Source organism: Mirounga leonina, unplaced genomic scaffold (assembly GCF_011800145.1).
Source record: "Mirounga leonina isolate KUSES-001 unplaced genomic scaffold, KU_Mleo_1.0 Mir_82, whole genome shotgun sequence".
Classification (NCBI taxonomy): domain Eukaryota; kingdom Metazoa; phylum Chordata; class Mammalia; order Carnivora; family Phocidae; genus Mirounga; species Mirounga leonina.
The window spans coordinates 43460475-43586498 of record NW_023270825.1 but is presented as its reverse complement, the minus strand read 5'-3'; the positions used below and the strand labels follow the sequence as shown (position 1 = coordinate 43586498).

The window sequence follows — 126024 nt, the reverse complement described above, 5'->3', positions numbered from 1 at the left end:
AAATGTTTCTGAGAACATGAAGAAATAGGAATTCTCATACACTGCTAGTAGGAATATGAAATAGTGCAGCTGCATTAGAAAATGGTCTGTCAATTCCTCAAAAAGTTAAACATAGAATTCCTATATGAGCCAGCAATTCCACAGCAAGTAGAAACCTAGGAGTAACAAAAACATGCCTACACAAAACTTGTACATGAATGTTCATAGCACCATTATTCACAATAGCCAAAAAGTGGAAACAACCCAAACGTCCATCAACTGATGAATAGATAAACTAAGTGTGATACTAAGTGTGATATACATGTACACTGGAATATTATTCAACCATAAAAATGAAGTACTGATATATCCAATAGCATGGATGAACCTTGAAAACATTATACTAGGGCGCCTGGGTGGCTCAGATGGTTAAGCATCTGCCTTCTGCTCAGGTCGTGATCCCAGGGTTCTGGGATCCAGCCCCACATCAGGGGTGGGGGGGTGGAGGGAGTGTTCCTGCTCAGAGGGGATCCTGCTTCTCCCTCTCCTTCTCCTGTTCCCCCCGCTTGTGCTCTCTCACTCTGTCAAATAAATAAATAAAATCTTTTAAAAAAAAGAAAACATTATACTAAATGAAGAAAGCCACATGCAAAAGGCCACATACTGTGTAATTCTGTTGTGTGAAATGCATAGAATAAGCAAATGCATCAAGACAGAAAGTAGATTAGTGGTTGCCATGGAGTGACCACTAATAGGGTATGGTTTCTTTTTGGGTGGTGAAAGTTTCCTGGAATTTGTGGTGATATTTGTACAACTTTGTGAATATATTAAAAACTATTGAACTGTACAGTTTAAAAGGATGAATTTTATGGTATCTGAATTATATCTCAATAAAAAGGATATTTCTCTTAAAAACTAAAAATAAAATTTGCAAAATATATCTATAACTTTCCTAGAACCAGATGTTCTAGAAAAATTTGAGACAGAATGCTCAACGCCAAGCTGGATAAACTTCAAGGTTAAAGACAGTTTCAAGGATAGAGTTTTTCAAGCAGCCACGGAAAAACAAAACAAAACAACAAATTGCCTAAAAAGGTTTGCGAGTAAGGATACAAGCTATCCTCTGGTTTTTCCACAGCAACAGTCATTGATAAAAAAAAAAAAATTAATTTTTTTTGGAGGAGACAGCTTTATCACTTTAAAGAAAGTAAGTTATACCTACTCAAGAGAGTATTTAAGTCCAGGGAACACTGTCTTAAACATGTATGAACTCAGAAAACACAACTCATAGAAGTTTCTTATTGAGAAAACCACTCGATATGAGATCCTGCTAATTAAGAGATAATCAAAATAAAGAACTCAAGAATGAAGAAGTTATCATAAATATTTAAATATAAAATCAAGGGGTGCCTGGGTGGCTCAGTCGTTAGGCGTCTGCCTTCCGCTCGGGTCATGGTCCCGGGGTCCAGGGATCGAGCCCTGCATTGGGCTCCCTGCTGGGCGGGAAGCCTGCTTCTCCCTCTCCCATTCCCCCTGCTTGCATTCCCTTTCTCGCTCTGTCTCTCTCTGTCAAATAACTAAAATCTTAAAAAAAAAAAAGAAAAAGACCTTTAATAAATAAATAAATATAAAACCAATTTAAATTTTTTAAATATAAAAACAATTCTAAATACAAAGCCAATATTAAATCACTTTGAAATCATTGTTACAGAACAGAACATGAACAGTATGAACCTGGACAATATAAGAATAATACAACTAACCAAAACCGAGAATTGGAGAAGAGCGATGGGCAGTCTTCAGCCTTCATAAAAAGGAGTCAGTAATATTATGTAAACTGAAACATATTAGGGGTACCTGGATGGCTCAGTCAGTTAAGCATCTGCCTTCAGCTCAGGTCATGATCCTGGGGTCCCAGAATGGAAGAGCCCTGTTTCTGGCTCCCTACTCAGTGAGGAGTCTGCTTTTTCCTTTGCCCCCCCCCCCCCCCCCAGCTGGCATGGTCTCTCTCGCTCACTTGCTCACTCTCTCTCAAATAAATAAAATCTTTAAAAAAATAAAAATAAACTGAAACATATTGGTAAAAAATAAAAAAAATCTTCATGGTTTTTGTAATTTCTTTTTTTAACTTTAGAGGGATTGTTAAAGAAATACCACAAAGAAATTTTATGTGTCAACTTGACTGAGGTAAGGGTTGCTCAGATACCTGGTAAAACATTTCTGGGTGCATCTGTGAGGGTGTTTCCAGCAGAGAGTAGCATATGAATTGGTGAGCTGAGTCAAGAAGATTGCCCTCCCCAAAGTGGGTGGGCATCATCCAACCTGTGGAGGGCCTGAATACAACAACAAGGTGGAGGCAGGGCAAATTCACTCTCTCTGCTTGGAATGAGACATCCATCTTCCCCTACCCTCAAACACTGGACATCAATGCTCCTGGTTCTCAGGCTTTCTGACTCAGATGAGGACTTATATCATCAGCCCCCCTCATCCCGCCCCTGTTCTCAGGCCTTATGGACTCAGACTGAAAGTACAGCCCTGGTTTTCCTGGCCATCCAGCTTGCTGCAGGCAGATTTTGGGACTTCTGGGCCACATAACCACGTGAGCCAATTCTCATAATAAATCTCCTCTTATATATCTCTCTCTATATATTTTATTGGTTCTGTTTCTCTGGAGAAACCTAATACAGATTTTTTTAAATATCTTCCTTCAGATTTGCTTCAGATCCCTTTTCTTCCTATTAAGTTCAAATAAAATGAATGTGTTTCTATTAAAAATAGAATTTCTGATAGGATGCCATTTGGCAAAGGGTTTCAACCAGCTTTTTGCAAAGAGCTGAAAATTCATATTAGAATGCCACTGCATGGTATTCATAGTTACCACTCCAACAAACTGTATGTGGTTCTCATTCTATAGGGTAGGCTCAGTTATAAATTCCATTAAAGTCCCAAGTATGGAATAAGCCACATAGTACCTCAACTGAAGATTGGATCCCGATGCCCAGAGTGGGCAATCAGGTAAATGCCACTCTGGAAAGGCTGTTACAGCCATGTTTCTCCTCTGGGTGTGCTACATGTTAATTGTAGCACAGGAACTATGGTTAAAGAAAGCAAAATCCAAGTTCCTGCTTCCTGAGTAGCTATGAAAAAAGCCAGACAACACATGATGTCACCACCTTAACTTGTGCTAAGATTGTGGAATTCACGGGGAGAGCTAGATATGAAGCATTCTTCAGTCTGCTTGACAATGGGGGTGAGAGTGGGGCTTCATCCTGGCATCCCTTCCTTCAGTTACTGCTCTGGCTCAGGACCATCTGCACACCCACTGTAAAATGCAACAAACCTCTTTCCATCCATGTTCCATGTAACTTTGTCTATGTCAGTAAGCACCAATAGAAGACCCCTAGAGATAATTTCCCCTACTCTATATTGAATCCAAAACCAGATGTGGATTTTAAGGTTGAGAATCCCAAGCCAAGAAGGAGAAATTTAAAGTTTCATGAAATTGTCCAAATGCTTTCACTTTGAGCTGATTCTCTCAGGATTTTAGTCAATTTCTGGGTATGTTTAGGGGGCCCTTTTTGGTCTATAGCCTACAATGTGCAAAATATTTGTGGTTTCAGAGATTAACAAAAATTAAGCTTGTAATCTGCTCCAGCTGAGTCAATAAACTTCAGAGAAGGGTTCCATTGCCGTGGCCCCATTGGTCCCATCATGCCATCAAGATCAGGTGTCATTCATTCATTCAACCAATATTTAGTGAACATCTACTCTATGTCAGGCTCTGTTCAAGGCACAGGGAATGCAGCAGTGAACAAAAAAGAAAACAAAACAAGGAGCTTACATTCATTCATTCAACAAGTTCTTTGATGTTGCTACCTCTACAACATATCTGCTTTTTTTAATTATTGGTTTCAGAAGAATTCTAGAGACCATTGCCACTTAAAAAGTAAAACTATGTATGGGGCAACTGGGTGGCTCAGTTGGTTAAAGTGGCCAACTCCTGATTTCAGCTCAGGTCATGATCCTAGAGCTCAGGGTTCTGGACTCGAGTCCCACCTTGGGCTCTGCACTCAGCGGGTAGTCTGCTTGGGATTCTCTCTCCTTCTCCCTCTGCCCCTCCCCCTGCTCGCACGTGCGATTTCTCTCTCTCTCTCTCAAAAATAAATAAATAAATCTTTTTTTTTTTAAAGTAAAACTATGTAAGTTCACAAGTTAGAAAAAATAAGGGTCATGTCATATAGTGGTTAAGAAAAAAACCTGTGGTGTCACACTCCTGGGTTCATGCCCGGGCTCCATCAGTTATCAATTTGGTAACCATGGGCAAGTCTCCTAACTTCTTTTTTTAAAGATTTTATTTATTTATTTGTCAGAGAGAGAGAGAGAGCACAAGCAGGGGGTACAGCAGGCAGAGGGAGAAGCAGGCTCCTCGCTGAGCAAGGAGACTGATGCGGGACTCGATCCCAGGACCCTGAGATCATGACCTGAGCCAAAGGCAGCCGCTTAACTGACTGAGCCATGCAGGTGTCCCAAGTCTCCTAGCTTCTTAAAGCCTCAGTTTCCTCATCTGGAAAATGGGTGGTACAATAATAGACCTTCATAGGCTTGTTGTGAGCATGTGAAACAATCCATGTAGAGTTTAGCAACAGCACTAGATACATAACAATTGAGTGATAAATGTTAGCCATTGTTAACAGTAAAGGTGTTTAAAATGCAAAAAGAATATTTTAATTATCGAAAGATCCCTTGGAAAAGGAGTATTTAAATGCTGATTTACTCAAGGGAACCTAAGTTCAGACCAGAAAAGCTTAGTGTTATCTCTTATGATTAACTGAAAATTAATCAGAAGTTAAAATAACATAAATCAATAAGAATATTTGTTTCAAGTCTTTCAGTAATGGGTTGTGAGGTAAAACTGTGTAAATACTGTGAGTTTGGTATCTTTTCAAATGCACTTTGTACAATCTCTGATCGTGGAGGTACAGACTCATACCTATTCACTGAATAACATTTCCTATTAAATGCCCATACTTTGAGCTCCCAACCAGGCATTGCGAAATGGCATGATTCAACAAGAAAGGCTGGCAAACTCATGTATGATGGAAAGAATGAGGCAGTGCTCTGTCATCTGAGATAAAGATGATCTGGAGGACACTGACCCATTTATATCTACAAAGAGTGCCATCTCCAACACAGCCATGTCTGATGGTAAGGCTGTACATCCCATCCTAGAATTTCCACTTTTCCTGACCTCCTCCATCAATTAGCCTGGTACTTACTTCTGGAGGATGCTTAGTTTACCCAGAGTAGAGGATTTGTTTTCTAGTCAGCAGATGCTTTCAAGTGGTAATTTAACTGTCAATGAAAAATAAATAAAAGGTGTTGCAAATTCTGTAAGATCTTAGCCATTTATGGAAGCTCTGTTGTTATTGAATGTATCTTCCTCTCAGTTGCCTGGGGAACTGCATTTTAATGTCACACATCAAGCAGTTCTTTCCTGAATGTAATTGTAGTTTTTCTGATGCCATGGTTAAAGCTGTTCAAATGTTTGGCTTCTGGCAAATATTTCCTAACATCATTCATGACAGTGATGGATCTGAAGCAATTTTAATACATTTTTAAATTCCACTAACTTGTTAAATAACCAGAGAAAGAATCCTATATAAATTTAAAATATCTTTATTACCCAAAGAGGTGTCTGGGAAGATACATTCAAATTTGTAATGATCTGATGCTTTCAAGACTGTGGTTGGTCCTTTACCGAATCACATGTAGAGGGCAGCCATGATCTCTCATAAGAGAGGTGCCTTATGGCAAGATGAAGCCCTGCACTGGGTTGACCATTGGTTTCTGGCAGTCACTGCTAGATGCCTACCCAATATTCTCTCTCACCTTCTTTTTTTACTGAGAGCTCTCCAGCTTAGTTCAGAGAGCCAATGTGCCTGGACTTGGCTAAAAACACATATTTTCCAAGCTCTCTGCAGCTTCAATGGTCTTATGACATCATTCTATCCAAAGAGTTATCAGTCACTGGGTGGCACTTCTGGGAAAGACCTTTCAAAGGGAGTGGATAGGTGCTCAGCTGATAGGCACTTTATGCCTTCACATTCTTTCTCTTACCAGGAGTGCAGAAGCCATGCTAGAGGTGGATCAGTCATCTTGTTCCCAGGAAGCCACAAGTACATGCTCGGGATGGCTGAGCAGAAAGATGTGAAGATCCTAAGTCCCTGATAGCACAGCATAGCCTCCATTCCAGCCTGGGACCACCTCCCCCTCCAGGCTTCCCATTACTTGAGAAAAGTGAAACAATTTGTGCCACTAGTATTTGAGTCCCTATCATTAAAAGCCAAACACAAATCCTATCTGATACAAAATTTGGTACCTGTAAATGGAATGCTGCAGGTAAAATTGGGAAACTAAGTGTTTGGACAGAGGGCTCTAAAGATCCACCTGTTGGAGGCTGAAAAGCTAGTGGTCCCTGTTTTGGCAAGGCATTTGATCAAACTGTCTCTACTATACCTTGCTTGCTGTGCTTCAGTCAGCACTATGGTGGCAGATTAGGAAGATAGATGGAATCTGGTCCATTGAGAATTTGCCAAGTCATTCTAGACCAGCTCTGCCACCCCCAGACTTCTTATTGGATAAGAAGAATGGTCCTTTATATTTTCTTTGCATTTTACATTATAGAATCCATTCTAGTTAAGGCACATAAATGAGAGGAATGACTCCAAGTACTTTGCATGGTGCCTGGCATATGAAAACTAAAAGGAATTTGTTGAATAACTAAATGAGACACTCTTATCATCTTATTCTTGTCTCACTTCAGAACATGCATAGATAAGAACCTTGCTTTTGTTGGTTTTACCATTTTCTGCTAGTTTATCATCCTTCCTTCAAGAAAGTGAACAATTTACAAATTGATTAAATAATGGCTGGTTCAGCTGGTAGAGCATGTGACTCTTAATCTCAGGGTCATGAGTTTGAGCCCCATGGTTTAGAGGGTATAGGTATAGAGTTTACTTAAAAAATACATACATACAGGGGCGCCTGGGTGGCTCAGTCGGTTAAGCGTCTGCCTTCGGCTCAGGTCATGATCCCAGGGTCCTGGGATCGAGCCCCGCATCGGGCTTCCTGCTCTGCGGGAAGCCTGCTTCTCCTTCTCCCACTCTCCCTGCTTGTGTTGCCTCTCTCGCTGTGTCTCTCTCTGTCAAATAAATAAATAAAAATATTTAAAAAAATACATACATACATACATAAGTTGGGCTTTCTGATAGCCAGTCCTAGCCTTTAGACGATAATGCTACCTAACACTTTTTTAATGCTGTCATGTGCCAGGCACTTTTCTAAGAAATTTATTAACTGACTTATTCTTCACTACAACACCATAACATAAGATTATTATTATTATGTTAGTTCTGTCAGTGGGAAACTATTATTATAATAGTTTTGTAGGTATAGAGGGCACATGTAAGTTAGGCATCTTGTCCGAGATCACACAACTAGAATGAGTGAGTAACAGAGCCAGGATTAATCCAAGTGTTCTAGCTCTTGACTACCACACTTTAATGTTACTTTAGTATTAATTTTCTTCATTCTTCATCATCATCCTCATTCTGATCTTGGTCTCTGAGATAGTTGCTATTACCTTATGATTTTGGGTTTTTAAAGTCTTTGGTTGACCATGCTGTGTATTTCTCCTTCTACCCACCTGTGAGGAGGTGGTTGGGTTGGGCAACATGGCCCATGGAGGCAGGCTCTCTGTAGGAATGATTAATGTTTATACTTAATGCTTTAAAAAAAAAACAAAATTGTGAATTTGTTTTATTATAACAGTAAGGCATAAACATTTGCTGGTTACTAGGTAGCAGAGAATTCTAGATGTCTCTGTCTCCATTCTCCCCTTCTTCTAAAGTAATAGAATCCTAATATTAATCTGGGTACATGGCCACCCTCAATGAAGATACCTTCCTGACAACCTCACACTTAGATGAAGACATTGATTTCTGGACAATGGGATGTTAAGAAAAAGAATGTATTCAACTTTGAGGTTGCATCTCCCTTCTTGTAGGCTGGAATGGGAACATAGGGGCTTAAAGGATTATGTAGACAAAGCAATCCCCTATAGATAATGGAACAACCAGATAGATGGAGCCTGGAGCCTTAGTGACTTTATGGAGCAGAGCCACTATGTCAGTCCAGTCATATACTTGAGAGAAAAATACATTCTTCTGTTGTTTAAGCCCTGGTATTTTGGACCTCCATTATGGGAAGCAGAACTTATGTCCTAATTAATACAACTGGGATATATAATTTAGACTTCAGAGCCAGATTTAAAGAGATGCAAATGTCAATCATATGATGTTGGCATCCTGTGTGATTTATCTGATTCATCAATCTTTAACTGACATCATTGTTGTAGAACTCTGTATTGAATAGAGAAAATCCCACATTTTAATAAAAAGAACTCTTAATCTTTCCTGGAATTATACCTTTCTCTGATGATCTCTAGTCTCAAAGCCTCTAGATTCCTTTCTATAGCTGTCAAGGACTGTTTACCACTATTAGAGAAATGATCTTGCCATTCCCTTTCACTTTCTAGTTTTTTCTTGTTTGATTAAGTGTATGTTTTCTATGCACCGAAAAGATAGAAAACCCCTCATTCCTGAGCAAACCAGGATGGTTGGTTACACTAGTTATACTTAAAATATGTTACCCTGTTACTTTTCCAAGAGCTTCTGAGTTTTTATCTACAACTACCTTTCTACTTTTTTCTTCCTTTCATTCTCAACTAACATTTGTTGATTTTCCATTATATGCCAAGTATAATATTAGGTTTTGGAGAATTACAAAGGATAATGGGAAAAGGACCTTTTCATCTACTAAAGGAAACAGATGGGTAAATCTAATTACAATATATTGTAATAAATACAGTTAAAGAGGTAAGTGTGAAATATTTGGGGAGTACAGAGGAAGCAGTAATTTGAAATAATGATTGAGTTAGGAAAGGGCTTCATAGAGAAGGAGGCATTTGATATGCATCTTAAAGATGGTTAGGTATTCATCAAGCAGGAAAGTTGCTTCTTAGCACTTAGTGCTTCCTTTATAATGGAACTTTAATCTGAACATAAGTTCAATACAAAACAAAACACAAAACCTGGAAATGGATGCTCATTATTCATGATTTCTTTTTGTGAAATTTTTATCTGAATCTTTCCCTCACCCAGAAACATGTTGTAGTAGTTCTGGTTAAAGAAATGCAAACAGAAGTTGTTGGAAGGATGGGAAGATTAATCAAGAGGGACATGCAGTTGGTGTAAGCCCTTTTGCCATTTCCCCTTACCCTTCCTGGGATTCAGAGGTGATGACTGGCACTCCAACAGCCATCTTGGACCATGAGGTAACTTTCAGAATGAGTGCACTAATGATGGCAGATTGGAAAAATAGGAGGTATCTGGCTCGTGATAACTGTGGAGCAACCATAGGAGTCCTGGACTATCTACCTCAGGGCTTTTACAAGAAAGAAAATTAATCTTTTGTGTATTCATACCATTGCTATTTAGGGGTTTGGATTATATGAAGTTAAATCTAATCACAACTAATATAAGTAACAAGTCAAATTTTTAGTGATTACTATATTAGCAGTCAAACACCCACCACTACTATGACAGTTTGAATAAGAATTCTCTGACATAGTACAAAAAATACAGACATCATTTTAGATAATGGAAAAATATCAGACAACCTTTGGCCATATCCCGCCTCAGCCCTACCTTAAGCTCCCATCTCTCTTCAGATGCTGGGTCCCTCTGCTACCACTTCCCTTCTTTCCAGGATTAGCTCTATTTGCCCACCATGTCAACCATTACATTCCTGTCCATTTATTTTGTTAATTAGGTTATCTATACTCTAGGGCTCAGCCTAGCTAAGCCCTGATGATCATGTACTTTATACTCCTAAAATATATTTTGCTTATTATAGACAACTTTCTCCCCTAAAAAGAATTCTGTATTAACTCAAACTAACGTTTTCCCTCTACACCTATATCATCTCAATCCCAAAGCTTCCTCAACCAACCTGTAGCTATTTGTTGCAGTTCTATATCATTTAATATCCATGGAAAAGCTTGGTCCACAAACGAAACTCCTAACCAAAGACATATGGATTGAGTTTATACTGTTAAATGATAAACTGAAGCATATTAAATTTTCAAGAGTTTATTTGAGCAAAAATTGATTCCAGTCAGGCAGCACTAAACTGGAAGTGGTTAGGAACGCTCCACCAAAAGGAGCCAGGGAAAAGACTTTTTATAGAGAAGATGTTGAAGCAAAGCAAGGAAATTATTTGATTGGCTATAGCTTAAGCAGCTGCCTTATTTGGGAAAGCCTAGTTGGCTGTTTGTGATTGGTTACCCTTAGGTTTTGATTTCTTTACCTTGAGTCATTTATAGGCTTAGGTTTTGGTTTTCTTACTCAGGCCATAAAGGCATTAAAGCTACCCAGTCTAATGGCCTCCTTGTTTAATTAATTTAACAATCTAAAGCCCTAACAATTTCTTCATACTCCATCTGTATAGTACAAATTGCTTTTCTAAATCTAAGGAATGAGATCATTAATACTAATGTTATATATGTTTGTTTATACCCATGAGGTCTCAGAAAAAAATTCTGAGTTAATGTGCATTCCTGTTTAGGTATCAGACTTACATTTTCATGAGAAAGCCTAGAGACAAAAAATGTTAGAATTTTAGGCTGGTAGGGAGGTATTCTTGAGCAGGAAAGCCTCAGTGCCCCTCAGTTTCCAATGGATAAGAAGCCCCTACTCCCGGGCGCCTGGGTGGCTCAGTTGGTTGAGCGACTGCCTTCGGCTCAGGGCATGATCCTGGAGTCCCAGGATTGAGTCCCGCATCGGGCTCCCTGCTCAGCGGGGGGTCTGCTTTTCCCTCTGCCCTCTTCCCTCTCGTGCTCTCTGTCTCTCATTCTCTCTCTCGCAAATAAATAAATAAAATCTTTAAAAAAAAAAAAAAGATAAAAAGAAGGCCCTACTCCCAACCTTCAGACTCTAAATAAAGCTGTCTTTGGCTTCCATGTACTATGAGGTGTGGGGGAGATGAGAGAGGCTTCAATGGAATTGGAAAAGGGGATATATCCCAACAACAACAGTAAGTCCTGGGTCTTGGGAAATGGCATCACGTGGGTCTGTATATCTGCAAAGTTGTGAAGAATCTAAAAGGAGAGTTGTATAAACTTTCTTCTCCAAGGCTAAGTCAATTTCCTTCTCTTGACTCCCTGGTTTTACTTGACCTGTTTCTTTCCTCTTCTTTTGGCTTCTTCCATACCTGCCAAAATCTGCCCTTCTCACTTTTGTTATATACCTAATATTAATGATATTAATGATTATTTAAAGAATGAAACATATTTCCAAACTGAGTGTGTGTGTATATCAATTATATATATATATCTTCTTATTGAAATCTACACAGAATTATATAGGAGTAGGCAGTTGTAACATTTGTGAATGAGTTTGGGAAATATAGCTTACTTAGAAGAACAGTGAAACTTTTCAGAATGCTAACATGATAGGAGCATGTGTTTCAACAGTATATTCCAAGCTTCAGTCATTCAAGTACCATCTGGCTCTCATGATTGTCCTTATTTCTGAGGGTATTTTAAAAGCTCCAGGAGCCACCCCATACAACCAAAACCTTGGAGGGGTGTACAAAAATATTCCCAACCTTGTATGTTGTAATCACCTACCTTAAATATGATTCAAACCATGAAAGAGAACTGGCCCTTTGTGGCTAGGCCAAGAACGGCATCCAACTAAATAAGGATCAAACAGAAATCAAGAAATGAGCAGAAGGCAGAGAAACTCAATTCTCACCCCATATCCCCTCACCACACTCCCTCAAGCCAAAAAAGAAAGTCACAGCTAAGCTCTAGGCTAATACAATCTTTACATGGAAATCTGTGAGCAGTGGCAGAGATTGAGAGAAAGAGGCTCTGAAAGCCATCCGTTCTGATTTTGGCAATGATGTAGAGAAAGAACACAGTTTGGCATTCAGACAGGTCTGTGGAATTCCAATTTAGCCACTGATTAGAAGCTCTGTACCTTGGGCATATTCCTTAACCACTCTATTTCATTTTCATCTTCTGGAAAATGGGACTAACAATATCCTCCTTGCAAAGTTACTGAAATAAATTTTTAAAATATAACATACATGATATGATCCCATTGATATAACTTCTACAAACAAGGAGGACTCATCTGAGATGTTAGAAGTTAAGGTATTGGCTATCTTGAGAGAGGGGAGGGTCTTAGTTGAGAGACGGGTGCAATGATAATTGACTGAGGTTTCCACTTAGGCTTTGGGCACTTTTCTGTATGTAAGTATATTCAACTTTTGTTAAAGTTGAAAGAAATGACATATGTAAGAACCTAGTACTGTGCCTGAGAGATTCTAGGCACCCCGTGAATGACAGTTGTTATTTGTTGGCCATTTTAGAGGTTAAAAGCCTGTTGAAAGACATGCAATTGAGAAATCAATAAGAATGAAGCCAGATTTTAAAGATTCCAATAATTTGTGCAGAAGCACAACATGTCATTAACAGCCCACATGGGAATTTGAGAAATACTGTTATTAGCATCAGAGGCGGAAGTAACTAGAAGGTGTGAAAAACTATATTTCATGTAATTGAAGAGGATCAATTTTACTGTTACACAGCACTTCATCTAGTTCCCATGTCCTACTAGAGGTACCCTGAAATCTTTCCCTCTAGTCTGATCCCCATCCACCATTTAGGCCTGCTTACGTCCATTTTAAATGAAAATTCAGTTCCTACTAGTTAAACAAATTTTTCCATCGAAAAACTGTGGCAAGCTTTGATCTAATCAAAGCAGTTGATCTAATCAAGACTTGATTGGTAAGCCTTCTTGCAACACTAACAGAAGAAGGCATTTATTTTTTTTTTAAGATTTTATTTATTTATTTGACAGAGAGAGAACACAAGCAGGGGGAGCGGCAGGCAGAGGGAGAAGCAAGCTCCCCGAAAAGCAAGGAGCCGGGTGGGGGACTCGATCTGAGGACCCTGGGATCATGACCTGAGCTGAAGGCAGACGCTTAAACACCCAGGCACCCAATAGCAAATAAATCTTTATTCTTTTTTTCCTTAAAATCTTCCATCAGCTTTAAACAAAATAAGGGCAAGCCTTTCATCTTTCTAAGAACAAAAAGCCTAACTGGTGTTTGTGTGGCTGCACCTGTCTGTTCACTTACATAGTGTCACCATTTTTCAGGAATCAATACAATTATTTGCCCCTAGACATAGTTTCCCAGCAACACACATCTTGAACCAATTCAGGTGAATTTCCTTTGTCATTTATTGTCACCTGGCTTCTGCATCAAGTGACTGTAACCTTCCGCAAACATTAGGATTATGCCTACTCAAGGGAAATGAGTAAATGTTATGTTTATACACTGTCTTTCTCTTGAGATTTTATGATACTGAGCAAAGAGTCATAGTCAAGGCCACCATAGTCTCTTTGAAGGCAGCTGGCCAGGTATTTTTGTGCCATGCAAACAGAGCAAAACAGATTTACTCCCAGGGTTTTCTGACCGAAAGGAAAGGCAGGACTTTCAACAACTATTGATGATCAAGAGACACCCGAGAAATAATCTGATTTTCCTGCACAAGAGTCTACCCTGACATTTTCTCATTCTTTCCACTGGGAACAGGCTGGCAAGTACCTTTAAGGCAAAACAACAGTCAAGTTATTGCCAAACCATTTAGCAAATACTATATAAATTTTCCATGTTTTAAGTGTAAATATCCTTCACTTTAAATTCCCTTTATCCTTCCAAATCGAATTTTTTAAACTTTACGTTGTCTGAATTCTTGTAGGCAAGATGTTTACTTTGGTATTTACTAAAGTGTTTTTTTTGTGTGTGTGTGATTGCTAAGCAAATTAATCATATTTTTAAATCACGATGTACAGTTTTTTATTTGAAAAATAATGAGTTATTTTTGATAGGGTTAAAATCTCCTATAACCTCACCACAGTTGTCATCAATTTGCTGTATTTCTTTTTAATCTTTTTAATTTCCTATATACAGGTGGTTATTTTTATTTCACATTGTTATATTCCCATTGGCAACCGCTTTGTTCTTTTACCTCTGTATTATATGAGTTTTTCCATGTTACAACAAAATTTTTGAAGACACTTTAAAAAAAGTAGCTTACTATCCAGTTAATTTGATAAATCTCATAGAGTACATCATTATCGACTATCACTCAAGGATAATCACTCTCAGATGACCTTTGCCAGGGTCTTAAATTTGTACCAGGTATAGATAAGTAAATCAGTCTTTACTTTCAAGGTACTTTTCCTTATTCTGTACTTGGAAAAAATCTAAAGTACAGCTATATTACAAGTGATGTGACCTTGCATGAGTTATTTATCCTCCAAACTCAGCCCTTTTTTCCTGTAAAACGGGGATGATAATAGAACCCCGTTCAAGATGTGAGATCAGTTCCTCTCATACGCTAAGCAATCAATAAATGCTACTGATAAATGAAGGGTATGTTTTAAACAAGATTCATTTCCAGTCAAAACAAATGGAAAAGGAACTGCTGGGCTTTTAGTAACAGATTTTAAATTAGGTTATGATCTTGTCCCAAGTGTAGGGGGCAGCCTAAAGAAATGTAAGTCATACAATAAATGGAAAATGTAAACTCCTGATCCAGCAGTGTCCAGCTTGCCTTTGTCAGGCACTGCCAGACCATCTCCTTGGTAGTCAGAGACCATAACACAGCGACACAGTGACTGCACTGGTCAGCTCAGTGCCTTCAGGCAAGCTAAGGCCAGCTCCTCTCAATTGTCAGGCAAATCTTGAAGCTCTACCAGACAAACAAGACGCTTTCCTGCAAAGAGCAGGACATGTTGTTTTTCTTTAGCCTTCAAATGTCTAGATGTTATTCCAAACAAAATTTTATAATGGAGTCCACATTTAGAATTTACTATAAGGTATTTTCCAAAGATTCTAAAATGTCTTGTATGGGGCTGAGGAAGAAAAACTACTAGATTTTTCAGGTTTTTAACAAAATTGAATTTAAATAAAATATTTTTTTAAAAGATGAGAAAAACTAAAAAAAATAAAATGAAAAATTTTTAAAACATTTTATTTTGAAATAATTTTAAAGAAAATTTGCAAAAATAGCACAAAGAATTCCCATATACCCTTCTATGAGATCCCCTAAATGTTAACATTTTATTGTGCTTGCTTCATCATATCTCTCTCATTTTAAGTCACTGAATACTGCGTATGAGTTCAATATGTTTTCTTCCTTTTTTTTAAAGTAAGCTCTATGCTCAATGTGGGGCTCAAACTCATGACCCTGAGATCAAGAGTCACACTCTACTAACTGAGCCAGCCAGATGCCCATCAATGTGTTTTCTTTACAGTCACTTCCTTCATGTGAACTGGTACTTGTTTCCTATAATGTATAACTCAGCGTATGTTTTTAATATATACTTTAAAGTATACACACACAGATACATACATTTATATTTTATCAAAGTGATCAACACATACAGTCAAACAATCAAATAGAAAAGATGACTTTATGATGGAATGCTATAGTTTTGCACTCAACTCTGCTCCTCAGAGGCAATAAATATTTTTTTTAAAGATTTTATTTATTTATTTGAGAGAGAGAGAATGAGAGAGAGCACATGAGAGGGGGGAGGGTCAGAGGGAGAAGCAGACTCCTTGCTGAGCAGGGAGCCCGATGCGGGACTCGATCCAGGGACTCCAGGATCATGACCTGAGCCGAAGGCAGTCGCTTAACCAACTGAGCCACCCAGGCGCCCGAGGCAATAAATATTTTAACCAGTCCTTTTTACTTTGGTTCTTCCCAAACCTACATATCTCTAAATAATACACTTCTACTGCTATTTCTTACTAATCAACTCTGGACATTTCGTTTTAACTTCCTACTCTGAAAAACAAGAATTTAGCCCATTTACTCCCTCTCTCCCATAGAGATATCACTATTCTTACTCTTCTGCTGGTCACCTCTGTATCCTCAACAAACATACTAAGTCTCCACTTTTGTTCCATAGAAAGACAACTGCTCTCCCACTTTGTAAGCAAAGGATATTAGCATTCTAATTCTTTACCGTCTCCCCTTCATCTAAAGGCTACCCCTTTACTTTTTTTTTTTTAACGATTTTATTTATTTGAGAGAGAGAGAGCGAGCAAGCAGGAGCAGGGGAAGGGGCAGAGGGAGAGGGAGAAGCCTACTCCCCGCTGAGCAGGGAGCCCGACTCAGGGCTCGATCCCAGGACCCCGGCCGGCATCATGACCTGAGCCGAAGTGAGGTGCTTAACCGACTGACCACCCAGGCGCACCCCCTCTTTACTTTTACATTGTCAATTTATAACATTTTCATCCTGTTCTATAACCACCATTCAAATGTCCATTATTTGTCTAAGTTCATCTTACAAATGGCAAACTAATATGAATTTACATTTCCATGATGACGTAAACATGAGTCGGTGCAGAGCAAGTAGCGTGCTAGGAGTCCTTTTCCACAAGGCCAAGATCATGACCATCTGTCACTTAGTGGAGAATGTTCCCCATGTCAAATTGAAATGGGGATTCTAGCTTTCACCTCCACCAAATCTTTAATGGAATCTTCATGTTTGCCAGCTTCTCACTACTCCCTGATCAGTCATTGCCTGGGCATCTTTGGCTTACCCCTTCTTTCTCAGGTTTCGTGAGCACATAGGAACCCCCAAAATGCCAGAATGTGCTGCTCTGGTTCTCCATAGAAAATTTGTTTTTTTTCTTTAGATCAGCCTTCCATTTTAATTGGTTGCCAAGAATGAAACCAATTCAGGAGATTTCACATAAATTCTAGATTCCTGTCTTTTATTGAAAAATTATAAAATTGGGTAAGTGGACTCAAATTCTACAGTAATGTGCAACAGAACAGGTTCCTTCCCTTTCCTTGTCTGGCCTCTGAGGTCATGGGTTTTCAACCTTTAAAATACAGACTTGCACTTAATCTCTTTGGCTTCAGCCCCACATCTCACTCCTGCCTCTCTCGGGTTCCAGAGGGCAGGCCGTGCCCCTCTGGGACCGAAACCCCTCCTTATGTATTCTGCCTTACTTACTGTGTGGTCACAAACCAGAACAGTTTCAGTGACATCACCTGGGAGCTTGTTAGAGATGCAGAACTCCGTGCCCCATCCTAGACCTACTGAATCATAATCTGCAGCTAAATGACATTCCCTTGGTGACTCCTAGGCAGATTAAGAAAAGAATTGGTCTAGACTATAGTTTCCCTGCCCTTGCTTCCTTGGGCATCCCCCCTTTTCTTTGGTCTTCCTAAATTTATTCAATTATCTCATACATGGATGTTCCCCACCCCTCCCACTTCATCATCAAGTTTGTAGATTTGCTTTTTATTTTCATTTATTTTCCATTATTTAATAGGATCTCTAGAGACAAAGGGAAAAAAATTGTGTGGTCAGTAATTCAGCAATTTGATAGCTCTTGAAACAGTAGAGCAACAGAAAATTTTGCCATGCCCTGTTTTTGTTTTGTTTGCTTGCTTATGTTTTTTCACCTATCCCCTCAATAAGAGCACAGATGTGAGAGGGGATGACAATGTTTATGATCTTGATGAAACAATTTCTCATGCAGGAATCTCCTGACGCCCTCTGGTTAATTACTTTACACCTGGAAAACTCAGAGACGCTGCTGCCTGCAAGGCTGGTGGCCACCATCCTGCCAGAAGTGCTGGCATTAAAAAAAAAAAGCAAACTGGAAATTACAAGAAAGACAAAGGGAAAGGAACAGCTTAGCAGAGACGTGCAAAACCATGTTTCTTTGTTGTTCTGGGTGTATTTTTATTTTTAGCCTCACAACTGCTACTGTACATTTGTCCCAGCCAGTCATCCAAGTATTTGTGGAAATTAACTGCAATGTTATGAATGTTTCACAGATGGATGAACCAAAGCTGATGAGAAAACAAACTGGTTCTGATCTTTTCACCATTTTGGGGATCTGAGTTTTATCTGGCTGAAAATAAATGTTTTCAATCAGAAACTGGACGGGGGCGCCTGAGAGGCACAGTCAGTTGAGCCTCGGACTCTCGTCGGCTCAAGTCTGATCTCGGGGTAGTGGGGTCGAGCCCCATGTTGAGCCCTACATCGGGCTCGGTGCTCAGTGCAGAGTCTGCTTGGCTTTCTCTCCCTCTTCCTCTGCCCCTCCCCACCCTGTGCACTCTCTCTCTCTCTCTCAAATAAATCTTAAAAAAAGAGAGAGAGAAAAAAAGAAACTGTACCATGCAGAGATTTTTTTTTTTCCTGCCAGAAACTGAATATCCTACTAAAAGTGGCTTGAACTAGTGTCTCTCAAAATTGGCTGCACATTGGAATTACCTGGGAAACCTGGCTCCCACATCATGAGGTCTGATCTCATTGGTCTGGGGTGTGACCTAGGCATTGAGAATGATTCTCCATGTGCAGCCAAGGTTGAGAACCATAGGCTGAAACGATGCAGACACTTACTGTTTCATTTAACCAGAAGTCTAGAGATGGCACTGTAGGCATGGCCCCGGGATTCAGTAACGTCGTCAAGGACCCAGGCTCTTCCCAACTTTCTCCTTAGTCATTCTCAGTGTCTCCACCCCGTTACAGGGAGCTGCTATAGCTCCAAACATAAAGTGGTCAGACACAGCAGGAAAAGGGAGGTCAAAACCACCGCCTCTCACTTGTCCCTCTAGGAAAACTTCCCAGGGAAATGCCACCCTGACCCCTGCGCTTCAGGAGATTTCTCATTTCATTGGCTAGAACACTCTTAGACCAACTGCCAGTAAAGAAGAATGGCTTCTATCAATTACCCTGTTGCTGTTACAAAACAAAATAAACTTTTTAAAAAAGATTTTATTTATTTATTTGACAGAGGGAGAGACAGCGAGAGCAGGAACACAAACAGGGGGAGTGGGAGAGGGAGAAGCAGGCTTCCCTCCGAGCAGGGAGCCTGATGCGGGGCTTGATCCCACACGACCTGAGCCGAAGGCAGACGCTTAACGACTGAGCCACCCAGGCGCCCCATTTCCTAGCTATATTTTAAAAAGCAATTAAATTATAAGAAAATGGAAAAATGATGGAATCATCTAAAAGGATGATACAAATCAATGGTTTAAAAAAAAGTTATCCTTCAGTTTTCTTTTTTTTGTTTTTTTAAGATTTTATTTATTTGACAGAGAGAGACACAGTGAGAGAAGGAACACAAGCAGGGGGAGTGGGAGAGGGAGAAGCAGGCCCCCTGCCGAGCAGGGAGCCTGACGTGGGGCTCGATCTCATGACCCGAGCTGAAGGCAGGCGCTTAACGACTGAGCCACCCAGGCGCCCCATCCTTCAGTTTTCTTATTGCATTGGCCGAAGTATTGCATCAGTTTTCAAGAAGGAATAAAAGAAGACTGGAGGAACTATTTTAGTTTGCTTTAAGATTTCACAGAACAAGTTGAGATTTCAGAATTTCTCATTCTCCAACCGTAGTAGGAAAGGAAAAAGAATTGACAAGAGGAGATGTTTCAAAATTATTAGATGAATCAGAAGATAAATGCAAAGACACAGATAGCAGCACTCTAGACTTTAATGATGGTGGAATTGATCATATAAATGAAATCTCAGATTATGAGTTTTCAGATGACGGTGTTACCGATGAATTTTCTCAAACTCAAAAATCAATAAGTGACCTATATACTTCTTAGGACAAAAAGGAAATGTGGCATTTTCATCCAGTTAGTCATTCATTCGACAGGAAGCATGTTATTACTACACAATATTTTGTGACAAAAACCTGGACTCTCTTGCTTTGCTAAAAGAATGCATCCTTTATATTTTTCTTATTGTTTGTGTGCCAATATTCATCTGAAGTGGTTTGTTATATATAAATTCTTGTTAACTTTCTTAATCAAGTTTTTTTTACTTACTACCTCTTTATTTTTCTACAAATTAATTATGACTTTAAAATGGCATAATGAGTATTATTCTTGGTGTATTGACAAAGACCATTCAGATTACCCAGTTGTGGGCTCAGAATCCTTTATTAGTGTCAATGAGGAAAACATTGTTTAGGAGAGGCACTATGCCAGGCTTTGAAGATACACAAAAATAAGGTCTGCTCTTAAAGAGCTTATAACCCTATTAGGAGTCAGGAATATAAATTCTCTCCCATTAGCTACAAATGCCATGTAGGGTTTTTCATTGTCAATTGTAGGATATCCTCAGCTACTTTTCCCCATCTTCCCCCAAAGTTAACACCTTAATTATAGTAGAATATCAAAACCAAGAAATTGACATTGGAACAATCCATTCAACTTATTCAGATTTTACCAGTGCAGATTTTGTGGTGTGTGTGTGTGTGTGTGTGCGTAGCTATATGCAATTTTAACACGTATAAAGCCTCGTGACACCATCACCATGATGAAGATACTCAACTGTACCATCACCACAAGACTTGCTTTATAGCCATATCCCTCCCCTCCCCATCTCTAACTCTGGCAGCCACTAATCTGTGCCCCAACTCTATAATTATATTATTTTATGAATATTATATAAATGGAATCATACAGTGGAACAGAAACAAAATAGCCTTTGAGACTGGCTTTTTTCAGCCAGCGTAATTTCCTTGAGATTAATCCAAACTGTTGTATGGATCAATATCTTGTTCCTTTTTGTTGCTGAATAGTGTACCACCATCGTTTGTTTCACCATTTAGCCAGGGAGGGACATTTGGATCGTTTCCAGTGTGAGGCTAATTAGAACAAAGCTGCTATGAACAGAGATACTCCTGTGTGAAGTAAGTTTTCATTTCTCTGGGATAAGTACCTAAGAGTCCTCTTAGGACTCTTGCTGGTCATATAGTAAGCCCATTTTAGTTTTGAAAGAAATTGCCAAATTACTTTCTAGAGTGGTGGTACCATTTTACATTCCCACCAGCACTACATGAGGGATCCAGTTTCTCTACGTCCTCACTTGCATTTGCTGTTGTTGCTATTTATCATTTTAGCTGCTCTGATTATGTGTGTAATGTTGTCTCATTGTAGTTTTAATTTGCATTTCTCTAATGGCTAATGAGACCAAACATCTTATCATGTGTTTATTTGCCATCTGTATATCCTCTTGGTGAAATGTCTGTTTATGTCTTTTGCTCGTTTTGTAATTGGATTGTATGTTTTATTTTGTTTTTAATGCTGAGTTTAAGAGTTCTTTATGTATTCTAGATATACCCAGCTACTATTTTTAATCAGCTGCTATAGCATTTAATTTGAGGGAGAAATGATGTCATGAAGAGTCTCTATCTCATTGAACCACACGAATACTCCTCCCTCTTTAGAAAAACCATCTATATCAATTCCAATCCAGCTGTCTTCATCGAGGAACACTCTTGGGGGTGGGGGGTAGGTTCCAACCCTAGGCAAAACATTTCATTTGCCATTAATCTGCTCCACACTCTAAAAATTCGAGTGCCGGCTCTTCATCCTTCTTTCTCAAGGGGTTTTGTTATCAGAGCCCCAAAGCAGCTGAGATAATACTGACATGGCAATTTTTATTTGTTTTTAATTTTTTCCCCTACTTTTCCACTTTCACTAGATGGATTTCTTCTGCCCATTCATTTCTCTGCTTCCGCATAAGTTTAGCTTTCCCCTGCTATGGCTATGGCACTCACTTCCACATGCCTATGCAGCTCAGTTCCTCAGCTTAACTGATTCTGCTTCTGTATCTGAATCCCAGGTTTCTGGGAGAGAGACTGGACCTCTGAATATTGGGGTCAGGTGTGCACTTCCAGTGCAGCTGTGGCCTGGGGAAGGGAAGTCAAGTGGCAAGTGATATGTGGCTATCCTTCTGGGGATGTGGCCTGTGTGGGTTCTCTGAGACTCAGAAGGAGGTCTAAGCAGAAAATTATTGCCATCTTTGTTAGAAGGACCAGAGGCAAAGAAAGTCAGAGAGGTTAAGTGGTTCCCAGAGCCATCGAGCTCCACTAGGAGAGGAGGTAGAGGCAGGACATAAACCCTAAGCCCATCAGGCTCCAAAGCTTGCACTGTGTCTACTAGGCCAACTGTCTACCACCATGATTCCTGCCCTCGAGATCCTGGGTCTCGGGGCACCTGGGTGGCTCAGTCATTAAGCGTCTGCCTTCAGCTCAGGTCATGATCCCAGGGTCCTGGGATCGAGCCCCGCATCGGGCTCCCTGCTCTGCGGGAAGCCTGCTTCTCCCTCTCCCACTCCCCCTGCTTACATTCCCTCTCTCCCTGTGTCTCTCTCTGTCAAATTAATAAATAAAATCTTTAAAAAAAGAAAAGAAAAGAAAACCTGGGTCTCTTGGTGAGATCAACACGTATCCATAATTACAATAGGGACACATGAATTCCAACAGAAATATACTAGGAAAAAACAGAAGACAGAGATCTATTAAATGAAATATAATTTATAATTAAAAGAACAATAGCATCATTCCTTTTTTAAATAAGTTTTCTAGTAGTTTAAATCTATGCCTATTTTGTTATCCTCCTCATCAAAATACTTTGGTGTGCTTATGAGTCCTGGGGTGACATGGTTCACTGACATACAAAGTTAATTCCACAAAGTGACAGAAAAAAATAGAATGGCACAAATTCCTCTAAACAAGACACATGCTTTTATGCAATTTTTGTCCTTTAATAAGCATTAACTTTCTAATGTTAAATCAATGGTATATCCTTAGAATTGAGTCAATGAGATAAATAAATTGTATTTTTTTTTCACACACTGTGAGATTTGACCTACTAAAATTTTTACTTAGTTTTCATCCATGTTCATGAGTAAGATTTGGTTTATACTTTTCCTTCTAGAACTTTGCCAGTTTTCGATATAATGATTAGGACAGCTGCTATACATAATCTGGTAAGATTGGAATTTTTACTTGACTGTTGATAGACTTTGTTTCTAAATTCATCTAGCCTAGGGCACCTGGGTGGTTCAGTCAGTTAAGCATCGGACTCTTGATTTTGGCTCAGGTCGTGATCTCAGGGTCATGATCTCAGGGTCGTGGACTAGAACCCTGAGTCGAGCCCCTCATCGCAGCAGGCTCTGTGCTCAGCAGGAAGTCTGCTAGAGATTCTTCCTCTCCCTCTGCCCCTACCCCGCCCCCATGCTCTCTCTCTCTCTAAAATAAATAAATAAATCTTAAAAAAATAAATTCATCTAGCCTGCTATTTTCTTTTTGAGAAGAATTTTAAATATAGACTAAATTTTTTAAATTGGTTAGACTATTCAGATATTCCTTTCTTCGAATCAGTTTTTTAAATAACTTCATAGAAGACATCCCATACAGCCACCCACTTAAAGTATACAATTCAGTGGTTTTTAGTAAATCACAGAGTTGTGCAACCACTGTCACACCCAATTCCAGAACATTTTCATCACTCCAAAAAGAAACCTTGTACCCATTAGCAATCACTCACCCTTTCCTCTTAATCTGTACCTTTAGGCAACCACCAAAACTTTGTCTCTATAGATTTGCCTATTCTGGACATTTCATACAAATGGAATCATAGAGTACATGGTCTTTGTGACTGGCTTCTTTCACTTACCATGTTTTCATATTTTATCTATGTTGTAACATGTACCAGTACTCCACTTCTTTTTATTGCCAAATATTCCATTGTATGGATACACCACCTTTGGTTTATCCATGCATCACATGTTGAACATTTGGGTTGTTTTTACTTTTTGGCTATTATAAATAATGGTGCTCTGAACATTTATGTACAAGATTTTGTGTGTACATATGTTTTCATTACTCTTGGATTTATACCTAGTTGTAGAAATGCTGGGTCATATGATAACTCTGTTTAACCTTTTGAGGAACTACAAGAACCACCATTTTCAATTCCTACATTCCTGTATCTGAGGATTCCAATTTCTCTACATTCTCCTCACCAGCACTTGTTATTGTCCATTTTTCTTCATTATAGCCATCTTAGTGAATGTGAAGTGATACCTCTTTGTGGTTTTGATTTGCATTTTCCTGATGGTTAAATACTGAGCACCTTTTCATGTGTTTATAGGCCATTTGCGTATTGTCTTCGGAGAAATGTCTGTTCAAGTCCTTTGACCACTTTTAAATTGGGTTGTCCTTTAATTATTGAGTTTTAAGAGTTGTTTATATATTCTAGATGCAAGTCCCTTAGCATATATTATCTGCAAAAAAAATTTCCCATTCTATGGCTTTTTTTTTTTTCACTTTCTTGATGGTGTTTTTGAAGCACATTTTAAATTTTTTTTTTTTTAAAGATTTTATTTATTTATTTGAGAGAGAGAGAATGAGAGACAGAGAGCATGAGAGGAGGAGGGTCAGAGGGAGAAGCAGACTCCCCGCTGAGCAGGGAGCCCGATGCGGGACTCGATCCCGGGACTCCAGGATCATGACCTGAGCCGAAGGCAGTCGCTTAACCAACTGAGCCACCCAGGCGCCCTTTAAATTTTGATGATGTTGACTTCATCTAATTTTTTCTTTTAATTCCAGTTAAATAACATACAGTGTAATACTAGTTTCAGGTATATAATATAGTGATTCAACAATTCCGTACACATCACCTGGTGCTCATCATGACAAGTGCACTCCTTAATCCCCATCACCTATTTCACCCATCCCCCCACCCACATATTTTTTTTCTCTTTGTTACTTGTGTTCCTGACGTTACATCTAAGAAACCCTTGTTTAATCCAAGGTCACAAAGATTTATGCTTGTTTTCTACATTTTTTTTGTAAGATTCTTATTTATTTGACAGAGAGAGACGAGAGAGGGAACACAAGCAGGGGGAGTGGGAGAGGGAGAAGCAGGCTTCCTGCTGAGCAGGGCGCCCCCACTTGTTTTCTTCCAAAAATTTTGTTTTTAGCTTACATTTAGGTCTTAATCCATTTGGAGTTAATTTTTTTTAAGTAAAAATGTATGGGGATGCTTGGGTGGCTCAGTTGGTTAAGCATCTGCTTTCAGCTCAGGTCATCTCAGGGTCCTGAGATCGAGTCCTGCATCAAGGCTCCTTGCTCAGCGGGGTCCCCCTCCACCTGCCGCTCCCCATGCTTGTATGCGTGCTCTCTCTCTGACAAATAAATTCTTTTAAAAAAATGGATGTATGTGGGGCGCCTGGGTGGCTCACTTGGTTAAGCGACTGCCTTCGGCTCAGGTTATGATCCTGGAGTCCCAGGATCGAGTCCCGCATCGGGCTCCCCACTCAGTAGGGGGGTCTGCTTCTCCCTCTGACCCTCTTCCCTCTCTTGCTATCTCTCATTCTCTCTCTCTCTCTCAAATAAATAAATAAAATCTTTAAAAAAAGAAAAAAATGGATGTATGTGTTTCCATGTATCCAGTTGCCCTGGCACCATTTGTGGAAAAGACTATCCTTTTCCCATTGAATTGCCCCACCAACCTTGTCAAAAATCAATTGACTGTAAATGTTGCGAGTTTATTTCTAGACTCTCAATTCCATTCCGTTGATCTATAGGTCTATTCTCTCACCAGGACCACATTGTCTTGATTGTTATAGTCTCATAGTAAGTTTTGAAATTGTGAAGTGTGAATCCTCCAACTTGTTATTTTCTTTTTCAAGACTATTTTGGCTATTCTGGGTTCCTTAAATTTCTATATGAATTTTAGGATGAGCTTGTAATTTTTTGCAAAAAAAAAAAAAAAAAAGCCAGCTGGGGTTTTGAGAAGGAATGCATTGAATCTGTAGTTCAGTTTGGGGAGTATTGCCATTTTAATAATGCAATGTTAAGTCTTCTGGTCCATAAATACAGGGTGTCTTTGCATTTATTTAGGTCTTCTTCTATGTCTTTCAACAATGTTTTGTAGGTCAGAGTATAAGTTTTGCACTTATCTGTCAAATGTATTCCTAAGTATTTTAGTCTTTCAATGTCTTGAGTCACTTTTACTAAGCTCTGCTTTTGTAGGTACTTGTTTACTTCATCAAAATTTTCCAGTTTATTGTCATAAAGTTATTTATAATAGCCCCGACTTTGTCAGTGTTCAGAGAAACAGAACCAGTAGGAGAAATATATTAGAAGATTTATTGCAAGGAATTCATTCACACAATTTTGGAGACTGGAAGGCAAGTCTGAAACCCTAGATCCAGAGCGTAGACCTCCAGGAAGGGCAGGCAGGAAATCTGGCTTGAACTGAAACTGCTGTCTACCTGTGTAATTTCTTCTCCCTCAGGAAAGCCTCAGTTCTGCTCTTTAAAGTCTTTCAACTGATTGAATCAGGCCCACCCAGAATATCTCGGATTATCTCAGTTACTTGAAGTCACCTGATTATAATATAATCTATAAAATACCTTCATAGCAATACATAGATTAGTGTTTCATTGAATAACTGGCAAATGTGGCCTAGGCAATTGACACATAAAACTGATCATGATTGGCCTCTTTCAAAAATCTGTACCATTTGTAGTTAATACATTCCTTTTCATTCCTAACATAACTTTATCACCCTTTTTCTATTATGATTAATCTTGCCAGATATTTTCCTAATTTGTCTTTCAAAGAACCAACTTTTGGCTTTCTGATTCCATTATGTTTATTTTCATCAGTTTTTGCCCTTTATGATACAGTTCCAGAGAAGGTAGAAATTGGTATCAACAACAGGACCACTACCAGCAAAAGGCAACACTTTAAATTTTAGGCTTGAGTTGTTTGTTTTTTTACACACCTTTTGGGAACATGAATTTGGACAACATACCTATGTGAAAGAAAAACACATGCACAGAAGAGAGCCTAATGACATACTCCAAAATGTTAACAGTGGTTATCTCCGGATATTAGGATTGGGGGTGATAGTCTTCCTCATTCTTCCCATATTAAAAAGTATGTGCTTCTGGGGACCCTGCGTGGCTCAGATGGTTAAGCGTCTGCCTTTGGCTCAGGTCATGATCTCAGGGTCCTGGGATCGAGTCCCACATCGGGCTCCTTGCTCCTGTATGTCAACTATACTTGAACTAAAAAAATGTATGTACTTCTAATTAAACGCAATGCAGGATTTTTAAAAAATTTTTTCAGTGCAGGATTCTTGATTGATCCTAGATTGGTTGGGGGAGAGAGGCTAAAGGATACTTTGGGGGAAATTTTAATATGAAATGCATCTTAGGCAATAATATTCTTCTGTTAAATTTCTTTGGTATAATAATGATATTGTGGTTATGTAGAAGAATGTCTGTTCTTAGGGGACACATGTTGAGGCACTGAGGGGTGAAATGTCTTGATGCATATTTCAAATGGCTTGGGAAAAACCCTATTTATAAAGCATATATTGCAAAATGTCAAGAGTAAGTCAAGGTAGATAAAGGGTATATATTATGTTCACTGTACTACTTGAAATTTTCTGTAGATTTGAAAATTTTCAAAATAAATACCTGAGGAAAAATTACATACATCTATAATAAAGCAGATGGAAAACAAAAAAGACCCATAAGACAACCAGTCACTGATTAAGATACTTTCTACATGGATGGGTCACATCCTTTTGCCTACGGGGATCTGTTCCATGTTAGTGACAGTGGCTCACCACAAGGCGCTGCACTGATATGATAGGCTGTAGATTACCACAGCCCCCAGAGTAGGCAGGCGTAACAAAGTGCTCACTCACATGCTTTCTGGAATAATCAGATGATGATCTCTTGATGAATATCAAGTATTAAAATAACCTCCTCTTTGAGAAATTTTTACTACTAGAGAATGAAATTAAGCAAATGGCTATATTCTACAGCACACAATAAGCTCAAGATAGGCAATATTATTGATATCATGATGGTGGTTAATATATTCGTTCATTTCCATTTTCCCATCCTTAAGTCCCAATTCTCTGAAAAAAAAATTTTTTTTAAAGATTTTATTTATTTATTTGACAGAGAGAGACACAGCGAGAGAGGGAACACAAGCAGGGGGAGTGGAAGAGGGAGAAGCAGGCTCCCCGCAGAGCAGGGAGCCTGATGTGGGACTCGATCCCAGGACTCTGGGATCATGACCTGAGCCGAAGGCAGTCGCTCAACCGACTGAGCCACCCAGGAGCCCTCTGAAAAAAAATTTTTAAAGGTTTAATCTTACATGGCAAAGGAATAAAGATAATGTATCTTGGTTTCCAAGTTCTGATTTATAATTTAAACTAAGTCAATACAAAAATGTTCCTTCAACCAAATAAAAGGGATTAAAAACACTTTTTTTGCAAATCCTTAGTATTCTCAGGTTCCTATGGAACTGTAATATAACACTGAAGGATTATATCCTATTTACAATAAAGTTGAGGAAATAGAAACAAATGCATGTCTACAAACATGTTTTCCAAAGTATTATAAACTTTTACCTTAGGTTCTTGAAATAAAAATTCATACAGTATTCAGAATGAAATCAAATGATGAAGAAACATTAAATAGCCAATAGTATAACTAATAATAGCTGACATTTATATAAACATTACTATGTACTAGGAACTAGGTGCTTTTATCTCATTTAATTCTCATAACCCTAAAGTAGGCACTATTACTATACCCATTTTACAATGAGTGGTCAAAGGTTAGAAACTTGTCCAAGGTTTATTCAGCTGGTAGGTACTACAGTGAGTCTTTAAGACCCAGGTTGTTTGGCTTTGAAATCTGTGCTCCTAACCACTGAGCTATAATGTCTCTTTATACCAGCTACTAATTAAAAAACTAGAAATGTATTCCTTCCTAACCTTAGTCATAATGATAAAGAATATCTTTGGCTTCTACACATCTGAATTTTCAACATATTATGTTCCTTCCAACATATAAAATCATCCTCAAGTCTGAGCCATCTGATTTTATTTTACTACAACCCCCCTCCATTCCCGCCCCTGTGTACTCTGCTCTCATTAAGTGGCTGCATTTGTATTAAATTCTGCTTAGAATAATAACCAAAAATGCATGAAATAATTAAATCTTGTTTGTTCAAAATTAAAGAGGAGTTAAAGACTTTCCCTAACTTTTAACTACTCTCTTATCAAGGCGTCAAAGACTTGCTCAGGAAAGTACTGCTGATGATGATAACCAGAGTATCTTACCAGGAAACACATTATGCCCTGGGCTGAAATACTATCAAAACAGTATCTTCAATCTTCTTTTCCATGTGTATGATATGTAGCAGGATGGGGGCAATGGTGGAAATTATGGCAGTAAATATAAACTGTATTTTCTAGAAACATTTTCATTTCATGGAAATACAATATTAAGACCACAGCAAGCTAAATGTGGAAATGTGAAAGTCATTTATTTTTTAAAAACCACGCACTACAAAGACAACTGAAAGCCATATATGAAGAAATTTCTGAAACAAACAAAAGAAAAAAATCTCATCTACAAAATTATTTACATGTTTAGGGTCCATATAAAAAAACATGGTCCCTAGTCCAGTACAGACATAGAGAAGAGTCTATGGTAACAAATCTGGAAGACAACTTCTATAGTACTTCTCAGTACATGACATAAACCAAATGAGGAAACCCCTCGAAGGTACTTCAGTGCTCAGAGGTTTTAAGGCCTTGGCTTTGATGATTTTGAAGGTAAGAAACAAAATCAAACTGGCTTCCACTGGGACATGCCAGTAGCTTCAAGTCAGTGACTAATCACAATGTTTTGGAATGTACCTCCATTTGCGGGCAGAGCAATCTGCAGAGATGATGGTTTTTACACATGCCCTGTTCCCTACACCAATATAATTACTACATTATCTCATAAAGACAAATAGTTGTCACTAAACTCTTTTAAAAATACATAATGAGTTTTCTAAAGATTTTTTTTTAAGTCCAGGTTCATCAATGATGAGTAAAAAATCCACTACCTACTTTCCTACTTTCTTTAACTCTATTCCTGCTTAAATGCAAAAGCTGACAGTTTCTGATTGGTAGAAAGATCTAAAGGTTTTTGCTTTTTAGGCAAATTCAGATTCTCCTTTGCTTTTTCTTTCTCATTTTCAGTTTCATGACTTTCATCAACCACATGTTTTCGCTTCTTTGCTTCAGCTCCATCACTTGTAGTTCCTCCTTTGGCCTTGGAAGCCCATGCCTTCGTCAAAATATGGGAGGAGAAAAGATTTTTAGGCAATAACGAAGAAATAGGAAGGAAATGATTTCCTTACTTTTCCAGGTAACAAACCCATCTATAAAAAGCAGTATTTAAAAAAAATGCAGCATAGGGCGCCTGGGTGGCTCAGCTGGTTAAGCGACTGCCTTCGGCTCAGGTCATGATCCTGGAGTCCCTGGATCGAGTCCCGCATCGGGCTCCCTGCTCGGCAGGGAGCCTGCTTCTCCCTCTGACCCTCCCCCCTCTCATGTGCTCTCTGTCTCTCTCATTCTCTCTGTCTCAGATAAAAAAAAAAAAAAAAAAAAATCTTAAAAAAAAATGCAGCATAATTAGCACTTGAATTTTTAAGCTAATCATTAACAGCCCTCAGTTAACAAATCTCTTATTACTTAATTGCAGAGCATGTTAAAAAATTTACATTCTAGGGCACCTGGGTGGCTCAGTCGTTAAGCATCTGCCTTTGGCTCAGGTCGTGGTCCCAGGGTCCTGGGATCGAGCCCCGCATCGGGCTCCCTGCTCTGCGGGAAGCCTGCTTCTCCCTCTCCCACTCCCCCTGCTTGTGTTCCCTCTCTCACTGTGTCTCTCTCTGTCAAATAAATAAAATCAATCTTAAAAAAAAAAAAATTTACATTCTACCTCTAATATTTCAACCTAAACTCTGCTTGTATTTAACCATATTAAGTGCAAAATACTATAACTGCAGGTACTTTCTTAAAAATGAAACTTTTTGAGATTATTCACATGCAGTTGTAGAAAATAATACAGAAGGATCTCGTGTATCAGTTTCCCAGTTTTCCCTAATGGTAGCATCTTGCAAAACTAATGTAATATCATAACCAGGGTACTGACATCAATACAATCCTCCTTTTTATTTCTACTCCTATGTGTGTGTGTATGTTAATTCCAAAGTAGATTCTACATTCAAGATACAAAACAGTTCCATCACAAGTATCCCTCATGTTGCCCCCAAAACCTACACTTCTCACCCAGGCCCCAACTCCTGGTAATCGGTACTGTTTTTCATCCCTATCACTTTGTCATTTCAGGAATGACATTTCAGATATTCTTTCAGGACTGGCTTCTATTCACTAAGCAAAGAACCTTACAAAGCTCAGTCGTTTCCATCTGTCTCTTATTGACTGATTTTTTAAGTAGGCTCCACACCCAGCATGGGGCCCAATGTGGGGCTTGAACTCACAACCCTGAGATCAAGATCTGAGCAGAGATCAAGAGTCGGATGCTTAACCAACTGAGCCACCCAAGTGCCTCTCCATCTGTCTCTTAAATCTATTTTAATATGTAATAGTTCCTCCTTCTTCCACTTTGTTTCCTTTCCCATTTCTTTACTGAAGAAAAGGAACCCTTTGGAGCTGCAGAATTTCTCACATTAACAGATTGGATTTAAGCAAATGTTTAAGGTTTACCTTAACAATACTGATTACATTTTTAAGTATTCAAAAACACAATCACAACTTTTACCAAGTCTCTTCCTCTTCTACTGCATAAGACCATTCATATGCCATTTTATCTATGTCTTTAGAATTTTTATCCTCTTATTCATTCTTATAAAAAATGAGAAGCACAAAGTTGGCAGGGAAATTCTAATGAGGATAGAGGTGGTTCAACCAGTTTCTAGCTTCCTCATTTTGTAATACCTTCATTCCTAAAACCCAGTTTATCAAGGTAAGTATCTACTTCACCAGGTGCCCATGCTGCATACTGTCATCCCTGGGGAAGTGAATCTGAAGATTTAATTGACATTCCTTCCCCTTGCACCAGAAAGGTACTCCTAGCCCTCCCTCACATGGCAGAAATTACATGAGGAGCAATAGGTACCAGCCACCTGTCCTAATTTCCAAATGAAAGGCTATAACAGAACACCACCTTTCCCCCCAAAAAGCAGTATTCTCATTCTGGGTTTTTCTGTTTGTTTGTTTTAAAGTAAGCTCTATACCCACAGTGGGGCCTAAACTCACAACCCTGAGATCAAGAGTCACATGCTCTACTGACTGAGCCTGCCAGGCAGCCCAGTATTCTCACTTTGTATTCAATGTGGAAGTACATAGCATTTTAAAAATTTCTGCTTACAAGAACCCTAAAGTCCAAACATGTGAATTAATTTCATTTTTACTTATTAATTTGCTTTTGATTTAGAAGTAATGTACTTTTTCTTGGGGTATCCTCCTAACTTACATTATATAGGAACTTATATACAGATATAAACAGTAAATCTGACCAAAATTCAACCATCAGCACTAAATAATAATTATTACACATCCATACGGTCAAAGCTGACATTTCAGTTATTTAATTGCCTCTCCACCAAGAGTTTATACCAGAATATCTGCAATTTCCAAAAACAGAAAAAGGCATTTTCTGTAAGAATTTTTAAAACCTGGGATTTACTAAGATCTCAATCTCAGCAAAATCATCCTTACCTTCCTTTCTTCAGCTGACAATACTCGAAATCGAATCATTCCTTCTTTTATTATGTCTGCTTCATCTGAAAAGTCAGGATTGTCAGACAAAATACTACTTCTGTTTTCTTCCAGCCACATCTGGAACCCAGTCTTTGGCCTAAAATAGCAATTATGTGAAAATATTTTATACTTAAGATGCAGTTTAAAGTGCTTTATGATTTTTCAGGTTAGTAATTAACAATTAGTCTTTGCATACCTATATAAAGTAAGAGAGACACAATTAATTATACTTGTTAATATTCATACTACACATTACTTAAAACTGCCAGGAGACCATGGGAAAAATGAACTGAAAAATACCCTGTAAGGTCAATTCAAAGATTTTACTTACATTTGTATTTTCCAAGTGGAGCAACCATGAACTCTACACTTCCAGCTCTTTTTAGAATACTGACACGCCCAAGGTCTCCAATTCCACTCAGCCCCTCTGTGCCTTTTTCCAAGTATCCTTGGTGGGTTCTTTTTCCATTTCCCAAACCAGCTATTTGAAATTTTTATCTCTCTCAAGATCTTTACCCATCCCCTCATCCTTGCTCTCATAGCTCTCATACTACATTGGCAGACAAATAGGATACAGGCAAACAGGAACTCTCATATTGCAGGAGGTACAGAAAATGATACAACATCAATGGAGAAAATTTTGGCAATATCTATTGGAATTACAAGTGCACATTAACTTGAACCATACAGGAATCCATCTTATAGCTATATGTATATGTGAGAAATGACATTCATATAAAGTTATTCATTGTGGTACTATCTGTATTAGCAAACCCCAGCAACCACCTTCTGTCCACCAGTAGAGAACTGAATAAATTATGCCATATCCATTCAGTGGATGTGAAAAGATTAAAGAAACTCTTCATGTAGTAATATGAGATGTTCTACAAAAGCTGCTAAGTGAAAAAAAGCAAGGTACAGAATAATGTGTAAGCTACCATTTCTGTAAAAATAAAAAAAAAGATAAATATAAGTGAACATGCACAAATAATTCTGGAGGGCTATGTAAGAAATTTGTTGTAGTGATTGTGAAGAGGGGAACTGGGTGGACAGGAAAGATATTTACTCTTTTTTTTTTTTTTTAAAGATTTTATTTATTTATTTGAGAGAGAATGAGAGAGAGCACATGAGAGGGGGGAGGGTCAGAGGGAGAAGCAGACTCCCTGCCGAGCAGGGAGCCCAATGCGGGACTCGATCCAGGGACTCCAGGATCATGACCTGAGCCGAAGGCAGTCGCTCAACCAACTGAGCCACCCAGGCGCCCAGAGATATTTACTCTTTATCACACATTTTTTTTCTACCTTTTCACTGTTTCTCCCATGTAACTATATCTATTTTAAGATAAACAAAAAAAGAATTAGAAAATATGTACAATTTATTTTTTTGTAAAGATTTTATTTATTTATTTATTTGACAGAGAGAGCAGGGGGAGCAGCGGAGGGAGAGGTTCTCGAGAAGCAGGCTCTCCGCTGAGCAGGGAGCCCGAGGCGGGGCTCGATCCCAGGACCCTGAGGTCATGACCTGAGCCGAAGGTAGGCACTTAACTGACGGAGCCACCCAGGCGCCCCAAAATATGTACAATTTAAAACACATGTAATTTATCAGGGCATACCCTAGTAAGTAATATAAATAGACATTAATCAATATTTATGGCTTCCTTTCCTTAAAATTATGTGTTCAGAATGTCCACTACCAGTGTCAATGTATTGTTTGTAATAATGAACAAGAGAGTTGAATAATTCTGTACTGCTGTTTCTGTATGCCTTTTATTGGGATATTACATCTTAAGAATAATAAATTTGGGGACACCTGGGTGGCTCAGTCGTTAAGCGTCTGCCTTCGGCTCAGGTCATGATCCCAGGGTCCTGGGATCGAGCCCCGCATCGGGCTCCCTGCTCCGCGGGAAGCCTGGTTCTCCCTCTCCCTCTGCCCCTGCTTGTGTTCCCTCTCTCACTATCTCTCTCTCCCTGTCAAATAATAAATAAATAAAAATCTTAAAAAAAATGAATAATAAATTTGTCTGTGTACTGACCTTTGGTTTTCAGTGTTTTGAGGACACATAGCTGGTGTTTCAGATGATGTATTTTTAGGATGTTCTTCTTTCACATCCTCAGTCTTATCAGTTTGGGAAGTTCTTTTCTGGAAATAGGATGCTGCAGATGCCTGTAAAAACAAACATAATGAATACTCCAACAAAATGTAGTACAATTTTATATACTACAATCAACTTTTGAAAAATGTGGAAAAATGTATGTAGAATTCTTATACCAACACGTGAAGCCCTGGGGTTCTCAACTGAACATAAACATGACCAGAGACACAAACCCCCAAAAACTACAAATTCCGTATTTTCTAAATGCTGAATTTTATTATATGAAATGGAAAAGATAGAAGATCTACTGTACTAATGACAAATCTGGGATGAAATACCAAATCTGGGATGAAACTAGAAGGCAAAATCAGAATACAGAACAAGATTGGGGCTAGGTACTACAGCATCATCATTAAACAAAGATATGCATCAGAATCATCTGGGAAATTTTCTTAAAAACCAGATAGGTGCCTGAGTCCCTGGGCCCTGAGTATAAATATATATATATTTCAAAAAGTGATTCTGAAGCAAAATCAGATGAGAACCACTACCCTCACTAGAAAATCAATAATAAATAACTGGAGCCTCCTGTCTCATACCTGAAAGAGTGAACAAAACAAACAGATCATGTACTGCTTATTGCTGATGTGGGTAGTTGAAATAGTACCTGCTTAGACTTTGGCTTTGGAACTAGAGGCTTTATAACTGGAGACTTTTCATTATTTGTAGCTCGATTAAGTGCAGTAGATTTCTTGGATGATTTGTTCATACTGTCTAAAATATTACTTGAACGTGGTGAATTCACTGAAGTGGCTGGCTCTTTGGAATTGGCTGATACCTAAAGAGCAAACTACTATTAGCATTTTTATGTTTAAAGAAGAAAAAAAAAATCCCAAGAGATTCATTTTTCCTTAAAATATCTATTAGGTCTATACCATGGTCTCACATTTGGAATTGAATACACTTTGTACAATACAAATTAGACTGATACACATATTAAATATACCACATCCCCATGGAAAAGAGGGAATATCTTTCAAAACCATTGGTATTTAGAAGATAAGTAGAACATATAACTCTTAGCCCAAGTGTGAACTAGTGCTGCTTTCATCCGTTTTCATAAAGATCTGCTTCAGTCTTCAGTGCCTCCAAGTCTGGGGAGTGTCATCTGGTGGTTTGGAAATATTTCTCTGTATAAAAATGTATTGAAACACATTTTAAATATCACTGGAAAGAGTTTACCTTGAAGGGGTTTACTCGTCCTTGGTTGCTAGAGGTAACTGCACCTTTCATAAGAAAGAAACCGTCACTTAATAGTGGTAAAACATAGAAGACTTCTGACTTCTGTAATAACAGATGGAATATTTTAATCTGTATTATACAAAAACAAATGTACTTTGCAACTTTAAAATTATTAACAACCATATAATGACCCCCTACCTATTTCCAAGCCAAAATAAAAGCTTTAAATGGGAACTATCCCAACTTTCACTATGAAATATACCAACCCAATATATATAGATCTATCCTTTTCTCCTATTACCATGGAAGAATGGTGCCTTGTTTTAGCTAAGGTTAATAATTTCTCTACTTGTGCTCTAGATTCCATCCCCTCCTGCTTTGTCAAGAAACTTGTCCTATCAATGGCTACACCATCTTTGGATGTATACCATCTTTTCCCTCTTTATTGGCTACTCAAGTTTCCCAACTTCAACAAACAAAAACAAACCCTCTCAACCCCACATCCCCTCCAGCCACCATTTTTAATTCCCTCCCCTATAAAGCCAAATTCAAGAGCTGTCTACACAGCTATTCCCAGTTCCTCACTGTTCATACATTCCAACATCCAAATAATATGGCTTCCAGCCCTACTACCCTATAGAATCTGCTCTTGCTAAGGACACAATAAACTCCATGTGGCCAAATCTGGTGGGTAGTTTTCAGTCATCATCTTATTTGACCCCCTCAACAGCATTCTACAGAGCTGAGTGTTCCTTTCTTCCTGATATTGTCTCCTCCCCTTGACTTCCGAGATTCCGCATTCCTATCTGCTTCCTCTCTTAATCTCATTCTCTTTTGATGATTCCTCTCCACCTAATATTTAAATGTTGGGGATTCTCTAGCCCTTAAGCTCACTTTTCTTCTCACTTTATATCCTCCTCCAATGCTCCCTCACCCATGCCCATGATTTAAATTGCTATGGTTATGCCAATAATTTTCACTTTATATATGTTCCTCCCAGACTACTTTCCTGAGTTCCTAACCCAAATATCCAATAGTAGTTCATCATCCTCCTACCTAAACCTGAGTTTCCCTAGTGTTTTCTAACTCAGTAAATGGTACCATCATTCATTCAAATATTCAAGCCAGGAAACTGAGTCATTCTTTACACTCTGAACTTCCATATTCTCTACATTTTTCTTCAGAAACACATCATTTTTTTTCATTCTTTCTCCCATTAGTCACCACCACCCAAGTCCAACCAATATTCAATGTCACTTGGACTGCCTCAGTAGTCTCCTTATGTGCATTCCTCCTCTGCCAGTATGCACGCTATGCCTCTGCTTGAAACCTACAACAGCCTCCCAGCGACCTCAGAATAAAGATCAAAATTCTTACTGTGGCCTACATAGATCTGCATGATTTAGCTCCCGCCAATCCCTCCAAAACCACTCAGCACCACTTTTCTCTGCCTCTGTGCTCTTCACACCACTCTTACAGTCTTCACAAACGCTGTTCCTTAAGTCACACACCATTCCCTTGCTTCTGCTCTCACCCATCTTAGCCTAGCTGACTCTTACTCATCCTGCAGGTCTCTGCTTTAAACATTCAATGGAGGCCTCCCTTGGGGTCCCAACCAATCCCTTACCACTGACTAGATTACAGCACACTGTTATATAGGCATTTAATAAATATTTGTAAAATTAGCAGTTTTACAAACAATATTTCTGATAAAAACAAACCAAGGGCAGAGGGATGGAGGTGGGGGTGGGGGTAAGGGGTGTATTTGAATAGATATATCACTTTAAAGACTAACTTGCACAATTTTGATATTTCAAAATCACAAATATTTCTTACCTGACTTAACAGCTGGCACATCAGAGGGATTTGTACTTTTGGAAAACAGATTCTGTCCTATAAAATAATTAAGATAATACAATGTAAGTAAATGGGGAGATAAAGTTATTCTCTATAATCAACAATCAGCAAAGATGTCTTGACAAAGCACAAGTATTCAATTTTCCTCAGCTAAGTAAAATGGGGAAAGCCACAAATATAACATTTCTCATCTTTATTTATTTATTTATTTAAATATTTTATTTATTTGACAGGGAGAGACAGAGCGAGAGAAGGAACACAAGCAGGAGGAGTGGGAGAGGGAGAAGCAGGCTTCCTGTGGAGCAGGGAGCCCGATGAGGGGCTCGATCCCAGGACCCTGGGACCATGACCCGAGCCAAAGGCAGATGCCCAACGACTGAGCCACTCAGGTGCCCATTTCTCATCTTTAAATTGCCTTAAAAATGTATCTTATGGTATGCCTGGGTGGCTCAGTCAGTTAAGCATCTAACTCTTGATTTCAGCTCAGGTCATAAATTCGGGGTTGTGAGACTGAGACCCGTCTGGCTCTTCACTCAGTGGGCAGTCTGCTTCTCTCCCTCTGCCCCTCCCCCCACTCACACACATGCTCTCTCTCAAATAAATAAATCTTTAAAAAAAAAAAGTATCTTGCCATGCTTATGTAATTCTGGTTTTTCTTCTTTATCATCAGCTTCTCTGGTGTCCTCTGCATCTTCTTCAACTTGGTTTCTGAGTCTTGGCTGGCTCCACTCCGTAGCAGTATTACTGTAACTAAAAGACAATATATTATTCAATAAAGAGCTATGCAAAGACCAATTTAATATTCAGAGTGGTAAAGAAAAATCTAAGCAGCTGATTATTTCTTACCCAGCATTCAGCTCTTTTCTGAAATCCTCCTCTTCCTCTTCTTCTACCTGGGTTGTTGCCAATTCAGCTGCCTTCTCCACAGCCAGTTCACTAAGTCTTTGGGCCAATATTAATCTCCGGGAACGAGAAGCGTATTTAATGGCTAAATTCACAGCATTCTGAGTCATTAAATCAGCTAGTTCCACACAACGGAATTCCCGATCCAGTTTACAAGAAAGCTAACCAAGAATGGAAAAAAAATAAAATCATGTCAAGAGAAACTTTTTATTTTTATTTTTTAAATTTTTTATATTTATTATTATGTTCAATTAGCCAGCATATAGTATATCATTAGTTTCTGATGTAGCATTCAATGATTCATTAGTTGCATATAACACCCAAGAGAAACTTTAAAAATAAGAGAATGATACTAGTAGTAAAACTGAGAAAAGTTTTCTAGATAATGTATCTCACTGATTCTAAGATGCATATTTTTATACATTTTAACATCTCTGAAAGTGGCAAGCATCTCACAACTGATGGTGGGTCAGAGTTTAATTTGCAGCATTTTTTTAGGCTTAAATAATGGTGCATTTTACAATCAATAATTGCTTAGATTCAATGAAATGTTTTATGATTTCAAGCTATTAATTGCAAGGGAAGTAAGATATTCCTTTAAGATTCACATGTGGTTTTCTTAACCTTGCTTCACTGCCCACCCACCCTCACCCCACCCTCGCCAAATAGGGCAGCAAGTTCAAAGAAGGAATAGATTGTAAATGATTTGTTATTACTTTGCCCAGAATTGGTACACAAATGCTACTAAGTGAGTTTGGGTGTGGGGAAGTAGATTTATCCATTCGTTTTTAAGTGTGATTGTCTATGATCTCCAACTACCAGAAATAGTTGTATAACTTCCAAATTAACAACTTCCTTTTTCTTGCTCTATTTTTTATATGTAATAATACAAAACAAAGGGCATTCATTTAACATCTTAGAAAATACTTGACTACTTTTCTTTTGGTATGAATTTTGACAACTCAAAGTACAATGTAAGGAAAATTAGTACTTCAAAGACTACTAAGGGTTTCCTAATTCATAGGGTAGAAGGATTATTTTGTTAGACACCCCACATCTGATGCATCAGCACAGAAGGCTTAACCAGTCACCTGCATGTCCTTTTCAAGTTTTCTACTATCACTAATCTATAAATAGTACTTCTTAATCAGGGTAGCACTCTGCCTCAGAAGGCATTTGGAAATGAAAAGTAGTATGGTTCTCATAGTAACTAGGCTGAACTTCCGGCATTTGCCAGGGCTACAAGAATGCTAAAGAAGACCTGACCAGTCCTCAAGCTACTGATAAGATAACCTGCTGAAAACCACTGTTCCAGAGGAAAAGCTCCTGTAATGCTACATGGTAAATAAACCAAACAGATTTTCTTACATGTGCTGTGGGAAGTAAAAAGGTTATTAGTTCCTAGACCATAAATGACATTTTATAAAAGGAACAAAACTTACTCTACAATAAGCTAATTAAATTTCTTTAATACTAAACTCAAGGCAGTGTCACATAATGGTGACAATAGTGAATACCACCTTTTGCAACAACATGATGGATCTAGAGAGTGAAATCAGTCAGAGAAAGACAAATACCATATGATTTCACTCATATGTATATAATTTAAGAAACAAAACAAACAAAGGAAAAAGAGACAAAAAACCCCAGACTTTTAACTATAGAGGAAATGATGGTTACCACAGAAAATGTCAGTAGGGAAATGGGTGAAATAGATGAAGGAGGTTAAAAGTACACGTATCTCAAAGGCAAGGGAAACAAAAGCAAAAATGAACTTTTGGGACTTGATCAAGACAAAAAAGCTTCTGCACAGCAAAGGAAACAGCCAACAAAACTAAAAGCCTATGGAATGGGAGAAGATATTTGCAAATGACATAACAGATAAAGGGCTGGTATCCAAGATTTATAAAGAACTTCTCAAACTCAACACCCAAAAAACAAATAATCAACTCAAAAAATGGGCAGAAGACATGAACAGACACTTCTCCAAAGAAGACATATGAAAAAACAGACACATGAAAAAATATTCAACACCATTAGCCATCAGGGAAATTCAAATCAAAATCACATTGAGATACCACCTTACACCAGTTAGAATGGCAAAAAAAAAATTTTGGGGGGGGGGGTTCTTTTGTTTAAATTTAAGTTCAATTAATTAACATATAGTGTATTGTTAGTTTCAGAGGTAGAGTTCAGTGATTCTCAGTTGCGTACAACACCCAGTGCTCATTTTATCACGTGCCCTTCTTCATGCCCACCACCCAGTTACCCCATCCTCCCCCACCTCCCCTCCAGCAAAAAAAAATTAACAAAGCAGGAAACAACAAATGTTGGAGAGGATGTGGAGAAAGGCGAACCCTCTTACACTGCTGGTGGGAATGCAAGTTGGTACAGCCACTTTGGAAAACAGTATGGAGTTTACACAAAAAGTTAAAAATAGAGCTACCCTACAACCCAGCAATTGCACTACTGGGTATTTACCCCAAAGATACAGAAGTAATGAAAAGAAAGGATGAATACCCACCATTTGCATCGACATGGATGGAACTGGAGGGGATTATGCTAAGTGAAATAAGTCAAGCAGAGAAAGACAATTATCATATGGCTTTACTCATATGTGGAACGTAAGGAATAGCATGGAGGACATTAGGAAAAGGAAGGGAAAAATGAAGGGGGGGAATCAAAGTGGGAGACAAACCATGACAGACTAAAAACTCTGGGAAACAATCTGAGGGTTTTAGAGGGGAGGAGGGCGGGGGATGTGTTAGCTTGGTGATGGGTGTTAAGGAGGGCACGTATTGCAAGGAGCACTGGGTGTTATATGCAAACAATTAATCATGGAACACTATATCAAAACTAATGAAGTACTGTATGGTGACTAACATAATAAAAAAAAAGTACACATATCTGCCTATGATCTTAGTTACAAGGTAATGTCTTAAATATTTTATTTATTTTTTTAAAAAATATTTTAACTGCAACATCAACTGGGAAACAACTGAGTAAGGTAGAGAATTGCTGAATAACTGTATTGAATACCTGAAACTTATACAACACTGTAAATTATACTAGAATTAAAATCTTAAAAATTAAAAAAAAAAAGATTTTGATGTTGTGGAACTTGGTGCTAATTCACATACTTTTAAGGAATCCAATCTATAGAAAAGTGTAACTTTAATTTTTCCAGCATATTTATTTTACTCACCGCAAGCATTTTCATTAAAAGCTCCTGTTGTTCTTTTATTGCTTGATTTTTAGTGCTTTCTTCATATTCATAACCATTTTTAGCTAAATAATCAAGGTGATTGTGAAACATGATGGAACGCCAAAATTGTTCCTACAAAAGTGGAAAAAACTGCTTAAACTACCAGCAAGTGTTAAATATTTATCTTAAGATAACAGATTCTGGGGGCGCCTGGGTGGCTCAGTCGTTAAGCGTCTGCCTTCGGCTCAGGTCATGATCCCAGGATCCTGGGATCGAGCCCCACATCAGGCTCCTTGCTCAGCGGGAGGCCTGCTTCTCCCTCTCCCACTCCCCCTGCTTGTGTTCCCTCTCTCGCTGTGTCTCTCTTTGTCAAATAAATAAATAAAATCGTTTAGAAAAAAAAAGATAACAGATTCCGAATAAAATAATTTTTGAAATACTCTTTGTATAGTTTAGTTTGGAATTCAAATTTTAATGTGATACCAAAGCTTAACTTCATCTTCTGTCCTTAAAAAAGGGAAATATAGCATTTTAAATAGTTTCTTAGCTATCATAGTTAATGCTCAGAGAATTTGGTAAACTATTTTTTAAGAGCTGGTTTGCTATTTGTTTAGATTAACTAATTACAAGATTTCAAATGACTTTTGATGGCACAGGGCTAGGACTAAAGTGAGGCAAGCCTGGCCTAAAACACAATATTTATGGAGGCCTGCCCTCTCAGGCACTCACCCAACTCTGCGACTGAGAGCCTTACCCTGATGTTCATACCCATTTACCTCACAGACAAAATCCCTGGAAGCAGTGATGGCAATCAGGTACCCTGGTGATCATAAGCAGTCATCCTCCCTCCCTGCTACCACTATTTATTTAATTATAAAGTAATGAGTATTCAACACTGGTCATCAGGGAAATTTTTAAATGTCTACGTCACAGGCATTATATTATCAAATTCAGAGTGTCAAGGTAAGATTTCCACATACCTCCATTTGTCCTTTCTCTGTTGCAATCTGACAATAAGGAAGCTTAAAGGATAATATAGCTACAGCAGGGCGCGGAAGAGTGGGAGGAAACCGAGAACCTTTGCAAGGAATGCACCTGTCAGTAAAAAAAAAGTCTCACCACAAAAACTTCCACCCAAATCATAAAAACTGTTAAAATATAAAATTTCTTAAATTCAGTAACTTGGAATAATATTATGCCAATAGCTGGCTTAATAATATACAACAAATTACTCTTTTTAACTTCACACCTGATTAGGTTTAAAAACTATTTCTCCCCATGCATTTCAAGAATTTCAACAATCCCTCCTCACATCAGTTTTTCCTTAGCAAACTGCCCACTTTTAAAATAGGGCAGCTGTGCCATAAAGACTTGTCAAGGGATCCATGTTATAAAACAGATCACCCAAGATGAAATGCTGATAAAGCATTTCACTTTTATTTTATCAGTTTGGTAAAAGTGTCAAATAAGAGAAAAAGATGGTGTTATGTCCAATACAGATAAGTATCTATTACTAGATATTGGTAAAAATGAAGCAGAAAATCCAATATATACCTGGTTATAATATATACCTGCTCTGCTAAATCAATGGTTGCCTTACGTGGTAATAAATAGCTCAGTGGGCAAGAACTTTGTCTAAACCTTTTCTGATTAGGATATGTAAGGTATTTAAAGACGACCATCAGTATGAATACTAATGCAATTTATTAATTAAAAAGCATTCATTAATCACAGAATGATATACACACGTAGAATACCCTTTTAACTTATGTACTCCAAATTATTTATAAGAAAACCACTGGAAAACCATGCTCACACACTGTAAGTACCTTGGGTGAATTTTCTAATTTTTCTAGTCATTTAAAAATATAGTACAATAGTCAATGCTTATTAATAACCACCCATTTATAGTACAGCCTTTTAGTCATGGCTTAAAGTCATGATTTTCTTAAAGGGAAAATACTAAGTAGAAATCAGATCCTCTGGTATAAATTTTTTTCATAAGTGTCTAATATTATCAAATGCCCACTAGAATAATTAAAAATTAATAAGTGGCAATACTCAGGAATTTTTTTCAAACTACAGAGGCCCCCCCTTCCTAGTAAGATTTGAATACACCTTCTTTTTGTGACCATATAATAAAAATACAAACATGTTTTTAGAGCTCCAATATTTTTGAACATATAATTTCATTTCTTCTTCCTCCCCTTTTATGATTTCATGTAAATCAGTGGTTGTCACCACACAATGTGAGGTAGCAGTGTGAATACTTGAAAAAAATCTCTTGTAGCAATTCTGTCATTCACAAAAGCCAGTGGTTTATTGGTCATGCAAAATGAAAACAAACATGTGCATTCAGAAAGGAATAAGTCTAATTATATACTTATATATGTATATTAACAAAATCAGAAGTAACATTGGGAGTAATCTTAATTGCCTTAACATTTATTTTTCTATAAAAATACATACTCTCTTGTTTAAAAACATTTTATAGCTCAAATATTTTATTGACTTAGTCATAGTAAGCAATTGTCACAAAGAAAAATTAGGATTTTTTTTTTTTAAAGATTTTATTTATTTATTTGAGACAGAGAGAATGAGAGACAGAGAGCATGAGAGGGAGGAGGGTCAGAGGGAGAAGCAGACTCCCTGCCGAGCAGGGAGCCCGATGCGGGACTCGATCCCGGGACTCCAGGATCATGACCTGAGCCGAAGGCAGTTGCTTAACCAACTGAGCCACCCAGGCGCCCGAAAAATTAGGATTTTATTTATAGTTTTTTCAAGCCACATTTACATCAAAGCAGAGTACTAATTCACATTTCTTATCTTTTAAAGACTTGAAATAAAAAGACCTGTTCTCCATTAAATATCCCTTTCATGGAAGAAGAGGAAAAGCAAACTCATTTGACTGCTAATTTGGTGGGTTCTGCCTACAATGAATGAGCTTCCTGGAAACTGTGTGGCTAAACCATCTGGAGGAGAAAATGGAAAAAATAAACTACGGTTTACTAACAAGACAAAATTACTTAAATTCCTTTTCAAATAAATAATAAACTTGCTCTCTTACTAAAGGAAGAGTTGAAAAAATAGCAGACTAGAGAAAATTGGGGCCAATGTCCAGACTAAGCTTCCCCCAGGCAACAAGTTTTGCTTTGTGTCCTGGGTTGCATGGAGGAGACTTTGTTCACAACTTGTTTAGAGCAGTTACTCAGGAGTAGATAATGATTTTACCAGCCAACTCTTCCGCTGCTGGCCTTATTTACCTTTATGTAGTGTAGCACATATAGTCAGTACTATAACAAATGCTAGTTAAACAAACAAAACTCAAAAAAAGAATTTGTTTTCAAGCATGTTAAATAACTCTTAAGAGCTTTTAAAAGCTAAAGAGAAAAGGAAGGGAGGTAGATGTTTGTAGAGAGCAAAGTAAACTCAGTTATATATTAACCAGTAGTGATCATGAAAAAAAATCTTCAGAGGAAACAATAAAGACAGTTTTTGCTAAACTGATGTGCGTTTCAAATGGAGACAGAAGTGACAGCTTCTATAGATTAGTAATTACTCATATTCATGATTAAAGGCAGGTGTTTTGTATGGACTCAAATGACGTGTTTTTAATTCTTTTATTTATATCCCTAGGAGTTGAACAGTTAAGTCATATGCTAACTATTTTTAACCGTTTCAGGAAATGCCAAATTGTACCAGTTTATATCCCCACCTAGTGCTGGTTAGGGTTCCAATTTCTCCATATGCTCAACAGCACTAGTTATTGTCCATCTTTTGGATAATAACCATCCTAGTGGGTATGAAGTGGTATCTCTGTGGTTTTGATTTGCATTTCCTTAATAACTAATGATGCTTAATAACTAATGAATATCTTTTCAGGCGTTATAAGCCACGTGTGTTTTCTTTTGAGAAATGTCTATTCAAATACTTTGCCTATTTTTTGAGTTAACTTTTTTTGAGTTTCAAGAGTTCTTTATATATTCTGATACACATCCCTTATCACATAAATGATGTTTCATCTTTTAAAAAATCTACATAGTATTCTACTGTACACTTGTACATAACAGTATTACCTATTCTTCTACTAATGGAAATTTAGGATTCCAATCCTTTGCTAATATCAACAATCCTACAATGTAGGATATCTTTTACATGTATCATTCCCACACGTGCTAGCCTCAGTACTTCCTAAACTTTAATGCGCACACAAAGCACCTGAAGATCTTGTTAAAATGCAGGTTCTGATTCAGTTAGGTCTAACTGATGCCTGAGATTCAGCGTTTCTTTTTTTTTTTTTTTAAGATTTTATTTACTTGAGAGAGAGAAAGTGTGCGCATATGCATGTAAGAAAGAGAGCATGGGGGGGTGGGGAGCTAACATGGGGCTCGATCACAGGACCCTGGGATCATGACCTGAGCTGAAAGGATATGATTAACCAATGAGCCACCCAGGTGCCCTGATATTTGGCATTTCTAATAAGCTCCCTGGTGATGCTGATGCTGCTGGTCCATGGATCACACTTTAAATAGCAAGTACTAGTATATATGCTGGACAAATCCTAAGGCAGATAAAAAAGCACATGCATTTCTAATTCTGGTAGTTCTTGACAAATTGCCTTCCATAGGGATTGTAACCAATTTATACTCCTAACAGCAATTTTAAGTTTGATTATTTCCCCCCAGCCTCACCAACTAAGAGTGTTATCAAATTTTCAGATTTTCCTCATTTGATAAGTAAAAAGAGAATTCTTTTTAGTTTTGATTGTATTTTTCTTATTTTGGTATCTTTTCATATATTCAAGAGCCATTTTTATTTTCTTTTCTAACTATTGCCTTTCTTGAAATAGTCTACTTATAGCTTCTGTGATATGACCCTCTTCAAGTGATTTTTCTCTTATTTGCTTAGCTAATATTCCTTTTCCTCATTCAAAAGCTCCTTCTCCCAATATCTGACCTCTAAATGTTGGAATTTCTAAGGGGTGGGTTCCGTGACCTTTTTTGTTTCTTTCCCTCTAAGTGATCTCGTTTATTACTATGACTTTAAATACCTTCTATATTCTGGTGATTCCCAAATTTGTATCTTACAATCATGTATTACAATACCTTCTTGATATCTCCATTTGGAGATCCTGCAGGCATTTCAAACTTAACATACCCAAGAGAGAATTCGTTTTCATGTCTCTTATTTCTGTAAATGGTACAACTATCCATCTAGTTGTTTTAATTGGAGACACGGGCGTCATTATTGAGTCTTCTCTCTCACTCCCAACACCCCATCTATCACAAAATCCTACTGTTTCTATCTCAAATCTAGTTTCCTTAATTTCTACTGCCCCCACACTAATTCCAGCTATACTTATAGCTCAGCTAGATGACTGCAAAATCCTCCTCAATGTTTCTGAATGGAGGCACTGATAGCACTTGGGGAAGGATAATCTGTAGTTGAGCAGGTCCATCCTGCACACTGTAAGATGTTTGACAGCCCTGGCCACAGCTCTCTAAATGCCAGGGTAACTCCTAATCATTGTGATGGCTAAAAATACTACCCCACATCTCCAAACATCCTCAGAGAGCAGGATAAATCCCCTGACTGAAAACTGGGCTCCCTACTTTGTCTTTCCAGTTACCACATGTATTTTTCTTTTTATAGTATAAATCAGATTACATCATTCCCCAGATAAAACTGTAGAATGGCTTCATGATACAACTTCAAATGAAATACTAACTTCTCTATATGGTCTATAATGCAGCCTGTGTCTAACTTCCTGATATCATCATGGACTTAGGCCTCCCATCAACCCTCACTTCTTGTATGCTAGCCACATTTACATTCTTTCAATTCTTTAAACATACCTAGCTCTTTCTGACCTGAGGACCTTTATACATGCTGTCTATTCTGCATGGATCATTTTTCACTCCATTTTGCCCAACAGACTCCTTGGCTTTGGGTCTCATTTTAATACTATCTCTATTAAGAGTCCTATGTGACCATGCTACCTAGAATGTGCCCTTCTGTTATTCCCCATCATGGGTCTACTCAAGATTAATTTGTGGCATTTATCCCAAATAGTAATTAATATTTACTTATTTCTGTTATCTGTCTCCCCAGTCTAAAAGCTCCATGAAAGCAGAGACCTCTTTGTTCACCAAGTACCTACACAATACCACTGCCAACTATTTAGACCAAGAAGATATCAGGTGTCAAAAAAGAGGAAAATATTTAATATCGAATAGAGACTATACAGATTGAGTTTTACACTTGCAGTCAACTACTAAATTTCTATTAGCCCTCTCCCTGGTTATAATTACTGAGGCTTTTAAAAATCTCAAAAAGCCACTACATTATTCAATTCTAAATCATAGTTTAAAATAAAAGGCTGTAATAAAAGATGAAATGCCACATTTAGCCAGAACTCCCTTCCCTGTCTGGCTGAAATAATACTATAGTTACACCAATAAACTTTTGTTCAGTAAGTTCTAAGTCATGTTGAAAACTTCAAAATGAGTATAAACAAATTTCTAAGCTAGTGAATATGGAAAGCAAATAAATGAACTAAGGTAAAGGACAAAAAAAATTTTTAAATACCTTTAAACAAAAGAGTACAAAACAAAAAATTTCAAAGTACTTTTTAGAAAGAATCAACTAAGCACTTTCTAATAGCCTACCTCAGTTGCTGGGGATTTTCATGGATACCAACCACCCAGTAATGATCAGATTTTCCTTTGCAGTGTTCTCTTGTGTTACATATGGGAGTCCATGTATTACCAAGCCCTCTGTTAAGCATTCGAACAATGCCTTCTGAATCTGTGTAACAGGGGGTACCTACACAGCAAATGAAAAAGAAATCACTCGGGGGAAATAGCTACATATTTGTGAAATAAATCCTATTTAAAAAATACATACCAATGATTCAATTGTCAATTCAAAAGCAAAAAGGTGAATAATTAAAGATCATTTCCCACAAAACTTCATTAACTACACAGAGTAAGATCTAACTGAATAAAAGAAAAAAAAAATTGCATGTGATATGACTAAAATTTATCCAAGAGAAAAAGCTGATAGTTTCAGTGAGAACTATGCCACCTGCTGGAATATAGCAGTATTTGTAAAAGACAATTTCAGTAAAAAAAAAAAAAAATTTAAACCTGAATCTGAAGTTTCGCTAGTTAAGAGAGACTTGGAAAAATGATCAGAACCTGATGCACAGTGATGATCTAAAGATCTCTGTCTGTAGTACTCTTCTTCCTCTTGCTTTCTTGGCCTTGTCACTGTTGTGTTTCCCAACTCCTCCTTGTTATCCATAACAAACTTTTAGAGAAATGTATTTCTCTCTTTGTATGTTTTCTAACCAGAATTCACACGAACAACAGATCTTATACATAAAACAATGGCTACCTTGCCTAACAATTCGTTTCCCACTGCCAACATAGTAAAGGAATTTAAACATACAATATAGACAATTTGCCTTAAAAAAACAATTAGGAATAAAACAATGGAACAATTTCTACTTGAAAAAATGTCTTTAATATAAATAAATGAGTTTATCTTGCCTTCAGCTGAAAATCCAACCCACACTAGGTAGGATTTCCTCGTAAGAGGAAGTGGATCACCATGTAAAATTTGTTTTTTCTTTTTCCCCAGCTCTAGCAGTTGAACTCCAAGGCACTGATCACCATCAAATCCTGCACCTAGTGAGAATATATAAATAGAAATCAGGTATCAAAGGCTATTTAGCTATAAAGCAGTCTAGAGTACCTTCTGTGAATTGACTTGATTTTGTGATGAATTCTTATATTAACTAACACTACCTTTTATGGATAACCCACCTGGTCTGAGGTACCATTCAGGTATTAGAAGCAGAATACTACGTTACAGGGACTATTTATATAAAGTGGTATTAAGTGGTAATTCATTCACCCAAGAAGTATTTACAAAGAGCTTACTATGTGCCAGGTACTAGGGCTACAATGGTAAAGAAGACATGTCCTCATGAAATTTATATTCAGGTAGGGGAAGACTAACTTTGAAAAAGAAAAAAAAATGTGAACTATTATCAAAGAATTAAAATAATAATGTGACACAGAGTGTCAGGCTGAGTGATTATTTTAGACTGGACAGTCAGAGGTGGCCTCTTTGAAAAAGTGAAATTTAGCTGAGATATAAATTGCAAACTAGTTAGGGGAAAGAGCTATAATATAGTAAGCAGAAGGAACAGCTAATGAAAAGGTCCTAAGACGGGAACAAGCTTGGTAAATTTGAAGAACACAAAGAAGCTAGTATGGCTAGAATGAATAATATGAAAAAGTGGCAAAAGATAAAGTTGAAGAGGCAGGCAAAGGTCAGATCATGTAGGGCGTTCCTAGCTGTGATACAAAGTTTGATTTTTATTCTAAAGCAATGGGAAGTCATCAGAGGAATCTGAGCAGAAAAGGGACATGTTCAGATTTATGTTTTTAAAAGATCACTCAGGCTGCTATATGGAGAATGGACTGTGGAAGGCAAGGACTGAAGCTAACAAGCCAGTTACAGGGCTACTAGTTCAAGAGAAGACATCTGGGTTGGACTGGGGTTTTAGTGGAGGAGATGAAAAGACGGTTTGGAATGTTTTTACTCGATGGAACTGACACGGTGATACAACTTCACTGATAGGGTGATGTAGAGGGATGAGGGAAAGAGAAGAATCCACGATTCGTTTCTGCCTTGAGTGGCTGGGTTAATATAATAGTATGCCATTTACTCAGATGGGGAAAACTAAGTAAAAGGAAAGGTGGAAGGTAAAAAACAAAAACAAAAACCCAAAGGTTTTATTATGACCAAGTTAAGTTTGAAATGTGTATCAAAATTGTACAAAGAGATTTGAAGTGGCCACTGGATAAGTAAGTCTGTAGATACAAGGAGAGGGTAGGGCTGGTGATACTAATGTATAAGTCATGTACACACAGATATATTTAAAGCCACAGGCCCTGGGGTGCCTGGGTGGTTCACTTGGTTGACTGTCTGCCTTCAGCTTGAGTCATAATCCCCAGGTCCTAGGATCGAGCCCCACATCAGGCTCACTGCTCAATGGGGAGCCTGCTTCTCCCTCTCCCTGTCTACCACTCTGCCTACTTGTGCTCTCTGTCAAATAAATAAATAAAACCTTAAAAAAAAAAAGCCACAGGCCTTAAGGAAATATCCCAGAGTAGTTTCTCAAACTGCATTTTTGAGCTATGAGTCAAGAAATCAATTTAAAGTTACAAAGAGTGTTTAAAGGAAACCGAAATCAGGGGCGACTGCCTGGCTAAGTCAGTTAAGCGTCTGCCTTCGGCTCAGGTTAGGATCCCTAGGTCCTGGGATTCAGCCCCGCATCGGGCTCCTTGCTCAGCCTGCTTCTCTCTCTCCCTCTGCCTGCTGCTCCCCGCTTGTGCTCTCTCTCTCTGTCAAATAAATACATAAATACATAAATAAGATCTTTAAAGAAAACGGAAATCAAAGAGTATATACTGTCCATGAGACTTTTATTTCAGTTACATTTACAGATATATACAGAATAGCAATGTAGAACGTACTTCTTATTAGGGCTAACAGTCAAAAGACTGGAAGCTCCTCATCTAGAGAGGGTACTAGAGAAGAGAGGCTATGACAGAGTCCTGGAGCACTCCAGCTAAGAAGCTGGCATAGGAGGTGCAGCCAGCAGAACATCTGCTTACCTGAGTTATCAGTAAGAAAAACATCCGGAGTGATGTCACAGAATCTAAGAAAGGAAAGTGCTGGATGGGGGATGGGTAAAATAGATGATAGGGATTAAGGAGTGCACCTGTTGTGATGAGCACTGGGAGATGTATGGAATTGTTGAATCACTATATTGTACACCTGGAACTAATATAACACTGTATTTTAAATATGCTGGAATTAAAATTTAAAAAAAGAGAGAAAGATGGAACTAGAGTGTACTGTGCTAAGCAAAATAAGTCAGTCAGAGAAAGATAAGTATCATATGATTTCACTCATATGTGGCATTTAAGAAACCCAACAGATGAACATAGGGGAAGGGAAGGAAAAATAAAATAAGATAAAAACAGAGAGGGAGGCAAACCATAAGAGACTCTATAGTTAAGAGAACAAACAGGGTTGCTGGAGGGAAGGTGGGCAGGGGGATGGGCTAGATGGATGATGGGTTATTAAGGAGGGCACTCGTTGTGATGAGCAGTGGGTGTTACATGTAAGTGATGAGTCACTAAATTCTACTCCTGAAACCAATACTACAGTATTTATGTTAACTTGAATTTAAATAAAATTTTTAAAAAATAGAAAAAGAAAGTGTTTCCAATGGAATGACCAAAAAAATAAGCATAACAAGATTATCAGTAATCTTTTTTTTTTTTTAAAGTAAGCTCTAGGCCCAACATGGGATTTGAACTCATGGCCCTGAGATGAAGGTCACCTGCCCCGTATCAATCATCTTGATAAAATCAGTCTTGACAACATAGTGGTGGGGACTGAAGACAGAATATGAGGTGAAGAAAAGGAAGCAGCGACTTTTTAAGTCATATTCAAGGTGACTTGCTCCTGCACGCTAGAAGTTAGTTTATTTTTTGAGGCATTTAAACTCTGAAAACTCTTTTAAGATTTAGACATGGAAGTAACTAACCTTGGAATTCTTTCTAGAACAGTTTCCCTATAAATAAAATATTTTCATTTTCATTGCATTTAGTGAATACAACAAAATTCTGTACATTCAAAGATGACACTGATTCAAATACTAAAATGAATGCAAAAGCAGGTATATAACCCAAAACAACAGAAAGAGAAAAAAAACTCAAGTAATTTTCATTTTACTTCAGGTCCCGGTAAAATTATAAAAGACTAGAAAAAAAATCTACCTCTATGATAAGCAATGAAAAGCTGTTCTCCATGTCCTGCCATTGATACTACAGGCCCAGGAAGACTGAAGAGCTCTTTCTGAACACCTCCAATAGTGAACAATCGAAGGAGCATGGCACTGGTGGCAGCAGCTGCCCATCCCAGACCAAGACATATAGCTTCAATATCTTCATTCTGAGGCATGTCTACTATCCACTCTTTGCTTGAATCCCAAGAACTAAAGTGCAGACAGTGAAGCTTGCTAAAAATTGAAACAAGACAGAAACAATCAAACTTTCATACTTGATATTTTATATATATAAAACTAATCATGATACCCAGTGACAAAACCAAATAGCTAATTTTTTTATTAAACATAAATAGTACAAAAATAGCTTTGAGAAAGTAATTATGAAATATCCTTAAAATGAACTATATTAAAACCATTAACAGTTATGTTAACAGGGAAATGCTCATAACTTAATGTTTCACTAACAGGAAAATGCTCATAACTTAATGTTTAGTGAAAACAGGCAGACTAAAATCTGCAGAATATGATCCTAGGTTGCAAATGTGCAGAAAAATCACAACTAAATTTTTAAAAAGGGAAGAAGCATCAAAATGTTACAGAAGAGTTCTTTCACTGCCAAAAAAATTTAATACAGGAAAACAAAGGAAAAAAAGGAAAAACAATCACACATAATCCCACCAGCAAGATCCCACCACTGCTAACAATTTGATATATGTTTCCAGTCTTTTTTCTTTGCATACATACATACATGTAAGTTATTAAAGTTAAGCTTGGGAATGCAGATACTATAGTATTTGGAACCAGAGGTAGTACTGATTTTCTGAAGAGTAATTTTAAATTCAATTTTATTTTATTTTTTTAAAGATTTATTTATTTATTTGAGAGAGAGAGAGTAAGAGCAGGAGCCGGTGGGGGGGGAGGGAGCGCAGCAAAGGGAGAGGGAGAAGCAGACTCTGCTGAGCAGGGAGCCCGATGAGGGGCTCAAACCTAGGACCCTGGGATCATGACCTGAGCCAAAGGCAAACACTTAACCAACTGAGCCACCCAGGCACCCCTAAATTCAATTTTAAAATGAAAAATAACATTGTATATAGCTGTGAAATAACATATCCAGGAAAATAGAGAAAGATACCTGAAATCAAAATTGCACATGGAAACAAATGTTCTAATTATGTAAGACTCTGAGTTGGAGACACTGAGGCAACAGTGTTTTATTTTAGTGAACTAATTTAATTCAATAATGAAGTATTGAGTGGATTTTACAATGTGTAAATTAGGAAACTATTAAAATGTTAAAATGTGTTTTTCAGACTCTAATGCATACTCAATCACCTGTGGATCTCATTAAAATGCAGATTTTGATTTAGGTCTGGGGTGGGGTCTGAGATTCTGTTTTCAACAAGCTTCCAGGTGACCCATGCCCCTAGTTTGTGGACCACACTTTGAGCAGCAAGAAGCTAATGTATCCAATCAGGATTAATTTCAAATCACCTCGGAGTTGGTAAAATCTATAATCAAGTATATAAGCACTAAAATCAGCTGAAGAAAAGAGATCAGGAAAAGGCAATCTGGCTAAAATAACTGAAAGCTGAATAAAAATATTTTTTCTTCCTTAAAAAAATATGGATAGATTCAGCATTTCACTGCTTTTCCATCATAATTCTGTTTATGTATCTACTTACCAAATATTGTTCTGCCCCCTCCCTTTTTTTAAAAGTTTCAGTTCTAACCTATAGTGACAAAAAAACCTCCAAAAACAAAAAAAACAGAAAAAAACCCAGGTCAGTAGTTGTCCAAGGCTGGTATTAACTGCAAAGGGATACAAGGGTACATTTTTGAGTGATAAAAAATATTTTGAGGGGCACCTGGCTGGCTCAGTCAGTAGAGTGTGTGACTCTTGGTCTTGGGGTGGTGGGTTCAAGCCCTACATTGGTGTAGGGATTACTTAAAAATATAGGAGCAATGTCCACAATAGCCAAACTATGGAAAGAGCCCAAATGTCCATCAGCAGATGAATGGATAAAGGAGATGTGGTATAGGGACACCTCAGTGGCTCAGTCGGTTAAGCGTCTGCCTTAGGCTCAGGTCACAATCCCAGGGTCCTAGGATCGAGTACCGCATCGGGCTCCTTGCTCAGCGGGGAGCCTGCTTCTCCCTCTGCCTGCCGCTCCCCCTGCATGTGCTCTCTCTCTCTGACAAATAAATAAATTAAAAAATATATATGTGGTACACACACACACACACACGATGGAATATTACATAGCCATCAAAAAATGAAATCTTGCTATCTGCAATGACATGGATGGAACTTAAGTGTATTATGCTAAGCGAAGTAAGTCAATCAGAGAAAGACAATTATATGATTTCACTGATATGTGGAATTTAAGAAACAAAACAGAGGATCATAGGGGAAGAGAGGAAAAAATAAAACAAGATGAAACCAGAGAGGGAGACAAACCATGAGAGACTCTTAATCATAGGAAACAAACTGAGGGTTGCTGGAGGGGTAGGGGGGGTAGGGGGATAGGGTAACTGGGTGATGGACATTAAGGACGGCATGTGATGTAATGAGCACTGGGTATTATATAAGACTGATGAATCACAGATCTGTACCTCTGAAACCAAAAATATATTTTATGTTAATTAATTGAATTTAAATTTGAAAATGTTTGAAAAAAATTTAAAAAAATAAAAAATAATTTTTTGATTGTGATAGTTATTACCTGAATACACACACATTCGTTAAACTCATCAAACCGTATACCTAAAACAGGTATATTTTATTGTACATGAATTACACTAATAAAGTAAATTTAAAAAGGAGGCAGGGGTTTATACAAAAAGAAATCTAGAAGAATACATACCAAATTGTTAACAGTGGTTACATCTGAGAGTAGAATTCAGGGGGGAGTTTTTATTTCCTAAAAATCCTGTACTGCTTTTTTGTTTACAATATATATATTAAATATTATATGGAAATAATTATAATAATAATTATATAATATACCATATTATATACATCTGTATATTATATGTATATATCTTACAATAGTAATGAAACAGAGTAACAATGTTTAATCTAACTCTTTAATTTCTCTTGCAATTACAAATTGTGAATTGTGTCGTCAACTCCTCCCCCCTCCAACGCAGGGCTTGAACTCACAACCCTGAGATCAAGACCTGAGCTGAGATCAAGAATCAGATGCTTAACCGACTGAGTCACCCAGACGCCCCATGTCATCTGAATTTGTAATTAGAGAATGTAAAGGACAGGACAATTAGGCAAAAACAGACATGTTCTGAGGTATTATGTATGAAACTCTTCTGTATCTAACAATTCAGCAGTGACAAACTCTTCCTAATAATCTGGAATTTACCTTGCGAGTTCATCAGTGCTTTCACATGCCAACAAAACAGCTTCATAAGAAAGATCTGCTACTGTGTAATTCAAACTGTTTGATAAGTGTGTTGCATGGTGTATGGAGGTATCATGGAACTCCACATCTATGGCATTGTCTTGTTCATCATTATAGCAGCGAATAATTCCAACAGAGTTCCACACCTACAAACATTAAGGTTAAATACAAGTCTGAGAAAAATTAAAGGTCCTAGAATCAGTAAACTAAAGTAGTACAAATTAATAAATATAATTCAGTCTATCAAAATTGAAGTTATGGGAGCAACCACAGCTCATCTACCTTTAAATAGTTTCAAGTAAGAGTAGTGACATCAGAACTACAATTACTATCTATTCTTTTCATAAGAAGGCACATAAATATTTACTAGCAAATGGAGTATTTCATTTAATATTTTAAAAATTACATGACTGCCATAATAAAATACAATTCTGAACAACCAAACCATTAAATTCTACAAAAGAAATACCTCAAAAATTTATTTACGTATAAATATGGATACAAATGACAGGATATTTTCCTATTCCAACTAACTGCTTTATACTGTAGGAAAAAATACACACATTTTAAGGCAACATAAATCAATACCGTTTAGAAAACTTACCTTCCACCCATATATACTACAGGCTCACACACTAGGCCCTAGTGTTTCCTTTCCTCTACTACAAATAACTATAAATAAAATAGCTGACAATAAAAAATTAAGACCTATCACTTGATGATTACGGACAGCAATAAAAAGTTTTATTAAAATAAAACATGACCTTTAATATTTACATACAAATTTATGCCAGGCCTATACCTTTCAAAAAGGACAAGAGGCAAAGTCCTCAGTGGAAAACCTTAAATAACCAACAAATAAAAATATTAAACTTTTAGTTCTCAAAACAAAAAGCTAATATATTCATTCATCCATTTAGGAAATATAATCTTAATGCCTACTGTGTCATACCTTTTTCTAAGTGCTATCAGTAAACAAAACAAACATTTCTTATTTTTCTGGAATTTATGGGGTGGGTGGGGAAAAGAGGCAGATACTTTGTTTTCCATACTACTTATCACCTTCTAATATATTAAACTAGGAGGTGCCTTCAAAAAACACCTTCTAACTAGTGTTTTGAAATCAGTATAAACTTCTAAATAAAACTATGAGAAATCAAGTTTGGAGGTACAGTCAAGAGATATTGCAAGATATACAGTCACATTATGTTCATTATATGTCACTTTGCAAAGCAGAATTTCATTTAACATGATTTCCAATAATAAGGTTGAAATAAGATTAAAACTGTAAGTTAACCATAAAATAAATCAACCACAAAATTATAATGAACCAAAGTGCTCCAGGCCAGTTAATCAAGGTTTTTAAAAATATTTTGTACCAAACAAAATTAATTATAATGAGATAAAATACTTACAAGTTAAAGAGTCAGATAAAACTATTTTAAAGTTAAGTGTAGATCCAAGGCTTACCATGAACCTATGTGTGAGATGCATGGGCGTAGAACCTGACTGGAATGGCTTTTGCCGGGGAGTTGGCATTGGCCCATCATAAAACGGCCTTTGGGATGTTACAAGTGGTAGATTATGAATGCTGTCTGCCTGATCATCTTCCTCCTCCTCTCTGAGAAGACTAGAACCAGTTTTTAACATTGTAACATCTAGAAAATAAAGAATTATAATTAGAGTATCATAAATACCAATGATCTTTTTTTTTTTTTAGATTTTTTTTTTTAATTTATTTGAGAGAGAGAAAGAGAGAGCACACGAGAGGGGGGAGAGTCAGAGGGAGAAGCAGACTCCCCGCTGAGCAGGGAGCCCGACGCAGGACTCGATCCCGGGACTCCAGGATCATGACCTGAGCCGAAGGCAATCGCCTAACCAACTGAGCCACCCAGGCGCCCAATACCAATGATCTTGAAAAAAGAAAGCATTATGCAATCGAAATAACCTTTTCCATTCATACTTAATAATACTAACGTGCTATCTGCCTCTTCCACTATGTTAACAGTTACAGTGATGGTGCAAAAACAATGGAGGGTAAAACTGTTGGTGTGGTAACATGAATTAGGGTAGTGGCACCAATCTGTATTAGTAGTCGACTAATACAGTTAGTTAACCACCACTCAATTGCAGCAAAAATACTAATTCTGTTGAATCTTGATCTCGCATAAATTTTTTAAAAAATGTTCTCTGTGCTAAAATGGGAAGTGTGCATAAAGTGGGATGTCTGCCCCCCTCCCAAAAAAAAGCATTTGTGCAATTGAGTTGTAAGCTGAACTAGTTGATCTTTTCATGGAACATCATTTTTACTTGAAAGAATGCCAGATAAACTATGGCTATGCCGACCTTGGTATGTGGTAAACATTTTCTTTAAATAAATGAAGTTGATCATTTAAGAAAAGTAACTGACAAATTTGTTGTCAATGATAAAATTTGAGTTTTCAAGCAAAAATCAGAATATTAGAAAACTTGTACCTGCCACCATGAGCTTGACTGCTTCCTAATACTTAAAAACTTCTGATGAGATTGGTGATGATACTAACAAATAACCCTGAATAATGTGTCAATATTAAAAGACCCACAGACCTGCAGAGAACCAGTATTTTCCAAATTACCAATGCATATATTGCAAAATCAAACATGGTAAATTAAAAGATCGGTTCAAGTCAGACCAATGGATTTTAATGTAATACAGCTGGAATGTTCACTGGAGTTTCTGGATTCCACATTGCAAGTAAGTTGAATTTTTGCTACAGTAGCAAAGAAGAACATCTACAAGTACTTCAACAGGCTGTTAAAATACTCCCCTTTCAAACCACATGTTCATGTGAACCTGAATATTCTACACATACGTCAAGCAAAAACAACATATATGGCAGTAGACTGAATTCCGAGGCATGAGAGAATTGAAGTCATCTTCTATGCCAGACCCTAAAGAAACTTGCAAAAGGATAAAATAATGCCACTTATCTTACGAAATTTTCCATTTGAAACGTTTTTTATGTTTACATACATGAGTGTGTTAAATATTTTTTAAATTTCTCAGTTTTAGTTTCTAATATGGTAAATAACAATAGATATAACTCCATAAATGATTTTCTTTGGGATCCTCAAAAGTTTTTAAGAATGTAATGAGCTCCTGAGACCAAACATTTTAGGACTTCTGTCCTATAAAACCCTATATGATTTAAATGTAGCACAACTTACCACCATAAAATGGTATTTGGCATTTTACTTGATAATGTTCAAATGTGCTATTTTAGCATGCAAGTTGTTGCAATAGACACTTTAAAGGTTTTTTATTTTTATTTATTTATTTTTTTAAAGATTTTATTTATTTATTTGACAGAGAGAGAGACAGCGAGAGAAGGAACACGAGCAGGGGGAGCAGGAGAGGGAGAAGCAGGCTTCCCGCTGAGCAGAGAGCCTGATGCGGGCCTCGATCCCAAGACCCTGGGATCATGACCTGAGCCGAAGGCAGACGCTTAACAACTGAGCCACCCAGGTACCCCTAAAGGTTTTTTAATTGTAATCCCTATTTCCTTAACAGATACTATACTATGCGCGTTACGTATTTCTTGAGTTAGCTTGGTAGCTTGTTATCTTTCAAAGAATTTGTCCATTTTATCAAAGTTGTTACATTTACGGGCACAAAGTTGTTCATAACGTTCTCCTTTATTCTTTTGTTATTAATAGCAGTGCTATCTTACAGAAATTAGTTACATATATAACTTTAAATTTTCTAGTAGCCTTATTTTAAATAGTAAAAAAAAAAACCCAGGTCTAATTAATTTTAATATTATTTTATATTAAAATACTATAATTTCAACATGTACTCAACGTAAAAAAGGACTAAAATATTTTGCATTCTTTTCATACTGTCTTCAAAATCTGGTTGCATTTTACACTTACAACACATCTCATTTTGAACTAGCCACATTTCAAGTGCTCAATAGCCACAGGTGGCTAGTGGCTACCATACTGGATATTATAGGTCTATAGGACCTATGGTGATGACTCTCCTCTCATTACTTATATTAGTCATTTGTGCCTTCTTTTTCTTTCTGGTCAGTCAGGATAGAGATTTAACAACTTTACTCATCTTTTCAAAGAATTAGCTTTTGGTCTCATTGACTTTCTTTACAGTTTTTTGGTTGTCAATATCATTGAATTGTTTTTTATTTTCTTCCTTCTGCTAGTTTGGAGTTAATTCCCTATTTTTTTTTTTTTTTTAAGATTTTATTTATTTATTTGACAGAGAAAGACACAGTGAGAAAGGGAACACAGGAGGGGGAGTGGGAGAGGGAGAAGCAGGCCTCCCGCCAAGCAGGGAGCCCAATGTGGGGCTCGATCCCAGGACCCTGGGATCATGACCTGAGCCGAAGGCAGGCGCTTAACGACTGAGCCACCCAGGCCCCCCTCCTCTTCTTTTCTAATCTTGCTAAAGCAGAAGCTTAGATCATTGATTTGAAACCTTTCTAACATGTATTTAATACATTTCCCTCTATGCACACTGCGTTAGCTACACTCTACAAATTTAATAATGACTTCAAATAATACTTTTAATAAAAAATTGAAAAGATCAATCAACAGGACAGATAATCAGATCCACAAAGTCAATACATACCAACTGAGTTTTCATCATCTTCTAGGATGTGACTTCGCTGTCTAGGACGACCTGAGGCCAGCATGAGGTCGTCATCCTCTTCCTCATCATTTATAATCCTCTTTGAAAAAGAGGGGGTCTCAACTGCATTGTCATTTAGAAAATCACCAGCATTATTTGTATCATCTCCATCAAAAAGATCATTGTAATCCTTTTCCACTCTGCTAGAAACCTTGAACAAATTAACATAAATTACAAAATATTAGTGAACTATTTAGATAAATCAATTACTCAAAAGGCAATTCTGTAATATGCACCTATACATTCTACAAAGTAAGCAAATGCCCTAACAAGAATAATTAATAAATGTACTTACGAGGATTATATATTTATGTGAGACCTAGTCCTTACTTTAAGTGCCTTATAGTCTATGGATGGGACAGGAGTGTAGGACAGATATGTAAAGAAATACTATATATACCCCAAATACAGGGCAAGATTTTACTCCTCAAAAGTCATTCTCCAGAGAAGTCACCTAAAGTCCCTATAAAATCTCTTATTATAAGATATTCTCTCATTTACTTTTATTTTAAATTTATTTGCCTAGGTAGGATATGTTTGCTTTCAATGATCTCATTCAAAGCAAGCTTTTTTATGGGCTTTTTTTTTTTTTTTGGATGCTTATAAAAGTAAATGGATAGAACCAACAGACAAAGGAGGCAAGGAAATTCAACATTAATCCCTGACTCCTAGGAATATGAACGTTGTAGATGTAGAATCTACCATTGTAGATCCCAGATATCACTGTAAACAGTTTTTGAGATCACATTACTATATTTGTTGGGTAATCTCCATGCCCAACATGGGCCTCGAACTCATAACCCTGAGATCAAGACATGCATGCTCTACTGACTCAGCCAGCCAGTGAGATCATTTTAAAAAGTGAATAGTGGGTGGCTCAGTCGGTTGAGCATCTGTCTTCAGCTCAGGTCATGAACCCAGGGTCCTGGGATCAAGCCCCGCATCGGGCTCCCTACTCAGCAGGGAGTCTGCTTCTCCCTCTGCCCCCTGCACGGTGCTCATGCTCTCACGCTCTCTCTTGCTCTCTCAAATAAATAAAATCTTAAAAAAAAAAAAAAAGTCAATAGTAAGCAGATACACTGTAGAGTTCACAACTGACTCCTATAGGATAAATGAAAACTGTACAAATGTTAAGCCAATGGAAACTTATAATTTGGTATAAAATTCTAATGAGAGCGCCATTAACAGATTCAAAAGGACTTTATCACAAATCTTTTAGATGGAAGTACATAAAATTGTGTTCTAGAAAACTAATGTTTAATGAAATGAGAAAACAGGAAAAATATGCTCCTAAACTCCTGTATTTAAACATGATTTGAAAGGAATAATTAAGAACTAAATGTTCTACAAAAATATTTAACTTTTTCTTTATATTTAACTATTTTATCTATAGTCCTAAAAGTTTATGTACTCACTTTGTTAAAAACTTTTTTTGGATTTTCTTATTAAAAAAATGAGGATTTTTGGGGGCGCCTAGGTGGCCCAGATGGTTAAGCATCTGCCTTCGGCTCAGGTCATGATCCCAGGGTCCTGGGATGGAGCCCCACATTGGGCTCCTGGCTCAGCAGGGAGCTGCCTCTCCCTCTCCCTTTGCCTCTCCCCCTGCTCATGCTCTCTCTCTGTACCTCTGTGTCTCAATGAATAAATAAAATCTTAAAAATAAATAATAAAGGGCGCCTGGGTGGCTCAGTTGGTTAAGCGACTGCCTTCGGCTCAGGTCATGATCCTGGAGTCCCTGGATCGAGTCCCGCATCAGGCTCCCTGCTCGGCAGGGAGTCTGCTTCTCCCTCTGACCTTCCCCCCTCTCATGTGCTCTCTCTCTCAAATAAATGAATAAATAAAATCTTTAAAAAAAATAAATAAATAAAAAGCAAAAAAAAAAACAAAACAAATAAATAAATAATAAAAAATGAGGATTTTTGCCTTATACTTATGATGAGGTCCATAAAGTGTTAGAGGTGTTATGACAGAAATATGTACTATGAAGAATAAAAGCAAAAAGAAGAGTGGGCAATTCTGGATATAAGGGTTAAGGTTTTATAAGAGGTGACCTTTGAACTAAAAAGTAAAAATTTACTTTGTTTTTATAATGTTACACATGCATATAATTTAGTCAATTACAAGGTTTATTATAAAAATGAAAACAGTCCTCCTGCAGAGCCTCCAACTTACTTTTCTATTCTTTTAGATGATTCTTTTGATACCTTCCTCCATAGTTTTAAATAATATTCTAGTGCTATTTTTTTGATTTTTCAGTTTTAATCATTATCTATTAAACTGATCCTATTAACTTCTGTATATTAGGAAACATGAGGATTTGGTGTAATTTTCAACCACCCCTACTCTCTTGTACGTATGTACACTATTCCCCTACACCAATCCTCCCAATATAGATATATTCTCATTTTGGTTGGATCAATATACAGAATTTAGATTATTATGACCATGTAAATGGTACTCATGGTACCATTTAAATGGTTAAATAAAAATAATAACTTATAAAGTGTTGTGCTAGAGACTGTTCTAATTTTATATATAATTCATGTAATTCTCACAATAAAACTCTAGGTGGTAGACATTATTCCTATCCTCATTTTATAAATGTGGTATATTGTGATCACTTTCCCTTCCTTTTATAAATTTTTTCCCTGGAGTTAAGAATCTTCTCTCTCTTTAGGTCTTTTTTTCTTGGACAGATTCCCCAAAGACGATTCTTCCAATCTCTTGCCTGAAAAGCCTAAGACTGGCTGACAATGCTGTAGGAGCCAAGTATGAAAAATAAGCTGGGAATTTTAACATCCAAGTATATACATTTTCATTTAATCCTTTTCAGTACAGTACTCCTCTTCCACCCAATGCTGCTCAACTGTACTTAGTGTACCAACCAGACACCTTCTCTGTTGTACTTTTCTAGAGGACAAATCTCCAGCATTCTGCCAGAATATACATGGCAGTGAGGGAAAGCAGTTACCTAGCTGTGCACACTAATGTTGAGACTAGAGATATCTACTTGTTTATTAAACCAATCCTCCTGTTTTCAACCCCACTTTTAGAAGTGCCTAGTGCTACCAAATTCTGAATCATTGGGGGATTCAGTCAGGCAGGCTGAATTGCATCTCCGCTTTCCCCCAACTGCAGTCTCAGGAGTCAATTTTTCGACTTTTTGAGAAGCTAAACTTAAGTGTCCCATCATGCTTCTATTTTCCAGGGGTTCCAGGTATCAGTATCTGAGTAAACATAAATGGGTATGTTAAGTGAATGATCTTTAACTGGAACCCTAAACCAAGACTTAAAATATGACTGGGTATATTTGCCAGGCAGGAAGAATAACAAACAAAAACAAGGAGTTGTATAAAACAAGGTGGCCTGTTTAAAGAAGTTCAGTAAGGCCAGATGGCTAAGCATTAAGACATGCAAGGGTAGCTCTAAGAATTAAAACTAATGCAGAGCAGAAAAGGTTTATAGGCTAAACTAAGTTATAAACTCTAATTTTTATCTATATTTATTTAAATAACAATCTCCAGAACACCAGGATACTAAAATAGTATTTCATAATGGTATTCTTTATAAAGCCAAGGAATAGTAATAGGCATTATATGGAGGGGGAAAAGCTTCTCAGTAAAATATATTTAGGAAACATTAGGTTAAACAAGTCTAAACAGTTTTCTTTGTGATAAATCATTACTGAACATCTAATATAATAACATGAATTATAATTTTCTAAGAAAGTAATGTATTTTGTGGTGTTTTCCAAACCCATATGACCACAAAAGACTTTGAAGAAACTATTTCACCATCTATTACTTATTACCTTACTGCTTGATGTCTTTCCACTGGGTTCACAAACATTCTCCAGGAGCCCTAGATTTCCTTCTGCATCAGTATAAGCTATTCGACCACAAGTAGGATGCCATGCCAGGCCACAAATTGCATAACCTTTCTCATGTTTCACCCTAAAAATTAAAAAGTGAGTTCTTAAAACACTACCAAAAGTATATAAACTATACATTTCTTTAGGTAAATTTTAGTTAGAAAAGGTTAAATGACTTCTGACAAACTAATAACTCTGTTTGTATTCTGACAATCTAATACTTGCAAAAATTTGAAATATTTCATAATAAGCAAAAATCTAATAGAAATAAGAAAAAAAAAAAAGATAAAAGGCGGTGCCTGGCTGGCTCAGTCAGTAGAGCATCCAACTCTTGATCTCAGGGTCATGAGTTTAAGCCCCACATTGGGTATAGAGATTAGTTGAAAAAAAAAAAAAAGACAAAAGATATGTTGAATCATACCTTTCCATGCAATCTTTGGTTTCCACATTCCAAACTATAATTAAACCATTAATACTCCCTGCAGCTAAATATTGCCCACAGGGAGACCAGGTTACTACATTTAGGGCCTATGAGGAAAAACAATTAATAAATAACAATTTGCACAATTTGAAACTAAACACTTATTTTATTACCAAATTCAAATTTTTACAACTCATATTCTATGTAACTTCTAATTAAATTGATTCATAAATGGCAAGACAGTTTGCTTATTTTTTAACTTTCTTTTTCAGTAATATTCAATTATCACTAGCCGCTATTACTTTGTTTACCATGAGAAAATTATACTGGCACAATTTTAAAAGCAAAATCTAAAAACTGTTATTATCCTAGAAGAGAAATCATAAAAAGTATCCTCTCAGCTGTCACTATCAAGATGAAGAGAACCATACTAAGTGAAGTGAATCATATTAAGCCACTGCTGACCTACTGGGCCTCTTGAGAGCCAAATGGAAATGTTTAAAAGAAGAGAGAGAGAATATAGAACATTTCCTGCTCTAAAATTCCAGAGTCTATGATCATAAGTCTCAATGAAACTCACTTAACAATAAAGGCTAATGAATTACTGATAATGTGAAAATAACATGTTCTAATACTATGTTAGGGTTAAATTTGACTTCTTATAAATTAAGAGACTGTCTTATCAAATTTCACAAGGAGAGAGTTCACAAAGGACCTAGCAAAGACCTATCTACTGTCCAGTTACTGGCTAAATGAAGAAAGGCTGAGGGGCAAAAGGTGGACACATGCACAAAATTTGAGGTTGTTCTCCATGTCCAACAATACTTAACTACAACTGTATTTAGGCAAAGTATGCGTGAAATATTCCTGTTAGCCTAATGAAAGTTTCACTTAAAAAACGTACCTGAGAGATGAAATTATCTGAAAGATCATGTTGATTATTCCATGTTTCTCTTCTATATAGCTTAACAGACTTTTCCACAGGAACTGCCAGTAACTATTAGGAAAGATAAATGATTTAAACAAAAGTTTACATTAAATTAGAGAGGAAAAAAAGAAAAAAAAAAATCATCCAAATAAGACTATGAAACATAAAGCAAAACTGTACTTTAATTGGCAACTAACAAAACTCAGAAAATTACTTAAAATTTTGATAAGCAAAGAATGAGTGATCGCTCTATTGCTTGCACTGAAAACCAGAGCACTTGTAGTTACGTATTTTTGATACTACTTCTCAGGAATCTAAGTCCTTTGGATCTAAACATTCATCTCATTTGCCAAAAGGAAAGAAATAGGTCCAGAATGCTTTAAATATCTTAAGAAAAGGAAACTGATCTTCTTACACATTCTTCCAAAGAAAGAGACTAATAGAAAAAATACAGTATTTCCATGTTTATACAAAAAAGAGAAAAATATTTATGAACAGAAAAACTATGTTAATTGTATTGATTTTTAAATTAGATTAATATTTCATGAGCAAAGAAAAAATACATACTAAATCCTCAACTATCACTTTAATGCAGAATGTAGTAGTCTTAAGAGTTTACATGCTACAAAGGGCATAGATTAAAAGAAAGTCTCCCTCCCACCCCTAAATCCTATTTCTACTTCCCAAAGGTACACATAAGCATAGACTGCACAAGAATGCATAGGTACAGGGGTGCCTGGGTGGCTCAGTCAGTTAAGCATCTGCCTTCAGCTCAGGTCATGATCCCGGGGTCCTGGGATTGAGCCCCTTGTCATGCTCCCTGCTCAGCCAGGAGTCTGCTTCTCCCACTCCCTCTGCTTCTCCCCCTTACTTGTGCTTGCTCTCTGTCAAATAAATAAAATCTTTAAAAAAAAAAAAAAGAATTCATAGGTACATATATATATATATATATACACAAGTACATACACAATAAACAATAGAATTCTATTTATACCTACTGCTCTACAGCTTGATGTTTTTTATTTCACAATGTATCAGAAGACTATTCCCAATGAGGACATACAGATCTACCTCACTTTAACAATTGCAGAATATCCTACTTTCAGGAATACCAGGATTTATTTAACCAGTTCCTATTAATAAACATTTAGTATGTTCCTATTCTTTTGCTACTATAAACAGTGATGCAACATTTTCATTATACATACCCTGTAATGCATATATATAAATATGCTTATAGGATTTATGCCTAGAACTAGTACTGTTGTTCATTCTGATAAAAACTGCCACTCTCTTCCACATAGTATATAATCAAACTTTTGATGTTTGAACATCCAATAAATGAAAAACAGGCTATCACAATAGTTTCAATTTGTATTTCTTTTGGTATGAAAGGTTCCATATACTTTCATACGTTAAAAGTCACCTATATTATCTTTTTATGTACACTGTTCATGTCCATGACCACCTTTCTATTAGGATCTTATTGACTTTTTTTTTGAAAGATTTTATTTTTATTTTTTTTCAAAGATTTTATTTATTTATTTCAGAGAGAGAGAGAAAACAAGCAGGGGTAGACAGGCCAAGGGAGAGGGAGAAGCAGACTCCCCACTGAGCAGGGAGCCTGATGTGGGGCTCGATCCCAGGACCCTGAGATCATGACCTGAGCTGAAGGCAGACATTTAACCAACTGAGCCACCCAGGTGCCCCAAAAGATTTTACTTTTAAGTCATCTCTACACCCAATGTGGGGCTCAAACTCACAACCCCGAGATCAAGAGTTACATACACACTCCTCCAAACGAGCCAGGCAGGCACCCCAGATCTTACTGATTTTTAAGAACTTTTTTTTTAACTATTTATTTGAGAGAGAGACAGTGTGTATGTGAGAGAGCACTAGTGGGGGGAGGGGCAGAGGGACAAACCAACTCCCCAATAAGTGGGGAGAGCCCAATGTAGGGCTTGATCCCAGGATCCCCAGATCATGACCTGAGCCAAAGTCAGATGCTTAACCTACTGAGCCATCCAGGCACCCTGACTTATAAGAACTTTCTGAATATTAAGAAAATTAGCTCTTGGGGTACCTGGGTGGCTCTATGGTCCCCTTCAAACACCGTACTGATATCTTATATTAGAATGTTCTCAAAAACTACAGGTTAATTTAAGAAAGAACTGACATCTTTTTTTTTTTTTTTTTAAGATTTTATTTATTCATTTGAGACACAGAGATAGAGAGAGAGAGCATGAGCAGGGAGAGAGGCAGAGGGAGAAGGAGCAGGCCCCCCACTGAGCCAGGAGCCTGATGTGGGGCTCGATCCCAGGACCCTGGGATGATGACCTGAGCCGAAAGCAGATGCTTAACCATCTGAGCCACCCAGGCACCCCAGAAAGAACTGACATCTTTATATTGAAAATTCCTTTCTAAAAATGGAATATATTTTTCTATTTAAGTCTTCTTTTACTCCTCTTGATAGAATGTTAAAGTTTTCTTTATATAGCCCTTTCACATTTTGGTAAGTTTACCCTTGTTATTTCATCTTTTTTGATTTCACAGTAAATGCATCATTTTTTTCTCCACCATATATTTTCTAAATGGTTATTATTTATATATAGGATTATTATTGGTTTTGTATATTAGTTTGTTTCCAACTACCTTACTGGATTTTCTTACTAATAATATTTTTCCCTCAGTTGATTTCTTAAGATCTCCTTATAGTCAACCATTTCATTTGTAAATAATAAGTATTCTCCTTCTTCTTTTCAAACAGTTCCTATCTCCTGCCTATCAGCTACTACCTCCAAAATGTTAAACGCTACTAGTAAGAGTAGACATAACAAGACTGTTTCCAGAGTTGTTCCATTAAATACAAAAATAAAGAAGAATATAAAATTAATTCATACAAGGAAAGAACCTTTACAAAGTTAAAATGTTTTTTGTTTTTTAAGTAGGCTGGAGCCCAACCTGGGGCTTGAACCCACAACCCTGAGAGATTGAGACCTGAGCCCACACCACGAGTCGGATGCTTTAACCAACAGAGCCACCCAGCCACCCCCAAAGTTAAAATGTTTCTTAAAACATACCAATATTAATTGGTTGGCTTGGGGCACTAAAATTTACAACCTAAATGAAACAGTTACAATTTAAAAAAACAAATTCTACTATTCTCACATTCAAAGTTGACAAGAACTAGAAGAAATGACTAAAACAAAGGCTGAAAAGTAAGAGTCACTCACCTTCCCACTTTTTGGATGCCAAGCAAGTCTGCAGATTGATTTTGCATTTATCACATCATTGCATTTTTGTAGCAGTGGCCAACTAACAGTACATGTCTGATATTTTAAAAAAGAAAATTTATTTCCCTTTATGAAACTTCTCCAAGAGATATGCAAAATGGAATATATTTCATAGGTGCTTTCTTCAAGCTGACATACTGCTATGAAAAAAGCCACTTAATTCACTTTCATCTAACTATGATATCTGATTTACCTAAATTACTTTAAATAATTCAGAGGTATAAAAAGCACAAATCTTAAATAACTAAATAAGCGTATTTCCTATGTAGAATAAGCGAACAATATACTCACTGAATAAACGTATATACACACACATTTAAAAGAAAAACCAATACATTAAAATCTTAAAACATCTACAAAGATAAAGTTAAGAAATCTCCTATAAAATGTTAAGGTATCAAAGTCAACCCCATTTAAACATTTCAAACATAAGGGGAAAAAACTGTGGCTATTGAGGCATACTCTGTGGGGGATACTTTTCTCAGCAGCCACATTATCTCTAGAATGCCTCAGGAAAAATTAATGGTTCCCTCTGTCAATCCAGAGAGCTCTTTCTTCATACCTCCTTTAAAACTTATCAGGTTGGTTAGAATAAGTCATTTATGTGACTCTCCAAATAAAGTATGGCCAATGTCTTATTTTATTTTTGTATCCCTAACATCAAGATCCCAACACATGGTAGTTTATAGTATAGTAAATATATACTGACTGATTTTTCCCCACTGATTTATAAAACCTAAAACTGAACTATAAATCAATTTCCCTTGTGATTGGGTACAGTTAGTCTTCAACACACTTTCACATTAGATTATTACAGAATTTGATGACAAAAACAGTATTCAATGCTACTCAAAAGAAACAAACTATAAAGAAAAAGAATTATTTAGTCCAAAGCTATGTAACACCTCATTTATGACAGAAACGAGCATAAAGTCTTAAATTCAAATTGATAAGTTTACCTGATCTGAAATTTGCCACACTTTGACAGTTCCATCACAACTAGCTGATGCCTGCAGGAATAAAACAATAAATTTCTCTATAGTTACAGCCATAATACCATATGGAAACTGGTTCAACTGATAAACCAAATAGCCTTTTCATCAACTGTGTGAAATTTTCTGCTAATTCTCTTACAATTTTAAACATATTGAAGGAAAAAAAAAAAGAACAAAAGGAAAAAATGATTACCAGAAAGATGTCCTTAGGATCAAAGGAAAGACTTAAAACAGGAGCATCATGTCCTCGAAATGTTTTCTGTTGGCTGCAATCCATCACATCCACAACTTTGACTAGAAAATCACTATGAACAGTAAGAGTAATGTATAACGGACATTAATAAATACCCATACAAAAGCCTCTCCTAAAATCTATGACCCAAATATTTCAAAATCACAAGAGTAAATGTCATAATTTCTTTATAGCAACATGTAGAATTTGGCATCCAAATTTAAGGACCTACTTTTTAATCTTGCCCCATGAAGATACTAAAAACACAACTCAGGATTTCCCTTTAAAATACAAACACTTTGGGATGCTTGGGTGGCTCAGTCGGTTGAGCACCTGCCTTCAGCTCAGGTCTTGATACCCTGGTCCTGGGATCAAGTCCCACATCAGGCTCCTTGCTCAGCAGGGAGCCTGCTTCTCCCTCTGCCTGCTTCTCCCTCTGCTTGTGCTCTCTCTCTCTCTGACAAGTAAATAAAATCTTTAAAAAAATAAATAAATAAATAAACTACAAATACTTCCTAACTGGTTTCCTTAGTTATATCTTAAGCTTCTATTACTTATTAATTAAAGTCCCAACCATTTTTATTTTTAAGTCACAACCACTTTTAAAAGTACTATGTCAAGGGCACCTGGGTGGCTCAGTCGTTAAGCGTCTGCCTTCGGCTCAGGTCATGATCCCTGGCTTCTGGAATCGAGCCCCATGTCGGGCTCCCTGCTCTGCAGGAAAGCCTGCTTCTTCCTCTCCCACTCCCCCTGCTTGTGTTCCCTCTCTCGCTGTGTCAATCTCTGTCAAATAAATAAATAAAATCTTAAAAAAAAAAAAGTACTATGTCAGGGACACCTGGGTAGCTCAGTTGGTTAAGAGGCCAGCTCTTGATATTGGCTCAGGTCATGATCTCTGGGTCCCTGGGATCCAGCCCTGTGTTGGCTCCACACTCAGCAGGTCTGCTTGAGATTTTCTCTCTCCCTCCCCCTGCTCATGCACAATCTAAAATAAATAAATCCTTAAAAAAAAGAAAAGAAAAGTACTATGCCTTTTACTTAACCTCAGCAATTCATTAGTTCCTTTTTTTTCCTATGACAAATAAGCATCAAGAGAAACAACAAAAATACTGACAGTCCAGGTTCTACCCGAAATTATTTTTAAAATTTCGTATCAAACTATCATGTTTCCCCAATCTTTTTCAGCATTTACTGTCTGCAAAGCAAGATATCTCAATTCACAAAGAAGCACAAGGTTGCCCTCAAAAACCTTTACTAAAGACTTGAATATAAAAATTAAGTGGGACACCTGGGTGGCTCAGTTGGTTAAACATCTGACTCCTGATTTCAGCTCAGGTCATGACCTTGGGGTTGTGAGATAGAGCCCCACATCAGGCTCTGCGCTGGGCATGGAGCCTACTTAAAGTTTTCGGTCTCCCTCTCCCTCTGAAGCCTCCGCACCCCGCAAAAAATTACGTCACACACACACACACACACACACACACACACACACACAGAAGGGACAGAAATGTCCTGAAAGGGACAGAAATGTCTTTCAGGATGGAAATGTCCTGAAAATGTAACCCTGAAGCCAATGAATGAGGCCATTCTGTTCTAATATTACTTTCTTTTCTGGTACCAGAGGACCTTACCTAGATCCTGCAGCAATTTTTGCACCATCCCCATTAAAGACCACATGGTTTGCATTTGTGGTGAACCGAGTCAATATACCATCTGGAACTCCTTCAGGAAATGTGTGGACTTGAATAGTATTATTGGATACTGCAGTGACCAATTTCCCATTCTAAAAGAAACATTGGCAAAAAAGTCCAAATCAATTGAGTCTTTCCACACTTAACAATCCTATAAAAAAACATAAAAACTTATAAATGTAGTTAATGTCAAGAGAAAAATCATCACTCAATGTACAAGTTTCCTGAAGTGTCTATTAGCAAGAAAAATTTACTTACTAACCTTTATGGAATTTAATTCTCCCTTCACCAGCCAAATTTTTGGCCTCTGGATTTTCATTTACTTCTGACAAGAAAATGATTTAAATAGTATTTTTATGCATCCCCAAGTGTCATGAAAGAGACTCAAGAGAGTTTTTCAGAGAAAAAAAACAGCTAGTCTCAGTGAGGGAACAGCACATCATACATCAACAACCACCATAGTGTTGCCCTGTGTTTCCATGATAAAATCATTAGATGCCTTTTTGGAATAGGTAAAATCTAGATGCAGAATCCATGGCTTCTCTTTAAAAACACTAAATAGGAAGACAGCAAGTAGGAAGATCCAAAAAGAATACACTTATAATGCTGAGCACTGTAAAACTGTTGAGAATTACTATATTGTACAACTGGAACTAATATAACACTGTACGTTAATTATACTGGAATTAAAAATATAAATAACTTTCTTAGAAAATAATAAAAACATTAAATAAACCAAGTTTTAGGATCTGAAAATGATCAGCAGACACCACTGCTCTGCATAGATTTTGGCTAAGAATCATAAAAGGTCAAGTATCTGCCCTAGAACCTTAATTTTATCACTTCTCTAGGAGGAACTAAGTCCTGACAGACTAAATCATAGTCTACCAACCATACATGCTCTGATAATTCATATGGCCAATTTATTGAGATTAAATGCTAACTGCCAAAGAAATAAATTACTCAAGTTTGTTAATGAATATCCTACAGCAACAGGTCTCAGTCTTATTTGCACATATAAGACCCTCCGCTTATCTACAGCACCTGCTCCCACTCCAACGGAAAAAGAACTTAGTAATACAGTGACATGTTACTATATAGAAAAATTAGGGAAGATACATACATCTGTTCAAGTAACAGTATAGATGATTCAGATTTGAACTATAATACATACTTATCTTCAATTACTGGAAAATTGGTGAAAAATACTGCTTATGCCTACATTGTAACTACTGTAAGTAATTAAACAATCCACAATACACTAAATCTATCATGTTGAAGCTAAACAACAACTTAAATATGAAAACAAGAAGAGAATTCAAGAAAAACTATAACCAACTCAAGACAACACTGATGATGCAGAGAAACTGCAGAAACACCAACTATTTGTGTTCATGCACAGGAATTTTGCAACCTGGCTGTGCTTTACTTGGCAGACAGATGTCTCAGTAGAATCTGACTAAGCCTCCTGTTAGATCTAGTAAAGAATTTTGGTAATTCTTTAATAACACATTAACTGGTCCTCTATTCATGTGAAAATATTAAAGTATTTATCTGTACTTACTCACCCAAGAGACCTGAATAAAGGACTTGCTTTGGAGTCAATTTCCAACAAATCTACTGGGAAACCACATCACTATCAGTACTTTATCAACTAGTAAAATTAAAAAAGAGAAAACACCCAAAGGATCAGGGATCAGGTCAGATCACTCTTCTCCCTAGTGGATTGAGAAGAATGGATCCCAGCACAGGCTGACTTGAGCTCCAGCCCACTGTGTCTCTTCCCAACTGTGTCATTTGACCTTCCTCAGAGCTTTGACTTTCCCAAGAATAAAATGGAGGTAATTTCACATACTTCCCCATATCTTTGTTAAAAGGCTTTGACAATGTACAATACTATGCAAGCATTAACTATTACTACCAGTTGATTCATCTCATTTTCACTATTTTGGAGAGTGATATTTTCTCCACTTTGTTCTCAAACAAAACACCTAACTGTACTTCCCTGTACCACTGACTCCAAAAACAGAAAGTATATTTATAAGCAATTATATTTTTAATGAAATCTGTTGTAAAATTGTCAGCTTCACATGGCTGTGTGGTAATGTCATTTCAATGAAGTACCATAAACTCTATTCCTAAAGCCAAAGAAAACATTTTAGCACAGACTATCAGACTTGTAGTTCATTGAATAATGGCCCCCAAAAGACATGCCTAAGTCCTAAGCCCAGGTACCCGTGAATGTGGTCTTATTTAGAAATTGGGTCTTTGCACATGTAGTAAGTTAAGGATCTAAATCTAGGGGCGCCTGGGTAGCTCAGTCGTTGAGCGTCTGCCTTTGGCTTGGGTCATGATCCCTGGGTCCTGGAATCGAGCCCGGTGTTGGGCTCCCTGCTCAGCAGAAAGCCTGCTTCTCCCTCTCCCACTCCCCCTGCTTGTGATCTCTCTCTTGCTGTCTCTGTCAAATAAATAAATAAAATCTTAAAAAAAAAAAAAGGATTTAAATCTAATGACTGATGGCCTTGTAAGAAAATGGAGAGAAGATGTGAGACACAAAGACACAGAGAAGAGGGCAATGTGAAGACGGAGGCAGAGACTGGAGTGATGTATCTTCCAATAAAGGAACACTGAGGATAACTGGCAACCACCAGAAGCTAGAAGAGAGGCATGGAACAGACAGGGCTCAAAAGGAGCTAATCCTGCCCACACCCTGATTTCAGGCATTTTGCCTTCTGAACTATGAGACAATAATTTTCTGTTGTTTTATGCCACCAAGTTTGTGAAAATTTATTACAGCTGCCCTAGGAAACTACTACAAGACCACTTTTTTTTTCTTCCTTACAGTCTTTTCATACACAAATGCAGTGCATACATACTGTGGAAGAAAAATAACAACATGAAATTATTCTGGGCAGAGTGAGTTTCCCTACTCTTATGAAGTAATCTCCATTAACATTTTGGGGTTAAGTCTTTCTAACTTTCTTAAATACATTTATGTACATATATCCTTTATTTTAACAAACATAAGACTACACAATACAGGGGCGCCTGGGTGGCTCAGTTGGTTAAGCGACTGCCTTCAGCTCAGGTCATGATCCTGGAGTCCTGGGATCGAGTCCCGCATCGGGCTCCCTGCTCAGCGGGGGGTCTGCTTCTCCCTCTGACCCTCTTCCCTCTCGTGCTCTCTGTCTCTCATTCTCTCTCTCAAATAAATAAATAAAATCTAAAAAAAAAAAAAAAAAAAAAAAAAAAGACTACACAATACAGACTACTCTGCAACTCTTCATTTTTCAACTCACCGTAAATATCTTTGCAGACGAAGATATATAGCACTCACTCTTTTTCTGTGTGTGTGTGGCTACGTAGTAATACATTACATAAGTCTCCCAAAATTTATAAAACAGGGACGTCTGGGTGGTTCAGTTGGTTAAGCATCTGCCTTCAGCTCAGATCATGATCCCAGGGTCCTGGGATCCAGCCCCAGTCCGGGTCAGGCTCTCTGCTCAGCAGGGAGCCTGCTTCTCCCTCTTCACACTGCCCCCCTCATGTTTTCTCTTGCCATCTCTCAAATAAATAAATAAAATCTTAAAAAAAAATTTTACAAAACAAATTCTCTCCTGAAGGATACTTCAATTAGTTCTAACTTTTGCTATTATAAACAATAGTTTTACTAATATCCTTGACCACACAAATATGAAAGTGTATAAGAATTCCCTCAGGGTAAATAGCCAGAAATGACCGTGTGCATTCGAAGTTTGATATAAAGCATGAATTTACTCCCTTTTTTCTTTTTATTTGAGTGAAAGTGAGAAAAGGGGAAGGTGTGAAGAGCAGAGGGAGATGGACAAGAAGACTCTGCACAGAGCACGGAGCCTAACATGGGGCTCTATCTCACCACCCTGAGATCATGAACCGAGCTGAAATCGAGAGTAGGTCGCTCAACCACTGAACCACTCAGACACCCCTGAATTTACTTCTTAAAAAGCTCCCTAGGGGCACCTGGGTGGCTCAGTTGGTTAAGCATCTGACTTGATTTCAGCTCAGGTCATGATCTCAGGCTCATGAGATGGAGCCCTGTGTGGAGCCTGCTTAAGATTCTCTCTCTCCTCCCTCTGCCCTTCTCCCCGCAAAAAACAAAAAAAACAAAAACTCCCCAGTTACACTTCCAACAACTGTTGTGCAATACTATAAAATAACAGAAAATACATATTGGTCTCTGTCTCCCATTCCTGGCACAGAGTTCCTAAAACCCTTGTAATTTCCTAAGTGACAAGACTACTAGGAGCAGCTTTTGCTCTAATATTTGGTCTTTGATCCCAGTTCCTGACATAAAGCTCTTAAATCCCTTGAAATTTGATAGAAAAGACATTCCTAAGGAGGCAATTCTTGGTGGACTCCTGGATAGCTTCAGGATGAGGGCTGCTCATCAGAAAAATCAAACCATGATTAGAAGCTTGGAACTTTCAGCCTTATCCCATCATCATCTGGGAAAGGGAGAAGGGCTGGAAATGGAGTTAATAATGGCATAATCAAATTATGCCAATGTAATGAAGCCTCCATAAAAATCCCAATGGTATGGGGTTCAAGGAGCTTCCGGCTTGGTGAACACATCCCCATAACAGGAGGGTGGCGGACCCCAACTCCATGGGAAAAAAAGAGCCTTTCAGACCTTATCCTATGTATCTCTTCATCTGGCTGTTCACCTGTATCCTTTATCTATATTTCACTATATAATGAACTGGTAGGAGTGTTTCCCTGAATTCTGTGAGCTGTTGTAGCAAAAGATTGACTCCAAGTAGGGGGTCGTGGGAACCTCTGACTTATAGCCAAGTAGGACAGATGCTGTGGGTAACCTGGGGACCTACTACTTACAACTGTTATCTAAAGTGGGGGCAGTCTCGTGGGACTGAGCCCCTGACCTATAAGGTCTATGCTCACTCCTGTGAGCCAGTATTGGCTCCAGTATACTCCAGCCAGTATTGCAGAGAATTGCTTTGATGTAGGGGAAAAAAACCCACACATCTGGTGTTGGAAGTGTTACGAGGAAGGTAGTAGTGTGAGAGTAAAGGAAAAAGATGGGAGAGTGTTTTTCCTTAACAAATACTTACTTCTCCAAATCCTCACTATTACGGAATTAGCAATATTTTTCATCCTTGCCAATCTGATAGAAAAAAAAAATCCAATTGTTTAATTTGTACTTCTTTGCTTATTAGTGAAATTTAACTTGTATCTAATATATGTTGGTCATCTATATTTTTCCATCTGGGAATATATTTTCCATTATATATGACCATTTTATTTTTTTTAAGATTTATTTATTTATTTGAGAGAGAGCACGTACACGCATGCGAGAATGAGCAGGAGGGGGAGAGGGAGAGAGAAACTCAAGCAGACTCCACGATGAGCACAGAGCCTGATACAGGGCTCAATCTCACAACCCTGAGACCACGACCAGAGCCGAAACCAAGAGTCAGAAGCTTAACTGACTGCGCCACCCAAGTGCCCCTATACATAACATTTAAAAAAGAATATCGAAAGTATCTAAAGACCATCTCATTCATCTACCCTAATGAGCCTGAGTTTGAAAAAAAAACATGAATTCTGTGAAAATATTTTTTCTACCCAAATACAATACTCAAAATTCATCACAAATAAAAAGCTTAGTGGTTTTTACATACTTAGTTTGCAAAGGCCTTCTGAAAACATGTCTCCATTCTCCAAATAACCTACAGATATCACTCGCATATTTACCTTACATAAAACATTAGAAACATGAAACATGTATATGTCTTGAAAAAGTTAAAATATTCCTCTTTTCTAGTGTAATTAGTTGTCTAAATTAGTGAACTAAAAACCTGAAAATGCCATGGAGTTTTCTCTCAAAGGGAAAAAAAGGGAACATCTAAATCTCAAAAGAAAAAGTATAGTTTCTTGCAAATATCTTAATTAGTTTACCACTAATAAACCATTAATCACCTTTAATAAACCATCCAGATTTTAAACCCATTCAGATTCAGATTTTACTTGTAAAAATTTCAGGCAATTTATGGCATTATTATACATATTTGAATGTTATTATTTCATAAGAGAAACAAACAAAAAGTGTATCTACATTCAAAACTTCAACAAAAATATTCTTCACCCATACATAAAAAATCACACAGCAGTATCATTTCTCATCAGTTGCTATAAATGTTTTTAATACCTTCAAAGCACATGAATATGCCTTTTCTCCAACGTTAATGGACTTAGGGTCATCATCATCCAAGTCTTCCCAAATCCTCACATCACCATCACTTCCACAAGTCACAATATAACTGTGAAGGAAACACACTCATTAAGATGTCGTTCAAGTTTCAGAAAAGAAAAAAAAAAAGTCACCCAGTTTCAGGCCTATTAATTTTTTTTGGAATACTTTATCTTTTTTCCAATAAAATCAAAGTGTTAGTCAATGTTTTCTCATTTTACATACATAAACCTCAATAACAAAGCCTGCTAATCTCCTATCCTATAAAATGAAAGGTGAATTTAATGTTCTCTCCAGTTTCTCCGTGGCATAAAATTCTTTATCTGTAATAATGTAAGAAAGATGAATGGGTAATTTTTGTTAACAACAGGGACAAAGTCTACCTTGCTCACCGTTGTGCCTCTAGCACAAAGCCATCTCTGACATATAGAAGTCTTGATAAATGTTTGTTGAATGAATAAGTGGATGGATATAAGAGCTCAATTATCCAAAGCTGATTATTCAAATGGCCATCTGTATCTCTCAAATCTTGTTTTAAACCCCTTGCCTTCCTGGTGCTTATATTCATTTGGTATGTGTCCTATCTGTATGTGTCCTGACACATACAAAAGCAAACAAAATACAAAAATAACATGGCAAATGGCAAAGAGAAGCTACATAAAGAACTGTAGAGGTTCATAAGAAAGGTGGTATCTACACTGGGAAGTCAAAGGGCAAGCAGGGCAAGTAGAACTGGATATGCTGAGATTGGTGAAAAGAGCAGTTCCAAACAGAGGAAACCACATAAACCAAAATACCAAGTTAGTAAAATATGAGGGAGTTCACTTAGAGCAGACAGTACAGGAAATTGAGAAAGAAAATGCAGATTGGGGGTCACCCTATTTACAAGGACCTTAATCCAAGAGTAAGGAGCTTGGACTCCCTTCTATAGGAAATAAACAGAAGGACCATTAGTCTTTTTGCCTAGGATATTTTTGTTTTTTTAAAGATTTTATTTATTTGAGAGAGAGCAAGAGAGAAAGCACAAGCCAGGGGGAGAGGCAGAGGGAAAAGCAGACTCTCTGCTGAGCAAGAAGCCAGAAGCGGGCTTGATCCCAGGATCCTGGGATCATGACCTGAACCGAAGGCAGACACTTAACTGAATGAGCCACCCAGGTGCCCCAGACTAGGACATTCCTGATTTATACATCCAGTTGGTTTAGAATCTGTCCTCAATTTTTTTTTAAAGATTTTATTTATTTATTTGACAGAGAGGGACAGAGCGAGAGAGGGAACACAAGCAGGGGGAGAGGGAGAAGCAGGCTTCCCGAGGAGCAGGGAACCCGATGTGGGACTCAATCCCAGGACCCTCGGATCATGACCTGAGCCGAAGGCAGACGCTTAACGACTGTGCCACCTAGGCGCCCCTGTCCTCAATTTTTTTATTTTAAGACATATTAGTATTGGGGCACCTGGCTGGCTCAGTCGGAAAAGCATATGACTCTTAATCTCGAGTTGTGAGTTCAAGCCCCATGTTGGGTGTAGAGGTTACTAAAAAAATACATAAATTTTAAAAAATAAATAAAATGTAGTATCTTCTAAAAAAATATATTAGTATTATTTGCATCAAAACTGGTTGGGTGAGTTTGACAGACCTCTTCTTTGCACTTCCAGCTTCTGCCATGATCTTGTTTAGTAGTGAAACATGTACAATGAATAGAATTCTCACTTTATCACATAGGTAAATCTGAAAGACAAATGATTACCCATCTCCCCATTCCAATCCTTTCTTGATGCAACACTACTAATACCTCCTTTCACAGACAACAGGTGCTAACAGACAAAAACCAAAGTGAAGTCAGTCAAGAGGCCCTACAGCGATTTCTTTCAGTCTTCAGTGGTGATGGGGTAAGTACCTCATATCACTGTCCCTACTGAATACTGCTGTCCCTACTGACTATTTGGTGCCATCAGCCAGCCAGTGAGGGAGATGTAGAAAGTTGCAGCTGCCAGTTGGTAGTACTAATGGAAAATTAGAGTGAAATACAGTGGAATTAGTGAGAAATACATGCAAGAAATAGTTAAGTTAAATAGTTAAGTTGAGCTTTTAGAGTAGTCTGACTATCTTGACAGTGTTTTTGTCATTTACCATAGGAATAAAACTAAATGTTAATTTTATTGATTATGCCTTTTAATAAAATACCTTTCAGTAGCAACTAAAAAAAAGCTATCAAGTACATGTTAAACAAAAAATTAAATACTACATTTCTGCTTCTCAAGAAGTTGATAATGGAAATGTAACATGAACAGAATGTTAGTTGACGTTTATCATGGGGGCTGGAGTGATGACACCAACCACAGAAAGTCAGAAGAGACAAAATTCCTGAAGAAACCTGAGCATCTACTTTGTAAGTTAGTGATTATCTTGTGACTCCCTGAAAACCATGCTTCTACAGCTGCAGAAAGTGAGTCTGCATCTTGTTGGGCATGACTTTTCATAATGCAGTACTGTCCAACAGAACTTTCTTAGAGAATGGAAATGGTCTATATCAGGCTCCTGAGCAATTAAAATGTGGTTTAAAATGTGACTCATGCAACTGAGGAACTGAATTTTAAATTTAGTTAACTTTAATTAAAATCTAAATAGCCACCTGTGGCTGTGGCTATTGTACTGAACATTCAGCATTAAAACAGATGACAGTGGATCTAAATTAATTTTGTTCATTTTTCAAGTTTTCTAATTTAAGTATGAAGTAAAGTTATAGCTGTTAATACGTTGTCTCCATTAGTAAAATAATTTTTCCATCAATTAAGTGATACTGGTTTTATCTCAATGTCATCAGAAGGTTTAAATAGAAAATCAGTCAGATTGATTCCAATAATGGTTTAGTCTTCTTCTCTTCAGCTCATGGAAACAAAGTAAAGCTTCTCGAAGTTTATTCTGTGGAAGCGAAACATCTATTATTGGGAATTCTATCTAACTTCATTTGAAAAGTTCAATGGTAAAGATAAAATTCTTAATTTTTACAGTAATACAACATTTTGGTTGAGCATAGCACTGTAGCAAAAACAATGTATTTACTGAATTTAGATATCTATGAAACACCTATGTACTTCAAATTCAAAGTATAATTCATAACCAAATGCACTGTGATAATGTACCAATCAAAACAGAAGCCATAGTTGTCAAATTTTGAGATCATTTTATTAATACCCAGGATAACAAAATTCTTTTAACAAACTGATATTAAATACATAAAAATACTTCAGCATTGCATAAGATGCTTTCTCTTCTGCCTATCATCAATCAGATTTTCTAAATATTTGAGCCTTTGAAAAGTGAATTTTTTTTAATCTAAATTCAATTAGCCAACATAGAGTACATCATTAGTTTTAGATGTAGTGTTCAATGATTCATCAGTTGCATATAACATCCAGTGCTCATCACATCAAGTACCTCCTTAATGCCCATCACCAAGTTACCCCATGAAGAGTGACTTTATAAAACCTAGGTGTCCTGGGCGCCTGGGTGGCTCAGTTGGTTAAAGCAACTGCCTTCGGCTCAGGTCATGATCCTGGAGTCCCTGGATCGAGTCCCGCATCGGGCTCCCTGCTTGGCAGGGAGTCTGCTTCTCCCTCTGACCCTCCCCCCTCTCATGTGCTCTCTCTCATTCTCTCTCTCTCAAATAAATAAATAAAATCTTAAAAAACAAACAAACAAACAAAAACCTAGGTGTCCTATAATGATGGTATTATTATTACTGGAAACAAGTTCCCTAAGTCTTAGTTGCATCTTGCTCAAAATCAGTTAACAATCTTTAATTTAAGCCTTCAACTTAAGGCTTTGAAGCTTTTAGTAAAACGCAGTTAATGAAAACAAAGCTTATGCACAGGAACATACTAAAATATATCCCTACAAAAGCAAATAAGAATTGAACAGAAGCGCCTGGGTGGCTCAGTTGTTAAGCGTCTGCCTTCGGCTCAGGTCATGATCCCAGGGTCCTGGGATGGAGCCCCGCATCGGGCTCCCTGCTTGGCGGGAAGCCTGCTTCTCCCTCTCCCACTCCCCCTGCTTGTGTTCCCTCTCTCTCTGTGTCTCTGTCAAATAAATAAATAAAATCTTTAAAAAAAAAAAAAAGAATTGAACAAATTGTACATTAAAAGCTGAAAAAGTAAATGACATAATTTTGAAATTTGCTAATTGTACTCTGGAATATCATGACCTGTGAGAAGAATCTTCTGAGGGAAGTCCTTTTTTAATTGTATAAATTTATGTTCTATGCCAGAATATTACATTGAGTAGGCTTAAAATTTGTGAAACATTCAAAGAAACCACAGACAACTTCCTTGATGAATTTTGTCTTTAAAAATATTAAAGAACTAGGGGCGCCTGGGTGGCTCAGTCGTTAAGCGTCTGCCTTCGGCTCAGGTCATGATCCCTGGGTCCTGGGATCAAGCCCCGCATCGGGCTCCCTGCTCAGCGGGAAAGCCTGCTTCTCCCTCTCCCACTCCCCCTGCTTGTGTTCCCTCTCTCACTGTCTCTCTCTCTGTCAAATAAATAAAATCTTTAAAAAAAAAAAAAATTAAAGAACTAAAAAAATAAAATAAAATAAATTTTAAAAATATTGAAGAGCTTACTATTGAAAAAGGGTACTCTGGATACAGGTGGAAAAAAAAAAAACCAGAACCTGTAAAAATACTGAAGGTGAAAGATTTACCTATTTAAAATAAATTTTTAAAAATTGAGACTCTTTCAGGGCGCCTGGGTGGCTCAGATGGTTGAAGGTCTGCCTTCGGCTTGGGACATGATCTCCAGGTCCTGGGATCGAGCCCCATGTGAGGCTCCCAGCTCAGTGGGGAGTCTGCTTTTTCCTCTCCTACTGCTTGTGCTCTTTCTGTCTCTCTCTCTCTCCAATGAATAAACTCTTTAAAAAATTAAATTAAATTAAAAATAAAAATAAATAAAAATTGAAATTTTTCCACTTAGTAGAATTTGCTCTGAGCTTACCAGGTATGTGAGAACCTAAAGAAAGTATTTTCTGATTGAAAAATATTATGGTCTAGGGACACCTGGGTAGCTCAGTCAATCAAGCATCTGCTTGAGGGTCCCGGGATGGAGTCCCCATTGAGCTCCTTGCTTAGCAGGGAGCCTGCTTCTCCCTCTGTCTGCTGCTCCCCCTGCTTGCCTGCTTGTGTGTGTGCTCTCCCTCTCTCTCTGACAAATAAATAAATAATCTTTAAAAAAAAGAAAAATATTATGGTCTAAAAAAAGAATTAACTGAAGGTCTCACTTTAAGGTCTTACCATAAATGTAACTCTGAGGAAGACTGCAGTCAATTTTATAATAAAAATAAAAAGAAGACTATATTGAAAAAAAAAATATTTTTTGAGAAAAATATCAGCAACATCATGTTAAAGACAGGCTAAAAAACTGATTAAAGTACATGAATATGTACCAAAAATATTCTATTTATGTAAATGTTTGGATTATATGTTTAATGTTTAGAAAATCAATGTAAAATTTTTTTAATGTTTTAATCTCACAAATGTTTTTACAAAAAAATGTTTTGAAACAGTTTTTGAAAAGAAATGTTATAGATCTACCAAAACAGAATAATTTATCAATCAATCAATGATTTTAAAAACTGTAATTTTAACTCTTGAAATCCTTCTCCTCATCCCCAAAGGTGCCCTGGTTTAGATGATAAGAAAACCACTGTAAGTTTGAGTAAGAAAACCACTATAAGGACTAATTCTACCATGCCTTGATCCTCTTTGTGACATAACTACAAGAAGCCAATGATTATCAAGGCATTTCTCACCATCTGGATTCTCCAGCCTCACAGAGCAATGTTCTTTCCCTCATATGACCTGACCCTTCCACTGGGCCTCCTGAAATTCATGGTCAGGCACCAGAAAAATCTCTACATCCTCAGCTTTTTTCCCCAACATTTCTTCTGAGAACACTGCTTCCTCTTCAGCCCTCTTAAAAGGTGGCTGATTTCTCTTCTACATTCCTGTGGGGCCTGTTGATGGGCCCTCCTTGTATTTTATTACCACTTCCATTCTATTGCTACAAACTACTCGTAAAAAAAAAAAAAAAAAGGACAAAAAAACTATCAAAACCCTAAAGAGAAATTTCCCATGTTCCCTAAGGATTTTTAGCACAAGGCTCATTGTCATTCTCTAACACTATTCCTATCATAATTCTTAGTATTTTCAGTATCCATGTAGACAAAACTATATACCAAACCTTGTCCTCCACCTCATCCCCAAACTCTCATGGTCATAGCATAGATTTTTTTCTTTATCAATACTGCAACTGCTTCATAATTTCAATTTCAATTATCCTAATCACTTATCTTTTCACCTTAGACCCTTAGTATCCTAACTTCAACAATTTTTTTATTTCTATTAGGATCTACAGTCTATTGAAACTACTTCCTCACTATCTCTCACTCCCTTCAAATTCTCACATCCCTCCTAATCTGGCTTAGATTCCAATCTGTCCTTAAAATCACTCCTTTGCCTCATCCTCAAACTCTCTGGTCCTCTTTCACTGTGTCATACTTACCTAGCAAAATCCCAACCCTGGTTAAATCCAACTCTATGCCTATTAATAAGTTTGCACTTGGGACACCTGGGTGGCTCAGTTGGTTAAGCGTGTGCCCTTGGCTCAAGTCATGATCCTGGGGTCCTGGAATCAAGCCCCACTGTCAGGCTCCCAGCTCAGCGGGGAGCCTGCTCCTACCTCTCCCTCTGCCCTTACCCTGCTTGTGCTGTCTCCCGGTCTCTCTCTCAAATAAATAAATAAAATCTTAAAAAAAAAAGTAAGTTTGCACTTGCAGAGCTAAACATGGCTAGAGAAAAACACCTAACTGGGTTGTCTGGTCTCACTTTAAATTCATGATCACAAACCTAAAGTAGGCCTTTAGTGCTGCCCAATATTCCAACTAATATTTCCCTAGGCCTTTCAGCTTCCCCTCTCTTCTAATCATCTACGTTCTCCCTATCCCACCTACATGCTCCTTCCCTCCACTTGTGAATTTGACCATGCTCCTATCTTTGGCCACTGTCTCCCCCTTGTGCACTATACTGTTGCCCCTCTCACCTACTGAAGGCCATCAGTCCAGCAATTCTCCCTCTTTCTATTCTAACATCAACTTATCCCTCTCTGTTGGATCATCCCCACTCACACATATACTGTTATCTCTCACCTTAAAACAAAGACCTTCCCTGACTTCACATTCCTATCCAACTACCCCTACTCTTAGCGTGTCATCCTCACTAACTCCAATTCCTTCCTTCCATTCTCTTGAATCCACTGCGACAAGGTTTTCATTCTTACCACTCCATAAAAAAAGCTCAAGATCATCCAGTGCCTCCACATCACTAAATCTAATGGTGGATTCTCAGTCCTCAACTTGACCCACCAGCATTTGACATAGTTTATTATTTCCTTCTCCTTAAAATGCTTATATTTCATTTGCCTTCTAGACATCATTCTTGTCTCTTGATTTTCTACTTTTCTAGTCACCTTTTCTTAGTCTCCTTAGCTGGATCTTCCTAACTTGGTCTCTAAATATTTTGGAGTGTCCCAGGGCTTAGCCCTTGAACCTTTTTTTTTTACATTTACTCCTTCCCTAGGTGATTTCATCTAAGTTCATAGCATTAAATATCTACTTATTGACAACTTCCACATTTAGATTTCCAGCCAGGACCTCAATCCTGACCTGCAGTAGGCATCAGCAAAAGATATAGTTTTCTAGGGTGCCGGGGTGGCTCAGTCGGTTAAGCATCTGCCTTCGGCTCAAGTCATGATCCCAGGGTCCTGGGATCGAGCCCCACATCAGGCTCCCTGCTCAGTGGGGAGTCTGCTTCTCCCTCTCCCTGTGCCTGCCACTCCGCCTGCTTGTGCTCTCTCTCTCTCTCACACACTCTCTCTCAAATAAATAAATAAAATATTTTTTTAAAAAGATATAGATTTCTGTCTTTAGCTTACATTTCTTCTCTTAGCTTTCAACCCATTTATTCAACTGTCTACATCTCTAGTTGATCTCAAAGAAATATTCCAAATGCCCAAATGTAAACTCATAATCTCCACCCTCATTCTACCTCTGAAATAAGCTCCTCTCCAAGCATTTCAGGTATCTGTGAATGGCACCATCATTTCCCCAAATGTAACATCCAGAAATACAGATACCTACCTCCCTCTCCTTCGTCTTTAATGTCTGGTCCATCCTACTGATTCTACCTTTTAAGTATTTCCTGAATGTATCCTTTTTTCCATACACATCTTCTCTAGTCCAAGCTTCTATCACACTCCACCAGATTAATACAGATACCCAGTCTTTCTGCATCCACTTCTACTTCTCCAATTCATCCTCCATGTACTTCTCAAAAACAAGAATCTGATCCCATCTCTCTGCTTCTAATTTTTAATACATTCCTACTGCTTTTAGAATAAAAACAAGATTCCTTAATAAAGCCCAGAAGGTCCTGGATAGGATGCCCACCTTCACAGATTCATCTCTCATCAGCATCTGTATCACACTCTACATTTTGGCATCACTAGCTTTCTTTCAGTCCTTTGAGCATGGTCCCTACCCCCACTGGAATTTGCAGTGTTCCCTCTGTCTGGATATCACCACCACAACCTCACTGCCATCACCACCCCATCTCTTTTTACTCCCTAATGTCTCCTCAATGTTCAGATCTCACCTCAAGAAACAATGCCTTAGAGAAACCTTCCCTGCCTCCTCAAGCTATATCAACTTCCCTTCAAATATGCTTATCACTGCACCTATCACTTACTATTTCTAAACATACATTTACTTTTGTGATTATTTTGTGCTCAATATCTGTCAATTTAAAAAGACTTTAAGGTCAATTAAGGAATAGATTGTGCTTTGTACATACTGTATCTCTAGCCTCCACCAGACTTGGCAGGCAAATATTTTTTCAATGATTGAATCAACACAGGAGTGACAGTGGAAGCCACACAACTGGATAGTACTGCAGAGGAATGGGACTTAAAAAGATAAAAGAGACCAGGGTTCTGGGAAAATATCACAATTTAGCAATCAAGGAGAGGAACTAAGTTGGAGAAAAAAGCTGTCAAAAGGGGGGATGGGGTAACTGAGCGATGGACATTAAGGAGGGCACATGAGCACTGGGTATTATATAAGATTGATGAATCACTGACCTCGACCTCTGAAGCTAATAATACATTATACGTTAATTTAAAAAATAAATTTTTTAAAAATCAAAAGGTTAAAAACAACAATGAAAAAACAAAACAGCATCACAAAAGCCAAGGAAAGAAAGATACAACACCAAAAAAGATAGAATGGGCCACTGAATTTGACAGGTAGGCAGCTAGTGATCTGACAAAATAATAATGTGGGACACAGAGAGGAAGTCAACAAAAGGAAGATATGAGGGAAAGGTCACGTTTTTCCAACTCCTCTGGAAGTAAGATTTTACACTTGCTAACTTTTTCGAGATACGAAAACTACAATGTTGGTCCGAATCGAACAATAAATCTAAGGAAAATATATGTGCCATTTTAGATTTCAGCCTTATTTCTCTCTATCTGGGTGAGTCATTTTAGACTGACTACTTTTCTGACATATAACAACAAAAGTTCTAATACACCCGAAACGTTCTTTTTGTTTTTCAAAGCACCTTACCTCCCCAAATCATCAAAGCAGACGTCTGTATGTCCCTCTGTATGTCCAAATCTCATCGGCTTCTGTATGGCAGGCATCTTTTCTTCTACCTACCTAAAAATGTTTTATAAAAGCTACTATTATTTCAAAAGGTGAGGAAAGACGGTGGCTGATGGAGAAGGGAAGTTAGTCTCCCGGCGGCCCCTTTCCCCCACCCGAGTGGCACAAACAAGATATAGTAGAGGGTCTGTCAGACAATACCCGGGAAAAGGGCACGCTTCTCTTCGGTGCGCGACACGGCCACCGGCAGCGTGAAGGAGTACTCACCAACGGGACCGACCTCCGCCACCGAGGAAAGGCGCGTAGCAAGCGTCGGCGCAGGTCCGCTTCCCGCGCTCAGGCGTGCTCGCTACACTGCGCCTGCGCCCGCTCGCCCACGCCCAGCGCCCGGCCGGACCGAAGTCGCCGGATGGTGGCGTCAGCTGCGCGCCGACTGCCAGGGAAAAAGCCGGTTGCTGGGAGAGTGAGGAAGAAAGGGAGGGTGCCGAACACGGAAGTGATGGCAGCGCCTTGGGAGCAGGTGGAGGCGGTGACCGCAACGTGTGAGACAGGAACTCAACGCCGACGGGTGGGGGCTTGCAGAAAGGCGTCCGCCTTTTAGGATCTACACGAGGTGCAGGAGTGGCTGGGCCTCCCTTCTCCACCTTAGCGAGCACTCAGAGTGATGGCGATGGTGATGGCGGCAGTTACTCGGACAGCCCCAGTTAAGCTGCGCTCTGAGAGGTGAGTGGGGGAAGGGTGGTTGCTGCCCGGCCTTGCCGACTGGGGTCTGCTATCACTTTCCAGGCTCTCCTAACATGCAACCATATCCGAGTGCCTGACCGTGACCAGTTCCTCCTTGGGGCCCGGTTAGAGAATGAGTCTTTGAGCATCTTCTCTCGAGGAGAGCGAGACCCTTCCCAAACCTTTAATCTTGGCATCCTTCGTGCCCTCACCTTGTCGTTTCTATAGAGATGAAGGAGAGAAGACTTTAATCTCAGTTCTCAGTTCCTAGTGGTATGGCCTGTACATTAATGCTTATTTGGGGGGGACTCTACATATATTCCTTAAGAAGAAAGTAACTTGGATTTCCCCGTTCAGACCCCACCTAAAATTCACTGAACTGCATATTTAGAGCTAAAAGAAGAGCCAGAACTAAAGTATATTGTTGAATAGTTCGCTTCTTACAATCTGAGCGAAGGTCTTGGCCATTAAGTTTATGCTTTGATTGTGTCCCCGTGTTCTCCCATGTTGGCAGAACGGTCTGATGAATACCTTCACAGTTACGTATTTTTGTTGTACCCACTTCTAGTCTGTATCAGACATAAGTGAGACGTTTTTCTGGTGTAGACATTTCCCCATTGTTTTTCAGTCTAGTTCCATTGTGAAAAGTTGCACAGTTACACAAACGGTGCTATTGTTCTTACTGTCTTGGCGTTCTGTGAAGGTTGTTTTGAGTACTAGGGTTCCAAATAGGCTTCCTAGATACTTAAGTTTGGTATATTAATGAAGAGGAAGAGTGATTGGCTGAAAATGAACTTGGGATTTGTGGAAAAATAGCCAAACTATTGTGGATTTCCCATAACAACAAAAGATACCTGAGATGACTCTTTCTGAGTGACTTTATTTGGAGATCATTCGTTAATTTTTAGATAGACTGATGTGTAATTTTTTTATCCAAGTAAATATCACTGGATAGACTATGGGATTGAAGATGAACTCTGTTAATATTCGTCTCTGCATTGAATATATCTTGATGAGATTTCAAGGTAGTGCTATTCAGAGCTCAGCATAAGAAGAATCTGTAAATTGGAATAAGAGTTATAAGTATAAAATGCCCTATGACATCTATAAACCCTGTGACTTTAAAACTATGAATGGTGTCTGTATTTCTCTCCCTTCACTCTCCCTAGCAATCAAGCCATTTGATCCATAGGTTAAAGAAAAATTTCCTTTAGGGTGCCTGGGTGGCTGTTGGTTGAGCGACTGCCTTCGGCTCAGGTCATGATCCTGGAGTCCTGGGATGGAGTCTCGCATCGGGTTCCCTGCTCAGCGGGGAGTCTGCTTCTCCCTCTGACCCTCCCCCCTCCAATGTGCTCTCTCTCTCTCTCATTCTCGCTCTCTCAAATGATGAATAAATAAAAAAATAAAAATCTTTAAAAAAAAAAAAAAGAAAAATTTCCTTTACAAATTTCAGATGTATGGAAAGAGCTTAGGCCTTAGAGTTGAACAGCCCCAGGTTTTAATTTTCGCTCTGACAGTTACTCACTGTATGGCCTTGAATATGCTTTACTTTTTCTGATGTCAGATTCCTTATTTCTAAAATGGAGATACCTACTTCCATCGATTGTTGGTTTTAGTGTATAGGAGATACTCATGGATGTATAAAATTAATTGTTACTAATGTCTGGTGTTATTAACAGAGTACTTTGGGTGGGTACTTAGCGCTTTTATTTAAAATAGAGTTTGTTTTGTTTAAATCATTATCCTGTAAAATTTTTCAAGTATTACTTTTGCTAGTATTGCATTTCTCTTTCAGTCAAATGCCAACAAATTTTTATGTCAATGAGTTCATGGTCTTGATGGAAACAGACATTCAAACAACATGTACAAGACAGTGTGGTAATGAAATGCATGTAACTTAAATGTTAGCAAAATTGTGTGGTTATTTAGGATAATGTAGCCTTAAAAAAAATCCATTGTAGCTGTCACTGATCTGGCTGTCAAAATTTTCCAAATGGATTTATTTATCATTAACAGTGCATGTCTCATAGGAGTGGGTAGCTGAATGAACTCACCGAAAATGACACCAAGGTCACAGTTTAAACTGCTGTGGAGATTAGTTAGCTTTGCTCTGTTGCAACCATTTATAGGACCCTTACGCTCACAAATATTGTTCTCAAGGGCAAGAGGGTGAGAAAACATGAATATATTACCATTCTGCTGATGGCAATGACTATTATCTACATCATATACTCTTAGAGACTCAGTTTATTTAAGAAGCATATCAGTATTGCCTTATGGAAGGGGTTTAAAACATGCCTTTTCAATAAAATATGTAGTTGATGTAAAAATCACTAATTATGTGAAAGGTAAGGCTGGAAGAGAGTGTTAAAATAACTGAGGCGAGGGACATCTGGGTGGCTCAGTCGATTAAGCATTCAACTCTTGATTTCGTCTCAGGTCATGATCTCAGGGGGGTCATGAGATTGAGCCCCAAGTGGGCTCCATGCTGGGCATGGAGCCTGCTTAAGATTCTCTCTTTCCCTCTGCACCCCCCCACCCCATCTCTCTCACACATGTATGTTCTCTCTCTCTAAAAAAAATAAAAATAAAAAATAACTGAGGAGAACAGAGTATTGAAGAAAATAATATCAAAGGCAGTTTAGACATCTGAAGATTTGTGTATCTCTGAAGGTGTCCTGAAACTTGCCAGCCTATTTAATTTATTTTTGGAGTAAATAATACTTGCATATGTATAAACTTCCTGAGGTATAAAAGGCAATACAGTAAAAGTTCTGTTCCCAGCTATCCAGTTCTTGTGGCTAAAGACAGCCACAGTATTTGATTTTGTTGTTACATGGATAGTGGATCCTTACACAGCAAGACAGATATAATCACTCTTTTATTGATGACGAAACCAAGACTCAGAGAGGTTATAGTTTGTCCAAAGTCACACTCCTACCGAATGTCAAAACGAAAATTAGAGCACACAGGTCTTTTACCTTCTGATTCAAGATAGTCTACCATACTGCCCACTCCATATCATAACTGTTGCCATAAAACTTAGAATTTAGTAAAACACATCAGGACATAAAAACATTTTATTTAAGTCTAGAGTCACCTTAATACTAGTTTGTTAAAACTTGTACTAGTAAAACTTGTCACCCAAGCTTAAATATAAGAATATGTAATTATTATAAAGCAATGGAAAGAATAATTTATAGTAAGTTAGAAAAAACTTTGCCTACTCTTTCTGTTGAAATCTATGTATTTACTAAGTTAGCTTGCAAGAAACTACATTTTTTAATAATTAAAGGTTTGGTTATTTACATCCATAATATTTTTAAAAAATTTAAATTTTTTTAACTTTTTAAAAAAAGTGTTTAATATCAGGAGGAATATAAGATGCTTTATGATACTTCAGAAATGCTGAAGCCTCCTCAGCCTCAGATTTTCAAGCCTTATATGTGGCCTTTGTTTCCTCTTGTTCCTTTTTTTTTTTTAATTTTGCCACTTTTCCATGTCTCATTTTTAGAAATTAATTTCTACATGAAAAGTTCTGGGTACTACTAGAAGGTAGCTAATACGCATTTTCATTAATCTCAGTGTATGCTATTTTCATACATCTTAATCCTGGTAGCAAAAACATCAGGCCGCTGGAATTATCCAGATTTTACAATGTGAAAACTGAAGCTAAATGAGATTTTTAAATCAGGTGATATAATTAGTATGTGACAAAGTCTGGATTTTAGCCCATGTTTGATGATTTAGCCCTTCATGCTATTTCATCGGCACCATGCTTCATTTTTAAATATAATGGAGTGAAAAACTGTAGATTGTTAATTTTTTATAGATGTTTAAAACATTAAAATTTTCTCTTTAGACTAAATTACTCTTACAGGAAAAAAGACTGCAAGGAAATGAGCCAAAATGTCTAAATTGACTGCCTTTAGGTAATTGAAGTATAGTTTTTTTTCCTCCCTTTTAAACTTTTCTGAATGTTCCATATATTTTATGCTGAGCATATATAGTTTTTATAATTACAAAATTATAAATCGGAAAGAAAAAATACATCTGTTTAATCCAGGTTATTCCCTAAAGAGTTACAATCATATATCTTAAATATTCTGGTTTCTAAGATTCTTTTAAGGTCCTTCCACTTTTAAAACCCCAGGTACTGCCAGCTTTTAGTTTTCTGTTCTGTCTTCACTCTAGATTAACCTTCTTCAGTGACAGGTTCCTGGACATTTCTCTCTGGCATGCTCAGGGAATGTATAATCATTTAAATATTAGCCCAAGTTAATATTTCCCCTAAAATTTGCTCCAAAATTATTTGTGTGAGCTAAGTACAGGAAACTATGGCTTAAGCAGACTTCTTAACTGAAGGACCTCTCAGAACCTTTTGCTAAATATACATGGTAATATTTAATAGGGGAAGCCATTCCTAAACTTGTTTAACAAGGAAACCCCATCTCTCTAGAATGTGTATTAATGTCTTTTAGAACTAGTGTCCACGAAAGTACAGACTGGGAGACACTGGCATAAACAAGCAATAATTGGGAAAGTAAGTGGAGAGTGTGGGGAGGAGGAGGATGTAGTGGTACTAATCAGTAATTCGTTTTGTTTATTAATCCATTTAAGTCCCATGAGCCCTGACTTGGTAGCATGAAAATGGCAGACACTAAAATATTTACTGGAAGGGGGGCTCCTGGGTGGCTCAGTCATTAAGCGTCTGCCTTCAGCTCAGGTCCCGATCCCAGAGTGCTGGGATCGAGCCCCACATCAGGTGCTCTGCTCAGCGGGAAGCCTGCTTCTCCCTCTCCACTCCCCTTGCTTGTGTTCCCTCTCTCGCTGTCTCTCTCTGTCAAATAAATAAATAAAATCTTTAAAAAAATAAAATAAAATAAAATATTTACTAGAAAATGAACCTGTATTGCTCTTGTAATGAGAAAAAACAAAAAAACATTTTTTTATTTCAGAGATTTTTTTCATATGAACAAACCTGGTTTTCGTTATTTTTCCTTAACATTTCAAGGAGTTCGTATGTCATCTACTATCCAGTATATTCCATTTGTGGGCCCTAAATGTTTCCACAGAATCCTCCTCAAGTATCAAACTATGATCATATATTAAGGACTATGACCCACAGAATCAAATTCAAATATCACAGCCTATGATCAGAATGCTTTCAGGGAGTTTTGGGACACATAATGGCAGGTAAACTTTGGAGTTGTGGATTTGGTCAGGAAATTCCCAGACCTGAATTACTATCAGAGTAATTATTTATAAATTCTTTATGTAGTGTAATAAATAATTATTTTAGGATCAAATTTATTTTAATTTAGTATTTACATGAATTCTGGTCTTAGATATCATCAGCATTATAGATAAAGTAGTTGTTCAGTGAATAATTAATATATACAACAGTACTCTGGTAGCCAACGTCACAGAGAATACAATGAATTTTTCAGGTAGATGAAGTTTAACCCTTTAATTATTGGCTTTTTTTTTTTTTTTTTTTAAGTATAGATTTAAAGTCGACTCCATCCCAGTATGGGGCTTAAACTCACGACCCTGAGATTGAGAGTTGCATGCTCTACCCACTGAGCCAGCCAGCCAGGCATCCCTAATTATTGGCTTTTTAACAATTTTCTGTAGAAATCTTGAATTAAAATCACCTACCTGTCCTTATTCAACAGAAGTAATTAAATGTTATTTAAATCTTTGTTGGTAGAATGGCTATGTTGGATATTAATTCTTGCTCACTGTCCTTGTAGTAGAATCTGGGATCAAATGACTACTGGGAATCTGGGAACTTGCTTTCTTGACAATGGCTTTTATATAAATTTGCTTTTTAGATATTTGCCTCTTCCTCATTAAGAAATAATTTTTTTAAAAGATGTCACTGTGTACTCCCCAGAGCAATGTAATTTAGCTGCCTTCATAAAAAATTAATTATTGAATCAAGAGCCAAAGCAGCCTTCTCCCAAGTGATTTTTTCACCATCTTAAAAAAAAAAAGCTTTGCAGTTACCAACAAAGATCTTTGATTTGTCAGCACCTTTTAAATTATGATCTTTGATTTCTATAATACATAAAAAAATGGTAGTAAAGCCACTTTCTTATCACTGTGTATCTCCTCTGCCTCATTTATACAAAGTTTGTAAAATTCCAAGAACTAATGATAGGCTGTTTGAAAGGATTCATTCAGATTCAGAACCCAACACTTTTTTTTACATTTAGATTTTACCTCTATAGGCAAGACACAAAAGCACTTTTCTAAAACTCATCTTTAGTCTTTAAAAATAGAAAAATAAAAATTTTGTTCTCACTAAAAATTAATGTTATTTTTATTGAGAACAGTGTGATTGAATTTTTTTATTTTTAAGAATTTTAAGGTTTGGGGCACCTGGATGGCTCAGTCAGTTAACCTCAAGTGTCTGACTCTTGATTTCATCTCACATCATGATCTCAGGGTCATGAGATTGAGCCCCATGTCAGACTCCACACTGGGCGTGGAGCCTGCTTAAGTTTCTCTCTCTCCCCCTCCCTCTGCTCTGTTCCCCACCCTTTGCATGCACTCTCTCAAAAAAAAAAAAAAGATTTTTAAGATTTAATGAAACTTGTGGAGGAGATTAGAAAATTATTTTTCCATGTGTCTAAGTGTAAAGATGTGAGAGTTTATACATATGATGCATTTTTATCATTTTTGTAAAGAAATCATGTAATAGTGAAGGAAATTCTGAATATCCTTTTTCTAAAAAGATGTCTCTGTAGCACAGATTTTTTTAAGCAATTACTTTCTTCATAACTAAGATGTTACCTATACCACAAAGTGACCAGTTAAATGTTTTGTTTTGCCTTTCTTTTTTAATATATCTGCTAAATAGCTTCTGAGAGCCACCTATCCCAGGAAAGATCATCAATTTTAGAACACCTTAAATTTCAACAACTTAAAAAAATAAAAAAGAAGAAGGTAGCAGGAGGGGAAGAATGAAGGGGGAGAAATCGGAGGGGTAGACGAACCATGAGAGACGATGGACTCTGAAAAACAAACTGAGGGTTCTAGAGGGGAGGGGGTGGGAGGATGGGTTAGCCTGGTGGTGGGTATTGAGGAGGGCACATTCTGCATGGAGTACTGGGTGTTACGCACAAACAATGAATCATGGAACACTACATCTAAAACTAATGATGTAATGTATGGGGATTAACGTAACAATAAAAAAATTAAAAAATTTTTTTTCAACAACTTCAGTACCTTGCTCTGAAGTAACTAGCAAACCTAATATGTTATAAAATTTCTAGGATTGTGTCTATTTACAAAGTATTCTTAAGATTCTATTATTTAAGGTAATATAATCCACAAATCTATTCTGGCAACATGGAAGCAGGTGCAGTCCACTAAAGGTAAACAAAGAAATGGAGAGGGCTGCCATCAGGTCCTCAGCTTTTTGGAACTCTCACTCTTCCTTCAGGAACAGAACCCCATCCAACAAGTAACTATTTGACAATGAGTGATGGGAAAATTGCTAACCATATAATCAATATTAATGAATTTTAATTTTTCTAATGTTTATACAAATATAAGTAGAAGTTAAATTTTCTTACTACTTTAAAGACTACAACATTAAATGACATTTTGGGCCATATGTTGATATGGTATGTTTTACCAAATCAGTTTTTTGCCATAATTTATAAAAGTGGGAGGGACTTCTGAAGCATGGACTCAGTTTTCTAGCAGAGGAGCTATGTGAAATTTATAGAAGGCTATTATTCTGAGATACATAGAAACCTAAGTCAAGATTTTCTGTGCATTAACTCTTTAAGTACAAGTAAATGTATGGAAGATTCATCTAGGGCTATGGTATGTCACTTTATTTTATGGACACCTGCAGCATTAGCACATGTAAGAACAGTTAACCAAAAATCCAGAGATACTTAACTGATTAGTACCTGTTATATACAAGTTGGTAAGCCTTGCCAAAGTAAATCTGTTATGTTGGCATGTTAGCTTATATAGAATAAGGCTGGAAATTAGTTCTCTAGGGGAAAATGTCAAATTGTTCTCTAGCTTCATGTTCTCTTAAGTTCCAGCTGTATCTGGCATATTGATCTTTTTTCACTGAAACATGTTATTCTCCTAAAAATTAAAACTTTTTAGTTAGAATTGGACTAGAGACAGAAGTATTCTGTGATGTCGTCATTATAAACTACTTCTTTTTTTTTTTTTTCAAGATTTATTTATTTGAGAGAGAGAACAAGTGGGAGGGGCAGGGAGAGAGGGAGAGAGAATCTCAAGCAGACACCGCGATGAGTGCAGAGCTGGACGTGAAGCTGGGATCAGGACCTGAGTGGAAAATAAGAGTTGGACACTCCGATGACTGCATCACCCAGGCGCCCCATGAATAATTTCTATTAAACTGGCATATGTGCTTTAATAAAACAATATATCTGATATCTGCTTTTTTAAAAGAACATTTATTGATTACTTAATACGTTTAGGATCTGAGCTGAGTACTTTACACACATTATTTCATTTAATCCCCAGCAGCTGAATGAAATAGATAGCATCAATATCTCTACAGATTAAAAACACTGAGAGGTTTCAAGTCCTATGGCTAGTATAAAATAAACTGGACTCAAACCATACTAGTGGCCACCATTACTGTGCTGTGGAACTGCGTTCTTGTCATATATATGCATAGAGATATGAAAATGTTAAAATGGTTACTGCTGAAGGGTAGGATTATGGACAGTTTTTGGGTTGTTTTTTTTTTCATAATTTTAAGCTTGGTTTGAATTAATGATGATGAGTATGAATTACTATTATTTATGTTCGTCAAAATGATACATGCACCCAGGTTAAAAATTAAGTTGAAAGCTTAGATAAGATAAATGCTACAGTCCTACCCATTCCAAAGGCATCTACTTTCAATCTTTTAACTGTTTTTCTGATATTTACCTTTATATTCCTAAATCATATGCTGATACTTCTTTCTTGATTCATCAATTATGAGACGTTATCACTTGACTTCCTTTTATGATAGATAAGGATTTAACTCTCCTTCCTTCCTATTTTCTTACTGCATTTATATCACAGTTTTGATGAATATGTAAATGATATTTTCACTGCTGAGCCAGGTATTTTACAACTCTGTTTTCTTTCTTGTATAACTCTTGAATTTTTGTGTGATTAATAATTACCTAATTCTTCCTCTGTTTGCATTCTTCTCAGTTGAATTTTCCAGAAGTCAGTTCTTTTTTTTTTCCTCAAGATCCTCCACCTTGGAACCTATGGCCTTGTGTGATTCTATGGACTAGATGCTCTGGATACCCTATTGTCTAGAGATTTTCCTTCTTCATCATCCTAAGAATTCACATTTCCTCTCTCCTGTGTTAAATATCTTATTTCCTGTGTTATGTCTTCTGTTGTGGGTGTACACTCTAATTTTAGAAGACTTTTCTTCCAATATGAGGTAAAATTATTGATGCTTTGCATATCTGAAAATTTATTTTATCCTCATTTGATTGATAATTTGGCTGGTTATCTCTTCAAAGTTGGAAACTAGTCTCTAGCTTCCAAAACTAGCCTCTAGGTTCCAGTGTTACTGTTGAGAAACCAGATGCCATTTATTTACAGTCCTTTGTGACTCTTTTCCCCTCAGGAAGACTGTTTTTTCATTTTTATATATTTTTTGGCTTGGACTTATTTGTTTATTTAATTGTAGTAAGAACACTTAACACGACATCTACCCTCTTAACTTTAGTATCTCCTCTTTATCTCTAGGATTCTAAAATTTTAGAATAATGTAGCTCAGTGTGTATTTTTCCCCCATTGTGCTGGGTACTCAGTGGACTCTTTCATTATGGAGGCTCATATCCTCTGGTTCTGGGATATTTTCTAATAGTTTCTTTTGTAATTCTCCCCCCCCCCGCCGCTTCATTTTGTTGTTATTTTCTGTGAAATGGCTGTATTGATCCTGTAGCTTTCTTACCTTTTCTAATTGGCCTTTTTTTTTTCCTATTTCCTATTATTTCCTCAGTTTATTCTCCAAACTTTCCTATTGAATATTTTATTTCTGTATTCATATTTTTAATTTACAAAACTTTCTTATTCTCTGATTGTCCCAAACTCCTCTTACTCATTCATAGGTTTAATATCTTCTCTTAACTTGGAAGAAATCAATTTTATTTTCTGCTCTTTTTGTGGTTATTGTTTTCTCTAAATTTTTTGTTTTAGCCTCTGTTGTTTATGTTAGAGGCTTTCCTCAAAAGTGATGACCTGTGACTATTCATTCATATTCTGGAGTGAATGAAGCACAACAATGCTGCCTGGCAGCTGTGTGTGAGTAGGTGGGACTTGTGGACTGGCAAGCTTGGGTGGCCTTCCAGGTTTGTTTGCTTTGTTTTGTTTTTTTGATTCCCTTATTTATTTTTAGAGAGAGAGTGTGTGTGTGTTGCGTGTGTGTGTGTGCACACGCACAGGGGAGGGGGGAAGAGGGAGAGGGAGAATCTCAAGCAGACTCCCCACTGAGCATGGAGCCTGGCGAGGGGCTTGATCTCACAACCCTGAGATCATGACCCGAGCCACAATCAAGAGTCCACTCTTGGATTGCTCAACCAACTGAGGCACCCAGGCACCTACCCCCACCCTCAGCTTTTTATTGACAGAGTCCCAGCTGTCAGCATTTAGAGGTCTTTTCTCTTTGGCCATTCTATTTCTTCAGCAAAGTATCTTTTTTTTTTTTTTAAGATTTTATTTATCTGGCAGAGAGAGACACAGCGAGAGAGGGAACACAAGCAAGGGGAGTGGGAGAGGGAGAAGCAGGCCTCCCACTTAGCAGGGAGCCCAATGTGGGGCTCGATCCCAGGACCCTGAGATCGTGACCTGAGCCAAAGGCAGACGCTTAACGACTGAGCCACCTTCAAAGTATCTTTTAGTCCCCTATTATAAGTCTGGCTGCTGGAGTTCTCGGAGTGGATGGAAGAAGGAAGTAGGAACTTTCATTCTGATTTTAGTCCCAAACCTCCCCTCTACCCTCTGTGATACCCAAAGTCCTGAGCCTGTCTAGTTCAGTTTCTCCAAATGATAAATATCCCGTCTCCTCTAAGTGTAGGAGTAAAAACTGGAGAGATCCTGTTGTACTTACGCATATTTTCAACCTACTTCATTTTCCACCCTGTTCTCCACCCACATTTCTGTATCATCTGGTGCCTCTGGGTCCTGGACTTTGCCTACTCTGTTGGTTTGCTTCTCATCCATGTCATCTGTGTGCCTAGTGTTACCTCCTCTCTGCTGCTGAATTATTTACTGCTCCTCCATTCATATTCTGTCCTCATATTTTGTGATTCAGGTTATAGACATCTGCTAGTCTCGTTGAAGATAAGATTTGTGTTTTTATTTCTCATTTTTTCCTTGTTTTAGGTTGACTTCTGAGAGGATAGAGCAAAAAGATTTTCATTTGGCCATTTCAAACCAAACAATTATTTTATAATCAGAAGAAAACAAAAAGCTATTCTCATTTTGAGGGGAAATGAAGTTATAAGACTAAGAAATTTAGTAATGGAAAGCAGCCGGTGTAGTAGCTAAAGGAAGCATTAGAATCACTAAAGGATTTTACAGGAGATTTGATTGAAGGCAAAGAGAACTTGAGAGAGAAAAACTGAAGCAGGCCCTGGTAAAGGCGGGAATGCCATCAAGAACAGAGATGGGGGGCGCCTGGGTGGCTCAGTTGGTTGGGCAACTGCTTTCGGCTCAGGTCATGATCCTGGAGTCCCGGGATCGAGTCCCACATCGGGCTCCCTTCTCAGCAGGGAGTCTGCTTCTCCCTCTGACCCTCCTCCCTCTCATGCTCTCTCTATCTCATTCTCTCTCTCAAATAAATAAAATCTAAAAAAACAAAAAACAAAAAACAGAGATGGGGAGCTTATCTTTGATAACAGAAGTGAAGGAAGAAATGGTAAAATGTAGAGGTAATAGGTAAGATGAGGGAGCTTATATCCAGTGGAGTAAAGTTGGTCATAGAGTTTAATAAACTGCTATTTTGATTTTTTTTTTGTAAATCACCAAGCATTTCAAATCTTATATATTTTTCACCACTGAATAAAAAAAGTAGAAACTATGTAGTATTAACGAAAAAGATCTGCTTGGGGCTCCTCTATTACTTTTTTATCTTGAAAAATATGTTAAAGTGTAAGCTCTTTTTTTTAAGATTTTATTTATTTATTTGACAGAGAGAGACAGCGAGAGAGGGAACACAAGCAGGGGGAGTGGGGGAGGGAGAAGCAGGCTTCCCGCCGAGCAGGGAGCCCGATGCTCGATCCCAGGATCCTGGGATCATGACCTGAGCCGAAGGCAGACGCTTAACGACTGAGCCACCCAGGTGCCCCAAAGTGTAAGCTCTTAATAACAAGTGTTTATTCTAATCAATGACTCTTCATCTTCTTCAGCTTACTTTGTTGCTTCTTGTTTATTTTTGCTCCGTGGAACTTAATCAACAAACAGCCAAAGCATACTGTTGAATAAAATTTTGGTATAATAAATGATGACGTATCTTCCAAAATCAGATTTAAAAATATTTTCCATATGGATTTTAAATGAGTATATACTAGTGAGGTCACTAAATCAAAATAATCTGTATAATCACCAGGTGCTATTCAGTGTTCAGAAATGGAGTATTTTCTTTGACAAGTCTGATTCATTAGTTCACACTTCTAAGTACTTGCCAATCATATTTGCTACTACAGATACTTGTTTCAAATCCTCTTGCTTTGAGAATGCATTCAAGTGGCTCTAAACATTTACTTGACTATTGGGATTATAATGTTCCTCTGACATACCAGAAACTTAATTGTAATCAGTATGCTAAGTGAGACTGATTTTCTCAGTCTCCAAATCCAAATTTCATTTGTAAAATATTTGAGATTATAGAATACTTACCCCAATTCTGGGCTTAAATCTTATTCCACCTAAGAATAGTTAGGCTAATCCCCTCTATACCAATCATTACTATTAGTCTTAATAAAATTCAGTATTTCACATTGTAAATTCTAATATATCCAGCCAATTTTATGGGAAAGTCATTGGCCTATAGAAATTTATCTGCTTGTTTCTCAGAAGTACCAAGAAAAACACAAAGGTGTATGTGTAAAGTAACAAATTTTTATCCGATTCCGCATTTTCTAAAAACTTCCTAGACTGATAGTGAAGTTGACCAATTACTGAAATAAGTTGACAAAACTGTATTGGGAATGCTTGCATGGCATTCCCATTGTTCAGTGGTGATTATTTGATTCTTTTTTAATTTTTTTTATTTATTTGACAGAGAGAGACACAGCAAGAGAGGGAACACAAGCAGGGGGAGTGGGAGAGGGAGAAGCAGGCTTTCCCGCTGAGCAGGGAGCCCGATGCGCGGGGCTCGATCCCAGGACCCTGGGATCATGACGCAAGCCGAAAGCAGACGTTTAACGACTGAGCCACCCAGGCGCCCCTGATTATTTGATTCTTAACAGCTTTTATAACTTAAAGTTCATATTTTCAGTCAATAGGAAAGCAAGGAGAGGGAAGTGAGGGAACTACAGGGTAGTGGTTCTCAAACACAAGTCATATATTTCTCACTGTCTCTTACAAACAATTCACGGACTGGTCTGCTGTGAAATAAAAATAAGGGTAGGAGAGATTGGCATGAGATATACCTCAAGACTAGAAATTGTTCATACAATTTTGAGCATACAGTTGGACTAAGAGAGGCGGCCTCACTTTTTCTAATCTACATTGAAAATTAGCTGTGGGAAAGGAACGCAGATTCTTTTTTTTTTTTTTTTTAAGATTTTATTTATTTATTTGACAGAGAGAGACAGAGAGAGAGGGAACACAAGCAGGGGGAGTGGGGGAGGGAGAAGCAGGCTTCCCGCCGAGCAGGGAGCCCAACGCGGGGCTCGATCCCAGGACCCTGGGATCATGACCTGAGCCGAAGGCAGACGCTTAACGACTGAGCCACCCAGACACCCCAGGAATGCAGATTCTTGACTCCCGGGCACTATGAAATTACTAGTATATGGTAAAGCAGATCATTTAAGTGAAAACAAAATATCTTGGAACTGTCTTCCAACATATCCAGTACTCTTATCTTGTTCCTGTACTAGTTGTGGTTTTTCATTTTATGTCTGATTGGGGTTTAATATAGAAACTACTGTATGCGAAGTAAATGACAGTTGGACACCTGGGTGGCTCAATTGGTTAAACGTCCGATTCTTGGTTTCAGCTCAAGTCATGATCTCAGGGTCATGAGATCAAGCCCTATTTGGGCTCAGTGCTCCGTGTGGAGTCTGCTTGAGATTCTCTCCCTCTCCCTCTGTCCCTCACGCCCCACCCCACCCCTGTGCACTTGCTTGCGCTGAGCATGGAGCCTGCTTGGGCTTCTCTCTCTCCCTCTCCCCCTCCCCCGCTCATGCGCTCACACTCTGTCTCAAAAAAAAAAGTGAATGACAAATGACTGCTGTTTTGTTTTTTTCCCTTTAGATATATCCAGAGAGTGCCCAGAAGAAACTTCCTGCTGGAAAAACTGAAAAAGCAGTATTTATAACACTGGAATTTGTGGATAATTTGTTAAAATGGCAGAAAATAGTGAAAGTATTAGCAAAAATGTAGATGTAAGGCCCAAAACTAGTCGAAGTAGAAGTGCTGACAGAAAGGACGGTTATGTGTGGAGTGGAAAGAAATTGTCTTGGTCAAAAAAGAGTGAAAGTTGTTCAGATGCTGAAACAGTGAATGCTGTAGAGAAAACTGAAGTTCCTTTAAGGAGCCAAGAAAGGAAGCACAGCTGTTCATCCATCGAGTTGGATTTAGATCATTCCTGTGGGCATAGATTTTTAGGCCGATCTCTTAAACAGAAACTGCAAGATGCTGTGGGGCAATGTTTTCCAATAAAGAATTGTAGTGGTCGGCACTCTTCGGGGCTTCCATCTAAAAGGAAAATTCATATCAGTGAACTCATGTTAGATAAGTGTCCTTTCCCACCTCGATCAGATTTAGCCTTTAGGTGGCATTTTATTAAACGACACACTGCTCCTATAAATCCCAAATCCAATGAATGGGTAAACACAGACTTGTCTCAGAGTGAATTGAGGGATGGTCAGCTAAAACAAAGAAGAAACGTGGAAGAAGAGGTAAACTGCTTCTCACATACCAATGTTCAGCCCTGTGTCATAACCACCAACAGCGCTTCATGTAGAGGTGGTCCTGTGACTGGCTCTGTGATGAACCTGGTTTCAAATAACAGTATAGAAGATAGTGATATGGATTCAGATGATGAAATTATAACACTTTGCACAAGTTCCAGGAAAAGAAACAAACCCAAATGGGAAATGGATGAAGAAATCCTGCAGTTGGAAACACCTCCTAAGTACCATACCCAGATTGATTATGTCCACTGTCTTGTACCAGACCTCCTTCAGATCAATAACAATCCATGTTACTGGGGAGTTATGGATAAATATGCAGCTGAAGCTCTACTAGAGGGAAAACCAGAGGGTACCTTTTTACTGCGAGACTCAGCACAGGAAGACTATTTATTCTCAGTTAGTTTTAGACGCTATAGTCGTTCTCTCCATGCTAGAATTGAACAGTGGAATCACAACTTTAGCTTTGATGCACATGATCCTTGTGTCTTCCATTCTCCTGACATTACTGGGCTCCTAGAACATTATAAAGACCCGAGTGCCTGTATGTTCTTCGAACCACTTTTATCCACTCCTTTAATTCGGACTTTCCCCTTTTCCTTGCAGCATATATGTAGAACAGTTATTTGTAACTGTACAACTTATGATGGCATTGATGCCCTTCCAATTCCTTCTTCTATGAAATTATATCTGAAGGAATATCACTATAAATCAAAAGTTAGAGTACTCAGGATTGATGCAACAGAACAATGCTAGGGAAAGTGTGGGAATATGGGAATGATTATATACATATTTTCATTTAATATTTTATTTTTCTTATGTCACTTTGAATTTTTCTACAAGGGCAGTTGAAATAAATCTCTGCCCTAAATTTTACTTCCAGATCAGTTTATTTTTCTTATGATATACTAATTGTTTAAAGTTACACACTAGGGGTTAATGAATATTTTTGACCAGGTGTTTGGTTTTTGTTTTTACCAAATAGATTGTATGCTTACTTAATTTTTTTTCTTAATTGTAATTCGCTTACAATCCAGGGATATTTGGAATTTGGTAGGCGTTGCAAACACAGTTAAATAATCTATATTTCATACTTTTCTTTCAAAATAATCTTACGTCCTTTCCTACATGTAAATTCCCTTGTTAACCTATGCCATTGGCATTCCTATACATAAAATATAGTTTCCCCATCCCCCTTTTCAGAGTTGTTTTAAAGTTCTTCAGTAAAGCTGAGTGTGTTGTAATTCACAATCCATACCAACGTATTGAGTTTTGTAACTTAATAAATAATAGGGATGTTAAAGGTAACAAAATGGTTTGAAATTAAACTTGAAGTATTTTCATTTTAAATACTAACTATAAAGCAGTATTAGTAAATTTGATTTATCTGATCAGGAAAAATCAAATGAGAACATGACTTTTTGGAGGTGAATTTATTTTCTACCCTGTGGCATGGTCATTTATTTTTTAATAGGTCTTTTGCTCAACCTAGATGAGTTGCTATCTTCAGGACAAATATTGTTCCTTTCTCACTGGAAGCTTTCAAAATAATGATAACACTATTATTAGTAAGTAGTAGTTACTAACATACTAAAGCAACTCTGGGGTTTTTCTGTTTTTACTTATGAATTGTTGCTTCTGATTAGCCTTTTCATAGAAACTCTGAGCCTGTTCTTTTGGGGAGATGCCACAGTTTTATAAACAGCCAAAAATTTCCATCGGTAACCAAAGAGGGACCTAAGTATTCATTATTTTAAAGTGAGCTTCACTAAACATTCAAGAAGTAAACATGGAGCTCAGTTTTTTGAAACTTAATATTGGTTTTGATTTTCGGGTTTCAAATAATTATTCCTATCTTCAGAATTAACATGTCTTTACTGTGGCGTCAAAAAAGGGAAAACATTTTGAGAGCTACATGGCTTATGCCATACTGAACAGTACTAGGCACTAGGAGTAATATTTTAAATTTGCTGTCTCAATACGGAAGCATTTTTAGAAACGTCATTATCCCAGTATAATAAAGGTAAATGGAGTGATATCCTATCTAACTCCCCTTTTTTAAAGAGTCAGCGCGTAATTTCCTAGACAGTCGTTTCTTCTGGTGAGCTGTCTAACCCTTTGTACAAATTGGCTTTTTTAATATCATAGTAGTTGATTTCTTGATGATAATTTAGGTCTAGTAGGAAGCTGCGTCCACCTGGACTGAAAGAAATTTGACTCAACTTTCCAAGTTAGAACAGATGTTTCTTAAGTATCATTGCTTTTATTTCCCTTTCCTGCAGTTCTGTTGTAAACATAAAGATGGAATTTTTCAGTAATAGCTTTAAAATAAATTTTTAGCAATTACAACAAAATTAAACCAAGAAAATCTCTTACCATTTTCTAGCATTTTTTTTCTCAGTGATCTCAAGATTGTCTTGGTTCCAGGTAGGGTAACTACTAATTATGGCACCTGTCTGTGGAGTAATGAGGCTCAGGATATCATTAACACCGATATCGGGATAAATATCTCTTCTAAAGATGATATTTTCCTTTTACAAAAGTAGAAAAGTCTCATACTACCTCATCTTTATTGTGACACTTTTGTAGATCACTGAGAAGGTTGTCTTATTTACCAATAAAACACTTCCTAAATATCCATTTTTGGTGAAAGAACATTAATAGTAAGACTCTACCCATGATTATAGTTTTTTATCAGATTTTGATAATGAGACTTTCTGTTTCTGTGAAACAATTATTGTTTTAAATAGTTTTCTTTTAAAAGTAACTTTTTATCAGTACAGAAAAACCTAAGGGATGACTAGCTAACAAATATTCTGTTAAAGAGTAATTTTATAAAGAAAAAATGAAATATAATTATGTTGTCTTTTATAATGGTACAAATTAATGTTTATATGAAAATCAAGATATAAGTAGCTTTTCATATATTCAAACTGGTTGCTTGTGATATATTTTCTCTGGCTTTCTTATTTTTTCAACTTCAAGGTATTAATAGCTGTTAACATTTTCAAAATACTGCCATACATATATCCTTGAACTAAATGATCTAATAAATGAGAGCAGGGAAGAGACTCATTTACTCTGAAATGGTTTGTATTTTTCCTTTGGTATTTGCTACAGTGAAAAGAAATCTGGAAAGTAGAAGTATAAAGACTTGAGAAGGGAATGGTTTACCATGAAGGAAAAAGGAAAGAGTAATAATAAATTTTTAAAACATTAAAGAATTGGAATTTAGAAAGGTTAATTCCTTTCTCTGACTTTGTGAGGATACATTTGGAAGAGCATTCAGTATTCACAAACTTATTTTTTAAATGTAAAATATGTAATTATTGGAATATATAACAAAAGTGACTAAGTCATGAGAGGAACATGAGGAAAGATACAAATATATCTAAATATAAATTTTGTAACTCTAAGTTTGTGGGCATTTGAAAAGTGTAAATTCCAGAGTTGAGAAAGCATCAGCATGGTGGAATTGTGTAGAGCTTATTGGTGAGAGAGGATGGAGCTAAAAGAAACAAGATAAAATATTAAAATTAAGAATTTAGGCATCACCTCAGGGAAGAGCCTTGACAGTGAAAGGGAACTACTTAACTGCTAATAGCTAGTCTGGACCAGACACTTAACTGCGCTTTGGGAATCATCCTGCACTAATCAGGAAATAAACTTGACTTTTCTATTTCTCAAGCTTTTCAGGACAACCCCACCACCACCACCATGCATCTTTTTTTTTTTTTTAAAGCTATAGCATCTTGATTCATACTCTTAATTCTTGAAATATTCTGAATGGGGTTTTTTAGGTTCCTTGAGCATTTTTGTATGAAGAATCCTATGTGATCTTTCTATAGCCATGCCATTCACTTAAATAATTCATAGAGAGAATGGTTTAATTTAAAGGAAGACCTAATAGGAAGAAGATTAAAGGAAGCTTTTAGTCAGCCTGTGGTTAGATTTATTGATTTGGTGAACAGAACTGTGTTCTTTCCTGAATTTAAGCTAATGGTCAAAGAATGGCTTTCAGTTAAAGTTGTGACTTATTATAAATAATATAAAGAATGTCTAAGTAATTAGAAATACTTTAAAAACTAGAGTAAATGTGGCCAATAGGACTCCTACAAATTCCATTTCCTTTTATAAGAAAAACACAAACCATTATTTATTCATGAGCCAAAGCCATTAAGAAGACAAATCAAGTGATCAGCTTCCTGTCTCTCTGAAGTTTGGATCATTTTATAGACCCACGTAATAGAGCGGTTTCTTCCTATGAAACAAAAACCTTGAAACCTAACTCTTATACTCTTAGTTTTCATTTAAAAACTTTTTTGTCACTTTTAGCTATAATGAGTCAAATAGGCTATATATATTGATTTTGGTGGAGTAAATCTCACAGGAAAGTAGACTTAATTATTTCTGGAGACAACACAGGGAGAATAATGTTTAAATGTAAAAAAAAAAACCCTGTGTGTTAAGTAATACCCAAATGAATAAAAGATTTTAAGTCAAGCAGACTATTGTTTCTATTTTGGAAAAAAATCTTTACAATTTTGGTCTTAACTGTAATCAGTTTTACATTTATTTTTATTTCTAAAGAATGAACGGAAAGCACAAAGGTTTTTTTTTTTTCTTTTTTTAATGACCTAGTAGAAATGAGCAATGCTGCAAGAGTCTGCCTATGCCATTCTAATATATTAAGTTATTCGACACAGTGGAAGTGACTTTTTAAATGGATTGGCTTCTAAGTAGAAGTGTAGACTAACGGATACAGCCCAATGGAAAGGGATTTGAGGCACATTAATCCTATTTCAAATAAAAGCAGAGTCTATTTTTTGTTTAATTTTTAATAGATTACTCAATCCTAAATCTTTATCTTCATCTCCTAGCATATAAAATGTAGAAAAATAATACCTGTCACAACTTCCTGAAGGTTAATTCATTTAAGAGATGACCCTTGGAGCATACTTGAAAATAATTTCTGTAATTTCTTGAAAATAACGTGATAGATTTTCAAAGTATCCCCTTAGTGGACCCTGCAAACTCACATTCACTTCTTATAGTCTGTAATAGGCTTTCTTGGCTTGATTTGACAATAGAGGTAACAGTACAATTTGGATTTATGGTTTAGACTCTGGAATTGGATGAACAATTGCAGTTTCCTCCTACCCTTAATAAGGTTTATGTAAAATTGATGTTTGCCTGTTATTTTAAAAGTTGATTATGTTTGCAGGAAGTGAAGATAATCACTTTTGCTGTGGTTATAATCAAATCTAAACTTTCAGACTTAGGAAAGTAAAACTCAAGGAGGTTTACTTAAATTACACTTACTTTGCTAGGATTGAATCAATTCTGTATAAGCCAAGTATGAACTTGATATATACTTGAATATACAAAGTTTAAGTAGTAACTTCACAAAACTGTTAGTACTCTCGTCAGTTGGGCTTGTATGATCCTCCCCTTACCCAAAAAGAAGTAGACTGTTTCCATTTTTATTTCTAATCCTGAAGTTGAATGTTTCTTCTTGGATGTGAGTTCAAATAAATTGATCTGAATAAATTTTCACTTCTTCTTAATTAAAAATTCGTATATAAAACCCAAAGGCTTTGTATTTTGTTTTTAAAATGTTGTATATCTTGGGGTGCCTGGGTGGCTCAGTTGGCTAAGCATCTGACTCTTGATTCAAGCCCCGCCTTGGGCTTCACCCTGGGCATGGAGCCTGCTTAAGATTCTGTCTCTCCCTCTCTGCACAAGCTCTCTCTAAAAACAAAAAACACTGTATATCCTGGCTTTGCACATTCAACTTAGAATCTAAAAAAATTGGGGGCGCCTGTGTGGCTCAGTCAGTTAAGCATCGGACTTTTGGTTTCAGCTCAGGTCATGATCTCAGGGTCCTAAGATGTTTGGGAGTCTTTCCCTCTGCCCATCTACCCCCCCCCCCCCGCTTTCATGTCCGCGTACACTCTCAAATCTAAAAAAAGAGAAAAAATTTTAAAATCTATTACACGTTTTCTAATTCAAAATACACCTTATGTGTTAATGTGTCAGTTTGGGTCTTCTAGAAGCAGATGCCAAAATGCGATTAAATGTGCAAGAGATTTATTGGGGAAACACGAAGGAAGAAGGTGTGGAAGTCTCCCCATCACTTTGCAAGTCTGACATACATGAAAGAAATGCAGATTGATGAGGGTGGGGTTCAGACTGCTGTTAGTGCAGTTGTGAAAAAGTGAAATGGGGGATTAAGTATCCAAGCAAAGGTTGACTGAGGGAGCCCATGTGGGACAGGAATGGCCTAGCTCTAGAACACAGTACGCTGTTACTGGCTGAGAGCATGGGAAAACGAGGCTGTCAGTTACTCTGATAGTGACCAGGACTGGGGTGAGGTGGGTGAGGCACTCAACTTGGGCACAAAAATTTTTTGACCGAAAATGTCGTATTTCAGTACAACGTTTTAAATTCAGAATTAAGGGGCGCCTGGGTGGCTCAGTCAGTTAAGAGTGTGCCTTTGGCTCAGGTCGTGATCCCGGGGTCCTGGGATGGAGCTCTGTGACTGGCTCACTGCTCAGTGGGGAGCCTACTTCTCCCTCTCCCTCTGTGGGTCCCCCAGCTTGTGCTCTCTTGCTCTCTCTCAAAATCTTTTTAGATACTACCAGAATTAAAATAACCTAATGAAGAGAAATGCCAAAATTTTAAATAGTTTTACTGACTTCTGGTGACTCACGCTTCCTTATAGCTCCACAAGGCACTGTGGATTCACTGCCTCCTGAGGGCAGAGTAAATCACACTCATACCCTTTTCCATAGACCATTTTCCCTGTCCAAAAATAAGTCTTCAACAGGCTTGGGTATTTGCAGCTTCTCTATAGCTCGTTTTTCGGTAAGAGAAGTGTGTGTGCTGGAGGAGCATACCCAGGAATGTCTTCGTTTAAGAAATTTCTAATAAAATGCCTATGCCCAGTGACCCACCAACGGGTTACACAAAGCAAAATGTAATGATTCTGAATCCTTCTAACGTATTTTTACGTATATGTACATACTATATGTATATGTATTTTACACACTATATAATTATGGCATCTACAAAACTCGCTAGCAGATTCCTTGGCGCTGGGGGAATTTGTCCATTACCCTTCAGAACTAACCTAGAAATAGGTAAAGTTTTATTCAAAGATGAACATGTGATCAGGCATTGATCAGGCATTGATCAGGAAAAGCCTGCATAGACAGCTTTTAGTCAGTATCAATTGCCAAGCCATTTACAGACGTCTTCCCTTTCCTGTGGTGGTCCTTTAGCTCTCCTCCATTTGGGCCCGAGGTCGGCCGCATCCACACCCAGCCAGCTTCGAGGCCCGGCTGTAAAAATCCCTAAGCGTAGGAAATCCAGAACCAGTCCTTACACCACTCCAGGAAACAAGTTAGCAGCTTCCGCCGGGGTGCCCAGAACATCACTGACTACAGGCATTTTCTCCAGAATTCCGGAAAACCGGGGAGCTTTCCTCCCACCCACCAGAAGGAAACAGCCACCCTGGGCGAGCCCGAAGAGCAGCCGCGCCGCCCCGCCCCGCCCTGCTGGGCAGGCCGCAGTGCCGCCGGAAGCCTGCTGGGGGCGCGCGCGCTGCCCGGCCCGCCCCGGGAGGAGGGGAGAGCGCGGGCGGGGGCGGTGCGCTCGGCGCTTCCTGTTCCGGCGCCAGGAGGAGCCGCGCGCTGTTAGTGCTGGTGTTGCTGGTGCTGCCGCTGCCGCCGCCGCCGCCGCTGCCGCCGCTAACGTCAGTCACTCCGCGTTCGGTTCTTCGGCACCCGGTTCGCTCGGACCCATCGCCGCTTCTAGACTTTGCTGCGGGCTCGGATCTTGCCGGGTGAGGCTGCTTCGGCGCTAGTGGGGATCGTGGAGGGGCGCAAGGGAGAGCGTCCAAGCGGGAGACGGGCGCGGTAACAGAGGTACCTGGAGTCGCCTTTTCGGGGGCTGGGACTAAGCGTCTGCCCCCGCCATTTTCCTCTGAGCTGCGACGTGCCCCCCGAGAGCTCCCCGGGGAGAAGGCGTCGGAGGCGGGTGACGTCGCGCCCGACGGGTTTCTCCGCACTTGACGTCAGGCCTGGTTTGGGGGCGGGGCGGCGAGCGTGCCCGGCCCCTCCCCCACCCACCCATCCCCACCCTTTCCCGGGCGGCGCGACCCGCTCGGAGGCCGGTTCGCTCCGGTTGATCCCGGACTCCCTTTGTTCTTTTGGCCCTAAATGGTTCCCGGCTCGCGCCTCTCGGCCCCGACCGCCTTCCCCCATTCATTAATTTCTAATAAAACGGGAGAGATGGGCCTGAATAGTCTTGGAATCTGGCACTTGCTTAAGATTGTCCGCAGTGTGACAACGTTCTGGTCGTTACTTAAACCAGAGGAGTTGCTAGCTAATACATTCGGTGAATACACATGACAGAAACCATGAGAAGTGCTGAGTTCTGTGATACTCTCTTTTTTAGGATTTAGGAGCTTATGTTACGCATGGAAGGTTATAAATAGCTGAACCATTTCCTCTTTGAAAACCAAGAGCGGTGCTTTTACTGGATAAAATTTCTAATGTTGAGGCAGTCAAACCATACCGAAAAAAAACTTTTATAGCCTTAAAGCTAAAGAAATACACACTCACACCTGATGATTGTAAAGGCCTGTCTTGAAAACGAATCTTCATTACAGGCCAAGATAGCCTTCAGTGATCTTTCAGAAGTTCTTTGTTCGGCTGTATTCATTGGGCAGGAAGAAGAAATTTTTCTTGGTACTGGCGTCTCTGAACCTCCTATTCGAAGCTAGTTTGTCTCAGAAACTTGAGTTGGGTTGTGTGTATTAGAATGTTCTTTTCCTCTCTCCAGGAGGAACAGAAAGAGACCCGTGCCTTAACTGCAAGCCTTGGGGCCAGTGTGTTTTGGAATTCAGAAATCTTTGGATTGTATCTTTAGATTTTAGGAAGAGAGTAAGATGCATAAACAAGAGGTATCAGCCCCGCAAAGTCGCGGCAGCATCCCTCAGACAACATTCATATTTGTGCAGTGATAGGTGTGACTTAATGGAAACTGTAAATAGCCTCAGGTCAGGCTTTGCCAAAACTGTTTTGTGAAGGTTTCTTTTATTTTCAAAAGTTTCTGAATGGAGAACTTCAGAGAAAGGTTTGCAGACCTATAATAGCAGTTGTAAACGCTAACATTTGTTGAGTTTTCCTTGTGTGCCAGACAGTGACCAGGAGATTTGTTTATTATGTAAGTCTCAGGGCAGGTCTGTGAGGTGGATACCATTGCTGTCTACTGGTATCTCTGAGGTTTGACGAGTTCAACCTGTCCAGAGCTGGCGAGTGAAGAGCTGTGGTTTTATCTAGGCAGCGGTAACTTTCAGGGTCACTCTTAACCTAGGCTGCATGCCTGTGTACAAAGGAAGAGGGGGGAATGTATCTGTTGCCCACCCACTATTTTTAGAGCACTGTTGTTACAGACAATTTAGGAGTACCATTTAGTCTTTCACATCACTAGCCCCTTTACAGATGAAAAACTGAGAGTCAGTCAGGTGAGCTGAATCTGATGGAGACATTGAAACCTCAGTCTAAAGGCTCTCTGCTAAGACTCCTGTCCCTTCCCCTTTCTGTATTCCAACCAATCTGAACTGCTTACACTTCCCATAGTGGGTACTCTTGTGTCCTTCAGCTTTTGCACAATCTGCTCTTCTTTCCTAGGGCCTGTCCCACCATCCCCTACTCCCAGCTCTTTCTTCATTGTTTCTCCAGACTGCAAAGGAACCTCTTCTCAGGATTCCTCCCCTGACACCCTTCCTTGATTCCTTTAGGAGCTCTTTGTGGTACTCTCTTGGTGCCCTGTGCTTACGCCAGGTAAGGTAGATACTGTTTAAAGGGTAGTTCTCCACCAGACTGAATTCCTTAAGGATTTATTCCATGCAATATTACTCATTTCCCTAAAGCCCAATACAGTGCGTGGTATGTATGTTCCAGGCGTAAGTATTAAAAAAAAAAAGATTTTTTAAAGTTACATGGCTTTAAAAAGTTTAAAATACTCCAAACCTTTATCGAGTCCCCAGATCCTTGAGTTGCCCAAATGTAAAATAGAACATATCTGATAAAAGAGCCAATAGTAAAAACGATATTCTAATTCAAACTTTATATTTTCAGTATATTACCATCATCTCCCTCCATACTAAACATCAATGCAAAAGTCCTGATTTCTCTTAGTTTCTTATTTACTTTTTTAAGAGGTGAGGAGGGGCAAAAGGAGAGGGAGAGGATTTTTTTTAAAGATTTTATTACTGATTTAGAGAGAGGGTGTGGGAGTTGAGGGGAGGGGCATGGGGATGGTGGATCTCAAGGCACTCCTCTCCTGGAGCACAAGCAGGGAGCCGGAAGTGGGGCTTGAGCCCATGACCCTGAGATCATGACCTGAGCTAAGACCAAGAGTGGGACACTCAACCCACTGAGCCACCGAAGCGCCCCTCTTAAGTTTCTTTTAATAAACATCTTATATGTCTGTAGTACTTTATAGATTAGTAAACATGTTAGTTTTAATTATCTGTAAAGTAGTCAGGATCTTGCAGATGAGAAATGGTCTGTGGTTAAGGAGTTTGCCTTAGTCAAGAGGATTGATGTCCATATTTCATAACTGTCTAGTTCTGTGCTTTTTATCACTCCACCACAATGTGATGGCCCCTTTGAAATAGTGGCCTTGTTTGGTAGTCACTAGTAATTTACAGAGTTCAACTTTTTAAAACCTCCTTGTTGGGGCGCCTGGGTGGCTCAGTTGGTTAGGCGACTGCCTTCGGCTCAGGTCATGATCCTGGAGTCCCTGGATCGAGTCCCGCATCGGGCTCCCTGCTTGGCGGGGAGTCTGCTTCTCCCTCTGACCCTCCTCCCTCTCATGCTCTCTGTCTCTCATTGTCTCTCTCGCAAATAAAGTCTTTAAAAAAAAAAATAAATAAATAAATAAAATAAAACCTCCTTGTGATTGGATTGCCATTTTACTCTAAAAGCCATAAGAGTTACAGAAATGTTTTACTTTTCTGGTGTATGTCAAAAGAAAGTTTGTACTGTTTTTAAATTACTATTCTTGCTGCTCAGAAAATAGAATGATTATTTTTCAGATGATGCATAGATCCCTCCATAAAGTAGTAATGGAAACTTTTGGAAATAATAGCTTTACAGTATTCTAAAATGAAAAATGAAAATCTTTCTTGATTATAAACCTTTTTTTTGGCCTCATCTTAATTAGCATAATCCAGGGGCGCCTGAGTGGCTCAGTTGGTTATGTGCCCAACTCCTGATTTGGGCTCAGACCATGATCTCATGAGCTGGAGTCCCGTATGGGGATCCACGCTGGGCGCACAGCCTGCTCAGGAGTCTCTCCCTCTGCCTCTCCACTCCCCTCTAAAAAAATTAGCATAATCTAGGTATTTTGGAATAGTTTTTTAGAAAATCTAGATTTAAAAAATTATGTAATTCAAAAAAATTATATAACTCTTCTCATATTCAGACACTGATGTCCAACTCTTTTTTTTTTTTAAAGATTTTATTTATTTATTTATTTGACAGAGAGACAGCGAGAGAGGGAACACAAGCAGGGGGAGTGGGAGAGGGAGAAGTAGACTCCCCGCTGAGCAGGGAGCCCGATGTGGGACTCGATCCCAGGACCCAGGGATCATGACCTGAGCCGAAGGCAGACGCTTAACAACTGAGCCACCCAGGCGCCCTCCAACTCTATTTTTTACCTTTTTATGATGAAAGTAAGAATAAATTAGAATGTTTCCTATTAATAAGAACACTGTATATTCTAGACATGGAGAGAAGGTCACTTTACTAAAAGTGCTGTAGAACAGAAATGATCTACTTTTAATTCCTTTAGTCAGGGCTTTGTTACTTAATCTTAAGATTCTAATACCTCCTTTATCTTCCAGGATTTAATTTTTTTTTTTAAGATTTTATTTACTTATTTGAGAGAGAGACAGAAATAGTGAGAGAGAGCACAAGTGGGAAGGAGAAGGAGAAGCAGGTTCCCCACTGAGCAGGGAGCCAGACGCAGGGCTTGATCCCGGGACCCTGAGATCATGACCTGAGCTGAAAGCAGATGCTTAACCTACTGAGCCATCCAGGCGCCCCCAGGATTTAATTTATAACTTCAAATTTGGAAAGCCAGAGTTGTGAGTCCATTTAATGTTATTAACTTACGGAATAACTTACATTCTAATGTAATTTTATAGCTAGTTAACTTTATATTGTGTGTGTGTGTATGTATATATATTTTTTTAAGAGGGAAAAGAGTAATTCTGAAAACCTGAACAGCAGCACCACATGAAATTGAATGTATTGCTTTGTTAGTTCTCCATTTCAGAATTAATGTGAACTTTGATACAGAACCATTTTCTGTTTCAGAAAGGCTCACCCTATTCGAAAAGCATGTTAATCTTATGTAGACTTTAAACTTGTAATGCACTGATAAAGTTTCTTCAGATGTTCATCTTAAGAATTTACTATTGTGTGATATGATTTAGTATAAAACCTTAACGTGGGAGTGAATGGATAGCTGTATTTGCTGTATATTCAAGATGTGTTTTTTGATATTCTGAATAAATAGCAAGGTCATCGCAGTTGTAGGCTTCATATTCTTTTTCTTTAGCATTCCTGTTAGCCAATTCTATTTGAAAATAAAACTCTAAGAATGCAAGGATGGCTCAGTATTAAGCAGCTTTTATATATAATTAACTGTGTATATGGGTCAAAGGAGAAAGACTGTGTTGTGATCAGCTCATTAGATGTCAAAAAGATTTGAAGAAATGCAGTGTCATCTCTAAATGTTGTTTTTTTCCTCTAAATGTTTTTTTAACTAGCAAAATAAGAATAAATAAATCTAGCAAGATAGGCATAAATAGACATCTTTAATGTAACTTTTTCCATCTCAAACTGAAAATGGGAATTTTATTTAAACATTGGAAGCATTTCAAGGAGAGTTGGGAACAAGACCATTGTACTCACTATCACTATTTAACATTTCATTGTTAAGTTTAGCTGATGCAAAGGAAAAAAGAGGTGTAAATATAGGACAGAGAATGTAAAATTATGATGATGATGATGATGATGATTGCAGATGACATAATTCTTTAGCTGAAATCCCAGGAAATCAACTGTGACACTTTCAGGAATAAAATAATTTAGTAACGTTACTGCTTACAAAAGTGATACACTAAAATTTTTTCACATAGGGGTGCCTGGCTGGCTCAGTGAGTAGAGCATGGGACTCTTGATCTCAGGGTTGTGAGTTTAAGCCCCACGTTAGAGCTAGAGTTTACTTTAAAAAAATAAATGAACTATTCAGTGATAAATGACAATGATGGGAACTAGGAAAATCTGCCTTGTTCTTGAATGAGAAGATTTGATATTTTGAATATGTTACATGTTCTCTAATCTGTAAATTTAATGCAATTCCAACCAGAACACCAATAGGTTTATTTTATTTTTTTACAAAATGATCTGGAAAAAATAAACAATATTCAGGAATCTAGGAGGAAAAGACAACAGCAGTAGGTCATCTGACATTAAAATTTGTTAAAAATATAAAGCTACTGAAATTAAGATAGAATGTTGTGGTGCAGATCAGTAGGGAAGAACAGACTTCAAAATATCAGTGGGAAATAATAGAGGCTCTGTAGCCTGGTGCTTAAGAGCCTTGGCTCTGGAGTCAGATTGTACCTGAGTTTGACCCCTTTTCTGCTTGTTACTAGCTCTGTCCCCTTAAACAAATTAACTTGATGAGCTTCCTTTTCTCAAGCTGTCAACTGAGTGAAAGAATTTGAATCTATTCAATGAGATTACCCACCTAAAACACTTTGAGCACTGTACCTGTTCCGCGAAATACTCTGTATTTGTTGTCAATATTGGCAGTAGAATGTGTTAAGGGTAGCTTGTCATACACACTGAGAAAAGATAGATTATACATTAAGTTAGGTGGATTATACATTAAGTTACGGGCACCTGGGTGGCTCAGTCAATAAAGCATCTGACTTCGGCTCAGGTCATGATCTTGGGGTCCCAGAATTCAGCCCCATATCAAACTCCCTGCTCAGCAAGGGGTCTGCTTCTCCCGCTGTTCCTTTCTCTCTCTCTCTCTCTCTCTCTCTAAGTAAATAAAATCTTTTTTTAAAAAAAGAGTGTAATTGGCAAAGGACTTTAAAGTGACATGGACTTTTAAGATGTATTTTATTTTAGATAGCCTTACCTGTTGACTGCATATTTAACTTCCAATACTTTTTCCTGATGACACATTCACAAGGATATGTGTTGAGAAGTGTTCACTCTGTCATTGTTTAAAACAGCTCAAAGTGTAAACAACCTAAACTACCACCAAAATGAGAATGCAAACTATATTGTGGATCACTTTTATATGATGCGCAGCCAGTAAAAGGGGATGACATTTGTAGAACTACATGAACTACAATGAAAGTTTTCCCTATATAAAGAAAAAGACCTTGCATACATCATTAAATAACAGTGATATATACAAAGTTCCTTAAAGAATATATAAGAAATGTTAAGCACTGGTTTTGAAGTATTCTCTCTTTTTTTTTTCTTTCTCTTTTTTAGGAAAATGTCTGATGAATTTTCGGTAAGTTGATGCATTTATCCTTCATTAAGTATTTTGGCTCTTAAGAAAATGACCTAGTTCTAACTGCAGGCCATGTAAGTCTTTTAATTTAAAAGAGATGCTTTTTGTGATCTTGCTTTTGGCCGGGGAGAGCATGTGATTTTAATAGCTGATCTGCCTTAATTGACTTAGATATAATATGTTTGAAATTTTATTGTTTTATGTATTTATGAATCCTTAAGTAAAAAAATTTTTAAAGTGTTGCTTCTGTTCTCTGTTCACATGGCAGTGTTAATAATGGCCAGCATTTTTGGCATATAATATACACCAGGCACTATGTTAAGGGTATTACATGAATTATCTCATTTAAGCCTCAAATTAATGCGAAGCTTTTTTTTTTTTTTTTTTTAATGAGGAAACTAAAGCTCAGAGAGAGTATGTAACTTGTTTGAGGTAAAGCCAGGATTCAAATCCACAATATTTTGAGTAATTGTATTTAGAAAATTTGATCTTCTCTAAGGAATTTGCATTGTAAAGTTGATTTTTATATTGAACTGTTTTTAAACTGAGCAGTTTGGCTATTGAAGATGATCTAGGAGTTTGTAATCCCTCGCTCTACAGCTTACCATACTTGATGGGTTTATAATCATGTTTGACATGATTTGTCCCTAAATAAGATTGATACATGCCTCTTTTGTATTCCAGTTGGCAGATGCACTACCTGAACACTCCCCTGCCAAAACCTCTGCTGTGAGCAATACAAAACCTGGCCAACCTCCTCAGGGCTGGCCAAGTTCCAACCCTTGGAATAACCCAAGTGCTCCACCTTCTGTGCCATCTGGACTCCCACCAAGTGCAACACCCTCCACTGTGCCTTTTGGACCAGCACCAACAGGAATGTATCCCTCTGTGCCTCCCACCGGACCACCTCCAGGACCCCCAGCACCCTTTCCTCCTTCTGGACCATCATGTCCCCCACCTGGTGGTCCTTATCCAGCCCCAACTGTGCCAGGCCCTGGCCCCACGGGGCCATATCCTACACCAAATATGCCCTTTCCAGAGCTTCCAAGACCATATGGGGCACCCACAGATCCAGCTGCTGCTGGTCCTTTAGGTCCATGGGGATCCATGTCTTCTGGACCTTGGGCACCTGGAATGGGAGGGCAGTATCCTACCCCTAATATGCCATATCCATCTCCAGGGCCATATCCTGCGCCCCCTCCCCAAGCACCAGGGGCAGCACCACCTGTTCCGTGGGGCACTGTTCCACCAGGAGCCTGGGGACCACCAGCACCATATCCTGCCCCTGCAGGATCATATCCCACACCAGGACTCTATCCCACTCCCAACAATCCTTTTCAAGTGCCTTCAGGACCTTCTGGTGCTCCACCGATGCCTGGTGGCCCCCATGTGAGTGTTAAATTTGTTATTTAAAATGCACTAATAGCCACATAAGCACAACTGAAAGATTATTTGCCTCCGGGTTTGGATAGAAGATTAGAAAGCATTTAAAACTTTTAAAAGAAGGGGTGTGTGTATGTAAGGTAAGAGTAAATTTCAGGCTTCAGATAAAGCATTTAGAAGGATGAAAACAAAAGTATTCCTGGTACTAAAAATAGAAAAATTTCCCAAAGATTCCCAAAGACTTTGGAAGGCAGCTGTGCTCACCACTATACCACCAACGCCAGCTTTCCCAAAGACTTTGTAATGTAGTAAGCAATGTCCTCAATAACAGCCTCGAGGTAAACTCAGGTGCATTTCATTGGACTTTTTTTTTTTTTTTTTTTTTTTTTTTTTTTAGTATTTCTCAGTCGCATTTTATAGCATCACACCAAAGCACAGTTCAGTAAAAAGTCTCTGCCTTTGTGACTTCATACAGAGGTAGATTTTTAGAGCATCTAGGACAGTGAATACATAGAATTTCCTGCCCTTCCTGTAACTCTCCCTAGTGTTGCTCAGCCAAAGTTTTGTTGGATCCTCCGCAGCATTGAGCTCCAGATTATACCACTACTCTGCGTTGTCAGTTACAGGTAATGCGTCATGCTTTACTGTCAGACAAGCCAGAGTGGTAGGATTGACGTCTTAGTTGGAGAACCTGTCTTGGACATACAACCAAATAGAAAAGCATCCCACTTGCCCCCAGAAGTAAGCCACATGAGTCTTAAGAAAGAATCCATGATTCTCTTAACAAAATAATCAGGTCTCCCAACTAGATTAAGGAAACATCCACCTCAACTATAAAGGAAAAGGAATCTTAATAAAATGACCCCAAAACTTACTTTCATTAGTATTAACTTCTTGCTATACAAATTTTCTTAAATTTTTTGTTTGTTTGTTTGCAAATTGTATGCCAAAATAAATGGGATGACTTGCCATTTGGATTTATTAAGCAGTAAGTTTATTTTAAACCACAGCAAGGAGTTAATAAACTCCGATTAGAAAAACTGGAGGTTTACTTTTTCTTTTTTCTATTGCAGTCTTACCATTAAGTTAATGGACGAAGAGATGACGCTTTGCTTTTTGAAGTACATATATATGCACATGAATGCATATATAAAAATTGCTGGTTTCACTATTCTTAGAGGGCATTCATGAAAGAACAACTCTTGCACCTCTCAGAGAAGATATCTGCCTCTTGTACTTGGATGTATAGTATATCTGATGGATACAATCAGATAAAAATGTAAAAGTAAATAATTCAAATGTGATTTTTATTCGGTTTTTATGGAACGTTAAAGTGATGAAGTATATTGAAGAGCTCTTTGATACAATTTGTTTAAAACAAGATTTCAATTTGTTTAAATTATGAAACCACACACTTAAAAATCTAAGATGATGTGGATTATTGTGAGAATCTGCAACCTCATTGGCAAATTATTTCAAGTATTTTTCTATAATCACTTTTTCCCTAAATAAACACACTTTGAAAACAATCACATTGTCATAATTTAAACAAATGTTGCCTCTCAACATCTTGAACTGCTCTGTCTATAGAATAAATAAACCTGGTCCTCTTGAGGTTGTAGTTTGGATATATATTTTAAAGCTATTGGTAATTATTGTCAGATGTTGAGTTCATTAGCCTGGCAGTGCTCATTTTTATCCTTGAGCTTTTAGTAAAAACTTTTCTTTGATTTTGAGTTCTACCTGATCTGCTTTATTTTTAGCCAGATGGGTCACACAGCTCTAAAATCTGCCATTTATGAAAACTTGTTTCTTTTGAATGCAGGCCAACATGTGTGTAAATTATTATTAGAGAATTGGTCATCTCTGTATTGCTTTGGAATAGATTTTGAGATGTCAGTATTGCTTTGGGAAGAACTCGAAGAAGGAAATAATTCTCTCCTTTGTCTTAAACCTCAAGCCAGAGGAAACCCTGGAAATTGCTTCATAGTGACAAGTAACTTGCATTCCCACAGAACACTTCTACTCAGACCCTTTCCTATAGGTCCCTCTGCCTCAGTTCTTTAGAAGGAGCACATCCTTTAGTTTCTCCCTGATACGGAAAACTGGCACACTCTAGGGGTCTGTTGTAAACACATATAGCAGTTATGTTTCAAGAACCTTAGTCATTTAGACATGACTCTTTGTACAAGTGCGATCAAAATGTGTACGTGTCTTTCAGAGTCTGATTAAGCTGTGTCATTGTCCTTTGCATAGTTTCCTGCATCTGTTGTAAAGTGCTTATGGCTCACAGTTCAGTTCTGTGTGTGTTGACAGTAAATAGGTAGGATTGAGTGCCATCCTTAAAAGTTACTCTCTAGCTCTAATACTGAAACTAGTAATTATAAGGTGTAGATCTCTGTATTCCATTGAAAGCAAGCAGTGTGACTGTCGCTTAAATTAGTGTTGTTTGTAACCACCGAAATAGCCTGAGTAGCTTTTTGGCACCTTATCTCTAAATCAGATCCTTAGAGTCTTAGAACTGACTATGTTATTTGTCAAATAACATTTTGAACCTTTGAATGTATCCATCGGGTTACTAAAATATGTCATGGATTTCATGACTAGTCTAGGAGAGATTTATGCTGGAGCTCTTGTTTTTGCTTAGAAATAAAATATTTAGTAGTTTGTTTCTCTTATAGTTAAAATGTCAAGAATGCCAAATGCTGCCAATTTAATGGTTTGATAGCTACCTCCTTTTAAGAAAGCAAGATGGTCATCTTTGAGACGAACATTCAGTGTTTAAGCTCCCTTCTAAGTAGATGATAGAGTCAGGCTTTCAGAATTTAAGCTGATTTGCTTAGATACCTTCAGACTGGGGAATGTCGTTAGACAGCTCCTACAGAGTGGCGCAAGCGGTCTTGTTTTCTTTCGCTTCCTTGCAAGGACAAGCTGCACCGATCTACAACACTCTTGGAATCTTTGGTCAGAGCAGCCTCCCATTTACAAGGCAGTAGCCCTAGAAGGTATTTTAGCTTAAATGGTCGGGCAGTATGTCAGCTAACTGGGGGATGAGAGGAAAAGTGAGATAGCAGTGAAGATCTCTCTCCTGGTGGTGATTTTGGTTGCGTTAAGTTGGGAGAAATTGACAGCTCTGGCTTTAGATACAATATTTAATGTAACACTAGAGGATACTGTTTGATTAAGAGAAGTGGTAGCACATTTGGGAATCTGTGATCGTGGAGTCCATTTATTAGAGGAGAAAATCTGCTAAAGGATTTGAAGGAACATGAACATGAGATTTGGTATTACTACCCCCAATAAATACATCAGCTTGGCTAGTGACCCGTACTACCCAGTGTGCCCTAGACATCACACCTTTTCTTTGCTTTTCAAGAACTTTCCAACTGGTAGTTGTGAAATTTTTTTTAACCTAAGAATGGAATTCAAAGGGACTAGAATTTGCTTTTATGTTCCTTTTAGTTTTGTAGAGCATTATTTCTCAGCTTTCGGGGTGGGTACTCTGAGACAAAAATGTATTTTTAGGTTCAGGGTAAAGTTAAAAGCAGTTGTTCCAGCAGAGGAATGGGGGGAAAGCACGGGGGAAGGTTTTTCTCTCTACAAGGGAATAACGTTGCTTTTGAAACCAGTCCTGGTAAGCCGGCATCAGTTTAGGGAAGAGACTATTTCTTAGAAAGTTTGTTTGGTCTCAGAAGGGAATACACAGGATGGAATATGCTGGCACTTGGACTCTCTCTGAGCAAGAACTTTAAGACAAATTTGATGGAGGTAATCGAGATGTGTTGAGGATTAGTGTTTCTGGAGTTGAAATCTTAGATTTTGAAATCTTAAACCGGAAAATGAAAATAAAGATCTTAGGTCCTCATCACACGCAGTTCTCAAGAATCAAGTCTCCTTGGAGGAGTGCTTGTTGAAATACCTTGGCTTGTCTGTCCTGGGCTCAGCCTGACGCCTTTTCATGCTTTTGAAGATGGTGTTTACAACTCGGACTCCACAGCCCTGTTTTATATAAAGTAAAACATAGATTATTCAGCAATAGGCAATACATTTGTTTTAATTACCCAAGGGCCTCCTTCCTTCGTCAGTTTTCCTGTTGTTTTCAGTAGAGAATAATGGGAGAGAAGAAGGGGGGTGAATTTTTGGCCTTGGTCTGGCACACCACTACAACAGAATATTGGCCTATTTTCTAGGAAAGAAGTCGGTTTTGCCCCTAAAATTTTACCTCACAAATAATAATAAGTGCTACCTATTGTACCCCAATGGACAGCTTTTGAAATTATGTGTACAGAAGGACGAAGCTCTGCTCACGTTTCAGTTGAGATGCTGTGCCTCGTTTGCATGTCAGTCAGTTGCCTAGACTTCTAAATGATTAGTGCCAATGTCTTCCTTCCTCACTCTGAATAAGTGAGTGCTATATTTATAAAATGCCAGGGTTATAAACCCTGGACATTAAACCTAAGCACAGACAGACCTTCAACTGTTGGTTTTTGAAAAGCATAAGGTTAAATTCAGATGAATCACACTGATAGAGGTACTATGCAGAGAAAGTGGTGGGCAGCTTTCAGGGAAGACTAAAATTTAATCTTGAGCAATATTGAGTATTGAAGACAGACACTTTTTTTTTTCAGAATTCTGCTAAGTAAAATTAAAATTGCCAATAAAATAATCAGTATTAAAGAAATGCCAGGCAAGCTTCTGGCTAGAGAAAACATCTGAGAACTGCATTTGTTCAGCACTCGAGTGTCTGATCCCGGTGCTTTGCCAGCTTCCAGAGCTGCAGAGAAGGAGGAGAATGCCTGTCCCGCGGAGGCTTACCATCTAGGGGTAGCATTTACAGAATGCATTAATACACCCATTTTTGGTTTACCTAGATAAACATGTTTTAGTTTGCCGCTGGTGGAAATGAGAGGCCAGCCTTTGGACATTTTAAACAGCAAAGTGTGGTGTACCTTTTTTTTTAAAGTAAGAAATTAATGTTTCTCAAGATTGTAGTGTTGGTGCAACTGTTCACATGTGCAAAGTAACAGGAGGTTTTTCCTCTTCACTTCTTCCCTGGATGAAGGCACTTAAATTGCCTGTCACTGGTTAACATACTGATTGTTGCCATTAAGTAAACTTGACTTCTTATGCGTGCTCTATAAAGGTTTTTTTTTTTTTGTATTTTTTAATATTGTGATTTTTAAAATTGACTTAATAATGACAAATTTGATGTATGTAATTGTCTATGCATTTTAAGTTAAACTGCCTAAAATGTGATTTGAGACATAGACATTTGTTTTGTATTATGAACTGTAAGCAATCTGTTTGAGATGTTAGGTTTTATCACCTGCTGCTGTATTTGTAAACAAAGACATGTTGCTTTAAGAAGTAATTATAATTAGGAGTAGTCTATTGATGTGATACTTGATATTTTTTAAGATAAACTTGTTTGCTTTTGTGTATTATACCTGAAAACTTTTTTAAAAAAATGTATTTTCATGGTTTCACAAGTTTTTCCCTGTATCTTATTCCTTAGGCCCAGTTCTGGGCTTCCCTGAGAAGTCCAGAGTCTAATTAATTACAAAATTGTTGTCATAAAGAAAGAAAGAAAAAAAGGGCCTGAGATGCTCCTCGGTGTGTGACCTGCATTCACTAAGGCATTTAAATATGCTGCCTGGGAACGACCTTCTCCAGACCGTCTTTCAGCAACATGGTGTCCACTGTGTGGGTTTCCTCTTCTCCCTTCAAGGCTACATTATTCTTTGTAACCAAGTTATCTGTATATACAGAGTTGGGGAACTTTCTCTCTGCCCAACTGCCACCACCCCCACTTTCTTTTATGAAAGATGGTTCTGTTCTTGTGTAACTACTCTGCCTACTGTGAGGGT

The 126024-nt window shown here is 37.8% G+C and overlaps 3 protein-coding genes across 6 annotated transcripts in view; 2 read left to right on the top strand and 1 right to left on the bottom strand.

The window, feature by feature from the left end:
* Window positions 1-29292: 29292 nt before the first annotated feature.
* Window positions 29293-88619, bottom strand: WDHD1 (WD repeat and HMG-box DNA binding protein 1). Of its 4 annotated transcripts, XM_034992291.1 has the most exons (26): window positions 88539-88619; window positions 88233-88325; window positions 78520-78631; window positions 72255-72406; window positions 70585-70696; window positions 70356-70406; window positions 69337-69432; window positions 66080-66172; window positions 65176-65282; window positions 64695-64836; window positions 60824-61034; window positions 57667-57854; window positions 56158-56342; window positions 52770-53011; window positions 49458-49595; window positions 48573-48729; window positions 42885-42999; window positions 41905-42036; window positions 38643-38860; window positions 38428-38546; window positions 37776-37832; window positions 35940-35983; window positions 35365-35535; window positions 34638-34768; window positions 32564-32702; window positions 29293-30107 (listed from the first exon to the last, which is right to left on the bottom strand). In XM_034992291.1, the coding sequence occupies exons 2-26, from the start codon at window positions 88307-88309 to the stop codon at window positions 29907-29909; spliced, it is 3390 nt and encodes a 1129-aa protein (XP_034848182.1). In that variant the 5' UTR covers window positions 88310-88325; window positions 88539-88619; the 3' UTR covers window positions 29293-29906. The 4 variants fall into 4 exon arrangements, with proteins under 4 accessions (XP_034848182.1, XP_034848183.1, XP_034848184.1 ...); XM_034992292.1 differs by lacking the exon at window positions 32564-32702; XM_034992293.1 differs by lacking the exons at window positions 72255-72406; window positions 88233-88325; window positions 88539-88619 and adding an exon at window positions 77423-77475 and having other exon boundaries at window positions 78520-78599.
* A 93-nt stretch (window positions 88620-88712) lies between these two features.
* SOCS4 (suppressor of cytokine signaling 4) lies at window positions 88713-109739 on the top strand. Its single transcript, XM_034992248.1, has 2 exons — window positions 88713-88994; window positions 103494-109739. The coding sequence occupies exon 2, from the start codon at window positions 103586-103588 to the stop codon at window positions 104906-104908; it is 1323 nt and encodes a 440-aa protein (XP_034848139.1). The 5' UTR covers window positions 88713-88994; window positions 103494-103585; the 3' UTR covers window positions 104909-109739.
* A 2080-nt stretch (window positions 109740-111819) lies between these two features.
* The window catches only part of MAPK1IP1L (mitogen-activated protein kinase 1 interacting protein 1 like), a 14475-nt gene continuing 270 nt past the window's right edge, over window positions 111820-126024 (top strand). The window contains exons 1-4 of the mRNA XM_034993258.1: window positions 111820-111998; window positions 118753-118774; window positions 119459-120163; window positions 121231-126024. The exon at window positions 121231-126024 is cut by the window's right edge and continues 270 nt beyond it. Coding sequence (XP_034849149.1) covers window positions 118757-118774; window positions 119459-120163; window positions 121231-121242 — 735 coding nt within the window. The 5' untranslated portion in view covers window positions 111820-111998; window positions 118753-118756 and the 3' untranslated portion in view covers window positions 121243-126024. The remainder of the gene's footprint in view (window positions 111999-118752; window positions 118775-119458; window positions 120164-121230) is intronic.

Bases quoted from the DNA above. Each gene is read 5' to 3' on its own strand.
- SOCS4 (XM_034992248.1), top strand. From the start codon at position 103,586: ATGGCAGAAAATAGTGAAAGTATTAGCAAAAATGTAGATGTAAGGCCC.
- WDHD1 (XM_034992291.1), bottom strand. From the start codon at position 88,309: ATGCCTGCCATACAGAAGCCGATGAGATTTGGACATACAGAGGGACAT. The intron at 66,173-69,336 runs GTGAGTGACTCT...CTTTCCTAATAG, and splicing joins GGCATCCAAAAAGTGGGAAG to TTACTGGCAGTTCCTGTGGA. The intron at 64,837-65,175 runs GTATGATTCAAC...TTTAATTTTTAG, and splicing joins ACCAAAGATTGCATGGAAAG to GGTGAAACATGAGAAAGGTT.